The sequence below is a fragment of the Pelecanus crispus genome, chromosome 13 (assembly GCF_030463565.1).
Source record: "Pelecanus crispus isolate bPelCri1 chromosome 13, bPelCri1.pri, whole genome shotgun sequence".
Classification (NCBI taxonomy): domain Eukaryota; kingdom Metazoa; phylum Chordata; class Aves; order Pelecaniformes; family Pelecanidae; genus Pelecanus; species Pelecanus crispus.
Window position 1 is genome coordinate 23,031,120 of NC_134655.1, and position 142,880 is coordinate 23,173,999.

The 142,880-nt window shown below is 46.0% G+C and overlaps 3 protein-coding genes across 3 annotated transcripts; all 3 read left to right on the forward strand.

Annotated features, from left to right (window-relative positions):
• Positions 1-12,910: 12,910 nt before the first annotated feature.
• Positions 12,911-21,773, forward strand: HMGN5 (high mobility group nucleosome binding domain 5). The gene is made up of 6 exons (XM_075720602.1): positions 12,911-12,925; positions 14,152-14,181; positions 14,659-14,688; positions 15,622-15,672; positions 19,653-19,796; positions 21,103-21,773. Exons 1-6 carry the CDS (start codon positions 12,911-12,913, stop codon positions 21,148-21,150), a joined length of 318 nt encoding a protein of 105 aa, XP_075576717.1. The 3' UTR covers positions 21,151-21,773.
• Positions 21,774-49,470: 27,697 nt separating this feature from the next.
• Positions 49,471-109,719, forward strand: BRWD3 (bromodomain and WD repeat domain containing 3). Its single transcript, XM_075720896.1, has 40 exons — positions 49,471-49,507; positions 49,600-49,658; positions 49,819-49,848; positions 50,154-50,213; positions 59,559-59,709; positions 62,185-62,283; positions 69,951-70,111; positions 71,934-72,155; positions 73,793-73,893; positions 74,604-74,674; positions 75,833-75,933; positions 77,755-77,795; positions 81,984-82,088; positions 83,556-83,709; positions 84,239-84,373; positions 85,473-85,601; positions 86,011-86,236; positions 86,918-87,088; positions 88,953-89,136; positions 89,645-89,738; positions 90,377-90,526; positions 91,355-91,431; positions 92,434-92,611; positions 93,218-93,334; positions 93,753-93,860; positions 95,404-95,528; positions 95,771-95,853; positions 96,291-96,402; positions 96,766-96,827; positions 96,917-97,072; positions 97,819-97,939; positions 98,710-98,835; positions 98,925-99,006; positions 100,595-100,651; positions 101,170-101,310; positions 101,573-101,725; positions 104,580-104,743; positions 105,305-105,402; positions 105,926-106,084; positions 107,304-109,719. Exons 1-40 carry the CDS (start codon positions 49,471-49,473, stop codon positions 108,089-108,091), a joined length of 5,388 nt encoding a protein of 1,795 aa, XP_075577011.1. The 3' UTR covers positions 108,092-109,719.
• Positions 109,720-116,940: 7,221 nt separating this feature from the next.
• On the forward strand, positions 116,941-117,822 carry LOC142594807 (syntaxin-1B-like). Its single transcript, XM_075720350.1, has one exon. It carries the CDS (start codon positions 116,941-116,943, stop codon positions 117,820-117,822), a length of 882 nt encoding a protein of 293 aa, XP_075576465.1.
• Positions 117,823-142,880: the final 25,058 nt, after the last annotated feature.

Here is a 142,880-nt window from a genome sequence, read left to right on the forward strand (position 1 = left end):
CACCCCGGAGTCATCCAGGGATTTCAGATAAAAATGTTGCCAGTAATGGCAAAGATCTACTCACTTTTTTCTTAAACCACAGGCAAGGGTGGGGGCTTCTGAGTACTGGCAAATCAAGCTATTTTAAATACAGAAATGAAGTAGAATCTCGCAGTGAAAGGTATTACGGTAATCAACTGCAAAATCGCTCTTGTACAAAAGGTCAGGAAGCACGTGTGCTCCAAGTGCTCCACAGCTTCTTCGTAACCACGGAGAGAAATACATCCGGGGTTCCGTTGCAAATATTTGGCAAGAAACGTGAGAATGTGCCAGGTTTCTCATTCTCTGATTGCACTTGTACTTGCTGCTAGAGAAGATGATCTGGATCTGTCCGAAACTTCCGAAATGGAGGAACGTGTGTGATCAGTAAGAAACGTCAGCCCAGAAACGTCATCTCGGCGCTCTCAATTGGAAATAAATTTAGTCTTCATTTCCAATCCCAGCCTACCAAGCTTGCCAGGGATCGGAGCCAGAAGGCAAACTGTGCCTCAGAGCACGTCTTCTGACTTCAGCCATGCTCTGCAAGAGCCATGTCCTGCTGCAGCCCATGCCGGCACACCGCTGATTTACGGCGGGTGGAAACTCCGCTCCCCTGCTCCAACACGCTCGTGGAAGGCGGTGGGGAAGTCCAGGAGATCTGCTCCTCCTCCTCCTCACTGGGCAACAGAGCAAGGCCGTGTTTCCTTGTTTTTGTATGTAATTGTGCAAGACGCGTGGCGGTTCGTGGCATTAAACCACGCCGCACAGAACACGGCACTCGGCGTTACTGCTTTTTGCCTCTCGGTTGCCTCTACGATGGAACTAACGGAGCTCTGCTAAGACCCCTCACGATACGCCGGTACCACGTAAACCAACATCTACGCCTGGCTGCGCGCTCGCACCGGTGCTCGTTTGTGCGGGGCGTTCGCCCCAAGCGCAGCCCTCGGAATCGGCCCTGAGACGATGAAAGGAGCGGGGAGGATCAAGCACGGCTGAGAACGCCTTCCCGGGAACGACAGCGGCTGTGTGTGCCCTTGGGGGCAGCCTGGGACCCCTGGCAGAGCTCCGGGTCCCATGGCAGAGCTCCAGGTCCTCTGACAGAGCTCTGGGTCCCATGGCAGAGCTCTGGGCCCCCTGGCAGAGAGCTCCAGGCCTCCTGATGGAGCTCTGGGGCCCCTGATGGAGCTCTGAGCTCCAGGTCCCCTGACGGAGCTCCGAGCCTGCTGACGGAGCTCCGGGTCCCGTGATGGAGCTCCAGGGCCCCTGGCAGAGCTTTGGGTCCCCTGATGGAGCTCCGGCCCCCCTGACAGAGCTCTGGGTCCCCTGATGGAGCTCTGAGCTCCAGGCCCCCTGACAGACCTCGGGGCCCCCTGGCAGAGCTCTGGGTCCCCTGGCACAGGTCCGGGTCCCCTGATGGAGCTCTGAGCTCCGGGTCCCCTGGCAGAGCTCTGGGTCCTGTGATGGAGCTCTGGGTCCCCTGGCAGAGCTCTGAGCTCCGGGTCCCCTGATGGAGCTCTGGGTCCCCTGGCAGAGCTCTGAGCTCCGGGTCCCCTGATGGATCTCCAGGTCCCCTGGCAGAGCTCCGGGTCCCCTGGCAGAGCTCTGAGCTCTGGGTCCCCCGATGGAGCTCTGGCCCCCCTGGCCAAGCTCTGAGCTCTGGGTCCCCTGGCAGAGCTCTGAGCTCCAGGTCCCCTGGCAGAGCTCTGAGCTCCGGGTCCCCTGATGGAGCTCCAGGTCCCCTGGCAGAGCTCTGAGCTCCAGGTCTCCTGATGGAGCTCTGGGTCCCCTGGCAGAGCTCTGAGGTCCGGGTCCCCTGATGGAGCTCCGGGTCCCCTGGCAGAGCTCTGGGCCCCCTGGCAGAGCTCTGGGTCCCCTGGCCGAGCTCTGAGCTCTGGGTCCCCTGGCAGACCTCTGGGCCCCCTGGCAGAGCTCTGAGCTCCGGGTCCCCTGATGGAGCTCCGGGCCCCCTGGCAGAGCTCTGAGCTCCAGGTCTCCTGATGGAGCTCTGGGTCCCCTGGCAGAGCTCTGAGCTCCGGGTCCCCTGATGGAGCTCCGGGTCCCCTGGCAGACCTCTGGGCCCCCTGGCAGAGCTCTGAGCTCCGGGCCCCCTGGCAGAGCTCTGGGTCCCCTGGCAGAGCTCTGAGCTCTGGGTCCCTGATGGAGCTCCGGGCCCCCTGATGGAGCTCCGGGGCCCCTGGCAGAGCTCTGAGCTCCGGCCCCCCCCGGCCGAGCTCCGGGCCCGGCAGCAGCAGCAGCTTCGCCCCGGCCCCGTTCCCCGCTGCCGGCTGCCGGAGCGCGCCCCCTGCCGGCGCAGGGCAGCGCGGCGGGCGCAGGGCCCCGGGGCCGGGCGGGGCGGGAGCGGCGGTGACCGGCGGGGCCCGGGGCGTCCGGCTGCTCCCCCCGCCCTGCCGGCCCCCGGGCCGCGTGTGGGGTGCAGGAGCAGGGCCGGCGCTGGCGTGCAGGGCACTCTCCCGGGTTCGGCTGGCATAGCGTTCATTTCCAGCAGCTGGCGTGGAGCTGCGGGATGGATTTAGGGTGAGAACAGTGCTGGTAACACGCTGACGGTGCAGGTGTTGCTGAGCAGTGCTGACACCAGGCAAGGACTTTTCAGCTTCCCATGCTCTGCCGGGGGCACAAGAAGCTGGGAGGGGGCACAGCCACACTGGCCGAAGGGCTGTTCCATACCATACAACATCACGCCCAGTATGGAAACTGGGGGGGTTGGCCAGGGCGCAGCGATCGCTGCTCGGGGACGGGCTGGGCATCGGTCGGCGGGTGGTGAGCAATTGCATTGGGCATCACTTGCTTTGGATATTCTTTTATCACTATTATTTTCTCTTCCTCTGCTGTCCTATTAAACTGCCTTTATCTCAACCCACCCGGGATTTTACTTTTTTTCCCCAATTCTCTCCCCCATCGCACCAGGGGCGGAGGGTGAGCGAGTGGCTGGGTGGTGCTTGGCTGCCGACCCGGGTTAAACCGCGACAGGGACGCAGGCTGTAACCGTCAGTGTGATTCTCAGCTTGCAAATAAAAAGGGAACGGGGTGATTTTAGTGTTTTTAATACTGGGATATTGTTCTGGCAGCTTGGCATTTACAAAGCCAACGCTGCCTGAAGTAACCCCACTGTGGGAACCTGGGGTGCAGCCGCATTTGTGCTTTGCTTGCGATCAGCGGCGCGCTTTCAAGGAGAATATCCCAACAGTCAGTACCGGGACATGCCGGCGGCACGGAGCAGCCTTGCGGCAGGCTCCTTCGATGGCATTTGGATGAAACCCAGCTGGAGGATGGCTCTGGGTACGCACCCCCTGCGCTGCAGCAGCTGCAAGATGCATGTCGTGTCCGGCATCTGCATCGGTTTCGCTTTACAGGTTTGTTCCTATTGCACCCCACTACTTGCTCAGGCAGCCATAGCCAGAATTGATCCGGGCAGGTGTGCCAAGCTGTATCCAAGACAAAGGCGGGACAACCCTTTCAAATATTTTTGGCAGAGTACATCTTACACATCAAAAAAAAAAAAAAAAACCCAACCCTAAACCAGAGCCAGAGGTGCCAGCTAGTCCAAGGGCTGGAGGTTCTGCGTTTCTGCTCCGGCGATACCTTTGCGCTGTCAGGTAAGACGGCAGCAGAGGCTGCGCTCTTGCCAGGATCGCCTGCTCGCCCGGCGCTGGGTATCAGCAGCCAGACCCCAGATCCTGCTCCGGCTCCCTGCTGCTGCCTGCGCAGCCGGCCAGGCTGCAACGCGACTGTTGACAGCAGCGTTACAGGACTCGGCTACAGCAGCCGGCGTGGGGATCGTCACCGTCCCCTGCCCCCGACACCTTCCCATCCCTCTGCTGACTTCTGTCCAGAAACAGCCTGGCCACGCACAACTCCCTGCTTCGGGTTTAATCTGTCCTTTTCATAGAATCATCGAATCGTTTAGGTTGGAAAAGACCTTTAACATCATCCAGTCCAACCATTAACCTAACACTACCAAGTCCACACTAACCCAATCAAGGGTAGACTAGACTAAACCATGTCCCCAAGTGCCACCTCTGCCCGTTTTTTGAACACTTCCAGGGATGGGGACTCCACCGCCTCTCTGGGCAGCCTGTTCCAATGCTTGACTACCCTTTCCATGAAGAAATTTTTCCTAATGTCCAATCTAAACCTCCCCTGGCGCAGCTTGAGCCCATTTCCTCTTGTCCTATCACTAACTACATGGGAGAAGAGACCAACACCCCCTTCAGTACCCCCTCCTGTCAGGAGCTGCAGAGCGATGAGGTCTCCCCTCAGCCTCCTCTTCTCCAGACCAAACACCCCCAGCTCCCTCAGCCGCTCCCCACCAGCCCTGTGCTCCAGACCCTTCCCCAGCTCCGCTGCCCTTCTCTGGACACGCTCCAGCCCCTCAGTGTCCTTCTTGTAGCGAGGGGCCCAAAACTGGGCACAGCATTCCAGGTGCGACCTCCCCAGTGCCAAGCGCAGGGGGACGATCCCTGCCCTGCTCCTGCTGGCCACACTACCCCTGACACAAGCCAGGATGCTGTTGGCCCCTTTGGCCACCTGGGCACACTGCTGGCTCGTGTTCAGCCGCTGTCGACCAACACCCCCAGGTCCTTTCCCACCAGGCAGCTTCCCAGCCACGAACTGGCCACCCATCCTACCGGCCCCGAGCCACCAGCCAGCCCTGGCTCTGGCAGGCCCTGTGCGCGCTCCTGAAGTGCACTTAGCTACCCTGAAGCACCTGAGCGAAGTACATGGAAGGGAATGCTACAAATACCAGGATTTCAGCCAGAATAACAGGAACATGCATTCCTTTAATGCCGCTTTGGGCCAGTTTGTTCAACTGGGCATTCTCAGAGGGCTGCCGCCCTGAAAGGCAGAAAATGCAATCCAGAAGTCTGCCAACACCCTTGCCTGGTCCCCGGCTTCCGCTGACTCAGGACCCGGACTGCACAGAACACATTTTTGTGCTCTGAGCACTAAATCCTGCCTTCCCCAAGCCCGTCCAGCAAGAAACCTGCAGTTCCTGCTTGCTGTGAGCTCAGAGCAAGCTGAAAGAAGGGGAAGTGGAGCTGCACATCAGTACATGATGCCTGCCATGCATTGCTCCAAGGTAATTTTTTATATACTTGGAGATCATCAGTACATTCACAGCTGAAGAGGGCTTGGGGTTTCCTAGCACCAAGATGGTTTTGGCCAAAGGGTCCACTCACAGGCTTGCTCTCCCCATTCCCTCTCCTTGTGTTCTGGGCATCTTCAAATGGCTGTTGGAAAGGCTTGTTTAAAACAAAAGCACTAAAGGTAGCGTGGCTTCATGAAACTTCACGGTGCTTACTCGGTCACAACCCTCTCAGGTGCTGCATCTCCCCGGGAACAGATTTTAAAACCCGGTGGCCTCAGCCCTCCCCCAAGGCTTTGTGTGGAAGCAGTTTTAAAGGCAGGCGTGCACCCTTCTGCGGGTGCGGGGAGGACCACCTGGCGATGGTGAGTTTGTTATTATTCGCTTTGCCGATTTATTCTAACCCTGCCCGATGCTTCAGCGCGAGACAGATCCGCAGGCGAGCTCGTGAGTTCCTGCCTGGGAACTTCCCCCGTCTCCTCCTCAATAAACACAGATGCAAAAAACCTCATTTGGGTTTTCTGCTCCGATACTGCCTTTTCTACATATTCCTTTTACATCTCAATAGCCGATTCGTTCTAGAAAATGCCTTTCACGCGTCCTGCTCCTGACGAGACTGAAAAATTACTTACGATGCTTTTTAAGTCTTTTTGCTAGTTGTGTGTCAAACTCTGGTTTTTACACAACCATTTTTACGTTTCACTCGTTTATAATCTTTCCTGTTTCCCTCATTAAAACACAAATCCAACTTTTTGAAGGATGCCTTCTTGTTTCTGGTAGCCTCCCATGTCCCGCCTGTTAGCCATGTTTGATTTTTTAGCCTTTTTTTTTAGCCGTGCTTGATCCTCCTACGCTCTTTTTGACAGGTGATACGCATTTGGTCAGAGCTTCCAATGTGATGTCTTTCAGGAGTCTCCATGCTGCATAAAGCCCTTTTATTCTTTTAGCTACCCCTTTCAGCTTTTTTCAGTTACAGAGTTCCCCTTTCCAAAATTAAGAACAACAGGGGATTTCTTTTGCTTTTGTTGCTCTGATCAGAGTGGTGACTCTTCAGTACGTAACTGATTCAAACTGATTAGCTCGGTCCCGTTCTCTGCCCTCAACCAAATCGAGAGCTGCTTCTCCTTTCTCGGCTTCCCCGACCAGGTGCTCCATAAAAAGTCATTAATAGCATCTAACGATTCACACTTGGACATAATGCCTACGTGGTCTACGTCGAGACATTGGACATTTCCCGTTGCAGTTGTGTTTTCCGCCCTTGCCACCTCCCTTGTTTTCATCATCTCTGTTAAGTCAGCTGATGGATTTAACCCGATGTTATGAGGGTAGTAGACATTTCCACTTATGTCTATGCTGAGAAGTCACCAAATCTGTTAATAATCTCTCTTGCGTTAGGTGAGGAAATAGATTTTCTGGTTTCTAATGCCAGATTGCACATCTGTCCTACAATGGAGTGCAGCAGACCCTGAAGGTGCCTGCTTTTCTCTGCCAGAGGGAGTCCAGACAACTACCTCAAACATAAGCATCTGCTTTTGGATAGATGACTCCTGCCTGTAGCTCCCTGCAAGTTGTTCTCGTTTTGCAGATTATATTATTTACGCATCCCAGTATGGCATTTGCATTTTTTTGCCACCGTGCGACCTTGCAATAAAGGTGTATCCCGGTTTTGGGGACAGGACTCCACGCAGCGCTTCATGCAAGGCCAGGAACTGGCAACACTTCGCCCACGCACGTGGCTCCTGCCGCTCTTCCAACTCGCTTTTCTCTTCTCACGTGCGCTACCGTAACTTCATATTTCTGGAGAAAGAGAATTGTTACTGTAATGGCAGTCATCACGCATTTGAGACCTGTACAGCAGTGCACACCGTGTGAGAATTGTGGAGGAAAAGGCAAATAAAAGACAGTGTTGGCAACTCATCAGCTGGTGAAACTACTCATTTTTCTTTTGTGCTTTTTCCGGCTTCATTTTAGTAGTAGTCTTCGTTTTGACTGCTTTTCCAAATTACATCTTTTCAAGAACTAAAACTGGAAGAAATAACTAAAAGACAAACTTGCTGCCGACAGTCTGCTTGTCTGGCTGCAATGGGTTGAAATTTCTTCTTATCTGTATTTCATGTTTAATAAAAGTCTGCGTTTACTTTGGTGCTTGCAGCCGCCCCCTTCACTATCGGGGGACTAGGTAGGACGCTGTAGCTAAGCCAAAGGTTTTACTGAAGCAAAGATGAACAAACAGACCCAATGCGAATCCTAAACCCTCCAACAAAGTTACACCCTCATGTTCCCAAATTAATAAGCACTAAATGTTTTATCGCAATCAATACTGAATTTGACACATAAGTCAATTTTTACCCAGGACAAACCATAAAACTACCCAGGATAAACTATAAAATTAACCAAGCATAAACATCTTCTATAGACGGATAATCCACTCATCCCCAAAGTTATATAAAACAAGGCCAATGGACACTTTAAGAGCCAGGTACATAGCATGAAAACATGTTTTGTGGTATTTTGCCACAAATGGATGTATGTATTAATATTACTTGTCATATGTGCCATGACTATGAAGACATACAGAATCCTCATTTCCCTTGCCTCTGAACTCGTGATCATGGGGCGGTTGGATAGTTGGATGAGCCAGGCTGAGAGCCGAATGTGTCCAAAGCCCGTGTCGTGCTTGCTTCTGGTTTAACAGAAGCCGTCGCGGCAGACGTCAGCAAGGTGGTCAGGGCAGCCTTGCCGTGCCATCAGCCACGCTGGCAGCACCTGCGGATGCGTCTCATCCACCCTTCTGATTCCAGAGATAGCGGTGTTGAAGAACGGCATAATCGCCGTACCTTCAGTAAGACCAAGTCTTTACACATGAGAGACAAATGAATCAGGGAATAAAATGCCTCGGGTCTGAAGGGCATGACCGTGAGAGCTGCAAGACTACTGAGATCCCATGGGGGAAAGGAATGCCCTGATCTTCAAAACTCACGTGAATTTTGGCACAAAGGAATGAGAAAACAACATCTATCTAACTGCCTGTTTGGGGAAGGCTATAAGTCAATCCCCCAAGAGTGACTTGGGTGTATTTTGCCTTTATTCGGGAATATCTTGATCCGCTTCGGTTCACGAAGGTAATCCAGGAGAACATTAATTAAGTACTACAGATCTTCTCTGACATCAGGAACAGGTTCTCCTCCTCTGCAGGACGTTCCTGCCTTGGGCAACAGCAGGCAAATCTACATGAGATATCGTGAACCAGCAAACATCTTGAAAGCCATCCAACATTCGAGATGTGGTTAACAGCACCTTGGAGGGTGTCGGAAAGGTGTAGATCCTTGAGGTGACTGGTCAATAGACAGGAGCCAGACCACCGGGGTATCAAAATCGAATCGACTGAGCCAGACCACCAGGGTATCAAAATTGAATCGACTGAGCCTTGCCCTATTTGGCAAAGATTAGGGGGCAAAACCGAAACTGAGTTGTGATAGTTTCAGCCTGAAAGTATTTTCTTGCACTTAAGATTGTCTGCAATTTCCCGATTTTCTAAAATGTTCTCAACATCCGAGCATTGCTCTGTAAGTTTAGGGTGGGCCGTTCAGACTGACTATTCAGGGCGCTGGCTGTGTTGGTTAGTTTTGTTCCGACATAGTCATATGTTTCTGTTTGTAGACCGGATGTTTTTACCCTCTGGAGTCAATAACCTGGTTCGAATAACTACGCTTATAGAAGCAGAATTCAAATTTTAGCATGAAGTTTTCTCATGGAAACAGTAGCACAGAAGAGATTAATTTTTGGTTTGTTGCTTTGATTTACTCTTGACGTAGTCCAGTGATACGAAATCATAAATTCGGGTTTAGGTCTTTTTGTACTGAATAAAAAACGCCAGTTTTGGCAAAAATGCCAAAAAAGGTCACAGGGTACAAACTAATGCTCCAGAATAAACTTACTCTCCTAGGCCTCATTTATCAAAAAGGTTTAACTGGTTAGTTTTGTACCGGCAGTCTATGTGCCAGATTAGGCGTATCAGTTCGTGCCATTCCAACGTGTCATCAAGCCCTTTTTGTCTTTCCACACCCAACGTAAACCTACTGTAGTCATAAAGCCAGTGTAAGCTCCGTACTGTGTGGGGTGACTACCGTCGTAGCGAGCCTGCTCCGTCTGGGTGAGATTTGTGTTACGGGATGAACGATGGTGGGACCACGGTCTCCTTTGCTTTAACGCTGAGGGTGAACAGCGATGAGGGAAGGCCTTTGTCGCATGGCCACGCACGTCAGTGCTTCTTTTTCCTGCTGCTTGGTTTTGGTCACAGCTAAACACACAGCTACTCGTGTGATTTAGAAGAAAAATCAACCAGCCATAGCCACCTCCCCATTGAGTTGATCGGTGGCTTCCTATTCTTTCCAGTTCCTATTGCATAAAAGAGTATTTAATTGCTCCTTCCCCTTGGCCTGAAGGAAGGGTGTTTAGAATATCCAGAGGCTACGACCAGGTCTGATATTTTCTATAGGTCTGCATAGTAACAGGCATTTACACTTTCAGCATAACAGGATCTTGCAGCAGTTTATCCTATCTATTCAGAGGGAAGGGATCTTCTAACTAATGATTATTCGGTCAGTTTGTGGTTTAATGGACATTTTTAGAAGAGTCAAAACGTTTGAAAAGATATAAAGGAGAAAAAGAAGGCACAGCAAATATAATGCAAAAATGAGTAGTGAATTTTAAATCTGTGCTTAATTTCCAGTGCACATTGTGATCCAAGCTTTCAACCGAACTGCGTGTCAGGCAAGTTGTTCAGAAGCAAATGTTCACAGCCTCTTCAACAAATTCCTGCTCCTTTTCCACAAACGTACAAAGACTTCTCAGAGAATATAGAAAGAATGAAACAATAACTGCAGGGAGACGGGTGAAACTTTTCAAGGCAACTGACAAAAGCAACTGAAGCACAAATGCTGCTGGTAATGGAGAACTCCTGCTATTGGACGCAGACTCTTGAAAGAAGACCAAGAGCTCTTGAAACGTGTTTTAGGAAATTTTTAGTTCAGAAGATGGAGAAAACTATTGGAAACACTATTTAAGATCTTGATTAACCCAGGAGAACCTGAAGGTGCATGATTAACAGGCAGTGAGAGAGAAAGGAGCCCACTGATAGAACGGAAAACCATCCCAGCGTGGAAGAAAGATAGGAAGCGTATTAAAGAGCAACATAAAGATGAACAGAAGTGCAATGTAGCTGTAGCGGCAGCTTTAAAAATGCGTGAGCAGTCTTTCTAAATTGTGCAAAAAGTGGAAACAAGCCGAGAACTCAGGATTAGTAGAATGGAATAGAACGGGGATGTAGGAACAGAATGAGAGACAACGGTCCAGAACTAGTTGTAGCGAGGAAGGAACGGAGAAGGATATAGGAACACATTCTAATTATACACATCAGAAGTAAGAGCAAAACAATAGAAAATCTTATTACTGACAGAAAAGGAGAACAAATAAAGGCAGGCACCAAAAAAGCTGCGTCTTCTTTGCTCCAGCCTGCGAACAGTGAATTGCCACCAGTTACTAAACTCGGCCTTTTAAGGAAGACGACAGCAACAGGTAGCAGCAGGGAAGAACAGGCTAAACTGCATTTGGTTATGTGGTTCCAGCGAGGTCGGCAGTGCCTGGAAGATGCCAGGAGATGCCTGCGCTGCCCAGTATTTAGGAGGCCAGTCACAGACATTTTTGAGTAATCGGTGTGTATCCACAAAAAAGTGATGGCATTTGATGGGTTCTACATTGACTGGAGGAAGGGGGAGAAAAGCGGAGCCGTGGATGGAAAACTGCTCAGCGTTAACTCCAAAGATTATTAATAAACTACCGACACAGAAGCACTTTGAGAATGAGGTAACGCAGAAAGTGACAAATCAAAAAGTCACCGTTAATTTGTCAAGAAGCGGGGGGGGAACAGCTGTTCAGATAGCACCATTGAAAGGGATCCGGGGATTACGGGGGATCAGAACAAGAATCTGAACCAACACGGTGCTGCTATTGCAAAGTCGGCAAATGCCACGCTGAGATAGGTTACCTAATTAACCTGATTACTGGATATAGATGTAAGGAAGAACGCAAAGTCGGAAAGAGTCCGGAGCAGGCAGAGATTGAGAAGAGGTTTAGAAAATAGGGCCTGTAAGATCATCAGACCTGTGAGAATTTGTTTAGTCTAGAAAAATGAAGTTTACGGGAGAGCGCAGGATTATGTGAAAAGATACAGCATCTAAAATGGTACTGTAAATGGATGTTGATTAATGTTCTCTAGATCTGCTAGAGGCTGGGCAAAGAAACTTTAGTTAATTCACAACCAAAGTACAGTTTAGATGCTGGGGAAACTTGGCGGGTTGAAGGCCAGCCGAGTGCTGAAACAGGCTGTTTAGGAAGACTGCAGAATCCCCGTTATTGTAGGTTTTTAGAAAAGAGATTAGAGCAGCTTTCGGCAGGAACAGTCACACCTCAGCGCGGTAGCTCCTGCTTTAAGCCTCAGCTGCAAAGCGCTTTGGTCCTAAAGGCGCTGTTATTGTGCTTTCCCCAAAGAAGTGTATAAAATAGGTGGCAGAAACCCTGACGGAACTCGCAGTTATGACGGAAACAAGAGCAAACTTCCCTTCATGCGTGCAGAAGGCTGAGGCTTCACCTGAAGGCCTACCTCAAACTCACAGGCCCAGCTGGAGGAAAAAGACCTCACGGGCTTCAGCCGCCATGTAAGGGACCGAAAGGCAACTTAGGAGCCAGAGCTGGTCCCGAAACCCCCGCCGAGGCGCTGCCAGCCCCAGAGGCCATCACACCCGAGGGTCACCCCATTTTCACCCCGCGGGGCCGGGGCGGACAAAGGCCGCGGCCCCCTCCGCGGGCTGAGGTAACCGGGGGGGGGGGGGGGGGGGGGGGGTATGGCGGCCCGTTCCAACAGGTACCGCAAAGGCGGGAGGCGGCGGCCGCCGCCGGCCCAGCTCCCCCCGCCGCCGCCCCGGCCTCCGCCGCCCCAGGCCGCAGCGCCCGGCGGCATGGCGGCTCCCCGCAGCCCCGCGCGGCGGGAGGCGCGGAGCCGCCGCCGAGGCGGCCATGTTGTCGTCCTGCGGCCTGTGGTAACTTTCGGGGAAGTTTCTTTCCCGGCCTCTGGGGGGAACGCGGGGAAGGAGGCGGTGGCGGGCGGGGAAGGGTTTGGGGCGGGGGGGGGGGGGGAACTGCGGCCGCCGGGGCAGGACGCGGCCGTGCGGAGGCGCCGGGAGAGGCGGCGGGCCGGGGGCTGCCATCGCTCCGCGTCGCCTCCGCGCCCGGCCCCGCCGGCGGCTCCGCGCTCGGGCTGCAGCCGGCGGCGCCCGCCCTCCGCCCCGCTCCGCTATTCACCGCGCGCCTTACGCCGGCGCCGCTGCGCAGACAGCGTAAGGCCGCCGGCCCTCCGTCCGCCAGCCTCTCTCGCGCTACGGCCGCCGCCCCGCCCCCCCGCCCGCGCCCCGCCTCCCGGGCCGCTGCCCGCGCTCCCATTGGCCGCCGCGGCCGTCACTCGGCGGCTGGGCCCATCTCGGGCTCCCCATTCATGCAGTTTGGTTGCGTGTTGGTGTATTTTACTGTTTGCAATAAAGAGGGGGGGATTTTTTTTTGTTCAGTTTCTGCTGCAATTAACTCTTGGTCCCTTATACATCTTTCTTTTTTTTCTTTTTTTTTTTTTTTTTTTTGCAATTCCGCAGCAGGGTTGAAACAGTTTTTTTCGGTGGTCACATTTATTTTTTTTTATAGATACCTATATATTTTGCAATCAACTATTAAGGTGCAACTATGCCCAAAAGAAAGGTAAGTACAAAAAAAAAAAGAGGGGAGACAGATGGGGAGCGAAGGGGAGAGATTAAAGCAGCGGTGGCGAAATTAGCCGTGAATTTTTGCGCGCGCGCGCGTGTGTGTGTGGACTTTTTTTTTTTTTTTTGCATTTTTAATTTTTTTTTTTTTTTTGGCGGGGGGTGGGGGGGGGGGGGGGGTTCTGTATCCTAAAGCGGAGCTGGGACCGGAGGGAGAGGGTTAGGGCGTGTGTTGGGGGGGTTGCTCGGCGCGGGCAGGGGAGGCTGTGAGTTCACTTCGGGCTGTTTTGTTTGCAAGGAGAAGGCTCGAGCAGTGTCTCCATGCTGGATTACAAACAGCCATAGTGCTGCTGCTGCCCCTGTGGAGAACACAGGCAGGCACGGAGGGCTCTGCCGCTCGCCCAGCTCCCAAAACCCCGGGGCCGAACGGCCCCAGCCCTCCGGGGCCACCTCGGGGGGCATTTTCGACCGGATCGAGCCATTCCCCGGGTGCATTTAGGTCTAAACGATGCCTCTTTCTCCTGCGTTTGCCTTTGTTCTCCTTTTTTTTTTTTTTTTTTTTTTTTTTTTTTTTTTTTTCCCTCCTCCTCTCCCACTTCTTGTCATACCAGATGGTTGTGCAATGGTAATTTGGGGCCATTAGGCGGCGCAGAATTTGAAAACGGCCTTGAAGGAAAGCGGGGAAAGGGGAATTCGCCACCGTCTCTGTAGGAACTTTCCAACGGCGGGGCCGCACCGGCCCGGCCCCCCCCGCCCCGGCTGAGGAGGAGGAGGAGGAGGCGGCGGCGGCGGGGCGGCCGCCCCCTACCCGGGACCCCCGCTCGCCCGCGGGGCCTCGGGAGCGGCCCCGGCGGCCCCCGGGGCCCCCCGGGGGCCGCCGGGGCCGCTCCCGAAGCCCCGCGGGCGAGAAAGCGATCGCGTCGCCCCCGCCTCGCCGACATCGCCCTTGCTCAGGGCCCGCGCCGACCTTGTTGTGGCCGGGGATTTGGCGGGAACATTTTAAACGCGGCGACGCCTCGGCGCGCTGACGTCGCCGTGCGTGCGTGCGTGCGGCGCGGGCGCCCCCCCCCTCCCGATGCATTGTGGGAGTTGCAGTCCCTGAGGGCAAAACATGGCCGCCATCGAGCGGGGAGAGGAGGCGGGTGGGTGGGTTGGGGCCCATCCGCCCCCGGCGTTCCCCTCACGGCCGCGCCTTCTCACCTCCATCTCTCGCTTCCCTCGCAGGCTCCAGCTGAAGGCGAGGCAAAGGAGGAGGTAGGAGCTGCTCTTCGCCGCCTGCCCCCCGCTCCTCCAACAACTTGCGTGGCGCTCCACAGAAATGACGAGCCCCGGGGGGGGTGGGTGCAGGCGCGGGGCGCCCAGAGGCCTGTCGTGGGTGCTGGGTGTCCCGGCTGCGGCCGAGCCCAGAGGCCGCCCCTTCCACTGGGCCCGCGTTCCCTTCCGCCGTACAGACAGCACCTCGGCGGCAGAGCCTTAACGGCACAACTAGAACTAAAGAAACTTTACCCCTTAACCGCGGGTTAAAAGCGCGGCGGCACAGGGCGAGAACCGCGGAACTAAAGCTGCGCTTTTGGGGAGTCAGCGCCATGACGCCCGTAATCTCGTAAAGCCTCGAATGTGTGCGGGGCTTCATGGCGTGGGGCGCGGGCCGTGTTCTTCCGGGTTGCGGTTCTGAGAAAGCACCGCTTTGTAGGCTCTCTGAATTTTAGTGACGCGTCTTTCTTTACGCAGCCAAAGAGAAGGTCGGCTAGACTATCCGCTGTAAGTATCTTCGTTTACTCTTTCCATACTACATCGCGTGGGACGCTAAGTTCTGGGCAACAGTTATAGAAAAACCATTTGGTTTTTTTTTTCCACCGGTATCGTGAAAGGCATGGTTAGCGTATTGCAATACTTAAAAGGAAAATTCCCGTTCCGCGTTCCCAGTCCTTGGGTATCAGCACGTCGCAGGCTTACTTTTAGACGTTTCACGTGAGATACAGCATCTGCGTTGGTTAACATTCATCTGGACGCATGAGTATCCAGAGTCGAGGAATATTGATTCCTACATGCGTTCCTTCTCTGTAGGTCTTCTCCGTACAAATGCCTGCCCGTAGCTCTATAAATTACCTGCTCTCTCCTTATACTTGTAATTTGCCCATTGATTTTGCAGGCCCAACTGTTGGCTAAACTGAGAGCTAGAGGGTGTAAATCTATGTTGTGCGGTAGGGTTCAGCCCAAAGTCACAGCCTTACACAGGCTCCTGGCATCCTTTTCGACAGACACTTTGTGCACCCAGCCCTTTTTTAAGCCGTCTTGGAAATGCCAACTGGATAACGGTTGCTATTTAAAAAAGACAGCGCTTAATTTTAGTGGAAGCTAAGGTGCGTATTCATACGTAGAGTTATGTCCAAATGTTAATACCTTTCATTTTTGACAGCCTTCAGAGCAGACAGGAACACCCAGACACAGTAATGATCCCCTTACTACTCCCGTCAGCACCCGTACCATACCCGCTGTAACACACGTCAGGAAACGTGGGTTTGGGTAATGGAAGATACTGATCCGTCTCTGGGATTTACTCCTTTATCCTACAGAATGAGGCAGACAGCTCTAATGGATTTTTTGTTTGAATAGTTTTCAAGAGTTACCAACGTGTCGCGAAAACGTTTATAGCGTTCATCTGACTCTGATTCCTGTGTATGTTTTGTGCAGAAACCTGCTCCGCCTAAACCGGAGCCAAAGCCCAAAAAGGCAGCACCTAAGGTAAGTGCTTGAGATCTCGTGAACTGAAGTTACACTTTTCTTTCTCAAGGTGTTTATAGGGGGGGAAAAAAACATCCACAACTCACCGTTTTGGTTTTTCATAACTTTCTTTAAAGATCGGAGACTGAATTATGTGAGTTAAAAGAATGTGAAAGATGTAAAGATGATTTTATCCAATTCCTAGCGAAGGAATGTGGTAAACTGAACAGATTTTAAATTGGTTGCGGTGAGGCTTTACTGCTTGCCTTGCAAGGCCCTTCTGAAGTTCCGTATAATGCATTGTTGGGAAAACGATGCCTTGAATAGAGATCAGAGACTCAAGTAGAGAAAGCATTGAAAATCATGCTTTTAATTACAGTTTCTTACTATGTTTTCATTCAAAGGCACTTTTTTCAGTTATCAGTTCATCAAATTTTAATCACTGGAGATAAAGTTCTACAGACCCGTTTCCTTAAGCTGGATATTTTTTGAAATGTCAGCAATATTGGCATATCTGACAGTGTAGTTAAAAAAGAAACTATTTAAAACTCCTTTGTGCTTCGGAGCAAGAGTTTGAAATGTAAAAGGGGGCAGTTCTGCAATCCGTGAGGTATTTCTTTATACTCCCTTCCTGTCACAAAATTCCCCGGCGGTCACAGTTTGCAGTGGTTTTTTTAGATCTATCTGCAAATATTCAGATTGTATTAGGATTTTGCAGCTGGGGAAAAACCAATGACGACAACAAAGCAACTTTAGTGTTCTTTTTAACCTGTCCCCATTTTCCGTTGTGGTTTTGGATGGTCATACGGGCAAAGCGCAGGTGCGAGAGACGCTTTAGTTACAGCAGGGGATGACGGGCTGGGAACCAGGAACTCTTTTCCTGTACCTTTAAAAGGCGTTGTAATTGCATATGGCACAGCAGACTTCCAGATGATGAGAAGTATTCTGCCTCCCTCCAAGCCTTGCTATACGGAGCAGCAGAGATGTCACGAGAAAGGGACAAGAAGGAGAACCCCGCATGTCGTTTTGGGGACCCCGCATCTCAGCTCTGTGGTCTCAGTGGTGCGCAGAGCAAATTTTTCACATCTGCGTCTTGGTCGTGCAGCTGGATTTCTAGATCCCATTCCGGAGCGGCAGGGGAACCTAGGAACCCTGCTGCTCCGCATTCCTGTGGTGCGAGCGGCTGGCGCGCTCTGCGTTGCATCTCCCGCTGAGTGGCTGCTCCCCCGGGAAGAGGAGAGCCCACCGCTGGTGGTTGCTCTTCCAGCCCAAGTGGCAGAGAGCTCGCTTGGGGGTCGAAAAATTCAGCCTCTGCTGACGACCCACGCAGAGGTCAGTGCAGCTGCGTACGATGCACGTTGTCAGTATTTTCTTTTTTTTTTTTTTTCAAGTTCGCTTTTTTCTTTTTATGGAGACATCTCAGGGTTTATACACAAAAGCTGCCTTAACCGAATCTTAAAAGTTGTGAAAATAAGCATTCAAAAGCTAAGGACTGGAAGTGACTGTCAGAACTTAGTTCGGTGCCTTGGTGCACGAGCTGTATGGTGCGGTCTCCCTCTGGGATCAGACCCGGTTTAGTTCTGCTGGGAGTGGTGCCCTGGTCATTGCCCCCCAGTTGCACTCGGAAAGCGTCGGTCCTCGTGCTTCCAAGGTGCTGGTTTGAAGCCAGGATACCTGAGCTGCATTTTTGGCTCTCTAGAGCTCCTAATACTGGACCAATATCTGTGCAAAGGGGGATGTAGTAAGAATTGTGCAGGCATCTTTAATTCTTGTTTCCCCCAAATGCTTAACTTGACAACCTTCAGGTTCTTCAAATGGTTTTTTTGTGTGTCAGACTAGATTTCAGCTTTTAAACTTATCTATATTGAAAAACATAGAGCTGGGAGAAAAGTTTTATCCCTTTATAAAACCCGTGACCTTATTACTGAATGGACGTTGCCATCTGTATAGAAAAATTGTTCAGGAAAATTAATACAATGGTATTAGCTCAGAACTAGCTGAGAGGGTGGATGAAGCTTGGAAGTTGAAAAATAACATTGTCTCCTTGGGTATTTTTTTTCCTGGGCTCACTTTTGTGGAAGGGGGCTTGATCCCTTAGAGAATAGCCGTCAGCTTGTCCCCAGAAGGCACAGATCTTGCAGAACAGAGCAGAGATCCCGGGATCCTCACCCGCAGCCGTGTGCTGCGAGACACCTTCCCTCCTCCGCTCAGTCCAGCCGTGGAAGCCGGTTGCTGTGGATTTTCCTTACCCAGCAAAGAGTGGGCTACAGAGAATTACAGTTTTAATACTTTGCTGTCTTTTTTTAATGGGTTAAGGGAAAAGATACCCTTCTTCCAACAACCCCAAGTCTTTAAAAATCCTTCATGGCTTACATTGGAAGAGCGAGTGACTTTACACGCCCGTGCTCGTGAGTTTGGAGCATTTGGTGCCGCCGGAGGGAGGAACCCTTCACAGCAGGCTGCTTCTGTGTGTCTCAAAGGCCTGATGAGGTCTGTTCGAGTGACAGAGAGCAAACCGGTACCCCAGTAGCATTGCAATTCTAAATCTTACTGCCACACACTACCAGAATACTTGGGTGCTGATATTACTGTGATATTTATCTTTTTTCTGCTTTTCTTGAAAGTTGGAGGACGGTTCAGCCAACAGAGGGGGAAGACGAGTGAGCAGAGGCATGTGGTTCTCTCTCCTCCTCCGGTGACTCTCTTCCTTCTCTGGGAAGGAGCCGCACAGGTCGCTGATAAGTCAGTCCCCAGGGAGGAGGAGAGGCCTGCTGAGAGTGGGCGCAGCCCAGGAGAAGGGGGCTCCTAACACCCCTTTGTAGTAGAGTTTCCCATCTGGGCTGAAATCCCTCGGCAAGGTCAGACTGGCGAGTGGGAAGTTAGAGAGGAAAGAGACCCCCACCCATCTGAGCGCTACTAACCTCCCGTCTTCAATTTTCTGCGTTATTGTAGGAGTCGGTGTAAATTTTGGTGAGTTTTTAATCATCAGTATCCTTGAAGAATCAGGTGACTTTGCCCCTTATACTCTGTACCCAAGTTTACCCTTAGCAAACAGCTCATTTTACATGTGAATTAATTTTGTACAGTAAGAAGCGAGGTGCTGAAGTAAGAAAGTACACTTTTTGTAACTTCTAGTCACTGGGACAACTCCATCTTCTGAGTAGAAAGAGAAACATTCAGTAATTATCTGTTTATCTTCACTTACCTGTGAGTAGTAATTTTGCAGATGTTTATGGTTCCTTTGTCGGGACTAGGTTAATCGAGCGAGGAACTAAGCTAGTTTCCTTAGTGCAGTTACTTATTGGCAGCAAGAGATCCTCGGAATTGAAACTAATGAGAGTCGTGCTAGTTGCTGCCCTGGGGTCGGGTCTGACCTTGCCGTATAGAAAACGATGACTACCGAAGTTGTAGCATCAAGTTGTGCTTTGATTTAGCCTGATCCACATGGGAGAAACTGCGCTTAAATAATAAATGCAAAGTTCTCGTCGTTACTGAGGTGATGCTGTTGAGCCCCCAACTTGTCTATCACACTGATGCTTTATTACAGTAAGGAATATTTCTGCCAGGGGGAAAGTCCTTTGACTGCAGCTTTGTTACAGTTGTCTAAATAGGCATTAATAGCACATCTGAAGTATTCTGGTATTTCCACTAGTTGTACATGTGCTTTTTGTTCTGCGGTATGCCTTTCAGCAGTGCAGCAGAAACACAGGCCCATTCAACTCCAACATTTTTTAGCTAATTAAATTGAATGCGTATTTAAAATAGGAATCCTTTTAACCCCGGCCATGGCTGCTTTTATATTATGCTCTTCCTAGTAGCGCATTCAGGACAGAGTAGAAGGAAAGCGCTGCTCCGCAGAAACTTTCATCTCATCTTTGTCCATAGGAAGTTCAGCGTGTAGAAGCAGGTTGCGTAGACGGTTTTAGAGTTGAGAATGTGCGTATGCAGATGTACGAGGTGGAAATAAGCATTTACCGTATCACACTCTCTTTTCTTAACAGAAGGAAAAGGCAGCAAATGATAAAAAGGAGGACAAAAAGGCAGCAACAAAAGGGAAGAAAGGAGCCAAAGGCAAAGATGAAACTAAACAAGAGGATGCTAAAGAAGAAAACCACTCTGAAAACGGAGATACCAAAACTAATGAGGTACTTTAGCTACAGTAAACATGGGAATAAACACAGATGTATTGGTAATACATCTGCAGGAGCTAACGATCGGGCCTCCTTGTCAGAACGTGGTGTGTTTCACTGCCGTGCTGTAAAGACAGACCAGCTGCAGTATCGGCACAGGGCAACTCCCAGGGAGAGCCTGAAAGAATAGCATTCTCCTTCAAACTCATCCCTGCTATGCGATAGAGCCCTTCCACAGGTGGGCTGTGCTGTCGCAGTGTCCCTCTCGGGGTTGGCACAAGAGCAATGCAGAATATTTGGGGAACAGTAGAGCTCAGTAAGATTGCTGTCCAACCCTGGGCTGGCTTTGCATATCCTCCCTGGACTGCTGGATTGCCTCTTCTGCTCAGCACGGGTTGGTACTGTGCCAGAAATCTGGTTTTAAGTTTTACACAATTTCTTTAAAACAATTCTTCGCCTCAGAACAATTCAACAAGAGATCTGCAAAATAAACTTGGTCTTGTCTCTTGATCTGCAAGCCTCTTTCTTACAGGTTCTTACTGTGTCAGCTGCTTACCTGAGAGCTGCCGTTTGCTAGGACTAGCTACGAGCTTCAGTCAGCTCCTGGTGGCCTTTTCCTAGCAGATTTCTTGCTGATACTAGAAGCGCAACGTTTGCTACGGGCTCCCTTTGCCCCTGTAGGCTCAGACTAGCCTGTTGTCTTCTCTGTTGCTTTTGATTTACAGCGCTCTCTCTTCATGTGTTGAGTATCGTTATCCAGTTAACGGGTCGTTCATTCTTTCCTTTTTAAAACTAATTCAGGAGCTTTTTTGCTAAATACGGGGCTAATGTACTTCAAAGGATCTTTGATAGGAGCTTTGCAATTTTGATGGGTTGACTTAAAAAGTCATAGCAGGCATTTTTATAGAAAAGAGGTGAGAACCAATTTCCCCGAAGTTTGGACAATAGACGAGGATTGCGGTTTTACGTGTAATTCTTACGCTTCCCTGTGACTTACGGAGATGAGGACTTGAACTTTCCCTAGCATGTGATTGATCCCAGTCTAAAATACCTTCTAAACTTCTGCCTCTTTGGCGGCACTTAACGTGCCAAAATGAACTCGATCATCAATTAACACTCATCTGTGGTTTAATTTTTAGAATTATCAGCCGACACGTTGTTGTGTTGATATTTGCTGTAGTAGCCGTGCATTCTTGTCTATCTACGCAAAATGTTGTCCGTGTCTGTGCTAACAAACTAGTCTCTCTCTTTGATGCTTGTTAGAATGGAATCCGATTAGCATTACGAATAATATTTCTATTCTTCCCAAACACTTTTGTAGGCACCAGCTGCTGAAGCATCTGATGATAAGGAAGCCAAGTCCGAGTAATGTTAACCCTGCCCTATATCTCCATCATTTGGTATCCGTACCTCCATGCTGTATTGTTAACAGAGAGGAATATTTTTATCAACTATTTTATAAATGCAGGTTTTTTTAGCATGAATTTAATTATGGAACATCTTCATCTCGGTTACTTGGGAATTAAATCCCTAACAAACAAAACAAAACAAAAAAAAATCATTGTTTTTAAATTTTGTGATTGTAATAGTTTGTATGGTACATGGAAAGAATAAGTGGTGGTAGCTTTTGACTTCTGTCAGTGTGTCCCTTTTTGTGTAAGTCATGCTTACAGACTTCAGATTTTAATTTTTCCCTTGTATGTGTTGTATGGTTTCTTAAAGTGGGGAGGTCTCAAAACAAATAACCGTGTTAAACATTCCAGTGGTTCTGTGGGTTGCTTTTATAAAGAAGGTGAGCTATTTTCATGAAAAACCTAAGAGCTGGAAATCTGTTGTTTCCCAAATGTAATTTTATTTTGTCAGTTTTGAAAAAAGAAAAAAATAAATAAATAAAAGTGTAATCATGTTTTTAAATGAAATACAAACATTTCTTTTAAAAGGGCAGGTCGGTTGTATGTACCCACTGTTAGGAATTTTGCTGGATTTATCTTAATAAAAAAGACTCCTCAAAAGCTGATTGTGGTTTGTTGCTTGTGCTGCAAACGTACTGCTGGAAAGCTACCAAATTCCGGAAGAGTTGCAGTAGTACAGAGCTTCAGGCCGAGCGAACCGATGCAGCCAGCCAGCTTTGGGCCGGAGCGTGCTCAGGGCTTGGGCCCTCGTCTCCGTCAGTTGTGTAAACAAAACCGACTTTATGGGCGGCCGAAACGGGAATAGGTGATGTCAGTGCTGGCTTACGGCAGCCGGGAACTTCAGCCAGCGCTTTCAGATGAAGGCTGACCTTCTAAATTGTTCCTGACGCGAAGGTGGGGTGGTCCAAGGCATTGGACAACCTGGGGTTGTCCAAGACGCCTTAAGCGTTATAGACGTTACTACAAATTCTGAAGGGTATCGTCTGGTTTTCTTTTATGTGCCTGTTAACTGAGTATGATTTTGAGGGGGGGTCTTTCCTCTTAGAAATACTGCAGAAGCTTTGAGACTACCACGTTTACATCAAACCCTTAACAGTATAACGTAGTTTTCCGTTGATGTAGGAATGTTCGCAGTCCCGGTTAAAGCACATACTTCCATAACTGTTGTTTATAATTTTCTGCTTTAAACATGTATTACTCAAAAAATGTTGTCTTGGACTCGCTTAGCTTCTCCTAGCCGTGATAACGTGTGTGTGTGTGTACAGAAGTGCTTTCCATTAATGTGAGCTTCATTATTCTGGGAAATGACGGCTAGGCTCGACAGCAGTTAAATGGGGGTTTAGTATTGGTTTTACCTCGCCTCATTTTTGTTGCCGCAGCTATTCTCTGCAACTTTTTCAAGGATGCTTCAGATTTTCTGCTTAAAGCCTCCTTTTATATAAAGTCTCTTCACATTGATGACCAAATACATTATATATTTAATAAGAAGAAAAATGTCCGCAATGCAGAAACCTTATCTTTTGCATGAAATTGTTTCGCGGCCCAGAAATGTGAAATTCCAAGAGCTTGCGCATTTGATCTCATATCCGAAACCTAACTCAGCGTCTCAGTGCGTAGCGTCTCGTATTAAATGTGTGTTTCAGGATCAGTATCCCAGGGCACTGGCTACTCGATGGTGTTTAATGTGGATTTCATTTTCAAGGCCTAAAGCAGCGGGGATTTTTATTCCTGCTGCACCACCTTTCATTCTGTAGAACCGCTCTATAAAAGCAGCAGGGATAACTGAGCTCGATCTGCCTCAGCAGTAAGGGTGAGAGAGTATTTGGGGGCCTTTTCTTTTGCAGTACGTTCCCTTAATCCAACGCAGCCTGGATGCAGTGACTTTTGGGGGTGCTCCATAGTCCGTCCTGCAGTGAAAACTGATGGAGAGAAGTAGCTGGAATGCCTTGCCTGGTGGAAGTGTGGCGAGATGTGGGTAAAACCGGGGAGATTCTGAATGTCCCGGTTTGAAGACGATCCGGCAATAGTTCAGGTGTCATCCCGACCCTTCTACGTGTCAACATTGTTTACTGAATTTAGCCTGCTTTCGAATAATAAAAGATCACTAACGAGCACAGCGGCGTGCTTCGGACGCACGGTACAATCATTTTTAGGGTCTGACTGAATGCTGCTTGAAGTCGATGAGAAATACCAATGATGAGAAATACGCTGTACTGCTTCAGGGAGAAGATGCATATGGCAATGAAATGTCTGATACTTGCATATTCCCCCCGCCCCCAGTGGTTTCTCTAAAAGGGCTTAAAATAGCAAATCTGGTTCTGTGAGGAAAGTGAGCCTCCTTCTCCAAGTCTCGGGACCGTTGAACCATTTCTCCTTGGCTTTAACCTCTAGTCGCGGAGCGTCTCAAGCATTGTTATTTAAATAACAGCAGCCACTCTGAGCGTGGCTGATACTTTCTTCTTAGCAAAGGGCTCATCCGTATGCCAAGGTGTAATCAGCCCGTCATATGCTAATTGAGGTCATTCTGTGTGTCAAGTCATGTTTCTCCATTTTAATACGGAGGTTGTTATACAGAAACATACAATTGAGTGTTTGGTTTTGTTTATTTCTTCCTCTTCTAGTGCCAGGGCGCGAGTTGTTCTTAATTCTATAACTATTGTTACAATCAGATTCCTGTTTCAAATAAGTACAGAAAATTGCTTAAGAACTTCTCAAACAAACCTCCTTGCTCAAATTCATAACTTCTCTGAGCAATGGGGTATTGAGCGAGTTGCACAACTAAATGGATGGCCTGCCTTCTGCCAAATCCTCATCTGTTGGCCCTGAACGTCTAGACGCTGAATCAAAGGCTAGCTCCACGTCGGCTCACAAGCTTTGCTTAGTTTATGGTTGTCCGAAAAGTAGAGGTTTTGAAGGGAGAAAGCTTTTTTGCCGACCGGTCAGTTGGGCGTACCTGCTTTCGGGTTTGGTTGGAGGATGTGGGGAATCTAGCTTGCCCGCAAGCCTCGGCTGGCTGTTCGGCAGCGCTCTGGGTGCAAGCGGGACACGGTTGCCTATCCTGACGCTGGTTAGGAACGATTCACACAACGGCTCGGCAGGCGAAATGGGCTGCGGGACTGCGATTATCGTTATTAATCGTAACCATTACAGACCTTAGAAGACGCGGGACTTTGATTATCGTTATCAATCATAACCATTACGGACCTCAGAAGATGCGACGTGGCGAACGGATTCGTGAGTCTGAAGATAGCAATGGCTCTGAGGTGGCATAACGATATTTTTAGCTAGGGGAAGAGATTAAAAGCGAGGCTGGCGACAACGTGCAATGGCGAGATGCCCGGATAGCTCGTCAGTTATTGGACAAAATACACGTGCAACGGTTGACTTGGATTTTGCAGTGAAACCTGCTGAAAGGAGCCGATACTGCTGGTTATGCTGCTTTAGATATTCCTTGGCGTGCGAGGTAGTTTGACAAACCTGATGTCCTGTTTCACAAGCGGACGGTGAGCGCTACCGGTGCCGTTACCTGCGGAGCAGGAACCCTACGAACGATGAAATCTCACGTGCGGAGCAAGCCTGTGTGTCGAGGCGAGCGCAGGCTGTGGGTACGTCCCGCTGTGCTGAGTAGCGTTGGGCATTTGAGTGACCAGGTAGTGTGTCGGGTGGGTAGCAGGGTGGTTTGGGTGGGAATCCGTCTCCGGGGCCACGTTATCCTCTCCGAATAGAGACACCGATGGTGTACGGCTATAGAGTCAAGGTTAATACAGTGAGACGTCAGTGAACAGCGACCCGATTTTAGCGCAAGGCTGGAGGGATCGTGTTAATGCTTCAGACCCGTCGTACTGCTAAGGAGGTTCATCGTAATGGTTTTATTTAGTAGCAATCATTGGGCAAAGCGAGGCTCTTGCCCAGGATTTTTTGTTTTGTCGTTCTCACCAGGCTTGGTGCGTTAATACCACTCACGATACAACTTTTGGTGCAGGCTCCCAGTGCAGCATGGGGCTGAGGTAACTTCAGGGTGCCTTTAAAGTTTAAGAGAAAGTAGTGAGGCTTCCCGTTCCTTGCAATAATGCACGTTCTTACAGGATCCTCAACAGAACTTGGGCAAGCGTTTGCTTATTGCTTCATCAGAACGGCTTAGAAAAACACTGCTCACCATCCTGGAGAGCGAGGTTTGAAAGCAAGGAAGCGTCTCTAGATTTCTTCCTGCTGTCCGTCATGAGCAACGTGCGGGAGCAGCATGGGGGGAGGAACAGGAGAGCAAAAGCACGGCTGCCATCAGCAAGTAGAAAATGAAAATCACAGTGAGGTCCTTGGGATTTAAAAAAAAAAAAGAAAAGAGGGTCACTGGGGGAAAGAGAACAAACCCCAACCCCCCGAAGCACGCGCAAGGCAGGTGTTGGTAGGGACATCCTACATCCACCTTCGCTCCTTTGGATGAAGTGACTGCACGCAAAAGCCAGAAAATCTGACGGGTCTGATTTTCAGATCAAGAGCAACTCCCTGGTCGTTATTGGAGTTACATTGGTGTTAATCTGATGAAGTAGGAAGAAAATTGAATCCCCTGAATAGAAAGGGATGGCTCTTCTTTCTCGTCGTCCCAGTGGTGATGTTCCTTCCCCATGCAGCTGGCGCGGCCGCCCTTGCTCTGAAACCTGATGCCCTGGACGGGCTCCAGGGAGCCGAGAACAGCCCCCGGGCCCCGCCGCTGCACCGCTTTCGAGGAGCCTCTCGTTCTGAGAGAACAATGTTGACGTGGCTTCTGGCCAGGGACCGTCCCGGTGCCCGAGAAGAGAGGGGAGCCGGTCACAGGCGAGCGCTGAGGTGGGTGACGGAAGCCACGGGTGCCTCGTTGGGCCACCGTCCCTTGCTTTTCAAGGGCTGCGATTAGGGTTGGGCTTGGGGCGACTCAAGTTGGGGCTGGGGAGGGGACCAGTGTCCTCTCGAGCTCCCGCACCCTTTGCCTGCCCCCATTTAGCTGCCCCCGCCACGGCTGCTGGAACAGGACAGCGAGGGGCCGGCGGGAGAGGATCTCGGAGGAATGAGCCGCTGCCTTCCTCCGGTGGCACCAGCGAGGGAATTGCTCGCAACGCGCCAAATGGAAATCCGTAAGCGATGTCCAAAGGCATTAGCGCGAGCTTCGGATTGACGCAGCACCTGAAAGCAGTGAAATGAAGTAGGTGCTTATGTGATATGAAAGGAATAAAATCGCAAATTAGAAAGCTCTGTTTCTAAAAGGGTGGAAATCAAATTGACACCATGAAGCTCTCAAAGGCGTGTTAGTACAATTGGACACATCTTAAACGTTTCCAGACGTTCTTAAAAAAAAGGGGGGAGGCGTAAATAACGCGGGCAAAAATGCTGTATTGAAACCTAAAAATAGAGCGGTCAAGATTTAAACCAGGTTCATCCCGCTGGAAACAGGGAATTCATCTCCCCCAAGGAGAGCCCGGCGTGGCCTTGCTCCTCAGCCAGGCTCCCCCGGAGCGGCGAGGAGGCTGAGGTCCCTCCCGGAGCCGGAGCGAGGGGCGTGCGGCGCAGAGAGGTGCGAGAGCTCCGGCAGAGCGCTCCCGGGGTGAAATTCCTAAGGAATTCTCCCAAATTGGAAATGCCTCCCGGTGCTGAGGCACAAACCGCTTCTCCCTCCCGGCGTCAGCGTCCCCAGCGCGCAGCCAGTGGGTGCCAGTACCGTCCCAGGGCACGGCTTTTTGGGTTGCCTCCCTCCCGGCTGAGCGAGGTGCGTTGCTTCCATTAGGCACGAAGGGTAGCGCAAGCCTGGAATTCACAGTCAAAGCTGCTCGTAAGTTATCTGAGAGCCCAAATCCAGAAAGATCGCCGGGGTTTTGTTTGTTTAACATTAACGATTCGGGGAGGGGGTGGAACTACATTTCTCGGAGCTAAAACCAGATGTGAGACATCTTAGCCACACAGCTTTCTGGTTCTCTTCTGTTTGTTTTCCCCCCGGTAAGATAAAAGCAACTGCAGAGAAGGTTTAGATTGCGGCAGCGCTCGGATTTCATCCTGGCTACAAGGGTGCTGGCAGATGCTGCTCTGCAAGACCACGAATGATCTTTTTTGTTTTACTGATACGGGGGCTGCCGTTCCCCCAGGCGCACGTCTTGGAGCTGGAGGGGGGCTCAGCCCAGGACCGAGCCTCAGCTTTCCAGCCGGGCTGAAACTTTGCTCGGTTTGATTTCTTCCTTCAGAGAACCGTATCTGCCGTCACAGAGGTGCCGGCTGTAACTACGTCGCCGAGTCGCGGTTCCATTTTGCACCGAAAGCATTGCCTCTGCTAAGCGGGGAGAGGCTGGAGTCGCCACTCCAAGCCTCGACAGCCCGGTCCAAGGGAAATCCTGCAAGATCTGCCTTCCCCTAAGGCCGCCTCCTACGAATCTTTCCATGCTGCAAACAGAAATTTGCAAATCTAGGCCAAGCTTTCCCTGCTCCGGTTTCACCACCCGTGCTGTTACGGACCGGTTGTATCAGCGTAGCTCTTTGGAGTCAACACTGACTTTTGTGCTCTGTGTTTATGCCTGTGTAGCCCAGGTCCTCCTCTCTACCTGGAACATTACCCTGGGAGTAATTAAAATAATTAACAAGTGTCATTAACTGGTGGAGGGTACAGGAGAGTTTTAGCACACTGTATCAGCAACAATTAAATAAATTGCCCTTTTTGTCTTGCAAAGAATTGACAGACGGGGGGGAAGAGGAGGAGGGAGATGTATAGACTCATGCGGTGGCACAGAGAAAGCGAATAGGGGTCGATGGCTCTTGTGTCGGAGGACAAAGCGAACAAAGAGGCACCAAATGAAATTACCAAGCGGCAGATGCAAACCGAACGTATTTCACACAATGTGTAATTAAGCCGCGGAACTCGTTACCCAAATGCATCCCAAAAATCGCAATGGTGTAGGAAGGGATTAGGCACATTCTTGGAAGAGGACGCGGTGGGGCTGTGGAACGCAAAGCCGCGTCCCCAGTGCAGGACGAGCCGACATCGCAGACTGCGGGAGGCCGGGAGAGGACCCGGAACCGTCCCCTGGCTCTGCCCCTCCCCGTCGCCTCCGGCCGGCGCCGCGGGCTCGTGCGCGCCTTTGGGCTGAGCCCCGCTGGGCCGGGCGCGCTCCTGGCACCTGGAAAGGAGGAAAGCTTGCACTCCCTCAAACTGCACGTGTCTCTGGCTGTTGGTGGGGACGGGCACGCAGCATGGGTGCGACCGAGGTACTGCAGGCGGGTGAGCCGCTCTGTGGGTGCCTGCCAAGCCCTGTGCTGCCGGCCCCTGGCTTCTCAGCAGCCGAAGCCGAGGAATTGCTGCTGCCACCGACGTCCCCCCGGGTGAGCACATGTCCAGGAATCTGGTTCTCCACTGGCGCTGAATCACGGGCTCCTCCCTAACCCCCCTCACGCAGGGGAGGATGCACGGGAGGAGAAGGGGCACCCCGTTCTCCTGCCCTTTGCAAAACTCCTTCCCGAAGCGCGTCCCCCCAGGCTGGCAGGTCTGCCCGGTGCTGCCATCGGCTGCTGTTGCGTGGGCTGAAGTTGCGGTGAGGGCCGCCACGGGGTTGGAGGGAGGTGGTCCGGATACCCAGCCCTCACCGTTGCTCGGTTTGGGCTCATGAAATCTTTCCAACTCCCTTTTTGGCCCGTCTTGACTATAAATCTTTCTAGCTTCATTTAGCGCTCTAGCCTCTAGGTGGTGGTCACGTCTGAATATTCTTGTGTAACTGTGCTGCAAACTGAAGGCGATAATCAGGGAGGGCCCTGAGAGCTTGAGGTTCATCAGCTGCCTGGGGGGGTTGACGACACCGTGAGCAGGAGCAGGTACCGCAGCTCCTGCCGCGTGCCGCCGGGGCATCGGTGTATTTAACACCGCATCCCTGGGGAGGCTGCTCCACAGGGTTGGGTGTCATGGTGGGAGCACCGGTGTCCCAGCTCCCACAGCAGAAACACCCGGCGAGGCTGCACAAGGGCAGCAGAGGCCAGCGGGCCAGCCGTGGCGTGAGCCGGGGCTGCAAAGCAAAGTGCATCCGCAATTCTCCCCCATTGCTCGGAAGCACGACGTCCCTGCGAGAGCCTGAACCCTCCGCGGTGACAGGCGCTCCTCCCTGCGGCCTCTTCCATGCAGAAACTTTGGGTCTGCGTGTCCCCATCCTCCGGTCCCCACCGTCGGGGACCAGAGGCCGAGTTTTGGGCAGCCAGCTTGCTTTCCCTCGGGATGCGGCAGAACCTGCGGGCGCTGGCTGATGGGTGCCCACCGGGATGCCCACGCTTTCCTGCTGCCCCGGGGACGGGGACAGTGGCTTGTGCCAGCCCTGCGGTGGAGAAGCAGCAAGCAAGCACTCTTGTTCCATTTTGCACGTCCTACTTCTGTGAGCTTGGAGGAAAAGAAACGGCAGTTTGTAGAAATCCAAGCGGATACGAAGATGAGGGCATCGCTCTGTCGCAGTCAACAGAAGCGTCTCCATCACGTTTAAGAAGGTGAGGATTTCATTCTCCAAATCTGTGTATAAATTTAACGTGCCGGATAAATGGTGATAGTTCTCCTTCGTAAGGAGAGCTATGGAAAACCAGGCCAGCTGAGCCGTGAGGCGGCAGGGTCACCCATGGAGGATATGGAAGTTAAAGCATAGCAAAGCCCTCCTGGTGCCCCGCTCTTCTTCCGGAGGTTCTCCACCTATAGCAGGTGGAAAGCAGCACCTAGAACTTGCTAGAAGCTGAAATCTCAGTAGGATCGTATAGGATCATCGTAGATCTACCAGTTCTGCTTCAAGCATGCCAGTTCAGCTCAGCTGCCTTTTTTGATTGAAATCTAACACCTCTCCTATGGCCCAGGTCTCGTGAATAGATGTGTTTTCTTTTTAATTGCTTCCTTGGATTTTTCAGTCAACGGGCAGCTGTCACCGACAACGTCAAGGCAGAAAACTCGGTCCTGCCCTGGCTGGTTAAACTTTGGTAGCACCGTACCCTCCGCCATGCCCGGGGCGCTGGCTGCACCCATTCGTTATAACACAGCCGTGCTAGCGCGCGCTCATTTCTTTTTATTTAGTATACCTCATATTTATCTTCTAGGATTTGCATGAAAGAAACTCCTTTAATAAAACAGAGTGATGATACAGGAGCTAAAAGAGGAAAACGTGAGAAAAGAGGCTGTCATAGAAAGATCTCTTGCACATCCAGCCCCGCTGCCTCGCGTGTCACGGGAAATTTGTCCGTCCGACGTGAAAACAGGGTCGGAATCGTTCAAAGAAGGCAATATAGCTCATCTTTCGCCGGAGATTTATTTTAAAGATCCCTGTCTTGGCCTTAAATGAGCTGCAGGTGCCAACTTGCCGAGCTGTCCTTTGATCCCGCGAGTCAGCTTTGTCCCATTTTCCGCAGAAGGAGCTTCCGTTTTCACGTCCACGGCGAGCAGCTGGGACACACGCGAGCGTGCGGGCACTCGGCTCCGTGACTGCGGATGCGCGGTCCGGTGCCTGAGCGTTCGAAGCTGTAATTAATGGGAACGGGGGCACCGAGTCTTGCACCGAGAAGAGCCCGACGTTACGTAAAGCGGGCTGGAAATGATCTGCGCTGGAATACCACGAGAACAGGGTCCTGCAAGAGCAGCCTAATGAAACCCAGAGCGCTGAGTGCTGGCAGTCCCAGTGCTGTTAGCGACGAACAGCCGAAACAAAACAACCAGCTTGCTTTCGTAACGCTCTCGCGGCGTGCAGCCGCGAGCCCAGCGGTGAATCGGGGGCAGACGGCACCCGCCGGCGCTGGGCTGCCGTCAGCCGGCTCCGACCCGCCGCTGCCGCCTGTACCAACGCGGCGTAGAAACGTTACCGGCAGAGAACGGGTTGAAAGGTGTTGGGGAACACGTGGCGAGGACGGGCAGGAGCCTCGCTTTGTGTTTGCAGAAGGGGCCCCGGTTTGTGCCGGGGCCGGTGGCGGTGGCTTGCGCGCCGCGGTCAGCTCCCAGGGATGTCGGCGATGGCCACGGCGCCGATGGATAAATTAAGAGGGCTCTACGGAGGCATCTCGCCAGCACATTTTTCTAAAGGCCAAATATATTTTATGGAGCGGATAATAATGGCTCCGTATATCTTTTACAGCCCACGGAGTAGGCTACACACGTCTTAAAAATGATCCAAACGCCTGTTTGGACGGCCGGCAGCGCGAGCTGGCTTCGCGCCATCACAGGACGTCGGATGAGGAACACGCGCTGCAGGCGCTCCCCGATCAGTGCATGTGCTGGTTAGAGCGAGTGGTTGTCATCTACGGGGCCGATACACCTCGTTTCCGCCGGCTCCGGCTTTGCAGCGGGGTTGACGCTCGGGCAGGAGCCGTGCCTTCAGCCCAGAGAGCCTCGTGCGGGTCGGCGTTGCGTAGGTTGGCGACGCTTTGCCTTTTATCGTTGTCCGTCGTGTTGCGGAGCATCTCGTGTTTCCCTGTTCCCTGCTTGGCCTCGGCTCATCCCACCAGGAACACCGGCGCGGTGGGAACAGCAAACCCCCCGCAGCCAGCGGGCTCCCGGCCCTGCTTCCCATTTCCAGCCCCGTCCGTAACGTCTCAGTGGGACTCGCTGGGTGCTGCCCTGGCTTCGCTCCCCGTGCCTGGCACCCATCCCCGCCCTGGCGCCCGAGCTGAGCCGGGACGCCCGGTGCCGGCTGCAAAGTCTCCCGACCTCAGCATCCCGGGGGGTTGCCGGGAGAGCAGCAGCGTGCCCACCGGTGCAGCAGCGATGGGTGCTATTTACAATATTTTATTTATACTTTTATATATATTTTAATATAAACACCTAAAATTATATAATATATCTAAAAATGTATTAAAAACATACATAACGTGGTTGTAGGTCACAATTTTTCTACCAAGAGTGACTCCCATGGTGGAAGCCGAAAGCCCTACGTGATGTCCCAGCACCCAGCCCGTGTCCCTCGCGGCGGGTGCCACCGGGTGCCCCCCACCCCGGTTCTCCTCTCCCTGGGCGAGGCCGGCGGGCGCAGAACCCGGCAGTTTTGGTTATTGCACAGTTGGAGCCCTCGACTCCCCGGCTGGCTTCAATCAAGATCTGCATGACAAAATCGCCGGCGCGAGCTCATTTTGGTGATCGCTTGCACCAGGAACCCTATGAGTTTCATCAAAAGCTTGGATGATTTTAGGTTTTTATTCATTAGAGCATTGGCTGACAAAGCCCATGACATCACCCCTTTGGAAGAGAAATTCTCTGCAGCTGCTTGTGTGGCGCGAGGGGTTTTGTTTCAAAATAAGACAGATTTTTGTTTCTTTCTTTCAGGGCAATTTTCCTCCCAATTGCTGCAAAACTGTATGCTAAAAGGCTTCAAAAGCGGCAAGGAAAAGGGCAGCACGCAGCAATTTGAACCGTTCTTTTTTTTTTTTTTTTTTTTTCAAATTTCCTTTCCAAAGGCCTAGGGGGAGGAAGGAGAGCCCCATTACCCCGCGCATCCAGCGCGCCTGGCCAGGCGTGAAAAGCAAAACCAGCGTCATGGCCATGGCAGATGGCACGGAGCGGGAGGGAGGGCTCCGTCCCCGACCTCTGGATGGACCGCGCTCCTAATTAGCTCCGGAGCAGAGAGTAATTAAACCCGGAGGTAAGGCAAGTGATTACTTTTCCTCGGCGGGCGCTTGCAGGGGAGAGCGGGCAGGGACGGGCAGGGATGGGGTGCGGGAGCGGGGCTGCCCCAGAGCCGGAGCCGGAGCCGGATTAATGCTGAGAAATCATTTTCATCCCGCTCAGCCCTCCTGCGCTGCCGGGGACTCCGCCAGCTACTCCTTCTTGTTCTCCAAATGACCACAGCCTGCAGAAAATGAAATAAAATGTGGCGTTGCAAGGAAATCCCGGTGGAAAGGAGAGAGGCAGAGTCTGGACTCTGTGCCGATGACATTAAAACGTGACAGACTCAATTACTGAGCATTGCGACGGCACCTAACTATTCACCGCACCGACTTGAACTAGCCCGATGTCGGAGCTGTACCTTTCCTTTCCTCCTCATCAGTCATTTTGGACTATTTTCTTACACTAGATAACCTCATTTCTTTTAATCCACTTCCCTCCGTTCGCTGTGAAAGAAGCGGTTGGGAGTAAACTATTTTTGTTGCTGTCGAAACGGGTGCAAAGCTCTCACAAAGCGAGATGTGTAGAGTGAAATGCACGCACGGTCCTATGAAGAAATATTTTAAGTTCTCCATTTGTTCTAATCAAAAAAGTACTCAGGGAAAAATTCTGAGTATGGAGGGTAACTTTGATAGCTGTGTGTCGCTGGATATCGCCACTCGAAAAATCATGGAATAATTGAATTGTTTAGGTTGGAAAAGACCTTTAAGATCATCCAGCCCAACCATTAACCTAACACTGCCAAGTCCACCACTAAACCAATTAAGGGGAGAGTAATAAATTCATGTTTCCTGCCTTGGTGGCTGGATTATTTTTTAATGAAAATAAAACTAGGAATCACTAAGGTCGGAAAGGATCTCTAAGATCATCAGTCCAACCATCAACCCAACACCCCCATGCCCACTAAACCATGTCCCAAAGTGCCACGTCTACCTGTTTTTCGAATGCAAAACAACAGAAACAGAGTTTCAGTGGAAACTCTGACAACAGAGTATACCCAAAGCTCAGGAAGCAAATAAAAAAGGGAATTTGACTTTTTTTCTTTTTTTTTGTCTTCCAAAGTATGGCTTAACATCCACAGCTGGAGGGAGCTCCCAGTTTGGGTCCAAATGCCGGGGCTGGGCTGGGCAGGTCCCGCACAGGGGCCGGGGGCTGCCGCCGGACACGGCGCTGGGCTCCCGCACAGAGCTGTGCCCCGCGGCCGCATCCTGCTGGGGCTGCTGCAGCCTGGCCTCCCACTGCGCATCCCCCGCTCTGGGCGGGGAGAAGGCTTTGCTGCAGAAATTATTGCTGGGCTTTGAGAGCGGGGTAGGTGCTGGGGAATAGAGTCATTTTTATTCCAGAATTAAGGTGTGAATGGCAGGAGAGGAGTCAAAGGGGAAGAGTTTTTCTGCAGCCCCTCAGCACCCTGAGCCATAACTATGATTCTATGAAAAATTTCTTCACAGAAAGAGTGGTCAAGCATTGGAACAGGCTGCCCAGAGAGGTGGGGGAGTCCCCATCCCTGGAGGGGTTCAAAAAACGGGCAGAGGTGGCACTTCGGGACATGGTTTAGTGGGCATGGGGGTGTTGGGTTGGTGGTCGGACTGATGATCTTAGAGATCCTTTCCAACCTTAATGATTCCCAGTTTTTACTTTCATTAAAAATAATCCAGCCACCAAGCCAGGAAACATGAAATTGCTACTCTCCCCTTAATGGGTTTAGTGTGGACTTGGCAGTGTTGGGTTAACGGTTGGACTGGATGATCTTAAAGCTCTTTTCCAACCTAAACAATTTGATGATTCTATGATTCTATGATTCAGACACACCTCTTCCCCAGAGATCAAACCAGCTCATTTGGAAAAATTTCTTTCCAAAAGCTCCTGGAGCTCGCTTGGGGAAGCTGGGCGTCATGAGCGGCCAAGGGGCTGCTGGCACCGACCCTCACCGCTGCTGGGGGTTGCAGCTGGAGCGTGCGGGGCAGCTCGCCTGCATTGCTGCCTTGGAAGCACAGAAACACCACGGCAGCCCCTCCATCCCACGAGCCTTGGGGCTGAACCCAACGGAGGGGGAAAAAAAGGAAGGACTTGTTTGAGAGATCTAAACGCCGGCTGGGAAAAAGCCTGACGCTCCGATTTCCCTCTCTGGGTTGGTCCCGGTGCCCTCACCATCGCAGTCCGACCCTGGGGATGCTCCCACCCGGAGTTCACAGCGAGAATGCAAACGCCGGGAGCTGGGGCTGCTCCTGGGAGCTGCCAGGACAGAGCCCAGCGAGGCGCAAGGATGGTGCAGGGGCTGTGACGAAGGAGAAGGATCGCAGCAAGCTCTGCAAGAGGAGCTGGAGTTACCTTGGGAAGGGGACAGGAAAGTGGGGAAGAGCGATGGCTTTTTGGGGAGGGAGAGATGACAGCAGGAGTCTCCTTATTCTCCCCTGGGAGGAGCCGAGCGAAGCAGCCGAGCATCGAGGAAGCGCTTTATTATTTTAAATGTATTTATTTTCGCGGCAGCTCATCACTGCAAAAACTAGAAGTCCAGACTTGCTCACGCAGCCGCGTCTGCCGGCGATTCCTGCCGAGGTGTGCTGGGGTTTCCTCGGTTTTTATGAACGGGCTGAACTTTGCCAAACAAATGGGAAAAATCGTGGCTCTGCGGAGCCTTCAGCTCTTCTTTACGCATTGACAGGCAGATGCTCTGTACCCGACACGCAGAGGATGGCTGGGTTTTGCATAACGCCGGCCGCCTTTTGGCTTGGCTTAAAATCGCGCCGGCTCTGGATCTCCTGTCACCCGCTGGAGCAGCAGGTACACCTCTCCCGCTGAATCGCTAGCAAAGTCCCTGGGGCTAAGTATGATTTTCAGAATAACGTCTACCTCTCGCAGCGTATCATCCGGGGGATCTCAAAACCAAACATCACCAGGTCTCTGCTGCCTAGCTGAAACGCCAGACAATTTTACTGTCTTTTTTGTGCTGGATTAGTCAAGGCTTGCTGCAGGGCAGAAAGAGGGGTGCTGTGCTTTCCCGTGGCCTGGTGTTTTCCCCCATAAATGCTCTTTGCCTTTGACAAGCAGGAGGGGAGCCCGAGAGGACAACTCCTATTTGCTGCCAGGGTTTGAGGCACCGGCGCCGCTCCAGCCCGGCACGGCGCGCAGCCTTGCCCACACCATGGTGCGTTTCCCTTCGAGGTTTCCCTGACGTAGACACGGTCAAAGTTATTCGCTCCAGTTTAGAAAAGCGGCCAGGACTATGAGAAAACTTGGGAACATTTCACCAGCAGCGCTGTGGCTAAACCACCGTGGTCCCAACCCGGCTGGGCTGCTCGGGGGATGAAAAGAGCCTGGGAGCGTTTGGCATTCCGAGATAAACCACTAAATTTTCACCCGTTGCTCCTATTTAATGCGGAAACGATAGCAAAACAAACCTGGCTGGAGGGAACAAATGTGGAAACGGCGTTTGGGACTGTTTGATAGAGGTTAATGCTACATCCATGAAAAATATTTAGCAATAATTAGTCCCTGCTCATTGCCTTGAGCTTCAGGTATTAATACTCTGGATCTCACATCTCAGAATAACTTCTAGTTATCAGCAACTACAGGGTTTTCCTGCTCCGTAACTTCTGTCTTTAATGGGGTTAGTGATTTTTTTAATAAAAGAGAATAAAGACAGAGCTGCTGGGCAGCAGCACCGGGGGCCGGGGGTACGGCAGATGGGGGAGCGGGCGGCACCTCCTCGCTATCCCCAAAGCAGCCTACATCTGCTCCTAATGATGGTTTTAATAGCCCGGTTTATTTCAGTTACTAGAGTAGGGAATCTTAGGAAATTATGTCAGATGAGTGGGCTCTTTCTTTTCCTGAAAAATACCCCATCCAAAAAAAAAAAGGAGGGGGACAGGCAGGCTGCCTGGCACCACCGCACTAAGCCTATTTACTATACAAAGGGGATTTAACTCCGAATTTCAAGCGCAATTTAAGGCTAACGCTAAACATGAAAATGGTGCTAATATCACGCTATTAAGAAATGGGTATAAAATGCATTGGAAGTCTAAGGCGCTGATTTCTTTTCCCTCCTTACATTGAAAAAACTGTAATTGTAATGTGCACAAGGTTATTATTATTTTTTTTTTAAATCCGAACAAATAAGAAAAGACCCAGCAAACTGAGGCAGAGCTCAGCTGCCGGCCTTGCCCTCGCAGTGGGATCAGGCGTGCTCCCCGACGAACACGGGCAGCAGCCGCCCCAGAAATGTCCATTAAAGAGAAGAAACCTTCAGTGGGGGCAGCCGGGGACGCTGCTGGCCGGGGAGGACCCACGACTTATTCCAGGCTTTCCCGTTTCGCAGCTGCATCAGCAAAGCCAGGAGAGCAATTAGCTTAATCGCCCCTTTTTGGGTTTAGAGATCAGAGGCAGTTCCCCACTAAATTCCTAACAATTATATTAGTTTTTTGTCGAACGTGGTGCTTCTACCACTCACCTTCCCTTTAGGAAAGGCATAAACCAGTAACCGGGTATCTTTATGGAATTGGCTCGCACCGAGGTCGGGCTTGGCTCGAATTGAGCTGAGCGCGGCCGGGAGAGCCCCTCTGCCCCTCGGGGAAGTTGCGGAAGAAAGGCAGAGGCAGGGAAAGACAAGCAGAAACGCTTGTGAAGAAAGCGTTGGCTTGGAAAGAGACGCTTAGCAGAGATGCTTATCGAGGGGCGTCGGACTTCGGGCGTAGGACCTCGCGCAGAATCTGTCCCACTTTCTTCCCCGGATGTAAGAAACCCTCAAGACTTGATTGCTTCCATCAAAAAGGGACACAGCTGGTGTCAGCAAGGGAATCCCGTCTGCAGGGCGGACCGGCCGAGCAAGCTGTGCGACAGCAGCAAAGCGGAGCGCGCCGGGCAAGCGCTGCGGACGCGCGGATGACCTGAAGGACTGCAGAGATACAGGAAAACGTGTGCCGGCTACTTTCCAGGAGGAATGCAGGAGACGCTTCCCAAGCTGGGATGGGAGATGTCCCACGAGGGAGATTAAAATCTCAGCCGAGGCAATACTTTGTTCCTTCAGGGACGACCGGGTCTCGTGCCCAGCGCCGCTCTGCGACGGAGCCGAGCTGAGGCGAGGCGGGACCCCGCTCACCCCCTTAACGTGAAGCCAAAGACCTCGGGGAGTTATAAACTAACCCAGTTCATAACACCGGTGGCATCATTTGGGGAGTTTCTTGTAGCGCCGGAGATGTGGTTGCGTTCAGTTTCATTTCATTGCCGATAGAAGTTGGATTTTTTTTTTTTTTTAATATCTGCATCAGCGTCTGGTAATAGGTCAAAAGTTCAGGAAGCTAAAAAAAAAAAATCTTTCTTCTTCTGTTCTCTGAACATGTAAGGTTGCTTTCCAATGCACATTTTATTTTAAGGTGAGTTATTTTGTTGCCATAGTAATACTATTCAGGTTTTGAACCGCTAGCGTTTCGGTTTTCTTCCAGGCTAGACCTGCCACAAGCAGCCAGCAGCCCAAGCCCCTGCGCAGCGAGCGGCTTCCCCCGGTGCTGCACAACACCCTGAACCCGCAGCTCCCGCCTGCCCGGCGAAGCATCGCCCGTCTCGGGAACCCGGCGAGGATGGCCAGGGCAAAAACATTCCTCTGCTCGTTTCTTATCCCTTCTCCCCAGCCCTTGCAATAAGGCTTTGAGAAGGTCAAAGATAACCCGGTGGCTTTACTAATTAGCGCTTATTAACGACACCCATCAGGCTGCGGTGCGGTTGTGCTCGGCCGCTCTCCTCCAGGCTGTGGCGCGGGCAAGAACAAACCTGTGTTTGCCCCAAAGAGCTTAAAATCTCTGTAAATCCTATTTGTTGCTACACAGGTGTCTCATTTCTTTCCGCCAAGCCTAATGAATTTATTTTATTACTAAGAGGACTGTACTAAAATAAAGACTTTAAATACGAAGGTCTGTAGTGACATTAAGAACGGGGTAAAGAAAAGGGACGCCCCACTAAGGAAATACGTCTGTGGTCATTTGGGTGAAATGGGTTCTGTAAATGTATTGGAAATTAATATTTAATTTGCTATATTTAGATATTAAATATTTAAGCAAATGGCATCATTAAGATATTAAAATATTTAAATTGGAAATGCTTTTTTGGCTATAATTCATTTAATTAAAGCAGGCACAGCGTGCCACATATTAGCCTAAAACCTATTACATGGGTGCCAGACCATTTACATGACGGAGAGCCTGGGCACTTGTTCCACCGCACAGCCAAAAGCAGTTCAAGCACAGCAGTTTTAAAGGGTTTATTTTCTTTTTTTTTTTTTTTTTTTAATTTTGACTAAACCATTTCCAGATTAACAAATCAAGGCTACGTGCACGTAGAAGACCTGAGACCCACGTAAGCCTTCTAGAGATTGATGCATCTGGATAAATCCAGCACAGATTAAAGCAAAGCTTTCATTGCACAAGCTCTCCCTTGAAACGAGCAGGGTGCTCGTGACGCTGCTGTCCCTGGGAAAAGGACGGAGCCAGGAATAGCGGGTGGTAAATAACGAGCGCCAAAGTCAGGCAGAACGATTTGGTGGCGGAGGTGCGGAGGCAACGGCCCTGCGCTGTGGGCAGTTATGTTGCATTTCTCTTTCACCGAGGGAATTACGGAAGCAGAGCCATTCCGGGAGCATTAGAGCCGCGGCAGTTTCTGTGGTTCATAAGATTACCCACGCTCTCCGGCTCCCTGATAGAAAACCCTCTGAAACACAACGCTGTGCCTAAACACAATAGCAATCTAGAAAAAAGCAACAGCCTTAACAATGAGTTGCTTTGCTTTTATAGGTTTTAGCGAAGCCCATTGTGTTAACACCCTTTTTTGTATTTAGATTTCTAACGTCTTTGACTGGGGGAAGGGTGGAAGGGGCAACCAATTTAATTCGATAATCCCCCTAAGCCTTGCTTAATGCAGTCACTCTGGTCTGCCTCTCTGAATTTTATAGTGGTATTTTGGGTGGTTGCAGCATTGCACTGGAAAATGTCCCATCATTTATTTTGCAGCTATTCGAGGGAAATGGTTCCCAGTGCCGGGCAGCTGGTTCATTAAATCCACATTGTCGAATGAGACAAACTCTGTCACCCCCGATGGGGCTGGACCTCAGGGCTGCCATACTGATTCCTGGGTCAGGTAACTCAGAGTCGGGGTGCAAATTGCCAAGACTAATATTAAACCATGAGCAGGAGACTTTCGCTGTTGGTGAAAAACCTCATTTTTGGCTGAGGAGGTGGGTGGGGCTGCAGGGAACAAAGCAAAGTCCCCAGCTCGGGGATGCCTGCGTGCCCCCGGGACAGAGCTGATGCAGCAGGACGGGTCCTCCTCACTCCCCAGACACGACTGCGGCTCACGCCGTTTGCCCTCAGGGTGGAGGGGATGAAAGTGCTGCAGGAGGAAAGTTCCAGCAAGAGTTTTTGTCCTGTTGCTTCCTTCTCCTGACACGAAGGGAGTGCTGCAGCGTGGGTTGCTTTTCCACGTGCTCGTAAGAAATACAAGATGAGGATACTAAAGACTATCGAAGCATCTCATGAGCCTCTGTTCTCCTTAAATTCCTCTGCCAGTGCTCAGCTCCCAGCATTTCTCTGATGTTTGTTCAAACCTGATGCATTCAGCCAGCAGTGAATAAAAACCTGTGCCAAGAAGTTAGCATCGCTCTCCATGGGATTTTTCCACGCCCCATTTAAGGGTGCACCGTATCTCCCAAGGGAATGTTCCTCGGCCGTTCTAGAAGCATCTCAGAAAGAATCATAGCAAAGACAAAAAGTGCAAACGCAAGGGCATGGAGGGCTGGTAGAGTCAGTTGGCAGCAGCAACAAAGTCAAGATGGGAAGAAGGGTTTGGAAGAAAGGTCAAGGTCTGAAAGATGTTACCTGTAGCAAACTAAGTCACCCAAACAGGAGAAAGGAGCAAAGAAAGGCAAAAAAAATTAAGAGACCGAGATCTACTAGATTGCCACAGAAACAGAAGAGAGAAAGGTGTCCAGAGAGAAATCAGAAAACACATGGAGAGAAGAGGATCCTCAACAGGCAAATGGCAGGATCCTTTAAACTTAATGGAGAATGCGGAGAATAAACAGGGGATGCTTTTTTTCACCTCTGCAGTCTGTGCAATTGCCTTCCACGCTTATCTCATTATAATCCAGCGATAAGAATGAAATACCTCGGGAAAATGAAGACCGATGACAGAATTCTGTCTTTATGGCCACCATTTGCCTTCACAGCTTCGGCTTACATCTACTGGCCTTGCGTATTATTTTCCATCAGACACCAGCCCACCTCTCAGCCACATAGAACTCGGGGACTTCACAAACTCTAAAGAAAACCTCTTTTATTGGTGTAAAAGAAATGAAAGGGAACAGCCAAAAGGGCAAGTACTTGCAGGTGTTGAAAAACACTTCACCAGAGATTAAATTAAATTAGTCTTTCCACCAAGAAAAGCCTTAAGGGACCTTCCAAGAATGTAAGTCATCTCCAAATGGAGATGACAGAGAAAAGATACTCTAGCAGGCTATATCTCAAGCCCTAATAAGTTAAGGCCAAAAAAATAAAAGAAGGAAGATTCTGAAAACTGAACTCCTGAGGATATCAGAGGAAAGAGTTTTCCTGAAGGTAAGAAGCTGGAAGGCTACAGGAGAATGTGTATGTCCACTAAATGAGGGGAGTCCGAGAACTAAATGCAGTATGTGGGTCACTGTTTACTACAGAGGAATTTATGGAAGTTTCCACATTAAAGCCTTTCTTTATGAAGGAGAAGATGGAGAAATCATCTCAAACTGAAGATCACTAGAAGAGGCTTTAAGCTGAATAAAAATAATGGGAACAAAATTCCTGCTGGGACAGCATTTTGAGAGTTCCAGAAAAGTGCTCAAATATGAAATAGTCAAGACTACTTCACCCTACTTTGAAACCCCTTGTCTAAATCAGGCCAGAGATTCAAGGACTAGAACAACAAATGAAACTAAACTTTGATGGATGCAAAAACGTGCAAATCACTGCAAACACATAGGAACGGGCTCTGACCCACTATCGCGCGCTGAGATCTTGCCACCGCTGCGCTGACATTTTCATAGAGCTATGCACAGCGCTCAGAGGCAGTCGGAAGGCAAACGGACCATAAGGAATTTTTAGGGAGGACGCAGAGAATGAATAAAAACAAGCATGGTTATGGCACTGCAGGAGCCCGTGGTATGCCCACGTTTCAGCCCTCTCTTCGCAGGATGGATACCCAGAAAAGGTGGAAAAACAAAAGGGGAGGGAGCAGTGGTCTGCAAAAATCTCCTTGTGGGGTTAAATAGAGTAGGGCTTTCTTATTTGGAAGAGATGCCTGAAAGAGAATAGGAGAGGGGTACGTAAAGAGCATGGTGAAGGGGGATGGCTGCTCCTCCATTCGGTTTCGGGTTCAGCATCCTGGTGTTGCGGCGTGGCTCACAGAGCCCGTTTTGTTTTCCTCATCGTTGAACTGAAGTGTTAGTTTCATTAGTGACTTAGAAAGTTCATTATAAACTCACACTCCTGTGGGCAAACTTATACAAGACAGTCTTCTAATCTACCACCTCATGAAGTAATTAATTTCTGGTTTTTATTAAGGCTGTGTTTAAAAAATATCAGCAAGCTTATTTACTACATCTGTGCGTTATGGATACCAATAAACATAAAAAATACCTCAAACCGGTTTTAAACCTCTTTTTATTTCAAAAAAGCAGCACTTTTAAAAAACTCCGGCAAACCCCGTGCGCTCCTTCACACAAACAGCCAGTATTTTTGTAAAACAGAATTAAAACACGTAAAAATCCTCACAGCTTAACAGCGAAAGCGTATAGGGTACACAAGGACATAATTCTACTTAAATTATATACTTAGCTGAGGGAGTTCTGGTGAAATTTGCATGGGCAGCTATGCGGGGAGAGAGGTGATGAATTCCCAGTCACGGTTAGACACTGTGTGCCCAGGCTGTAAGGCTCCCAGGTGCTTCCAGAAGTCAAAAAATGCAGGATTGGGCCCTAAAAAAAAACCCCCAAATCACAAACCAAACATCAAAGGATTATTTAAAAAAAATTCAGCACGATTTGAAGTTGCTGAATTAGCCCCACCAGGAAAGATCAGGCGGTATTTCTGGGGCAAGAGCCCCTTTGTGCATCGTGACCCCCCAGACTGGCAGCAGCCGCGGCCATTGCACGAGAAGGGCTGGCAAAGGTTGGGGACACGGGGCTCGGGGCCCTGATCCTGGGCACACAGGATCAGAATCTGGCCCTTAGATAGCGATGTAGCTGACCACAATTGTAATACCAGCAGTAACAAAAACTACCTGGTCACTTAACAACTAACAGTAATTTCCCTGCTTATAAAACTTGCAGGGTTACAGGCAGTTTCAGGTGTAATGTTGAGATTCAGCGATGCTGCGGTAGATTTTCCTGGAATACTGAGATTATTTACCTGGTCCTTCTGCTTACAGAGCTATGAGCGTACAGGTACGCAGATCACTGCTGCCCATTTTCATATGCATTTCGTCCATATTGGAAATTTTGCATCTCTCTGTAAAATAGAGACACAGATAAATGTTTACATGACATTCTGAGAGACAGAATTTATTTGAAAACCAGGCAAATAAGAAGTTCGCACAATTGCAGCAGCGACGTACATACCATCTAGCCGACCAACAGCTAACACCAGTTAATGGCTGCCATAAGAAATATGAGATATGGATCGGTCCACGGAGTAACAGATGATACTGTTCCAGGCAGGTGGCATTTTAGGCTCTAGCGAATGGATTTTAAGATTCTCAAGAGGAAGAGACAGCGTATTTACATCATGCAGGGCAAGTAATCTATCAACTTAGATGAACTATCATAAGATAGAATTTAGAAACAAAGGAGAGTGGCAGCCTGATTATTTCTCAATAGCCGTTCGTAGGGGATAGCGTTACAGCCAACTCTTGGGTGTGGGCACCATCTAGAGGAAGGATTGGTATGATGCAGCAGGGAAATTAAATATTAACTCTTTAAAAATACCAAAAAACCTAGAGCAGATCTTGTATAATATCTAACAGCTATTTAATTATTATTTAACAGCTGTTATCAAGGGAAGAAACTGTATGAAGGAGTGGAAATTCGGAGATTTCTCCTGCAAGGCAGGACGTTGACTGGCACACGAGACTTCTGCACTCAAGCAAAACCCATGACTGTCGCTATTGCTAATTATTTTGCACCTTCTTTTTTTTATTTTTAGAATAAATACGCTACGATACCAAAATTTAATTCTGAGGTTGCTGCACTTAAAGAACATCTTAAAGTAAACCTTGACCTTTCAATACCTGTCTTTACTTAAAACTGCATAGTACAAGGCACCAATTCCCAAGTTCCTTCTAAATAGCACGTATTTTTGTAGCAGTTAAACAAAACAGCAGATTTAATTTCTGAAACAATTACTATCCTTATTTACCATTTAGCTGCACACGAAAGGCCCAAGATGAGCGGGATGTACATAGAAACGTGCATGGAAAATACTGAAAAAGCTGAAAATGCTTAACTTGCGCTAGTGTTTAAATCCAAATGGATTCAGACATTCGCATTCCCATCAACATCTACTGAAAAGGAAAGGTATGATCCAGCTACAACCCAGCACACCTGCACGATTCCACTCTAAACTTGCTTTTTTCCATTTGCAACTGTACATTTAAGTCTGGTTGTGAAAAACTGCAATCATGTTTTTACACTATGTGAAAGGAAGTCAGAATTTGACTCATCGGGACAGTATAATGATAAATAAAATACGAGAGACACACATCTACCTGGTGTTACAAGCTGACTATGGGGAATTTCATTTAATTTTGTAGTCAAATGAAACAGGGTAAACTCTGCTGGCTTGCATTGACTCACAACTACAGCGACAGGATGCGATGGACCATTTCACAGCAGATGTACAGGCTGCCAGCGGCCAAGGTATGAAGAGCACACCAAGCGCAAGCACTACTGCAGCCCTGGGTGAACCAGAAAGAGGCGAAAAGCTGGAAACCAGCTTATTTTTAAGTGCTGAGAGGCTTCTGCAATACCAAACGCATGGAAGCGATGGGTATTTGAATATTACCGGCAAGAGCTGTCAGAACGGGGCTTTTCAGAGGGATAAGGTGCATCAGGTTAATCACATTTACTTAATGTTAAAAGTGGTTTGGGTAAGTTAACGGCACAACGGCAGAAGTATGAAGCAGTTTTTCTGAGGGCTTTTTCCCCACACAGGTTTTTGGTTGGAGTAACACGCATACGCAGAGGTGCTATGCGGAGGAGCCAGGGACCTAATAGTAACAAGAGATAGTAGTAAGAAGGTAGAAAGGCAGAATGAAGCGAGCCTGTGGAAGTATGAAAAATGCAGACACATGCACGAAATGAAAATCTTGCAAATCAGCCTCACCCGTGACCCACCTCTATAACGTCAGCAAGATCTCTTTCAGAGCGATAAGTCTCCGAGATATTCCCCCGGTACAGGTTCAGCACTTGTTATCTGCCTTCTGGGGTTTTCTACGGATCAGACAGGTTTCTGATAATCTGCACCCTGCCTTGCCAGGAGGCCTGGGGGAGAGGCAGGTAAACCTGCAAGGTCTGACAAGTTTGGCCACGGCAGAATGGGATCGGTTCCGCTCTGCGGGACGGTGTGCGAGCATGCATTTATCAAAAGGTTTCTACTCCTAAAATCCTTTAAAGGCTTGCATTTTTATTTATTTTTGCTTTTAAAGAGCCGTATCAAAAGAAACTGTTACAATCCAGCTTCTTCCTTAAAGCATCTCTACTTCTGAATAGCTCTGTTGTTCATTAGCAAAGATTACCACGCCGGTTCGTACGTTCTTCTTCGCCACTCGGTGCCACTGCTGCTGTTGGCATTTACACAATGGAGTTCTGCTTTGGAGAAGGATGAATAAGCACAACCATAAAATCTTGCTTTCACTAGATTTACTATCATCCCCCAGCACGCTGCCGCTTGGATGCAGAGAGATCCAGAAAGAGATGAGTCACGGAGCTGCAAGATCTGCGTGCGGCTGCAGTGTGCTCCCGGGAGCGAAAGCTACGCTTGAAGATGGGCATTACTCACCAGACGGATGACTCCTTAAGGGGAAAACCTGGGAGAAGTGGGAAGAGGTATCGATCGCAGTCCGTACAGCAGCCTTAGGGAATAATAAAGCAACTGGGAAAATGTTAACGACAGGAAGCTGAGGTGCCAAGGAACCAGCAACACGGGAAGAGGCTTGGGAGTCACTGCAGAGCTGTAAACCACAGCCGTGATCGCGCTGGAGGACTCTGGCCAAGTTACACAACGGCTGTTTCGGGCATGACTAACACTGTTTGTACTTGACCCGAATGCGGGATGCCCTACTCTGCGTACCTGTGCTCTGCAACACAGCCATAACAAATAGTTGGGCGATTACGAAGGCGCTCCTCCCTTGTCGATGCACGAATCCATCCGAGCCGCGATGAGGGTGCAGCGTTTCCAACACGGAGCGCTTCCGAGCGTTGGGCTGGGAGGCCGTGTTGTTTACAAGCACTTAGGCAAACCGCGCGTGGCGAGACTCCCAGTCAGAACGGTGTGGGAAGGACACAAGCGAGGGACAGATGAGCTTACTTCGGGAGCGTTTTCTATGCCAGGCTTTCGATCCAAGAGCCCATTTTAGTTACTGTAGAAATCCCCATGGGCTCTAGATAGGCCCTAAAAGAATAATTCTGCCTATCGTGGTGGCACAGCTTCGCGTGTTGCCACCCCCAAGCTCAAATAAAAGCAAATCACAAGTAGAGAGGTTGAGTAAGGCACTCACCAAAAGGTGCCAAAGCAACACGCCATCTCCATAAAGAAATATATTAGGCAACCGTTAGCCCTAGAATACAGCAGGACCTGGTGCTATACCATATTTATCGTGGTGTGTTTTCTCTTGACACAGAATTCTATTTAGCTCAGAAAGATTGATATGCACTTTCAGGGCATATGACAAAACATCATCCGTGGTTTGTTTTTTTTTTTTTCCTTTGCATTCCCGTCATGCATAAAAGATGAGCTTGCAACTCAGTTCTGAAGACAGGTGGGAGAAAGACTACCTCTAAAGACAGTGACTATCAGGCTGTTTTTCTCCTAGCTGGCAATTTATTTTGAGGACTGCAGTTTTACGCTGTTCTCTCGCACAGGAAGCACCCGTGCTGTAACTTCAGAGGCTCCGGTGCAATGCTGGAAAGGTGGGAGAGCTGTTACTAGCGGAAAGCCACTAGAGCTGAGGTTTGCAGCTTGGTAAAGCGGCACCTTGCATCTCTGCTAGTGATGAGCTGATCAATCAACCTGCCTTAAAAGAGATGCCAAGAGCTACCGTGGTGAGCGATTTTTTTTTTTTTTTTAATATTTAAACTCTCATTAGCAGCTTGAGAACTTCAGAGGATGAAGGAGGTTGTAGTGAGGGGGGTGTTGGTCTCTTCTCCCAAGTAACAAGCGATAGGATGAGAGGAAATGGCCTCAAGCTGCGTCAGGGGAGATTTAGATTGGATATTATGAAAAAATTTATTTACTGAAAGAGTGGTCAAGCGTTGGAACAGGCTGCCCAGAGAGGTGGGGGAGTCCCCATCCCTGGAAGTGTTCAAAAAACGGGCAGAGGTGGCACTCTGGGACATGGTTTAGTGGGCATGGGGGTGTTGGGTTGATGGTTGGACTGATGATCTTAGAAATCCTTTCCAACCTTGGTAATTCCTAGTTTTTACTTTAATTAAAAAATAATCCAGCCACCAAGCCAGGAAACATGAAATTACTACTCTACCCTTAACTGGTTTAGCGGTGGACTTGACAGTGTTAGGTTAATGGTTGGGCTGGATGATCTTAAAGGTCTTTTCCAACCTAAATGATTCAATGATTCTAAGAAATGAGATCTACGCATCACCCAGTTAATCCCAGCTCCTGGCACCAACTAAACAACTTCCACAGCTGTATGAAGGGGTAGGCGAATACAGACGGATTATGCGGAGCAGCTGAATGTCAAGTACCCGACTCCTTCTCCAGAGAGCTACTGGCGCTCGGTCGGGTACCTTGAAGCACCCTGAGAAGAGGCTGCCAGCGGAAAGGGCCACATCCCAATGGGAACAGCAGGAAGAACTATGAAACAGCGCTTCACAGAAAGCCTAGTCATGAGTAGATGCTATAAACATATGCTGAAAATGAATTTATTCTTAAATGTTTCAGCGGCATCGATTTACGATGATTCAGCTCTTGGTATTCAAAGCATGAAGAGGAGCTGTCTTTTTTTATTTTCCAGTTATGACAGCGATCGTTACACTGCAGAGGCTCAGGGCGTTCTAATACCAAATGCCAGGTATTTATGGTGGCAAAACACAATTCTCCACTGAAGAATGCCGCCAATTCACTTAATATGTTTTACCAACTTAGCGCTGAAGTGACAGAAATTTCTGGAGCTTTGACAGGATGCTTCCCATGGAAAAAGAATTTGTTTCCCTTAAGAGTTTCTACAGTGACTGATATTGAACCTTTTTTCCCTTGAAGGGAGCAGGTGCTGTATCAATTGTATTTTCATTTCCTGGACCCTAGGAGCAAAAAACTTTAATCTGGCTCCTCAAGCCACCCAACGCCCTCCATTCAGTGACCTTGGCAGGACTGCGCCCCGACAACCGTACACGCCGAGGCGAGGACACGCTGGCAACAGCCGCTCCACCTCAGGTGCGCAACGGCTCCTCTGAACATCGAGAGACTTCCCACGTCGCCAAACACCAGCTACCTGTGTCCCAACACTTTGTCTTGTGCGCTTTTGTCTACGTTTACAGCGGATTAAGTGATTTGATGAATGCAGCCCAAACCCCAGATTTTTCTGTACCGCCGGCACGCCGCCATACGGCTGTTCCATACCTAATAAAGTGCCTCCTCTGACCTTTGCCTACGGCTTGGCCTCTCTCAACGGGAGCCAGCACGACTCGTCAACCTCCACCTCTCCATCCAGGCGTGTTTCCCTGCCACGCAACACGCGTGCGCTCCACGCTTGTCGCTGCCCCCTCCCTCACGCCTGGCGAGAAGGGAAAGATTCCCAAATCCCGGCGTTTTGTTGCTGTTTTTTTGTTTGGAAAACACACACTTATTTTCCGCGCCTCCGTGGGTCTCCCATTTCCCAGCCGCTTCCCGGCAGGAGGCCGCCTCGAAGGCGCGGGAGCTCGGGCAGGCTCCCCCCGGGGCGGCGGGGCGGGGCAGCCAGGCTCTCGCCCTCCCGTCGCGGCGGCGGCCCCGGCGGGGAGGCCGCAAGGCCCGGGCGCGGCCCAGCCGCCTCCGCCACCGCCTCCCCGAGCGCCCGGCCGGAAGTGTCGCCTGAGGGCAGAGCTCCGCCCCCCGCCGTGCGTCACCGCCACGCCCTTCCGGCCTGAGGGGGCCGCGCTTCCGCCCCGTCCCCTCCCCGCGCCGCTTCCCCCTCGCGCGAAGCCGCGCACCGCCCCCTTGCGGCGGGCGGCGCGCCCTGCACGGCGCTCGGCGGCTGCCCGGGGCCGGGACATCCATGGGGCGGGCGGCGATGCCCTGAGCCCGGGCGGCAGCCGCAGCCGGGCCAGCGCCGCGCACGGCCAGCGGGGCTCCTCCATGGGGGCTCGGCCGCAGTAGGAGCGGCGTCTCCCCGGGGCGCCATCCGCCACCTCCCCTCCCCCTCGGGCCTCCTGAGGAGGATGGCGACGGCGGCCGCCCCGACCCAGCTGGAAGCCGGTGGGTATCGCTGGCGGCGGGGGCTGCCCTCCGCCCCGCCGGCCGCCCGCCCCGCTGTAACCGTGTCCCCTTCTCCCCCCGCCCCTCCGCAGAGCTCTACTACCTGATCGCCCGGTTCCTGCAGTCCGGACCCTGCAAGAAATCCGCCCAGGTGAGCGGGGAGCGGGGGCTGCGGCCGGGCCGGGGCGGGCGGGGACGGGACGGGGCACGGGGAGGGCGGCGGGCGGGAGAGCCGCTGCGCTGCGGGGCGCCGGGCTCACGTCCTTTGTCTGTCTGTCTGTCTGTCTGTCCGTCCGTCCGTCTCTCCCCAGGTGCTGGTGGAGGAGCTGGAGGAGCACCAGGTCAGGCGCCTGCCGCGGCGGGACGGGGGAAGCCCTCGGGGCGGGGGGGGGGGGGGGGGGTTCGGGGGTTGCCCTGCCCCGTCTAACCCAGCCCATCGCCTCCCGGGGCCGCGGGAGACCCCGCGGGAGCCCCCGGCGCGGGCGGCGGGGCCGGGGGCAGCGGCGGAGGGGCTCCTCCCCGGGGGTGGGCTGGCACCGGCGGGGGCTCCCCTCGCCCGGCCGGGGAGGGCTCGCTGGGCGCGGGGCCGGCCGGGGTCTGACGGCCGCCTCCGTCCCCGTCCCTCCTCCCCGTCTCCCTCCCGCAGCTGATCCCCCGGCGCCTGGACTGGCAGGGCAAGGAGCACCGCCGGAGCTTCGAGGACCTGGTGAGCCAAGTTCCACTCCCGACTTCCCCGACAAGCTCCCCCCCACCCCTCCCCAAGCCGCCGCCGCCGGCCCCGCCGCCGCTCCCCGCCCGTCCTCCCTCACGGGGCTGCGGGCTGCGCCCCGCCGAGGCCGCGGCTGCCGCCGGCCCGCGGGGGTGCGGAGGGGAGGGGAGGCGCGGCCGGGCCGGGGCCGGACACACAGAGCGGGGCGGCGGCGGGGGCCGCTCGGTGCTGCCGGGCTGCGGCGCGTTATTGTGGGGCCGGGAGGGTTATCTGAGGGCACGTACCGGGGCCCAGCCCGGCGAATGGCGCCGCGTCTTACAAGCCGGAGAGCGGCGGGAGGCGATGGAAGGCGGCAGCTGATTGGCTGCGGCGCCGCGGAGGAACTGGCAGGGAGGGCGGCGGGGGTGGGGGGGCGCACCGGCACCCCGCGCCCCCCGCCCCGCCGCCGCCCTCCGCGCCCCTCGCCCGCCGCCGCTCTCAGCCGGGGCGGGGGCCGCTCCCCCGCGGCCTGCAGGGCCTGCGACGCCGGGGCGCTTCGGCCGGCTTCTGGGCAGCCCGGCGGCGGAGCCCCCCGCGCCCCCGCCGCCTCACGGGGCGCCGGTTCGACAGCCCCCCCCCCCCCCTTCCCCCGCGGCTGCCCCCGCCGAGGGGGAGGCGACAGCGTGGGCAAAACACAGCGCTCCGCGGGCACCCGTGGGCTGGGGGAGGCCGGCGGGAGCGGGTTCCTGTCGTGGCCCGGCCCCGGGGGGTGGCATGTGGACGTGCCGGCGGGCCCGTCGGCGGGCAGAGCTGCCGGGCCGCCTCAGGGCCCGCCGGCCGCAGCCTGGGCCGCAAGCTGCGCCTCAGCCGGGCGGCTGGGCCTGCTCCAGCGTGGGCAAAACAAACAAACAAACAAGGGCTTTTTAGGAAACGTAAGGTTGAAAGTATTAAATGCCGGTGAAATGTATGGAGTGGCTACTTCTGGTAGACCCCAGGCCTGTGAATATCTGTCGTTGGGAAAGGCGGGCTCGGCTCTGCGCTGCCGAGGGCCCGGGGCGTGGGGATGGCGTGGGGATGGCGTGGGGACGGCTGCCCTCGGGCCCGGGGCGTGGGGATGGCGTGGGGATGGCGTGGGGACGGCTGCCCTCGGGCCTGGGGCATGGGGATGGCGTGGGGATGGCGTGGGGACGGCTGCCCTCGGGCCCGGGGCGTGGGGATGGCGTGGGGATGGCTGCCCTCGGGCCTGGGGCGTGGGGATGGCCGCCCTCAGGCCTGGTGCATGGGGATGGCTGCCCTCCAGCCTGGTGTGTGGGGATGGTGTGGGGACGGCCGCCCTCCGGCCTGGTGCGTGGGGACGGCCACCCTCCAGCCCGGTGTGTGGGGATGGCCGCCCTCGGGCCCGGTGCGTGGGGATGGCGTGGGGATGGCCGCCCTTGGGCCCGGTGCGTGGGGATGGCCACCCTCGGGCCCGGTGCGTGGGGATGGCCACCCTCGGGCCCGGTGCGTGGGGATGGCCACCCTCGGGCCCGGTGCGTGGGGATGGCCGCCCTCGGGCCCGGTGCGTGGGGATGACTGCCCTTGGGCCCGGTGCGTGGGGATGGCCACCCTCGGGCCCGGTGTGTGGGGATGGCCGCCCTCGGGCCCGGTGCGTGGGGATGGCGTGGGGATGGCCGCCCTTGGGCCCGGTGCGTGGGGATGACTGCCCTTGGGCCCGGTGCGTGGGGATGGCCGCCCTCGGGCCCGGTGCGTGGGGATGGCCACCCTCCGGCCCGGCCGCGGGATGCGCGGCTTCTTACCGGCCTCCTCTGAGAGCAGCGGTGCTGAAAAGTCATTTCGATTTGTTTCCGACGGGTGCAAACGGCCTTGTTTTCCTTCCGAGGAGCTCTGGGTAATAACATCTGGCGCCGATGTAGCACTTTGCAGTCAGAATGCTGTAAACTTGCTAATACCTTTTCTAATATTGATCCACTGCATCCGTGTGATCACCCCTGTCCCCTCACCTGAAAGGAGCTGAAAGTACGTCCTTGCCTTTCCCATCTCGCACAGTGCAATGGTGATGCGGGATTTTGACGTGACTGTTGCTCAAACTGCTTCGTAGCTTGCTTAAGAGTTAGTTTTCCACATTAGCAACATTGTAGAAGCTGAGATGCAGATGGGAGAGCTCCCTGTATCCAGACGAGGCATTTGTACCTGCTGGCTTTCCCTTTCCAAAGGGTATTAAGAATTTAAGATGAATGTTATGCTTCATCATACCTCTTGTGGATAATTCCGGGACTGTATATTGAGTGAGCAGGCACAGAGTAAGTACTGCATTCAATACATTTTAATGCTGTACGGTCTTCCTAGAGAAGCTGAAATCTAACCGTAGGCTGTCTCAGGTTTAGCTTGCGACTGCACCCGGTACCAGAGAGGAATATTAACAGTGGCAGTATGAAGTCTGATTTCAAACATACTGGTTTTGCTTAGTCAGTTACATTAATGTATATGTTTTTTCCTTTCGTTCTCTGGGGCACGAATAGAAAAGCCTTAAAACCTTTTTTTTTGTGTGTATTGGATGGCATTGTTGAAACCATGTACTTTTCTTTAAAATTTCAGAAGCGGGAGACAAACTGTTGTAAAGTGAGGCTTGGAATTGATGGGAAATTGCTTCTCTCTGTATAGAATTATCAAAATTAAGTATAAGATTTTTTCCTCCGTCTTATACTAATCAGCAGTAATCAATCCTTTTAGGCTGCCTTTTTGTCTAGTATTATTTAACTGTTTATCATGCTTTACAGTAAGGAACAGGACGATAAATGAATCCTTACAGCAAGACAGGTTGATGCTAGGTAGGGTGAACTGAGCTTCTCTCTATTAATCCTCAGACTGAAGCTTTCGCTGTTGAGGATGTTGAAGAAGGGCCTTTCTCCCTCTCGTTGCTTACGGTCTGATGTGTTTGGAATTTGGACCTTGGGTTGCGTGTGATTGTATATTAACCTGAACTACTCGGCCTCGGCGCTAGAGGCCTGAATGTCATGTTTAGCACAAAGCCAGGGTTGTGAAGAACACAAATAACTCTGACCTTCGTTTTAATTATCTCAGTCAGATAATGAGCCAAAATTAAATTATAGATGCTAGCAATTGGAGATGAAGTTTTTTCTACCCGTTTCTCCTTTTTGAACACTTACAGACAGAAAACCAAATTCGGGTGCAATCTCTGCCTGGTGTTGCAGCTACACTGGTCAGGCAGGCCTGAGGTAATCGAACCCAAAGAGAGGGTTTACAAACCCGGAGAAGTCTGATTTTTTTTCTTTGTTTGTTTGCCCAATATTCTGCGTTGGCAAACCTGACAAAGTATTTCTTGTTCTAGTCGCTGAGGTTTCAACTTTGTTTTCCATTCTCTGTTTGACTGTTCAGGTTAGTGTCGGTATTTTTCAGAAAACATGCTGATACTCTTGCCATTGAGTGTGTTGTTCTTGCTCTGAGGGCTTTTGGAAACAATAAAGATGTAACAACCAAATCGCCTACTCTAGGTGGCTTTTATCTAGGGAATGTTTACTCCCACTTCACTCGAGCTTTTAGTCAAGATCTGAAAACTCTCTGTTGAGATTTCTTTTTCCTTTCTATCTGAACTTGGTCTTTTACTTTAAATGTTCAGGCACCGTAAGGCAGAAGAGTAATTTAAGACACGCTGATAAGAATCGTATCTAGCGAGCAAAACCACGCAGAGAATGCTAGCTGACGTGCGTTTGTGTTCCCTTTGTCTTTCTCATTTCCACTTTGGAGTACTCCTTATGTGCAACATGTGGCTGGCTGTCTAGGTAATCGCCCAGGTGTACCTCAAAGCGGTTTTTACTTTGTTATTGACTGCTGGTGGTCTTGAGACATGAAATGTGTTTGTAAAGGGGAGGGTCCTCGCTCTCCCGATGAAGGCCTGAAGTATGTCAAACTTGCACGCAATTAGTACTCCTATTTTAAATGAACCGCAGCAGTTCAGTGTGGAGTCAGCTGTTGTACAGACGAGTCAAGCTGAACCGAGTCAGATAATCAGAACAGTCTCCAGTGTACTGCAGTTCGAAATTATCTTTGTTTATTCCTGATAAAGACGACTGGCTCTGGTCTGGTTTTCAAGAACTTTTTGATGGGCTGTCTCTTCTGGCTCAGCCTGTTTTGGTCTTTGTGCTGAAGATATGTGTAATTTCAGGAAAAACAGAAAATCAGCTATTGTTGGACAGTGGAGAATTTGTATCCGTGAGCGGCTGTGCTGGTATGGAACAGCTTATGGGATTTGGCTTTGAGTTTCTGCCTTGCCCATCTGCATTGATTTAAAACTAGCTATGAGTCTGAGGTGCTGTTATTTATAGAAATTGCCAATCCCAGCGTTAGCAGCGGAGAGAGGTTACCGTTTTGTCACCTCAGGAGAATGTCATCTGGTAGTATGGTAGTTCCAACCCGTTCTCTCTGGGGAAACCGAGTGGGTAATGGCTTTTTAAATCCATGTGTATTTGCACACTGTTGACATCTTGTGCAAGTCCAGTATCTGAGCTTCCTTTTTACTGAGATTCCATATTTGAGGTCTTGAGTAATTTCCTGCTTGCTCAGCTGCCTTGGTCCTCTTGGTCTCCTCTGCTGCTTTTTGATACAGTTGTCAATTGATTCGTCATTGATTGTCATCGTGGCAAATGAGAGAAGTGTCGTACGATGGCCTAGAGGTTAGAAATCTGCCGCTGATGCACAACGGCCTGCCTGCCTGCCTGCCTGCCGGGAACGGGGCACGAAGGAGCCTTCGGAGGTCTGCGTCGCTGCCTGCGTTGCCATTACGCAGCTCTTGCGTCAAATGTAGTCTGCGCTTGGAAGCAATGTTTCGCCGGGCTTCCCAGAAGAGACATTTCCGAGCTATCTGGTTCCAATCCCTGGGAAGACAGGCATCTCATTAGAAGCAGTAATCACGAAGAGTCTATTTTTTTGTTTGTTTGTTTCCTGTTCATTGAAACCTTCCTTGGAGGAGAAATTGTCAGCAGTCATACCAGGGGATTTTGTCTGTTTGTTTCCGGGATCGACAAGCTTCTTGCCTGCCGCCTTCGCTGGGCAGTGAGGACCCTTAGCCCAGCGGTCTTTGAGATTACCTGGTAAAGCTTCCAACAACAGAAGCAGAAACACGTTTAGGGGTATGACTTTCTCCTAGCCCTGACGAGACTTTACTAAAAGCTCTTTACTGGCAGCTGCTTATCACTGTAGCAACTTATTTGCATACTGGTTCAAGCAGTCGTGACTCTGTTACATTCACCCATGGCTGTTTATGTAGATTTATTTTTTTTTCTAAAAGGACGGCTTCACTACCCAATTCTTGGAAGTTTTTAGATCCCTAAGACCTGTGTGGTTACTCTGTCAGGGAACTTTTCCGTAGTACTGTGGCATTCTTGTGCTGTCACATTTTAACCTTTTTTAGGGTCTTTCACATCTTAAGGCGACAGAACATTTTTCTCTTTATAATTTGTCCCAGGGTGCGGAACTTGCTCTCGCTTAGCACGTTTACAGCTCTTTTATTTAAGAGCTTTATTTATTTATTTTATTTTTATTTTAACATGCTCTTTTAAAAGCTCTTGTTAAGCATGTTTTTGACCTGTATTCCTCGCCTCTGATTTTTTTCTCGTTTTCTAATTATTTTCTAAGATGTTTTCTAATAGTCTAAAAACATTTTCTAATATATTTGAGGAGGTGATAATATCCTTGCCGTTGTTTAATTTTGCCGTATGGGGTTTGGACTAGCACACACGAAGAGGTGTGGCTATAACTGATGCTAAACTTTGCCTTTTTCCTTCCTTCTTTTAATGAAAATCTGATCTGTGAGACTTTGTTTTTCTCAGCTGTATGTTTGCAGCTTTGCGTTTTGGAAAGATACTTAAAATCCGTTTACAGCTATCTCACGCAGAAGTGGAAGGAAGGTTTTTTGTTTCAAGTTCTTTTGGGCACCTGAAAATAGAATTGCTTGTTTTGCTCTGGGCTGCAGTTTAAGGATTTTATCTGGAAGTTATTATGGGAAAAAAAAATCTCCAGGAGAGTTTGCTGCTATTGCTGCCTGCCTGTGTAGCTGTTTGGTAATACCAACAGTGATAATAATTCAGATTAAGGGCCACTTATTTGGGCTGTTCTGGCTTGTAGAAACCTGAAAATGTGCAGGGACAGAAGTGTGATAGAGCCTTTCTTCTTTAGTATGGCATGGTGCTGATTGCAGGTGGCAAATCTGGTGAGTAGGGCGCGTTAGTAAAGTGAGCGGTCACTTTGATACGTGCCTAGTCTGTGCAATATGCTCCGCATTAAACGTCGCTTAGAAAAGTTTACAGCCTAATAAAACTGCGCACAAAAATCTAGATGCTTCAGCAGCTCACTTGTGCCGATTTAACTCTGGCTCCACGATGGATTTGCCAACTCTTCTGGTCTGGGCGGCGATCAAGCAGATGTCTGGTATCCTGAGCTGCTTAACGTCTGGATGTCCCAGGCAAATTACCACCAGGCACGTGCAGATAACTGCCTCGTGCTCCGCCACTCCGGCGCATCCATCTTTCATCTTTGAACGCTGGCCGGTCCGCACATGTGCTGATGGGCGCTCCCTTTGCTCTTCTTTATAAAACTGTGGCTTAATCTGCGGATCTTTAAGCAACAAAGTCCCTTTCCATTTCTGAGTAGATGCACTGAGTTAATCAGGACCGCTCGTTGAATCACTTGTGCTGTCTCTGCAGTAGGATATTTGCTGCCAGGCTTAATTCAGCACCTCTCTCTAGACGTAGAATAGCGGTGATACTGCAAAACCAGCGCGCTCCTGCGTGAAAAGGGAACGTTGTGCTGCGTTAGACTAGGAGAATGGCTTGGACTTTCTGTGAGATTTCAGATTTCCAGAGAGTGTGGTATGATTTGGGGTTTTTTCTTACCCTAGAAGTAAAATGTAAAATTCCACTGCTTCTGGATTGGTTACTCTTTCTCTTTTTAATCTTTTAATCTTAAGCTTGGTAAATTGCTAGAATTGGCAATTGTTGACTGAGAAGCACGTTACTAATTATCAGAGATGTAAAAAAGAATTTCCTACTCAGATTTTATTAAATTGCAGATTCTCTCTTTAGAATTGCCTTTGTTTCAGATCCTTTCGGATCCCTTACATACTGAAGGAATAAAATATTTTGTAGCATGAACACATTTGTAATGTTTCCGGAATGAGTAAGGACGGTAGGCAAATACAAAAGTTTGGATAATCCTTTTATCTCATTTCGACTTCTGTTAAATCATGTAATTTACAATGAAAGACAATTCATGATTATACACTGAAGTTCACTGGCTGTACAATTGGGAAGGTACCAATATAATTTGGGGAAAAAAAAAAAAAGAAAAGTTGAATGGCTGGAGAAACCGGTCGGTGCAAGAGAGCTTTTGCGGGGTTATTCCTTGATGCTTACAGTATGAAAAGTCATGGAATGGGACCATGTTAATGCAGTCGTCAGGTTTATCTTCCCTGCAGAGATGCGATTCTTCTGTTTCCATTAAAAGGCCGGAGCTGTATCTTTAATGTGCGGTGACGGAAGGGATGTGTGGAGAAGCCTGCCTCTCTTCTGTAAGAGTTTCCATTCAGATTGGAAGAGTTTTTGGCTGGGTTTAGTTAAATGATCATTTGTATGCATCATTAGAAAAGCCTTTTCTTTTTGTTTGGTTTGGTTTGGTTTGGTTAAAATCTTATTTGTGGGCTGGTGTAGCTCCTGCTTGTGATGCGGGTCATTACATTATACAACACATGACTCACTGCGCTGGGCCCCGTAGCACCACTGCTGTTGCCCAATTGGAACGAACGATTTCCCAATGACATGCAGTAATAATCTGTTTGATGACATAGTTCAGTGAACAATGTTTTGGCAGCAGGTCTGAGTGAGGTGCTTACCTTTTCCTCCTTCCTGATGCGTGCCGCTCCCTCCGGTGCGCCGGGGCAGGAGCTGGGCATATCCTTGGGATCTGGGTAGGCCGGATGGCTGGGCCTGTCTGGTGCTCTGCTGTTAAAAGAAGTGGTCCTGTTCCTTGCTTTCCAGCTCCGACACTTCTGCTAAACCTGGCAGAAAACCTTTCCCTTCTTCTGCCGCGTGAGGGTTCCTGGCCAGGGGAGCCGAAACAGCTCCCTCTGCAGTGGATGAGCACTGGAGCTGATGCAGAGGAGAGCTTGGTCGTGGTTTTAGCCAGGCTGGGGAACCATTCTGGCTCACTGCAGCTGCACAAAAACTTGTCCTGCCCTGCCGGGAGGGAACGGCACGGGCGGTGAGCGCTCACAGCCCTGTCGCCCGTATTGGCCTGTGTCTGGACACATTTGAAGCGGTCAGGGAGGAGAGAGGGGTGTGCGCGGGCATGTGCCTGCTATTATTTCTTTACAATGAGCACTCTTCTGGCCCTTTCGGGTCAGCTTTAGTATTATTTGGCATTAGTTTGTGGCTTGGTAAAACAAAAAACTGGTTTATGTCAATCTCCTCCTAATATTGCGACAGATACAAAAGTTACAAATAGTTCTAATACAACTATTTTTTCCATCTTCAATCACAGGTGCTTAAGAGCTGAGTGACCTCTTACTGTTGATCTTTAAAAAAAGAGATGGATGTGGCTATATGTCCTGTGTTGAAGGAGCTAAATAAGCTTTGATGTTGAGTTTGTGCTGCCAGCTAGTAAATATAGTAGAAGTCAGGCAAGTGCAGGCCATTCTGGATAATGAGGCACAATTTATTTGCTGTTTGAACAGACTGTCGGAAAAACTATTGTCTCTTCATAGAAAACAGTCTCTGTCTAAAGGGGAGAAAGAAGAATGTTTTCTCGAGATGACAAACTAGGAGCGGAGCCTACACACGTGGGTCTTAAAGATACTTATTCCCAGTAGCCTAAAACCAGAGACTCGGTATTGCTTTTAGGATAATATTTAGGGTTTTTAGGCTTTAGCCCATATGCTTCTTACAGTAATGTGAGTGTCTGGCAAGGGTGTTTCAGCTAAGCAAGACACACTATATGTGAAAAGAATGAACTGAAGGGTAAAACAGGCTTAAAAAAAAAAAGTCTCCAGGCAATACTTTGTTTGATCAGAGTACTGCACTGGGAACTCTGAGTTTTGGGGATTTTTTATTTGTTATTAATGGGTGTCCTAAATTACAACTGTAGCTACTACCACCTGGAATTTCTGGGTCTGACTTTTTCAACGCTCCATGTCACTTTAAAAGACAACTTTGGTATAATTAATTTTGAGGGGTTTTCAGGGGTTTTAGACTTGATTTCAGTAACTTTAACACTTGAATAAGAACCAAACAAAGAAATACCAGTAGAAGCAAGAATAAAACAATTTTCAAACCTCTGCGTTATTTATATGTTTAGGTGGCTGTCAATGCACACATCCCTCCGGATTATCTTCTTAGGATCTGTGAGAGACTTGGACCCCTTTTAGACAAGGAAATCCCGCAGAGTGTCCTAGGTGTGCAGACTTTGCTAGGCGTCGGGCGCCAGTCTCTATTAAGGGCAGCAAAAGGTAAGATTCTCAATTTATGTGTGACTGAATTTTATTTTAATGATCAAAGCCCCTTTTGTTTTGATTCATATTGTGGTATCTGTGTGTGTTTGCACGAATCCTGGTTTGTCTCCTGTGCTTGTCAGCTCCTGCTTTCTTGTTGCAGTCTTGCTGGAGTGCAGTTATTGCCGGCCCCCTTACATCTTTCTTTGGTTGAAAATGCCATGTTAAGCTGCACTTGCTTACAGTTGCCTGATCTTGTTCCTTGCTTCCCCTACCTTCCCTTCTCAGCGTGTTGGACTGGTGTTTGTGTAAACGATGTGATGAACTGGATTAGAGATTCGATTCATCTGAAAAATAGCCGTTTTCTTTCATATACATATATACATGCCTGTCTCTGAAGTAACCCAGCAGTCTATATATTTTGCCGGGCTATTTTTCAGGCTGAGTTGTTCCATTATTTGATTCCCTGGCCATGCAGGCAGATATGTCAGCTTGATGAGCAGGGTGGCATTTGGGGTAGCCTTTAGAGGGTGGGAGAAGGTGAGACTGATTCTTCAGTGATAATTCCTGCTTGTCCTTGCTTAAAGTTAATTTGAACGAAAGCCCCCGTTCCTTTCATGAATAGAGCGCTGGTCCTATTCCTTTTGAAAAACTGCTCTGCTTGAGATAATGATCCCGAGAGCAGAGTTTTGTGTTATAACTAAACAGATCTGAGAGCCATCTGCTATTGAAGAGTGGTTCCTCCCTTCCCTCCTCACTCCATGCCCCTGCCACTGCTTCCTGGTAGGAGGCAGAACTTATTTGATCCTGTGATGTGCTGATTCAGAGAGCTAAAATGTCGCAAAATTTGTTATCGCCGTTGCAGTGCATTAAATTAACTCGTGGAAGGATCAGAGTGCTGGAGGTGACACAGGCAGCAGGAGCACCATTCTGGGAGAGGAGGAGGGATGGGAGAGCAGGACCGTCCTGTTTCAGTGGCAGTTGAGCACTTAATTTACCTCATCCTGTGAAGTCACACTCTGATGCTAACAAGGACTGCAGCATTCTGCTGATCCACTGGCTGTCACCTGGAGGGATGTGCTGTTTGCAAACACGTTTCCTTATGCAAAGTTTTGGGACCGAGTCTTGTTTTTGCCTGTGCTTTGTTCTAACTGGGTGGAGAATTTCGGGTTCGCAGGGAGGCCTGCAGAGAAACATCTCTTCGTTTCACATTCAGTTTGCATCTTTAGAAGGAAACAGCAACCGAAACATAAAGAGAAAATGAACATTTTTGTGCAGGGAAACAGAAGTTTCTTAGGTGACTTAGGGGACAGAGGCTAGGTGAATCACTGAAAGATGTAGTGCTTCTTAAGCCCTGTGATAAATTTATTGCAAAGAGATTTCTATTAGATTTATGGTAGGGTTTTTTCCCCTTCGGAAAAAGGTGCTGTGACATTGTGCCATTTGGTATGTAAACCACACTCACTAATAAGAAGCAGTGTACCTTTTTCAAAGTTGATGTATGTGGATTTCTGCCTCCCCTAGATGTGCACCACTATGAAGTTTCTGTTTACCGTTAGTATTCATAGCTATTTTGATCTATTTTAGAAAGTATGAGTGCTGTTTTTAATGTGTATCATTGTAATAATCTGCGGTACGGTTTGGGTTTTAATCAGAAGGTGCTCTCGGGAGCCTCTCTGAGTCACATAAGCTTGTGCGCTTCGTATTCAGAGATCTAAATGGTGATACACAGATCCACCAATCTGTGGCACTAGCCTTCTGTTTCAGTCCTTATTCACTGTGGAAGCTCATTTCTCTCCTTCCAGATGGCCAGAAATGGAAGAAGTCCAGGTCTAATTTCTGAGGCACTCTGAACAGTCTCAGAAAAATCACTATTGTTCTAGAGAGAAGGCTCTCTGAGGCCAGTTGGCAGCAGATAGCTGGAGAGTCTTTAAAGAAAAGTCTTCATTTTAAAAACAATGTTTTTTTGGGGGGGTGGGGTGCAGAGGAGAATCTGAAAGGAGGGCATATTGCCAGCAATTGCAGGAAAACAGATTTATTGGGGGGGAAAAAAAAATTCTCACTTCTCCCACTTCCAGGGAGCAAACGTGTGCGTGTATGTGTATTCGCAAATGTCTGGTTCCTAAGAAGAGGTCCTGTATGTGTTGGGATTGCCAAAGGACTAAAAACACACCAAAGATCTGTCCTGCCTCAGTGCAAAGTGCACCCACTTTTTTCATTCTCTTATTCTTTCCATCAATTTAGACTCTGTACTTGCCAAAATGAAGCAAAAAATAAGCTGAAACCATTTACAGTCATATTGCTTAGGAACTAGAAATCAGAGTAGCAATCTGCTTGAAGTGTTAGATCTCTGACAAACTGGTTAAAAAGCCAAACCTTATTTTGGGATGCTGGGAGTGGTGCTTTGATGCTCTTGATTCTAAGAAGAATAGGTCAGTTGGACCCGGTTTGGCCGATTGTTTCACTAACCTGCTGTTCATCTCGCCGGTACAGACTTCAGACATACACTATGGAAAGGATCTGCGTTTGCAGCTCTTCACAGAGGCCGGCCTCCCGAACTACCTGTAAATTATGGGAAACCACCAAACGTGGGTGAGTTTTGAAACATACATAAGGTGTTTTCTTTCTTCTCTGTATTTTTATGACTCTTCCAGCTGAAAGTTACTCTTACTGACTGAAATGCTACCATGGGTTTGCATTAATGGCTTTTTTGACGTTTCACCATGAATTAGTCTGAAAAAGGATTCTTACTGACAGTAGAATAACCCTTTTTGCTTTATTCAGGCTTGAATTTTCCACAATGTACGTACACATGTTAAAACATTGTGGCCACATTGAAAAGCTTTGCACGTCAGCTTCCTGTTTGGAGGGCAGTGTGCTTGAGTATTTTTTTATGATACACCTACGTAATATGTACATATGCTTATAAGATTGAATAGGCACGGTCACAGGAACATGTAGACAATCTTTTCATTCAGGAACCTTAGCCAGAACAAAGCGCCTGGCTCCCAGGGAACTTTTTTGACTCAAGAATTCATTTTAGTTTGATTATGACAGAAAACAGACTGCTTGCAACATCCCTCTCCAAAAAGGAAATAATCACCAAACCAACATTTGTATTGCTTCAGTTTCAGTCGTCCACACAGTTAGATAAAGAACTTGTACAAAACTCAGATATACGTAGGCATTCAGCTTACATATCATCAAAGAGCTTCTCAATTTTGCTTAAACTGAGAAGTATTTTCCTTGCATGGTCTGAACTTTCATCAACTATTTTTACAGCAAGCAAATTTGATTCTTGCAGGCATAAATATAGGTCCTGTCAGTCATGATTTGTTTCTTATTAGGGTAGTTTATCTGTATTTACCGTGTAAGCATGCAAAGGTATAGACTTCTCCTGGTTTGTTAGGGAATCCATTCATGCATGTTTCTCCCGTCCCTTTGGAGATGTAGGGATGATGATGGCAGTCTTCTGTTTCTACCACGTCTGCTCTTTTATTTGTGCTTCTGCACTTTCTCTCTCATTACTAAAAATTAATCGTCGTCAGACACGAAAGCGACAAAGCCTGGGCTGTTTGTGGTTGAAATCGATAGCATGCTTTGCATAAGGTCTGTGGTGTTGTGGCAGCAGTGTGATGGAATAGCAAAGTTAATTATGGGTCTTCTGTGTGAAAAAGAAATGGCTTATTTGGCTGGAACTGGTGCATAGGGAACTATTGCATTAGTACTTTTCCTGCTTTTGTCAGATAATTTATGAGTCATACTGTGGACATTAAAAAAGAAAACTATTTCCCTATATTACTATGGTTACTTCTGTACATATCTATGTATTTATTCTTTTAGGCCAGTTCTGCAGTTACTTGGTTGTTAGCAGTTGGGCTGCTGGGTTGCTAATAGGCTAGATTATAGATTTATTGCACACACCCAGCTACTATGGTTGTATTTCTGTAAGGGCTCCTGGATCAGTTCTTTCATAAGAAGAAAATCAGACTCTGTGTTTTTGGAATATGCAGTATTATTAACGAACCATCCTAGCAGATTGGACTTCAGCATTTGTCATGCCATCATGACAAAGGTTTGTGCTGCTTGCTTGGTGACTATTTAGTGACTTAGAGAACAGAATGATTTGTTGGTTTTGGTGTTTTCCTCTGAATTGTTTTTTTAAGAAATGCAAAGGTGTTATACGGAAAAGGGTCTTTTGTAGCCAGGAATTAATTTTTATAAGTATTGGCTCCTGGAAGAGTAAGTTCTCCTTGGTGTGGATACATAAACTACTGGTAAGAGAGGAAAGTGTGTATAAAGATTAAAATAAGAAGCTGCCTATACTTAAGCTGTACAGGAGGCAGGAATTTGGTTTTGGGATTCCCCATGCTTAACCCTGTGGTGGAAGTCACAAAATTCTGCTGTGTATATTTGTGCAAAATGGGTGCTTTTTCTGGTGAGTAGTGACAGCCACAGATGCTGCAGACTGTGTGTATGTCTTGTTTTAAAATACAAGATGAAGTAGTATGTCCAACCTCTTTAATATTTTGGCGTAATTGGGAATTCCCATACTGTGCTGCCTTAGTCAGGTTGAGTTTTCTGGAATTACTTGCTGAAGTGGTTGGGCTGAAGTAATAGACACCCATAATAATGTGTGTTCATGAGCGAGATGATTGTGTAATCGCCTGTGTAGACAGGTAAATAAGAATACCTTTAGCTGCTAGTTCCGTGCCTTATATCGTTTCCCTTCCAGTGGTAAAGATTGAAGCTTGCTGCTCTAAGTGTGTTTTTCTGCTGTGAGAACGGGATTCGCTTGTGGTTGCCCTCCCAGCTGGAAGAGTCGGTGGCTGCAGTGGTTTGCCATCCGTTGGGATGGGACCTTGTAATCTGTACTCCAAAAGAAAAGGTCAGGCACAGTGGAACTGGAGCAAGAAATCAGTGTTGCCTTTTCCCAGCGTGTTTGGGCAGAGCTGGGAATCTTCTGGCTGGGGGAGTCTCCGAGAAAGTGCTGACCTGTGGAAGCCGTTCTCAGGAACGTGGTGTTTGTGTGTGGAGCCTTGGAGGTCTGCGGTCATCTGCTGGGGGCGGAGAGGGAGGGGAAATGCTGTCGTAGCTTTCTGCGGCTGACACGATAACACAGTGAGTACGGTGAGGACGGTCTTTTAGACTGTTTCTTTGCAGGTTTTGGAGTAGTGGTGTGTTTGGGACTCCCTTTGTGCTCTTCCAGTCAGAAATAGAAAGATTGGTCATACAGTACCTCAGCAATGGGATTTGTTCACATATGATAAACCTGCTTTTGAATACTACTTTGATGTTGTCAGAGGCTTTTTTTTTCTTTGCAGGCAACACAAAGCAGATTAGAAAGAAGATTGTTTTCCCTCTGTAGTTGATTGCTAGAGCTATTTTACCCTGAGTATGAAAATCTTTACGTGGGTAACTGTTGTTAGTGAAAATATACACAAAATTTGGAACTAGAAAGTTCACAGCATAGTCTCAATGAACAAGCAATTCAGCTCTATGGAAATTTACAGTCAAGGTGATCCAGCTACCTTAGGCCTGCCAAAGAGCAGTGCTCTGACGAGGTCAGAAAATCGATGATGTTTCTCTGCTCTAAAGGAGTTCCATGAGGTCAGCAGCTATAAAGCTGGAACACTTTGTTCTTTTGGTGCTTTTACTGGGTCTAGCTCTCTTTGTGGCCACTCTCTGAGAAGATATTTTGCATGTGTGAGCCAATTGTGTTTATTTCCTAGTGCTCTTATGAAATCCAGACTTGTGTTTCCTCTGCACGCTGCGAGTGGTACCCAATCTTCATGCTTGATCAGGCCCTACGATGGGGTCACAGCTTACTCGCCACATGTCCTGGCTATGTAAAATGTTACATCCTCGTTACAAAGTTATAGTGCTGATTTCAAAAGGTGAAATAGTACCATGTGAAGTCATTCACCCTTAATACTAGAGAAAATATTTTTAAAACAAACATTTATACCAGTATTCTGTTTTCTATTTTTGCTTGCAAAAAATGGAGCGAGGCAAGGGTTTATAGGGAGAGGAAGAATTCAAGCAGTTTGAAAACTGCTGCAGCTTGCTGCTTTTGTCCACGCTGAAATGTTTTAATTCCTTCTGAAACTGTGACTTAACTTTGTAATTCCTGATGTCTGGAGATTGTTTTTTAAATTTTGTTTTCACTGATGGGTTCTTGTTGCAGGGTTTCGGTTTTACCCTTCCTAGGTGAGCTTTCTTGCAAGGGTTTTTACATTTGTGCTGTTATCCCTAGCAGAACAGATTGTGATTTGAAGAATTTCTGCGGTACAGTGTATGTGACTTCCCTCTGCCCCTGGCAACTGTGCGCGTACTTGCGCTAAGGTGCGACCTTCAAGGACCAAGGGCTGCGATAAGCAGAAAAATGCATGCATTTTACCACAGTACTACAGGTTGGTAGCTTGAGGAGGCATCTGCAAGCCCAGGCTTTGCCCAGCGTGCCAGGAGCCGGCTGCGCTGGTGCTGAGGCCGGAGCAGGCTGCTCCCAGCGCAGGCTGGGGGAAAGCCCGGCTCTCGCGGCAGCACCGGTGGCATCTCTGCGCCCAGGCAGCAGGCGCTTCGGCAGCTGGAAGTGAAGAACTTCCTCTGAGAAGAAGGCCTTTCCATTTGTGGGCAAAACTGACTGACTTTTCTTAACGAGAAGACTAGATATGCTCACTTTTTATGTGAAATAACATCAATACAGTTTTGAAAGCTTTTTCCTGGCAGGAAGTAGTGAGAGGGTAGACTTGGCAGCTGGTACGCCCAGTATGGCGTGAAGTACAGCAAGTAATTAGGTTGCTAAAATTTTTTAGGGCTACTATGTTGCTAATTCTCTGTGTGGGAATTGGGGTTTTTTAAATGCTTTTAGGCTTTATGAGTACAATAACTTCATTGTACTGAAGAAAGCAAACTTTACGGGGCTTTTTGTCATGTGTGGGTAATTCCCTATTTAGATATTTTGTATTAATCTTCTACCAAAAAATACGAGAACTGCAGTTGGGGATGTTTGGTTTGTTTTTGTGTTCGTGGGGGGTTTTTACTTTGCAGTTCCTTTCAAGGCAGTGAGAGTTTATAAAGTGTGGGAAGACAGAGATCTCAGTCACAGCTTTGTGTGTGCGGCATACGTTCCTGGTATACCCTAAGCATTTTTATAGTGAGGGTCAGCTACCTCGAATACTTGCTACTTTTTGTTCAAAGATGCTGTTGCCGCGATAAATATGGTGCTCCTTATGGCACAATGGTAGTTCTGTATTTCTCTGAAACTCATGCCTGAAGCATTTCATAAGCAGTGCTCTTTATTTTTTAATTATCCATGGGAGATTGAGGAGTCTCGTCCCTATTGTGCAAATAGGGAAATAGACACAAAAAAAAGTGAAATTACTTTCACATCCTCTGAAGCTGAACTGATTGCGAGTCTGGCAATCGACTGGAAAAGTTAGGTGCCGAGTGCCAGATGAAAGGTTGGGCGAGTTAGGCGCCTGACCGCTCGTTATACCTTTGAGTGTTTCCTTTGTGTCGTTTACAACAAGCAGCAGTGGTACATTTTCAGAAGGATTGCATGGGAGTACTGTAGGACACAGAAGGTATTGTGATTACTGGGGATATTTTTGAAATGCGAATATACCTTTTTGATTCACGCAGTTCTTTGTGTGATTAAAAAAAAAATGTTCAAAGGCATTTGAAATTGTTTAAAGGCAGATTACACTGTTATTATGTATTTAAATGATTTAAGCACTGAAAGGCGCAGCAGAATTACCATGTTGCTAAATGACTACATCTCTGTGTTGGCATAACAGTGTCCACAGTGTGAGGGAAAGGGAGGTGTAATATTTTTAAGAACTTAGCTTTTAAGCTGGCATACTTACATAGTAAGCAAAATAACGTGTAGGCAAACCTGACGGTACCTTTGTACAGCATTTATCACTATGGAATCTCCGTGCCCTCCTGTAAGAGGTGAGAAAAAAGGGTAAAGATTTCATTTTTACTTTGCTAGGGGAGACAGTTTCCATTTAACAGTTCCTGTACAGTATCAGGTATCAATTGAATAGTAGGTAGATAGTAAATTAATTTGGTTTCGTGTGCTTTGCTTTTTTAGTACTGCTGAATATGTGTTTTTACATGAAAAACAAACGTTGACTGGAGATGAGGTCACGCTGGGAGCCTGATGACTTTTGCAAGCATCTCCACCTTTTATGCAACTTTTTTTTTTTTTCTAGTATGTAGTGTTTCGATTGTATTGAGTGATTAAAAATAGTCCAATTTCAGAGCATAAAACTGAGAAGCAAATATACTTTCTGTAAATCTGGAAACAATTTATTTTCCTCGCCCATTTATCTCTCTGCTTGTGTGTAAATACTTCAACCATATAAATGTACAGAAGTGTCTTATGGGTTAGTAGCCCTTTGAAATTATGCTTCTTGACTTTGTAGATTTTTTTTTAACATATTCCATAATCTTTTTTGTGTAGATAGGCAATGATACGATGATGCAATTAAGAAAATGGGTCAAGTTGTTCACTATACTTTTAAACTAAAGGATTGAAAGGCGGCACTAAAGAGCTTCGTGCCGCTCCTGTGAAGCCCTGCCTACTCCAATGTGCAGTAGAGAAGATAAGGGGTTTCTTCAGGGAGCCCGCTATCGCAAGGACTCAACCAAACCCACCACCATAGCAACGCTGGATCTTTAAGCGCCCTTGAAAAAAGTCTCAAAACTTTAAAATCAAAAATTCAAGTGGTATACATTAGGATAGGTTTAAATGAAATACCCCAAATGATCTCAAATTACGCATCAAATCAAAGATTAGAATTTGGATGTTTCTGTCTTCTGCGGCCGTAATGATCTTCATTTGGTGGTGTGGCCCAGCAAAGGCACGTACCTGCCCGTTTTCTCCTTTTCTTGTCTAGTGGAAAGATTCGTCGTTATCGTCAGTGAAACTGCTAACAGTGCTTTTTTCCATGATGTTTTTGTGCAGTTAGATTTCAGGCTGTTCTTGCAAGGACTCCAAGGTTTAGCAATACAAAATAATTTGTTGTTGTTGCATTTTTTTTCTTGTGCCTGCCATTCTTTTGACTGGGGCTTTTTCCATCAGTGCCACATATTTTTTATTCTTCAATTACATTGCCATAGAAATGCAATGATGTTGCTGCTGCTGCTTATAATGAGAGAGGTTTTGTGGGGAACACGTGGAAGACTGTTGACCCTCACATATGATCTGAAACCCATTCCAAAGAAAGATTTTTGTCACAAAAAAAGCACTTAAAATAAACTACTGTTATACTCTAAAAATAAATTTCTTCTAATTGCTTTAAGGAAATTATATGTTACTAATATCAAGCTTTCCAAATCCATATAGAATAAATGTATCTGTTGCTTGTTCATGAATTGAACATTGGAATAACTTCTAGTCGTGGTGGGAACTTTTTATTTTGCTTTAATTTTTGTTAAGAAAGCAGGTGCAGTGTGTGGTGTGGTGTGGTAGTGTCGTGGTTTAGCCCCAGCCAGCAACTAAGCACCACGCAGCCGCTCGCTCACTCCCCCTACCCCGATGGGATGGGGGAGAGAATCGGAGGAGTAAGAGTGAGAAACACTCCTGGGTTGAGATAAGAACAGTTTAATAATTGAAATAAAGTAAAATAGTAATGCTAATAGTAACAGTATAATAATGATAATAATAATAATGATACACGAAGCAAGTGATGCACAATGCAATTGCTCATCACCCGCCGACCGATACCCAGCCAGTTCCCGAGCAGCGATCGCTGCTCCCCGGCCACCCCCCCCCAGTTTATATACTGAGCATGACGTCATATGGTATGGAATAGCCCTTTGGTCAGTTGGGATCAACTCTTCTGGCTGTGCCCCCTCCCAGTTTCTTGTGCGCCTGGCAGAGCATGGGAAGCTGAAAAAGTCCTTGACTAGCATAAGCAGTACTCAGCAACAACTAAAAACATCAGCATGTTATCAACATTCTTCTCCTACTAAATCCAAAACACAGCACTATGCCTGCTGCTAGGAAGAAAATTAACTCTATCCCAGCCGAAACCAGGACAGGTAGGTATTGAAAGGCTTCATCAGGAGTGGGCTTTCTTTTTACAAGACTGTACTGAATGTTCTGGTAAGGTAGAAGAGGTTCAGATTTATGGATTGTAATAATAAAGTTGTTACCAAACATTATACTTGATTTAATATTTATTTACTTTCAGTTCTGGACTAAACTCATGTCTTAGTTTTCTTTTTGTTTTATTTTTCTCTCCCAGTAAATATAATTTCTGCCAGGCAATTAACTGGATGTGGACGTTTCAGCCACTTGTTCCCAACATCCACCTACCAACACATGAAGATGCATAAGAGAATTTTGGGACATCTATCATCTGTTTATTGTATAGCCTTTGATCGCAGTGGGAGAAGAATTTTTACAGTAAGTTTAAAAATGGTACTTTTCTTGGAAGATTGCTTTGCTTGGTTTGATTTCTTTCTTTCTTGAGTCCCTCAACAGCCTCTTAGTTACTGACTGAGATGCAGACAAGGCTTCCAGAAAAAGGAAGGAAGAAAAATCTTGAAATGTCTGAAAAACCTGTCTCCTTCTATGCTAATTTTTACTTTTCACTTGACTTGGTATTTTAAAATGGCTCACGGCTCCGGTAGACTGAAACTTAGTCAGCTGTTTGCTTCCCCGTGTAGAACCTTACATCAGGGTTGTTCCGGTCCAGGGCTTGCAACTCTCACTTGAAACACGTGCTCATTTTTCTTTATTTATCATCTTTCTTACTGAATGGCACCTACAGTGTTCTGGGATTTCGAATTAATTTGCATGCTGCTTGCTGGGTTAATTCTTAACACTTTTTTAAAAACTACATTTTACCTTTCGGTAACCTTGGAAATGCTGGCAATCCTTTTCTTACATTTCAGTAGAATCTGACATTATATAGAAGACCTCATTACGTCAGCTGCAGTTTACTTCTCTACTAAATTTTCTTTCTAGAAATTGTAGTATGTCAGTGAATATATGAACATTATTTTAAGTTTTTCTCCAGAATATATTAACATACATTTCTGTGATACTGCCCTTGCTTTTTGTTATGCATATTTAAAAATTAACAGATTTTTCAAATGAATAATGCATCTTTTAACTGTTAAGGTTAATCCCTGTCTTGTCTTTGCCCTTGTCTCTTATCAATAGGTGTTTAGAAACAGATTACCTGGCAGGCCAGTTGTTGTCTTTGTGTTCTTGCCAGCTTCTCCATCATTATGAATTGGTCCAGCAGAGATGTTGTTATGATAATTAGGCCGGGTCATATGAGGGCCTTTCCATTTTTGTTTACACGGTAAAGAAATCCATGTCATCTGCAGTTACGTGAAGAACTGAAAGTGATTGGTGTTCAAATTTACCTGCAGTTAATAAAATGTAATTGAAAGTCGAACGATGTTGATATTGCAGTTAGTTTTATTATGTTACGTTTTGCAATATACAGCGGCAATCCTAGCCGCTGGTATTAGTATTCTTTGTAGTATCTGAATAGTGGAAAGGTCTGTGAGCTGTCTAAAAATTCTTGGCAATACTGGGATTGAGTATGAAATTATGTAGCTGCTGCTATAGGTAAAAGTATTTTAGAGTGATCTGTACTGGATTTGCTTTTGAATTGTGACCTGTCCTGAACTGAAATCTCACTGACGTAGTATTTCAGTTGCACGTAATGTTGCCCAGTTTCTCTCTTTGAGCGGTCCGACTTTATTCTGTTCACAAAAATTGAACCTCATGGTGCAGCTGCCCTACAGCTCTAGGAGCACGGCAGAAGCTCTGAGATCCCTCGGATGCTTAAGTGCTATTTTGCCTTAGAGCTTAAGTTTTATGATTGCTTTGATTTTTACTACTGGCTTGATCCGGCTCACACAGATAAATATGTCTTTTGGTGGTATGCAATGAAACATTTTATCTTCTTAAATTTACCTTAATTATTACTGAACTGTACTGAGAGGAGTTGTATCGGCAGCAGCAATCGTATCTTAGTATGAAACGTGATGGTGGCTTCTCTTTTATAAATATCTAAATCCCTGACCCCACAAGACGATTCCCAAAGTCAGATAGTTGTGTGTCTGTGGAATCCCGCTGAAGTTGCTCTTCGGGCAGGTTCATGGCGCAATGGTGTATTAGATACTCGTTCATCCGCAGTGTACCTGCACTTTATGTACACATAACATATTATTTTATGTAATCTTTGGGCATTTTTGTGTGGCATTAGGGGTCAGATGATTGTTTGGTCAAAATCTGGGCTACAGATGATGGGCGCCTGCTCTCAACGTTGCGAGGACACTCGGCTGAAATTTCTGACATGGCCGTTAACTACGAGAACACGCTGCTTGCTGCAGGCAGTTGTGATAAAGTAGTCCGAGTATGGTGTCTTCGAACCTGTGCCCCAGTCGCCGTGCTGCAGGGCCATTCAGCTTCCATTACTTCCATACAGGTAAGGAATGACCTTTTTCCTAAACCCTACAATTAAAATGGTAATAAGAGATGTGGGTTAGCAATCAGGGATGAAACTTGTCTTTTCATCTCTGTTTGGCAGCGTAGATTTGCCCCAACTCGAGGGTGTTGTTTCCTGGCAAACTCACTCCTGTGCAGTGGCCAGTCCTGCCTGAGGGGATGATCCTGCTTCTTCCAGCTGCCTTTAACTTTGTGGCCCCATTGCTTCTTCCTTAGATCTGGCAAATGCATGGTCACCGAGAGCATCGGATCAACCAGCTGAGCCAGGGAGACATGGCTGGCACCTTTGGTGGCAGTCCTTGTGCAGCGACTGACCCAACAGTCAGTCATTTGTTCACAGAGAACGTTTATTTTTCAGAGGAATACTGTCAGCTAGAAATCCTTGTTCCGCATTTCTTATTTGCTCGTTATCTTAGCCTGTACCACCAGGAGCTGTTCTGGATATTGCAGCATGCACAGACGCTGCGGCAGCCGCGGTACAGCACAGATCAGGGTTCGCAGAGAATCTGCGCTTGTGCCCGGGCACTTTCAGTTGGTGGCAAGCACCCGGTGAGCAATAGCAGAGCAGGAAAAAAATGACTAAACCGCCAGCGCTCAGTTCCCTAGTGGTGGCACAGTCAATAACGGCTAGTAATTTGCAGTTTATTTGCTGAAAAAAAAACCAAAACCCACCAAAACCCACAACAGCCAGGCAGAAACCTTCGACAAAACAAAATTCCAGGATGAAAAAGACAATGCCTGCAGTTTGGCAGGTTATGCACATAGTGGGGAGAATGAGTGGGGATGTTTGGCTCGGCATCCCTCTCTTCTGGAGCCTTGCTGCCTTTGATTCATCACAGTCTTCTCCATCATGCCAGTTGTCCCCCGGAGTCTCATTTCTCCCCCTCTTGCCTACGCTTCCAATTTTGTCTGATTTCAGCTGTGTTGCAAGTTACTTACTTTAAGGTGATCGTTTTGGAAACATATTTTACAACCTGGTTTTGTGGTTTGTATATTATTTGTTTACACACGTATACATTCCTCACAAGCTTTTTGTAACACTCTGGTAATTTAGAAAATAATCAGTCATGGCATTTTAAGGAAAGAGTGCTTGATTCCTTTATCAAATTACCAGGTAGCCAGAGGATTAAAGGTACTGCTGCAGTTATGAAATTAAAGTGAGAGACTTCAGAATGAAAAGCTTTCCTACTCCTTAGGGAGGCAGAGGAGAGGTTCAGGAAGAGGGAGGGAGTGGGGTCCTACTGTGCTGCTGATCTTCGTTGGGCTTGGGTGCGGGGATTGTTTTTGTCTCTGTTACCATGTTTGATCCAGTTCTGTGCTAGAAAGAAGTATTTCCTCATCTTGTTGCCTCATTAAAAGGGTCTAAGCTTGTTTCATTTCTCCAGTTTACTAACTTTTGTGTGGTAGAAACAAAGACTTGCTAGTCAAAATGTAGGTATTTTCCATTCCTTGGCTTTATTTTTATGGAAGTTCAGATTCTGTGCTTATCCCTGATACTGCTCTCTGTACTCCTGGGGAGAAAGCTAATATGTTTGTGAAAAAGATCCATTTACAAGTTTCCAGCATGTAAGGGGAGAAAGGAATTAGCTGGTTTAACTGTTACAACTTTATTTTTAGTTCTCTCCAGCAAGGAAAGGGACAACACGATACCTCACTTCTACTGGTGCTGACGGAACAATCTGTTTCTGGCAGTGGCATGCCAACACCATGAAATTTAAGTAAGCCTGTTTAGATAATTATAATTATCTTAAATAAAGGACGAATTTATTTTGAGTTTTAGCGTGGAGAGGAATGCTGGGATAATTAAACAAGGGCGTGTTCCTTCTCAATGAACGAGTTTCTCGGGATGTGTTCTCCCATAGGCGGGCTGTGCATGAGTGCCGTGCCGGCGCGTGGGGAGGGAGCGCTCGCTTACGTCTGTTGGGGAGGCTGTGGCATTACGGGGACGCAGAGATCAGGGCTGTTATTTCTGGGGTTGGTGCTTTGCAAGCCAGTGCTGTGGAAGAACTTTCAGCTTTTATGTTTAGGACTAAATCCTTGTCCAAAATGTACAGGCAGAAGGATTTCTTTGCTTTTAATCAGAACAACACACATATGTAGATGGTATCAAACCCGTACTTAATAGGGAGTGAATGCTATTAGAGTAATGGTTTGCCAAGTTCTGTTTTAAATAGATTTGAATTAGTGAGTATGATGATAAATAAGTTAACTAGTCTTCTCAATTTAGAAAATGATGGTTTTCTTACTAAACTAAGGAAGAAAATTACCAAAATGAAAAGTAAGCTCTAGCAAACTCAGGTGAGAGTTTTGAAATAAAGAGATTTAGGATGAGCGTATTGACCTTAACCTGCTGAGCTGCAGCGCACTGTTCTTGTTGAATGGCATTGGGATAAAGGAATGACAAGTAAAAATGTGTTGTTGCATATAGGGATCGCCCTGTAAAATTTGCAGAGAGGTCCAGACCTGGTGTTCAGATATCTTGTTCGTCTTTCAGTTCCGGTATGTATGCATTGTAAGGTAGCTGAAAATATTTTATGAACTATAATTCCTTTGGTGACAAGACTGATACTACTTTTTAAATACAAATGGTATTAAACCCTTCTTCACTTAATTACAGCACTGTCAATTTTTGATAATTTGAAATTTTCCATGCTAAGTGTCTGCCTCAAGCTACTTCTTTTTTTTTTTTCTCCTCTATAATTTAGACTAAAATCTCTTCACCACTTTCAAGAAAGACTGTGCTTTCAGTCTGTTGTTTTGTACGTTAGAGCTTTTTCTTTGTAACATCCTTCTCAGGTTTTATCTTGTAAAGTTTCTGAGTGAAAAGTTCTTGAAATCTGGCAGACAGGTGGCCTCTGTTCAGAGGTTACACTTTTGCTGATCTTCTAAATTTGGCTAAGTTCTAGGAGGATCAATTCAGTGTGTTTGAAAATACCAGCTTAACTGACATCCTTTGTTGCAGCTTTGAATTCTCAAAAATAGTGATTTTTACAAGCAAAATTATGTAATTTCTCATTAATTTTTGCTATCTGAAATTGAGAGCTGTTCTAGAGCCATGTGAGCCTTGCACACGTTCCTTTTTTAAAACCAGAAATCCTGAAATTACTAAAACCATTTCAATGCAGTAAACTACACAGTATGCCCTTTTTGAGCAATATTGTAAATAGAACAAACATTACAAGAAAATAGCTTCATCACTGACTCCCGATTCAGCAATAATTTCTCTGATGTGCCTCAAATAGATATCGAAGATGCGCTTAAATATTTTCTTTGATATTTACCAGTGAGAATATGAAACTGTTCCCCACGTAATTGTCCACATAGGCTGATGGAGAGCGCTGTGGTAATTTCTGAGGGAAAGCAGAGTAGTTTGTTGGATGAACGTTGCAACTTGCAATATTCTCTTCCTTCGTTCAGAAAGGTTTGCAGCTGGAAAATATTGTAGAGCTCATAGTTATGCTGAAGCTGATATGGTCTGAGAAAATACAGATGAAAGCAGAAGTTGTCAGAGTTAACTGCTTTGTTCAGGACGTATGTTTTGATTACATTGACATTTTCTGTTTAAAACTGGTTTGCCGCTTTGACAATAAAGCGGTAATTAAAATGAGTTGTTCCTTGGATGGCTTTTCTTCTCACAGAAAACACTGTCTTTCTTAGGTGGCATGTTCATTGCAACAGGTAGTACTGACCACGTGATAAGAATTTATTATTTGGGCTCGGAATCTCCGGAGAAAATGGCTGAGTTAGAATCTCATACGGTAAGAGAAGAGCCGGAAAGCAAATGGTTTTTTTCCCCGCTTTACCTTATTTCAGGAACTTTGATTTTGTACATCATATTCAACTTGTTTTCTGTCTTTAGAGTTAAGTTGGCTCTCAACACTGTGGTATTTAAATGCCAGAAAATTTGTGGTGTGTTTATTTTTAAATTCCTCTGAGGCAGGAGATGTGTGCAAAATGTGCTTTATGTATTTCATGCCCCCAGGGAACTGAGGGACTAGCTGATTTTGCCATAGTCTTGAAGAAAGTCTGTGTTGGAATGAGGAATTAAAGCAGTTTTCATGCACGATGTGATTTTTCCTATTAAATTTACTGTTGAGTATTTAACTTTAGTTGTGACCACAAATCCACATAACAAGAAAACACAAAGTAATTCTGGTTCTAGAGTGTGCAGTCAAACTTTGGATCATGATGGTAATTTAATTTAGAAAATAAAGTAAGCTTAAAAGCATGCTTTCTCAGGTAATGCAGAAGGGTTCTTGTAAAAACTCAAACAATTTTAAATATCTGTACGATGACTTTCAATGTTAGTTTTCGAGCTGGAGTCTTGCTAGCTTTTATCCAAACCATCGACTGTCTCGGTTTTAATGAAACCCCATAAAGAAGCGTCACTAAAACAGTATCAAATCTTTCTTCATTTCTTAGTTGTTACCGAGAGCAGGTGATGATTGCATTATTTATTACGTGCATGGTAAACAATATATCAGAAAGGAAAGCTTAGCGCAACGCTGATGGGGCTGTCGCTTGTGAAGAGTTTGGAGCATTTATCTTTGAACCTTAATAGCCCAGCTGCCTGCCCTAACAATATTTTACGGGTTAATGCTGAGGTCTAAATTGATTCACTGAACTTCAGTGGGAGTCATGGGTCTCCCATTTAAGTCTCAGAGCTCCAAGCCAACAAATCTAACAAGTATTTTTCTCACCAAAGAGAAAATGTTTTCTATAGTCAGCAGTTCAGGTTTGGAATAAACTGTAATTCCTTTAATTTTTGAAAGCCTACTCTTCTTAATACCGCAGACTGCTGTCGGCCCACCCCTGAAAAAAATCCTGAATTGGACACTTGGTTATCAGGAGCTAGAGACATCAGTGGGAGTAAAGATAGCAAGTGCATGTAGCCAACACAAGTATTTAGCAAAATAAAAAAGGCAAAACCATGTCTAAAACATAATATTTGTTTCTCAACAATTTAAAATAAAGAAATAAAGCCAAGGTTTGCAATTTTTTTGATGAAACATTTTGATGCGCTTTAATGTTATGTCTAAAAATTGCAAACCTGCTGCCATCATTTATTTGCTTAAATCGTTCTTTCTCTGTCTTCTTGAGTGCTGTACCTACTAGGCCTTGTGAGCTCCTGGGGTTCCTTATCCCTGCTAACTCTGTGGAGCCTAAAAGGCGCAGAGTTTCCCAGGCAGAGCTTACCCCGGGGTGCGTAGGGTCCTGTGGCACTGTGCAGGAAGGCTGTGCTCAGCCGAGAACAGAGCGGCTGCAGGTTCTTCCTCCCGCCCATCTAAGTGTCAGGGACACTGGGTTGGAAATGGTTTCTGTCTCTGAGCTACTTCTGGAGCAACATGAAACCATCACCTCTCTGAAGTTTTCTATTTCAGCATTCAACGCAGTATGTCTGGGGAAGTTTTAACTTCAAATACGACTTTTCTGTTCTTGAATTTGTAAGATAGTACGTTGTAGGAGATGTATGGGAAGATGCAGTTTGCTAAATAGAAGCTCATCATTAAGATCTTTTTGGATGAGAGTTTCAGCTTACAGAGCACTTACTGCTATTTTTTTTCCTCCTTCCTATTTAGGACAAAGTGGTTGCAGTCCAGTTCTGTAACAACGGTGACAGGTGAGTGGCTGTCCTGGGATTCTGACGTGAGAAGTATGGGATTTAATTTTCCAAATAGCATTTCAAGAGAAAATTTGGTGCAACAGGAAGACTGCACGTGGGCTCTGATTAATCTTAGACAAACTATTTAAAGTATGTTGCGAGATGTGTGTCACGTCCATGAGCTTGGACTTGTTGTCCTCTGCTGTAACAACAAAAACGTTCTGTAACTATGCTTCTGCTTTGTATTTTTTTCAAACAGCAAATTAGAAACCAAATTTTGTATCCTTTCTGTGTGAGAGTGTTTTACCTCACAGCTAGCTATGTTAAGTACAGAAGGGGTTACTTCTGGAGTAAGAGCATTATAATAAATGTAGCGCTAAGCAAAAGTTAGAACTGTTACACACACGTGGTCAGACAAGTAAGTCTGCAAGGAGCTGTGGTCTGGTCTTCATTAAAGGAGCCTCTCTTGCAAGGTGCTTTTACCTGGTAAGATGGCAATAACATCTGAGTATGTTCATTGTTTATAGTGGGATCAGGGATTTGGTTTCTAACTTACTTTTCTTTCTTATTTTTTCCTAACTAGAATATCAGGTTGAATGTGGGGGTAAAAAAGTTTATTGGCTTCATCATTTCAGTCCTGTTAGAGCAAGATGAAAAATAAGCACATATACGTGTTTATTTATCTGCGTGGCTCTTGTTTGAGTTAGTGACTTTTGGACGCCCTTTTTTGTGGAGCTGCAGGAAGCAAAGGGGTAGCGTGGTGACTGTACCACACGTCTCTTTGCCAGCCATAGCCAGTGCTGATGGCCAAGCTACCAATGACAGTAGCACTTTCGGTAGCTGTTGCATTCAGAGGAGATATATTGCCCTTGTTTCTGTAGTGGGGCACAGACGAGGAGGCCACTTTACTACTTTATCAGCTGCTCTTGCTGTGTCCTCACTGTAGTAAGTTCTACGGCAATGTGACTCTGACTTCCAAAGAAGTACGCTCTTAGATTAGCATCTGAGCAATGCTGTCTGCGCTGACCGAAAGGATGCACAAACTCAGTGCAGTCGTTTATGAAAAGAAGATAAACGTGAAAGGGGAAATAAGACTTGGTGTGTTGTCAGAAGTGAAATGGAAGGAAATCAAGGAAATAATGGCATCTAAATGATGAGTATCATGCATAATGAAAACAAGGAACTGTAGAACTACCTTTTATCTTGGGGTTTTTTTTTCATTACTTCACTGTGCTCTTCTTTATGATCTATATGAGAATCATGTTGAAGCTTATAGTGTTCTTGATAGATTATGTATATGTTTGGGTTTTTGTTGAAATTTACTTCTCTTGCATATGTTATCTGTATCATTTATACCAGCTGGGGACCAGAAAGCAGCCAATGATTAGCATAATTTGAAAACATTTTCCAAATAATATGACATTGCTGGTATGTTGCTGAAACATAAGGCTGTCCACCCTTTACTCTCTGTCTCCTTTAATTCCTTGGTGAATGATTTCTTCTGCTGGTCCCTCCCTGGGCACACTGAATAAGCAAGTTGTCTCTTCTGGTGCTCAGAGTTCTGAAAAATATGGGAAGAGTGTTTCTTTTCATAAACACACTCACAATTCATAAGAGCTCAACTTCCACGAGGTTCTAGAGTGATAAACATGATATGGTGAATAACCAGGCCCTCATCCCTCATCTTGTGTTTTTATAACTCTGAAATTGCCAGAAAAAGCCAACCCCCCAGAAAAACAGATTTATTTCCAAGGGGGAATAAGCAAAGAACAGCTCTTCAATGGGATGTAAAGGTGCAGTTGATCCTCACATCCCAAATTTGGTTCCAGTCTACTAAGATAAAATTCCCCTGCTTAATTTGTCTGCATCTGAGATGAAAACTTTCCTTTACACACATTCTTCTCATTATAATTGTTTGGCTTTTCACAAGGACTTGGATGCTTTATGTAATACTTCAGTAGTGTCCTACTATATTTTTGTGGTGTCTTCTCGCAAGCCACTATCTTTAGTCTTCACTGAGTCACCGGTACCTCTGGATAGCTCGGCATCACCAAGTGTGATGTTAAACAGGCTTATCTGAACGTTTCCTGGAGTGAAGACTGTGTGTGTCTGTGTCCGTTCATGTGACTAATTATGAGCTACACTACTTACTTTGACCAGTTGCTGGAACTGAGAACAGGGGACAGTTGCTCTACGTGCACATCACATTCTCTCTGAACTCGCAGTCCTTGGTTGCTGCCACCCGTCCAGAACCAGTTACAGAGGCACAGTCCAAGACCTTTGGATCTTGATGATCATTTCATTGGTCTGCTTTATTATTCATAATAATTTACTTATCTCTGATGACATACCTGGCAAATATGTGAATTTCTAGGCAAATATCTGAATTTCCAGTTAATTAGTTTAGATGAGAACAGTATTCCTGTGGTCTTAAAATTTATGAAGTCAACCATTCCAACCTGCAGAAGAGCTTTCAGTTTTTAAAACTGTGCTAAGTCAGGATGCTGTCTCTTATGTAAGAATTAAGTCAGGATGCTCACGGTAAATGTGTAAAGGTGCCTATAGGCATGCCAGCGTGTCAAACGTCTGCAGCACAGCTGTGTTGGAGAGTGGCGTGACAAACTTCGATTAGTGATCAACATCTTAATGGAAATGGTTTTATGCCAGCTTTTGCTTATATTTCTTACTTTGCTTGGCAGAAAGTTTAAGGGATGTGTGCAAGCAGGAGCCTTCCAAGCAAAACTGTAGCTTTGCCAGTGGAACTGCACCTGTACTCTGAGATCTTTGTCATGTAAAGTCCTGTGGGAATGTACTGGTATAACTGTACTAACAGTTCCTTCCAAAGGGTGTGAGAGCACAGGGCTCGCTGGGGGTGTTAGGTCACGTAGTCACTGAAAAATATATGCTGTAGTGATGCTTTTAATGGAAAAGTGATAGCTTCCTTTTTATTTTAATATAAAGAAGTAAAAATAAAAAGAAAATAAACTTGTCACAAGCATTTTTAAACACTTTTTCATCATGATGAAAAAATTCACACCAGGGAAACTGAAAAGGTAAAAGAATCACTTATTAAAATAAAATTGCATAGGCTTGCCTTTTTACCTTTTTTTTTGTTTGTTTTGTGTATCAATGGAATATACTTCTAAAGGTGTTGGCCATCTTGTGAAAACGGATTTCTTGAGGAGCTTTTTTTTTTCAAATTTCTCGACAAAAATGATTTCTGTGACATTGATAGCCAAAGCATTATGATGTAGTTAAATGTGTTTGCTGGATGCTTGAATTTTTTAAACAAGGAGTTGAAAACTGAAAATACTCACGTCAACTTCATAGGCAGGGCTACCTACCTGTGTTCAACTTGGGTATTTCCCTTCTCTGTCTTCACCCTGTCCCTAAGTTAATGTATTCTAATTTATGCTAGACTCCTGGCATGCAGTTTCTTTTTCTTTGCTGCCACGATGAACTGCTCAAGGGATTTGCTGATGTCATTAAAAAGGGAATGTGCAGCTTGTATGAATTACGACATTGAAGTCATTCCAAGGCCATCTGCTAGCTGTAGCCAAATGTAATTAATGTTGTGGAATATAAACTCTTTTGTACCGTACGGTATCTGATATGAAAATTGTAACCTCACTGTCTTTTAATTACATTCTCTAGATCAGAGATGCACAAACAATATAAAGAATAAGTGTTGAAAAAAGATTAAATACATTCTAGCTTCTGTGCTGGTGTGAATGGGTGTGCTCTTGGCTTGCCAGCATTTTGTAGCTGCCTGTTTCCTGTGGCAGTAGTTCACGGATATTTTATGAGTTGTTAAACACGCCTATGTGTGGGCATATAGAGAGCAAGACAAGTATATATACATAAGTATACACGTCCAAGTGTATATATATATGCTTGTGTATATATATATGCTTGTGTACATGTGCGTGTGTGCCTGTTTGTTGCAGACTAACATAAAAGTAAGTCCTTGTAGTGACCTTTCCTAAGGTGAATGACAGTCCTCTGCCAAGCTCCTAAATATTCTTGCCACAGGATTTAGCATGCCCGCACTGTTGCTGAGGATGGAAAACTCCATAGCGAAGCTACTGAATAGCAAGAAAATAAGATCCTAAGATGGGCATGTGGGTATTAGACCAAAAGCAGCAGTGACTTATGTTTATTCAGAATTTCATGACTTTTTTTTTTTTTTTCTTTTTTTTTCCGTAGCTTAAGATTTGTCAGTGGAAGCAGAGATGGAACAGCAAGAGTATGGCACTATCATCAGCAAGATTGGAAGAGTGTAGTCCTGGATATGGCTACTAAAATGGCAGGGTAAAACAGAACACACTTCATAGCAACGCTTACACGCAAAATAAAATCTTCTGTCATACTGAAAACTATATATTTACTTCCATTTTGAGTTAACTTCAGTGCATGTTTTTTGAGTATTGAAAATGCCATGGCTCTATCTGTTAAGTTACACAGTTAATTAGCCCCCAAAAGACAATATTAATACATTGGTAGTTCCTTACTGTAACCGTTGGGGAATATTTAGTATTTTATATACAAAGTAAGAATGTCAAATAGAGTTCATCTCCCAGAAAGAGGTTTTTAGTAGAACCTCATTGATCATATGCTGACCTGCATGTTTTTTTTTAAAAAATGTCCAAAACAAGTGTTAGTTTCTGTCATCTCTCAAATAGTAGCAACTGCCATAATCAGCTTCCCCAGGTGGTTAGTGTTTATTTTATATTATATGCTGTGCTATTTTGTTTCTTGTGCTATGGAATGCAGTTCAAATTATAAGGAATAATAAAGTTAAAGTGGAGAAAAATGAGCAAAATGTACGATATGAATGTAAATATGAACATGTTCAACAGTTTCTAGCATCATGCAGCCACTGTTATAGGTAATTGACAGTTTCTTCTATGATTCCAGTTACTATTCTAGTAAATAAATTTAGTAAATAATTTTAGTTAAAAAAAAAAAAAGTGTGGCCCATTACAGCTTATTTTACCCACCTGAGGACAAATGACAGTAAGCAGAAAGTTAATGAGAGATGTGACATAGATTCTTTTTCCTGACAACATTTGTTTGGAAACACATTTTTGGATTTCTTATTTTATTCCAAGGCCTGAGTTGTCTGGCAAAATTGTTGTAGTATAAATACATCCAGAATGTTTCTTAACATTGTATTTTTCCTTAAGTTTTCAAGTATGGTGATCTGGTTCTCCGGTTCAATTAGGGTTTTGAGTGTTTCTTTTTGAGATCCTCAAGTGACTTCTGTAAGTGGCCTTGTAATCGAATATGCACAGTAACAAAAAGCGGAGATGGAGAAATCCATTAGGCATTTTGCTTTGCAGAATTCTTTATATTTCATACGGTTACATTTTTAATAAGTTAGCTGTCAAAGTATGATTTGGATTTATTTAGCATGTTTTTGCTCATTATGGAGTTTACTCGTATTGATCACTGATAAGAAAAAAGCCTTGTAGGAAAAACTTAATAGAACTGAATAGCTTGAAAGACAGAATTGAGGTAGGCGAGGATGATTGCTTAAGAACAGAAGAGAAACTTGTCCTCTTTAAGGAAATAAAACTCTATAAACCTTAGTGGTACAGAATATTTTCTGTATCTGTTTTTTACCGCTGCAGATGCCATTCTTCATTCTCCTGCATTAGCCAGTAGCCACAGTGGTGGCAGCCATGCTTTCCCTAATTTCATACTGAATTAGCGCTGTTAAATGTTTCCATACGTAGTTACTGATTTATTTCTTCTTTAAATTCTTAATTTCTTTAGAAACAATGTAGCATCTGGGGAGGATAAGGTGACTAAACTGAAGGTTACTATGGTGGCTTGGGATAGATATGATGCCACTGTCATCACCGCAGTCAACAACTTCCTTCTCAAAGTGTGGAACTCGTCCACAGGGCAGCTTCTTCATAGCTTGTGTGTGAGTAGAATTCAAGTGGGTAATCCCCAATGGTTATAGGTCAGCTCTGAAATCTGAGGCTGAACTGCATCATCATTCCCCTTGACGGGGAGTGGTTTGTCCTGAAGTAGGCCACCTGTCCTATGCTTATTGGGAGGAGTTGTGTGTCATGGGGAGAGGAGCTGATGACCAAAATGCTGCTAGACCCTGGTGACTGCTGGCTGACAAGGGAGCCCTTTGGAGGCCACTGTTTGTGCCCAGGTTAGAGGGCTGCAGCTGTCCTCACTGCTGATTTCTTCTTCCTCCTCGTCCCTCTCCATCTCAGCTGTGCTGAGCTACAGTCCGAGGCACTTACAAAGTGGGCAGTAGTAATGCCAAGGCTCTGACAGAAATGTTGACAAGTATGGACACAGTTCTAGACTAAGATCCAGTAAGTCGAGCCGTCATGGATGACTACCTGAACTGAGATGTCCTCACACTAAATACTAGCATGTTTGGAGATACCACATGGAGAAACATTACTTTCTTTTTCACCCTGCTTTCATTGCAGGGTCACGATGATGAAGTTTTTGTTCTGGAGGCCCATCCGTTTGACCAAAGGATTGTACTTTCGGCGGGTCATGATGGAAATATTTTTGTTTGGGATATAGACAAAGGAACAAAAATTCGCAATTACTTTAACATGGTAAGAATGATCAGGGAAGGGGCGGGAGGAGTTCCCATTTGTGTAAAACTGGTCTTTTTGTTGACAAAACATGTGGATGTGGCGCTTTGGGACATGGTTTAGTGGGCATGGTGGTGTTGGGTTAATGGTTGGACTGATGACCTTAGAGATCGTTTCCAACCTTAGTGATTCCTAATTTTTGCTTTCATTAAAAATAATCCAGCCACCAAGCCAGGAAACATGAAATTAATTATTATTCCTCTCCCCTCAATTGGTTTAGTGGTGGACTTGGTAGTGTTAGGTTAATAGTTGGACTGGATGATCTTAAAGCTCTTTTCCAACCTAAACGATTCTATGATTGAGGCAAAAGCAGATTTCATTATATACCTATTGTGACCAATTTTACAACAGGATTAGGGGAAAACTTCTACATATTAAAAAAAACCCCTAACCTGTGCTCTTCAGTAAGCAATACCAAAGTATGTTTTCACATACTGTAAGTGTAGCAGCAAGTCTTTCATGGGATCTGTTACATCTGAATGTTATTCGTGTGTATGGATATGGTTATACCATGCAAAAGATTACAGTAACTCCCAAGGTAGAGCAATGAAAACCAGTAAGCCTGTGTGTTGTAGCACAGTGCTGTGGTCTGGGAAATGGTATGGTTGGCTCTGGGCTGCATCTATCTTAATGCACCCAGTGCCGGGTTTTTGGTTTGGTTCCAGTGCTGAGCAAATGCAGCTGTACTGCTTCAGGACCTGAGCTAGCCTCCTGGCACTTGGGGCCGCGAAACCTGCTTGTACGGAGCCAATGCATGTCTGAGATCTTTGGTGCAGGCTTGCCCTATGTTTTCCATTAACATAAGATGTAGACTTCTAGGTGTTTGTTCCAGAACAGGCATTAAAATTTGTACTGAAATTTCAGGACAAAGAGAGAATGCAAGGTTTTACTGCATTGTTCAGTTTAGCCTTAATAATTAAGTGTAAATCAGTCATGAGCGAGATGAGAAATTACACAGAATTAGGATGAAAGACTTGTTGGAGCGCAGGTGAAATTTTTGTAAAAATGCTGCTGTAGAGAATGAATGGTTGTGAAAAGCATGCTCTGTGCTTGTACACAGATTGAAGGCCAAGGCCATGGAGCTGTTTTTGATTGCAAGTTCTCACCAGATGGACAGCATTTTGCCTGCACAGACTCTCATGGACATCTGCTACTATTTGGTTTTGGATGCAATAAATATTATGAAAAGGTGGGCTGAATGAATTCTGAAATCTTCTGTGTCTTGACCTGATTTTGTCTTAGAAGTATCTGTGTTACAGTTTATTCCCTCACCCTGCCCCAGACAAAATAGTAATTAGATCGTGAAGCAGTTGCTGTTTACCTAAATCAAAAAAGATTTGGACAAGAAAATCTCTAGACAGGGGAACAAAGCATTAACTTCTGTCTATTCACCTCTGTTGGCATATTTTACTATTGAATTTTTGCATCAGGCCTTGGTAATAAAACACATTTGTGGTAGGAATCTGTTCTCTGTCATAACATTTCTTCTGCTGATCCTAAGTGTAGGAGTTGTGGTTTATGGGTATGGGAGCCATTCCAAAGCAGCAAGACAGCTGCAAATGGCCATTGATTTATTTACTAAATTGCTTTTCTTGCAGATTCCAGATCAGATGTTCTTCCATACGGATTACCGACCACTGATCCGTGATGCAAATAACTATGTGTTGGATGAACAGACTCAACAGGCTCCACATCTTATGCCTCCTCCGTTCTTGGTGGATGTGGATGGAAATCCTCATCCCACGAGATTTCAGCGGCTGGTACCAGGGAGGGAAAATTGCAAGGATGAACAACTTATTCCTCAGCTGGGATATGTAGCTAATGGTATGCTGTCTAAAACTCATGCATAATACATGTATGGCACAGTATTGAGCACCAGCTCAGTAGGATGGTACTGTAAGGATTTGTTTGTTTCAGTTGTCTTCCGAAACTAGTGCTTTAAATTTAGTGTAGAGGTAGAAGAGAAGATGGGGTGGGTTTATGGCATAAAGGAAGTGTATGGAATCAACTTGACTGGAGGCAAGACGAGGAGACTGCAGTATTCCAAAATCTGTGGATTTGTACCAGGTATATGGCAGCATGCTTAAAGAATTGTCCCATTAACCTTGGTGTGACTCTGTGTGTGAGTAAGGAAGCAGGAAGGTAAGATAGACATTGAAAAAATAGCTTTTTTAAAATAGTTTTTTTTTCTTGTAGATATAAACTTTTGCAAAACGCTGATCTCCAGAAGAGATCTTCCATTATTAACAACTGAAGCATAATTTCTTTCTCCTGTTTCTAAGGGTTTGTGTTTGTATTTCACGTGTGGTCTGTAATTTTAGGTTATTATTCTCCTTTAAACTTTGCCTCCGTTTATTACATGAGAGCAGAAGGCCAGCTGGTGATCAGATGTTTTGCAGAGCAGACAAATAATTGTGCACCATTTGAAATTTGATTGTTTCTATGGTGTTTAGTAAAACAGAAATTAATCATTTTATAAACAGTTGTGGCTTTGTTCTTGTCAAGGCGATGGCGAAGTAGTTGAACAAGTCATTGGGCAGCAAACTAATGACCAGGATGAGAGTATCCTTGATGGAATGATCAGAGAGCTACAGAGGGAACAAGATCTGAGACTAATTAATGAAGGAGAAACTCTTCCAAACCCTCCACTCAATAGATCCCACTCTGTTAATGGAGGTAAGTGTCCCTTCGTTACCTCTGTCATTTCTTTTCCTGAAGCACAGTAAGGTGCTAATCAAAATGTGTTAATGGAAGTTCTGGGACTACGTCTCTGAGGATGCTTTTCTCTCTTGTTCTTACACACATTGTTAACCTGTGTGGAGCAGTTGGACGTTCTGCTGATGCTGGCAGAGGAATTAAAAGTTTAAGGTGCAGCTGAGGGCACACAATGGCCTAACTGGGCTGTATCTGATTACCTAGAACTATTAGACTGTAATTATTCCTGTTATAATCCTTTCCTAAAAAATAAACATAAAGTTCACTGTATTGTCTTGATGTCAGTCACTGCAGAGATGATACTTTGTAACTGCATAATGTCAAGATAACAGCATGTAATTAGAGAATGTCAATGGAATACAATGTTGTGACAGACTAATGGCTTCCCGTTGCAGCATAAATGCTAACGCTGAGCATCGCTGTTTATAAAATAAACATGTCTGCTCTGTCTTAGTGTTTCCTTAGAAAGCTTGAGATTATTCTCCTGGTAAGAGTTCTGCTACTGCGATTTTATTTTTAATACACAAAGTGATTAAAAATTTAAAACAAACTCAGTCAGATGTGAACAGCTGACTTGTGAGGCAGCTGACTGAGTGCAGCTGATGTAAGAGAGCAGATGCTGTGGACTTGTGCTGCAAGTCATCCTGAGCTTTTAAAAAATTTACATCCACTAATAAATTAGTTCTAGGTTAAATGACTGATTGCGCACGTTTCAAATAGATTTCCTGGCAAAGCCCATTAGGATTGCTAGATTTGGAGTCCCTTGTCTTTATTCCAGAAAGAAAAGGAAAAATGTTAGTGAAAAATGCTGAAAATACACTTTTGCATTGATCTAAATTGGTATTGTCAAGAAGGTGGCCTAGAAGCCAGCTTCAACTGACAAGAAGTCTTTTCTGCTTCTTATGACACATTGATGCGTTGTGCAATCCCAGTTCTCAATTTTGTTTGTGTATCCCTGTATTTGTGTGAAAGGGAATTTCCAGATATGCGTGGTATGGAAATTAAAGTACTGTGACCTTACAGAATTTGCATTGATCAGTGGCTTTGCTCCATGAACTGCTCCTTTGTGTGAGTTAATTAAAATATACATAAAGTACTTGATGTTTTAATAGCCAAATACTTTTATATAGGTTTGCACAACCGTGCATGGAATTTATTCATACGGTTAACCATATTTAAGCATGTTGAAATTGTGGCAATGCATTCCCAAATGATGAGATAAGTTAAGACAATGCTAGCAGTGATTCTGATAGTATCAGCCTTTTTGTCTCGCTTTGCTACCTAAAGATTCAGTCTCTGTTTTCTCCTGAGTATGTAGTACTGCGTTGTTGTGCCACCTGATGAAAAGCCCGGAGAAGGAGCAGTGCCTCTGGCACAGTAGATAAGCATTACAAATACAGAACAAACGGAGGTACAACAGAAACCTTGAACCTTGCAGCAGTCTATTATTTTAGATGTCAACCTCATCTCTTCTTGTACCATAGAATTTAAGATTCATGATTTCAGAGCCTTTAAACAGTTGACAAGACTTTGATCTGAAGGTCACTTCAGTGCCTTTAAAACTTTTCTCATGGATTATATTCTTTGCTTGCCTCAGATGTCTCTGAGACGTAGCAAGCCACAGTGATGTTACAGTAGCATACACATCTCCAGTAGTCCAAGGCCAATACACAAAAATGTTCATCTGAAGCAAAAGACAAAGCCACTTCACATAGAATAAGTGCTGTGTATTGTCAGAAAAGAATCTCCGTGCAGTCCTTAAGCTTTAAATTCTAGATTTTATTGACGGTTTGTAGAAGTGAAGAAAAATCTTTTTCTTCCTTAGCTCTTCGAAGTCCAGGTTTGGATGTTACATCTCCGCCAAACGTTGGTCTCCGGAGAAGCGGTCAGATTGAAGGGGTCCGGCAGATGCATCACAATGCTCCCCGAAGTCAAATGGCAACGGAGAGGGATCTCATGGCGTGGAGCAGGAGAGTAGTGGTGAATGAGCTTCCTCCAGGCATCAGCAAGTAAGACGCTAAGTGAGACAGGAAAAAACGATTAAGTTGTATAATGTTTAATGATTCTTCCATACACCTGTTACGAGTTTTAACAAATAGTTTTTCAGAAATGTGTTGGCTTTTGAGGGTGGGTTGGTTGGTTTGTTTGTTTTGAAATCCAGCTACTGGGATTAGAGTGGTAACCTCTGGTGGAGAGTTGAGAATAGTAATTCCTTCTCTTCGTAACTGAATCTTTCTTCAGTTGTTCACATACCACATTTTTCCTTTTTTTTAAAAAAACACAAAAATAATTTAAATACATTTCAGTTTTCTTGAAAATAATTATGCATGCTCAACTAACAAGTTTGCTTCCTTAACTTGTGATTCCAGGAGTGAAGTATGTGTGGATGCTGCTAGGAGGACTTGTGCACAGATTTCTTATAGCAAGGGAACCAGTACTTTAATGTGTATATTAATTAACCTGTCAAGTTATATGATGATTTATTGAATAAAATGGATGTTTCCTATGTATAATTAGGGTCCAGGAAGAATGTCGAGCTGCCAAAGGTGAAATTGAAATTAATTTATACACTGTTGAAAAGAAGAGAAAGCCATCCCACACCTTACAACGGGTGAGTTAATTCAGTAGAAGAGAGAACCTGGGTGTGCAGCAGTTCTGAGCACTGAGCAAAAAAAAAAGAGAAACAAAAAAACCCCAAACCACTTTCATTAAATGATTTAGGAAATCAATAGTACTAATTGTTTCTCTGGCTCGCTCTCTTCCTTCTGTAACTGTAATTTGCCTGTCTTTATATTGTAATATGCAAATAGCAGTGGTAAATTTATCTTTAAGGCTTCAGTAGTGGGGAGATGCTGGGAAAGGAAAAGAGCAGAGCCACAGTGGATGTTTAGTTTGACTGTTGGAAACTAGGAGAAATATTAGAGGTGCCACACTTTTTGAAGTGGTTAGCTTTTATCTTATCCAGAGACTGCAGGTATTTTTTAGAAAAAATTATATTTCTCCATAGCTTCCTTTCTAAGGACTGCTACTTTAAAAAGTAGAATTGATATAGAACCAAAAAATCCACCTGCATGTGCACTGAAATGAACCACAAGTGTGCAAAAAATATCTTTCTCATTCTAGATTTCCTAGTTGTCATTTGCAAATGTGATACAATGTACAGTCACTTTAATGAGGCATTTTTAAACTGAGTGATTCAATAACAAATCTAATACTTTTCTTTTTGTCCCTCCTGTCCTGTGATAAAAGAACGATTACCAACCAGGAAGTGGAAGGTCTTTGAGAAGAAACCAGCGCAAACGCCAGCATGCCTACCAAACACGCTCCACGATAGAACACAGTCAGCAAGGAGCAAGTCAAAATGCACGCACACGAGAGGAATCAGACAGCTCCTCAGAGGTCTGATACACCAAGTGATTTTTTAAAAGAGGTTCCCGTTCCCAAACAGCACGGTTTGACAATGGATGTGCCGAGAGCACTGTTACCTTTAAGGCTCTGAGTTTCTCCACCTAGGAAGAAACGCTCAACCATTGAGTCATTTGGGTTTGTGGTGTTAGTGTAGTAAGTTGATCTCAGAGAGAGAAGGATCATTTACCTCAATGCCAGTACAGTATTCAAAACTAGCTTAAAACAGGTTGTGTATTTTTGGAAATGTGAAGCATTTTCAAGTAAGTTTAACTGGGTTGTGTTAAACCACTTGCTATTTTGGGATTTCATACTGCACGTATATTCTAGGTCACATTCAGTACTTCTATTTCATCTACATCTGTAGACTGCTGTTGAAAGAGATTGAGTATTGGTATTAATCATTGATATTGGCAAGGGAAGAACTTAAAATAGACCAGATTAAATATAACTTGTTCTCATTAAGGAAGTAATGCAAAGTAAAAAGAGACTTGAACGTTGTCACTTTGTAAATGCATTGAACATACAGAATAGCTATAAAGCCGGTCACTTGACACTAAAATTTATTAATCAGACACTTAAATAAGAACTCATTCTGTTGTAATACCATTAAAATTGACATCTCTTTCCATGGAAATTATATAAGCATATAGTATAATATTAATTAAGATGGAGAAAGAAATTGTGGACTTACTTTAAGCTAAACCGGTCCAAAATACAAAGCTTTCCTCCGGTGAGACAACTCCTGTAAACTTGCTTGCAAACAAAAATGATACATTTTTAAACTTGGCCCAAAAGTGAAACCTTTTGTTTTTAATACAGGAAGATGAGACTGTTGGCACAAGTGATGCATCCATGGATGATCCTGTGGCAGCATGGCAAAGTGAAAGCAGTTCCAGGTAGCTTTACTGCTCTCTTAATTGGTAGCATTAGTTGATTAACTCATTTAAGTAAGGCAGTTGGTATTGTGGCACTATGACTACAAGTCAGTACAGGTTTGTTACACCTTGTGACAGATTGAAGCAAAGTGTTTAGTATGCTCAGGTAGTTTAAAACAGTAGCCAACAAAATTTGTGGAGTCTGTGAACAGACAAATAGTTCTATGTAGTTGAGTGACTAAGTAATTGTAGAAGTTTTTGTAACACTATTTAACAGAAAACCAGTGTGAAAAATCCTTAATTTTGACGACTGACTCCCCCCCCCAATTCTTCATGAAGCATTTCATACTGTATTTTTTTTGTGGCCTTTTTTTTTTTTTCCCCCCAAAGTCAAGAACAATTTTGAAAGACCATTTGTAAGAAAATGTTGTCTTTAATTAAGAACTGCTTGAAAAAATCAGTGCCAGTTAGTCATATGCAATAGATATATTGATAGAAGTGCATACATATCTTCTGTTCACACCAGTATTTCCTAGTTTTTCTGTGGTCAATATGTATTTCTGTACAATTGCTACAGTCTCTTTTCTTATTTTTAATGTTATGCTTTTATGGCTGGAAGGGCCATGAGCTAATATAAATACTGTACGGGTGTTATTTGGATATTAAAGAAGTCAGAACTGTATTTTTAGAAGAGCGCTCTAGTTTTCTGAGTTTTTCATGCATTTTGTGCAGTCGGTTCTTATGAAGTCAGTCTATGAATCGCTAAGATAATAGGTATGAAAATAGATATCAGCCATAACTTTAGGTTTACCTTGAGTTTGCAATTGATAAAATAATTTGCTGGAATACACAAACTAGATAGCACTTAGGTTTTCTTCAAATTCACATGAGAATGAAATTTTGTGCTAATCCTGACATCTGTTCCACATAACCAGAAGAACAGGTTGAATGTTTGGACCTTTCACTCCATTGTGTGAAAACTGAAGTGCTGTTTTCTTTCTTACAACTTTTTATTATCTACAGTGATTCATCAAGTGAATATTCTGACTGGACAGCAGATGCTGGAATTAATCTCCAGCCTCCAAAGAGACAAACCAGGCAGGCAGCTCGGAAAATCTGTAGTAGTTCTGAAGATGAAAATATGAAGGGAACAAAAGGACTGGAGCCAAAACGAAGGAAACTTAAACAGCCTAGAAAAAAGGTCAGCATTTTTAATTTTTGAGGGTCTTTTTGCTTTATGAATATACTTTTTTCTTTTTTTTTTGGAGTGGTTGTTTTTGAAGTAAACTTTTTCACAAATATGCAGTAAGAAAGATCCTATAGATAGCACAATAATTGTAATACCAGAGTAATTTTGTTTTGTTTTGGTGCTGTGGTGACACAGATGTACTGCAATTTTCATGCAGGTAGTTCTCCATTACAGGTGGGATGTTTTCTCCTAAATTTATGTTCTTCACTGTAGTTAGATTTACTCCAAGGTGGTTTTGTTGTAAAATTATAATGTATCTGTATTGTACCTACATTGTCAGATTTCTTTTTCCTAGTATTTTTTAAAGAAAACATTTAGAATATTTCTAAGGAAAGAAATATAATCTCTTTCTTTATGAACATTTTAATCTTCTGTTATAGTTATAACAAACATGTCTTATTCCCTACTATTTAGTTGAGGTTTTTGGAAGGTTGACATTCAGCATCTGCTTTGCCTTTCTATCTAGTTATCTTCAGTAGGTGCTGTATGATCGGTTTTTCGTGTATTCTGCCATAGTAATTACAGCTTGCATTCTAAATTTAATGTAATATATTTAAGAAACCAAGTGGACTGCTTTCGATGGAAGGTGAACCCAGCGAAGAATGGCTTGCCCCACAGTGGATCTTGGATACCATACCCCGCCGCTCACCTTTTGTCCCACAAATGGGAGATGAGGTAACGAGCGTAGCAATTCTGAAATTCCCACCTAGGCTGATGAGCTTGTTTTGGTCAGGGCTATTAAATCTCGCAATATTTTCAGTGAATCGTGCTCAAGATAGGCTGAGTTTTGATAACTTTTTTTTCCTCAGGCAATCAGCTGTTTACAAGTAGCTGTCCTATGTCTCTTTTTGTGCACGTGCAACTTATGAGTAGCAGCTTCTTCAGACAAACCTGCACACTTCTTAACAATCCCAAGTTTGAAAGCACATAGCAGGTGCCACTTTTGGGGGCTGATATAAATATTTTTAAGGAGAAGAGTGCTTTATAATGAAATAAAGAAGTGTGCAATATGTTCTGAAAGAAATTTTAGAATAAACAGGAAGAGAACTAGCAGTAAAATAAAATAAACTTTTCTTTTTAATTTTCTTTTAAGATCATATACTTTAGGCAAGGCCATGAAGCTTATGTGCGGGCAGTAAGGAAAGCAAAAATTTACAGTATTAACATGCAAAAGCAACCATGGAACAAAATGGAACTCAGGGTAAGTTAAACAAATACTTCAGAGAGCTGAATGTCTCTGTAATGTTAAATTGATATTAAAAACCAGTATGAAAAATATGAAGAAAGCGTTACTTTAAAATGTTAATATCAAAATTCAAATTGTAAATTTTAAAATCGGTGTTTTCATTAACACAAGGTCTTTACATCCGTTCAGTTCCTGATAATAGGAAGCCAGAAGTCTATTAAAGAATGTAGAAGTTTATCCAGTGCGGTATTCTTGCCTGATGGATTAAAAAATGTAAAATATTAAATTAAAAAAAGTCAGAGTGAGAGTAGTTAAGCACTGGAACAGGTTGCCCAGAGAGAGCGTGGAATCTCCAGCCTTGACAACTTCTCCAAGCTCAAGAGGGCAAGCTCCAAGTGGCTTGATTTAACTTAGACATTAGGCCTGCCATGAGTAGGATTTTGGACTTGATGTTTTTCAGGGGTCACTTTCAACCCAAATTGTCTTATGATTCTGGGTTTGTTTTTTTTTTTCTTAGCACTAATTCATGCAGAACTCACCACTCAAAAGCTGTTTATAGTTCTACTGACACTCTACAATGACCTGAACATCCAGGTTCTGCTTATTGTTTCAAATGTAAAGACATCATGGTGTAAAGACCTAAGCGTATGCGCAAGCTCTGTTAAACAGTGGATCTAGCTAAACATATCATTGTGTATGTTCTTAAATTCTTGGCAGAGCAAGAAAATACCTTAAAATATACTTTTACAAAATAAAAGTATTATGGGTAGATACCCATGTTGGGTAGATATTAGCTTTACATAGTTCTGCGGATTTTTCTTATCCTTTTGCCTTTGAACCACTGGGTCCCTTAATACTTAATGCACAGTGTTGTCGTTTTTTTTCAGCTTTACTGAGATTTCATATTGAGAGAAGAGCACATATATGTGCTAATATTCGTGTATGTGTATGCCAGTGGTTCTATTAATGAAAATAATTGCTTTACCGGAAAAATAATCCGGTTACTAGTCCTAGGTATTCAGCAATTCCAGCTGTAATCTTCAAAGGCATCATCAGTTTGTAAGGAAAAGGAAATAGCATTTTGCTTAGGATAGAGATCTTACCACCTGCTGCTATTTGACAGGACGTGAGCATAAAAGCTATTGTTGAATTTCCGCTTTAAGGGGAAGAGTTTCCTTTTATTTCCCCTGTATGTTGCTATGCAAGGGTGAGAGGCTCTGGATTTGGTCAAGTACAACCTTCGGTGCCGTCACTGTGGTTAAAACCAGAGTGGTATGTTCCTTAGAACCTTATCACAGAAGTCAAATAATTTGTGGGTATCCTGTTTACAAACCTACCAAGGGAATAAGCATCTTAAATCTTTTTTTTTTTTTTTTTTTTTTAAGGTGACTGTGATTGATTTTTAGTATTTGGAAAATAAAACTTTTATGGGTGAAATTACCTGGGCTGTAGAGTGGAAACGGATTTTTTTTTTTATTAATGTGTTTGGTACTTTAACATGGATGCTTTTGTTGTTAGCAACTTCAAATAATACTGTTCGGTGCTTATTGATAAATAGGAACAAGAATTTGTGAAGACTGTAGGAATTAAATATGAAGTTGGGCCTCCTACGCTCTGCTGTTTGAAGCTTGCATTCCTAGATCCAATCACAGGCAAAATGACAGGAGAATCATTTTCCATAAAGTAAGTAACTGAAATGCTGATGACATTCTTCAAGGGATTTTCTTGCAGTTTAGAAACTTCCCCCTTCTCCTTTCTTTTTTTCTCTTGCAAGGCATGGTGATGGCATTAATTCATTATTACACTAAACTTAAAAAGCAGAATGCCTGAAATGTTGTGTTTGGAGTACACAATTTGTCTGTATTGTCATGTGGCGCTATGTTTGTGGGTAATATAAGCAATTTTTTTTTGTCTGTTTCATGAAGGTACCATGATATGCCAGATGTTATTGACTTCCTTGTGCTGCATCAGTTTTATAATGAAGCCAAAGAAAGGAACTGGCAAATAGGTGACTATTTATTTTTTCCACTTCCATATGTTTTGCAACATTTTTGCAGCTGTTTAATCAGATACAATGTCTGTATAACACGATGTAAAGGACTGTATGTCCTTTACACATGATATTATAGCGATCGTTGGAAACTTTATTTGAAGTTTGCCACAATCCCTGTAGCGGAAAAAAAAGAGAAATGAGAGAAACTGTTACAAGGCCAGTGATAGCAGAAGAATGTCCTGTTACATTGTAAGTTGAGGCGTGGAGGCAGCTGTGACTAATTAACCAGAGATGTGAGAGTCCTCCCTTTAGGGGAAGGGCTTGATTCCTGTAGCACAAAATGTAAGAATCGAAGTAGTGCGTTTATGAAAGATGAAGTCAATTCTCTAAAAAGAAGTATTTAATAATTATTTCTGTTGTTCTTTTGCCGAATGCGATCTTTTTCCTTACAGGGGATAGATTTCGTAGTATAATAGATGACGCTTGGTGGTTTGGAACTGTGGAGAGTCAACAGCCTTTCCAGGCAGAATATCCTGATAGTTCCTTCCAGTGCTACTGTGTTCAGTAAGTATTGCCGTAGCTGTGACGTATCACACGTGTTTACATGCTCTGGGTCTCCTGGACGTTTACGTGCAACTTAAATGTGTGCCTCAAGAACTAGGATCCTTTTTGCCATTTAAATACATAATCAGCCACTTTGGTTTTATTTATTTAATTATGAACTTATTCCTAAAATAACACTTCTAGTGTAAACAGCGGTGCAGTGAATATATAGGAGATACAAGAGAAAAGTAAGGAGTTTGAATGTAGCTAGTGACATGTCTTGTTTCTAATAGGCGTGACCTTGTGGTTTTAAGTCGGTTAGAGAAAAGGTGTATCATTATATTCAGCTTTAAGTTATGCATTTGAATGTATTTTTCTTAATAGCTGGGACAATAATGAAAGAGAGAGGATGAGTCCATGGGACATGGAACCAATTCCAGAAGGAAGTAAGTGTGTGTTGAATTCATGTCCATATGCAAAGTAAATAGGTTTTGCTACTGCTAGTACTTACTGTTGTTGAATTCTTCATATTTAGCTGCTTATCCGGAGGAGGTTGGTGCTGGAGTTCCTGTGACTCCAGATGAGCTGACAGCTCTTCTCTACAAACCCCAGGAAGGAGAATGGGGGGCCCATTCCAGAGATGAAGAATGTGAACGAGTAATCCGGGGGATTGAGCAACTTCTTTCCCTTGGTATGTTCGGAGGGAAAAGGTGGAAGGATTAAGAATATCAGCGTGGTGGCACATGACTGAAGAGTAGCTAGGATGGAGCGTCGGGAGTTGGTGTGGAGTATTTGAAATGTGCTCAACAAAATCATTGAGGAGAGCCTTTTAAATTTCATATGGTGTCCTCTTCCATAATACTCCCTTTTTTCTGGGGCTTGACCTGCTTCCTTTCAACTTAATGGTGATTCTCAGCGGGTCATATCTAAATGCAAATGAGCAAAACGTTGAATTAAACCCCTCAAAAAACAACCAACGAGTCCTCACCAACAACCAACCAGCGAGTCCTCACCAAACATCCTCACCAACAAATACCTTGTAACTAGTTTGTAGCAGTTCAATAGCACGCTATGATTTAAGTTCTATCCTATATTTATACACAGGACATGTCTGTATTCTTAGTTTATGTTGCTTGTAGTATTCCTGTTGTAAGTGCATATGCTATGTTCCTTTTTAGCAGTACGGTTGGCTGCTGGCATGCAAACCTCAGATGCGATACTTAAACAAAAATGCTTTTTTAAGAGTCGTTAACAGATGGTACAAGAGGAAGAATCCTACCCCTTGGGTAATGACATATCCAGCTGTAGATCTGTATTGCTTTTGCTGAATACTTAGAAAGAAAACCCAGAAATCATTACAAGGAATCTAGTTATCTTATAACTTCCCTTCTGGTATCTTCTGAGGCATCTAAATTATTTTGATCTTCTGTCTTTCAGACATTTCTAATCCCTTTGCTGTTCCAGTGGACCTTAGTGCCTATCCCATGTATTGCACTGTTGTTGCTTATCCAACTGACCTCACCACGATCAGGAGGAGACTTGAAAACAGGTTTTATAGGTCAGTGGAATTTTTATTTGTTCGTAATCTACAGCTACTATAACCCCATCAAGGACAATATGTTTTAGCTGAATACTGTGTAGTGCCAGTTCAGCAATACATTTCTTCAGTGAGCCAACAGCATATGATCAGATTCTATTTGGCTTGGGCAAAGTGAGTCTTGCTGAATAATAATTTCTTTTGGCCACATCGTTAAGGCAAAAGCTGGTATATCTGGGTCTGGAGTGTCTTTTTTGTTTAACATACTGATCCTTACTCTCTGGATGCGTTGTAGGCAGAGCATATTTGCCTTGTCTGTATCTCTACTGCCTTTGAACCAGATGCTTTGCTTCTACTGCAGTTGCCAGAAGTGGGCTAAATAGTGCTGTAAACTATAAATCTCAGTTTTTCCAGATTAACTTGGGGATAAATAATGTCCTGCTCTTTTTTTTTTCCCCCCCTCTGAGGACCACTTTATCTCCAAGGCTTTCTCTAAGTGAGAGCAGTCAGCAGTCTCCTTCAGTAGGTTTGTTTCCTCTTTTCATTCCATTCACTGTTGATTTGAAGAGGGACATCTTTTTTCCACAAAGCTCTCACAGCCTGGCACGTTGGGGCAGTCAGCAGTATGTGAACAGAAACCTTGGTCTCTGGCAACTTGTTTCCCCTGGACCTGGATTACCCGATTCCTTTTTTTATTGAGGAATCCTACTGAACTGAGAAGGAAAACGATATACACCTTCCTCTCCATCCATTTCCTTTTTTTCTTTTCTTTTCTTTTTCTTTTTTTTTAGGAGAATCTCTGCACTGATGTGGGAGGTACGATACATTGAACACAATGCCAGGACTTTCAACGAGCCAGACAGTCCTATAGTCAAAGCAGCCAAAATTGTAACAGATGTCTTACTTCGCTTCATTGGGTAGGCATGTTTTTTACTTTATAGACCTGATATCTTCAGTTTCTGAGGTATTTGATTATGTATTTTTGGCTTTTGTTATTTTCCTGCAGGGATCAGAGTTGTACCGATATATTAGAAATATATAACAAGGTGAAAGCAGAAGACCTAAGCAGTACCGATGAAGAAGAGGAGGTAGGACCACATAAGCCTGATTGCCAGAACTTCCTGCCTTTTTTAAATTCAGCACCTGGAAGAAGTTTGAGTAAAGATTTTTGTTGAGTTTTTATTTTGTGGGTAGTTGCACTGAGTTTTTGAGATGAGGCTAGTTAAGCCATTTGTGTTGCTCACCTCGGGCAATAAGCTCCTTTAAGTAAGTAAAAATGATTCTTGGAACAGCCTATCTTTAATCTTCTCTCAGTACCCGATGTTGTGTTGTGTGAGGAAGTATTAGTAAGTTAGGGGGATATGAACTGGAGCTATTTTTCAGTCTGCCAAACCAGAAAAACAACAGCTCTCCTATTGTCAGCGAGGCGGCAGAGCTGGTTTTCTTACATAATTCTGTGTCATTTCCCGTCAGCTGTACCGTGGAGTGAAATGACACGTAGAAACCGGGTTAGAGATCGCTTCCTTTAACTTTTTCTCTCTCCTTACACCTTCTCCCCTTAAATGCAGTTTGTAAACGTTTTGAAATGTGCAAAGAAGTGACCCATTACAACTGAAGTCACTTGGTTTTGTTTTACTTTTTCAGTGTTGCTTTCTAATGCATTGGCTAGTGTAAGATTTAGTTAGGAGGTTTCTTCCCTCCTCCCTTCCACCAGACATACTCCATCGTTGCAGTTTTGAAATATTTAAGTTAAACCTGACGCTGCTTGAACACCTATATGCTTACAGTTGGTGCTGTTGTCTTGGATTTGTATTGAAACTTAAAGTCTTAAAGAAACTTAAAGAAACATTACTACGATGTAATAATTTAATTACTTTTATAAAACTCAAGATATAATAATGGCATCTGTTTTCACAGACTATTAAAAGAGTATTTTGAAGAAAATGAGGGATTTCCCTGACTTAAATAGCAGACCCTCCTTTCCCAACTCAACCTTCTTGTGCCAGTCGTGAATCTCGTCTGTTCCATGTCAAGCAGTGATCAAAAGTGTCCAAAATTGCTACTGTATCATGCTCCTTTCTCTCCAGCCTTTCAAAGAGCTGGTTTATAGTACGTTTTGGTTTATAATATGTTTTAAAATAAGAAAGAAATTACTTTCAGATTCTTTGTAGGAACTTTCCTGTACTCTCAAAATTACTTATTTTTCATTACTGGTAGAAGGCTGTGTGCAAAGGAGTTTTTGTTGTAATTTCTAAATCCAGATTCTGAAAAGAATATTACATACACTTGATGTAAGTAAGGCACTATGTGAAACATGAATAAACTTGGTACAGGCGCTGAGGGCATGAACATTTAGACAGGGGAATACAGCTCTGCAGGAGTAGGACTTTGCTGAGTCTTAAGGACTGAAAAGCCATTCATATTTCTCGCATTATATATAAACTTCTATGGAAGCAAACTTGGAAAAGAGATGAAACAGCTTATCCACCTAAATTTTTTTTTTTTTAAATTATTGAAGTTCTAGTTTGAAGGTAGTTTATGTTTTGCTTGAACCACTCATTGCATCTGAGCAGTTTAAAATTGTGTTTGTTGTTCACTGTTTGGTTTTAAACTGTTTTTCCATCGCCAAGGGTGCATACAAGCATGCCTGTGTGTAATCATTACCTTTGCCTTTAGGTGGCAGAAGTAGATGTAGATTCAGACGCTCCAGGAACTTCCTCTGGAAAAAGACGAGTGAGTAAACAGTTCTGCTTGGTCTAGCTTGTGAAGGGAGATAGACCAGCTACTGAAACACTCGTTTAGGTCTGGAATGGTTTAAATTTGTCATTGCCTACAGTCTGTAGGACTGTGTGAATTCAGTTGCATGTGTCTGTAAGTGTTGGCAGACTAAAGAAGTTATTGCGCAGGAAATTCTCTTAAATGCTGAAGAATCTTTTTTTAATTATTATTTGGTTTGAAAGATTCAATTTTCAATCAAAATTGGATGAAAGCTGACAAAACCAGCAAGCCTGGATCTGAAATATTGCATCCCTCTCATGGGTTTCAGTGTTTATATATTACCAGAAAAGGCATATTTCTGCAATTTGCATACTGCATATTGTTGTGCCATCAGCTATGCTTTAATCTTACGGCAATTCTGTTTTTAATTGTGGAAATCTGCTTTGAATCATAACACTGGTAAATTAATAGCAACTTAAAGTGAAAAATCTGAATATTCTGAAAAATGATGAAAGACATCTGTTTCCCTGCAGGTAAGACGACGAATAAAAAGACAGCCCATGAAAGCAAGTCCTGATGCTTGGAAAGAGCAATGCAAGCAGTTGTTAAACCTGATTTATGAAAGAGAGGACTCAGAGCCTTTTAGACAGCCAGTTGATCTCTTCTCCTATCCTGTAAGTATGACTTCCATATTCAAAATTAAAAAAGCCTATTGTTCATCCTTTGGCAAAACATTCATGCTGGGCATGTTTCTAAGCTCTCCCTTTCTGAGCCGGAATGCACCATGTTCTGTGCACTGGTGTTTTCAGAGAATTATCTGCAGTAAGTCTCAAGTAGAAATAATTACTTGAGAGCCACTGTTGTGGATGAACACTTAGGTGTTTTTATTGCTGTAGGATTTGTCAGCCTTTATTATTTTCTTGTGTATTCTTACAGGATTATCGAGATATTGTAGACACTCCTATGGACTTCAGCACTGTGAAAGAAACCTTGGAAGCAGGAAACTACACTAGTCCCTTGGAATTCTACAAAGATATTCGTTTAATATTCTGCAACTCTAAAGCTTACACTCCTAATAAAAAGTCTCGAGTAAGTAATGAATTTCAATCCCTTCTTTACAAAGACCCTGGCCCTACATGAACACAGGTATAAGGTCTGTATCTGGAGAGCAAAGCACTGCATTGTGAAATAAAAATAAGTAGTAGATGTCAATTCTGGGACCTATGGTTATAAATTTGCTTTGTTCTGCTCACACAGATCTCTTCTGAATTTCATTTTCATCTGAACATTCTGAACTGAAAGCTTCCGAGAAATTGTATGGTTGCTGTTGCAACTATTTCATTGAATATTTGTAGCAGAAAACTGATCACCGGTTGCTTTTATTTTTTCAATAATTTATTCCTGGAAACAAGGCTACCAGCTTGACAACTGCGTATATAGAGAGTAGGATCTTTTTTTAATCTACTGTTAACGCAAGTATTATGCAATATTTCCACTGAGAGGATTACGATACTTATTTTTTTTTCTAGTTTACTTAGTATATTTGGCAAGACTTTCACACAGTGTTGCCTGTGTTTCTCAGGTGCTAATCTGGCTTTTTTTCTGCGTGCAGGAATAGGAATCTACTTAGGCAGAAAAAATGGATTGGATTGGAGCCCTAAACAGCATATGGCAAGAGGGAAAGGGAAGATCAGAACGTTAGAATATAGGTGTTTCTATATGAGCTAGGTAAAATGATTACTAAGTGTATGATTGGTCATGTAAACCTGGCTACATTTGGTATGTGTTCCTGTGCAGTACATTGCCTGTCAGCTCTTCGTAAGCTGCTAAATGATCAAATGATTCTAAACTTTGCAAATGCTTTAATGATATCTTGTTTATGCTTAAAAGATCACAAGTTGGCATGAGGACACAGGTGCAGTTTTACCACTGTTGACGCAAAACAGAATTTGGGTGGTTGATGTCTTCATAATACAAAAGTAGACGGAATTTTGACCGTGTTTCCAAACATTAAATTGTAATGACCTTATTATTATAAGAAAAAGCTGTGTATTCAGTAAGATGCTTAAGTTGTGACAAAATCACATCTCTGAAACACGTCATTTAGCATAGATAAGCGTGCTGGTCACAAAGTTGCCTAATATTTCTTGTGTAGAAACAGGAGCACTTATAAACTCTTCAGAAACGCATGCCATTTGGGGCTAGACTGAGATACTATTACTCAAAGCACAATAATACATAGAATTTAATGCTACTGTAAAAGTTTCATGTGGCACCTAACATGGTGTGACACAAGATTTTATTATGCTAGGCGCTGTCAAGCAGGAGAAGGAGCAGAGTGTGCTGCAAAGAGCGTTCGGTGCGCGTGTAAACGGTGCCAGATGGGAGGACGCAGGAGGTTGCGCGACCTTACTCGTCACTCAAGGAGTAATAGTCTTAGCTCATCAGTGGAATAACAAGTACTGTGTTTTGTGTAAGCAGGATGATGAGAGTAAGCTTGAAGTAGGATGATGCTGTGGGAGAGGGGAACTCCAGCCGAGCGTTAGTAAGCACGAGAGAAAGCGCAAAGTTGCCGCCGCTGAAGGTAGATTGAAGTCTTGGTGTTGAATAAGGGCTGAAAGGTGGGCTGCGAGTAAGTTCCGAAGATAAAGATCAGTAACTTTTGCTCGCTTTATTAGAAAGGAAGTCTGTAGAGGATTGCAAGTAGACAGGTGATTTGGGGGTGTTTTATGTGTGCTCGATATCAGCGTAAACTTGGCGAGTTATTTGCTGCTGCGTGCTCCCTGGGAACTTCCCTGTGTGTTAATAACTGAACAGCTTGTGAGTCAACTCCCAAATTACTTTAATGGAGTTGCCCATCAATATCCATTTGCTTAAATACTGTGAAGTGCCTCAGCGAGATGATCCTTGCTGGAGGGCTGGGGCACTCAGCTGGGCCTTCTGCCACTGCAGGTTCGTCTGCTGCCAAATGTGTGCCAACATCCTGAGGTTTTCTAGCCCATTTTGCCATCTTCGCAACAGCATCCTGAATGGACGCGAGAAGGGCAGGGTACCACACACCAGAGCTAAAGAAAGAGGCATTACTAAAATATAAAGGTCTGGGCAAAAATTCAGTTACGTGATTGTAAAGAAAACTCTGTATCAAAGAGATTTTATATTCAGACAGATGGCAAGAAGAGGTCTGAGTGTAAGATGATGATAGCATCTTCTTGATGGTGTTTACACAATTTTCAGAAGTCTGGATGCGGCAGAAGGGTATGGGTGTGAGGAAGGACTCGAGAACTTTGTTTTATTTATGCTGAGTTTGAACTATTACTTTGTCATATTCAAATACATCCAAGGTAAAAACTTGAACAGAAGTAAATACAGTCTGAAATATGGAGAAATAACCATGAGTGAATTTGTGGATGAGGCTACAGAGAGGCAAGGCCTAGAAAGAGGACAGGAAAACAGTTTAAGGATTTTGACATCCGGTTTACAGAAATTAGGAACGAGGACACTTTAGCTGGCTGCTGTGCGCAGCTCTGCAGGGGTGGTGTAAGGACTTGTCACTAGGGAATTAAAGCAAAAAACAAAGGTGAGGGTGCAACGAAGTTCAACTGTTTTTCCCTTGGTACTTCAAGTTATCTTATGGTGTGCTTCCATGCTTTATGGAGATCAAAAAAGGCGGCTATATTTCAGTAATCTAGATATGCATTTTCCTTTAACTCTGTAAATATTTTGTACTGTAAGTAATTAAATCCTTTTATGAAAACACTTTCTATTGTGAGAATACGCGTGTACTGTGGAGGGACATCGTCTGTAAAGAATCTCGTAGTTGAATGTCACCATGAATTTTTCTTTTGTGCTACAAAGTCTGGGCATCTTTGGATTTCTTTTTTTTTTTTCCTGATCTTCTAGTTATTCAACTTCTAATAAGTATGACCATGCTTTCTCACTCCAGATTTACAGCATGACACTTCGACTATCTGCCTTATTTGAAAATCATATGAAAAATATAATCTCTGAGTACAAGTCAGCAATGCAATGTCAAAAGAGGAAAAGGCCACGGTACCGAAAACGGCTAAGAAGCAGTAGCAGTTCACCATCAACTAGCAGAGCATCCAGGTAACGTAATGGTAGTGGGACTTGCTATCGGTGTCATTTGAGATGACGGTGGTAGACAGGCCCGCGGGAATAAGCAGCCGGTAACAGTATTGCTCGTTTCCTGATGCAGTTCCTCTTCTGGGTGATCAAATCATGAGCTCAAATTCCGTGCTCAATTTGTAGTTTGTGCATAATTCTGGCAAGGGAAAGGCTAGGTAATTAGAAGTATTCCCTCTGGAGAAAATGGAAGAGCAAGTTTCTTTTTGCCTTTGTCTAGTAACTGTTGAAAAAACTGTTGTATAATACTTTTCTGACTTCTGTATGATACATTATCTAAGTAAACTGAGTATTTGTTTTAAAAGGTGAGATAAAATCTTGTTCTTGCAAGCTGATATGCCTTTACCAAACAGAATGATAGTCACTATTTTTAGTATTACTACACCTGTGCAAGCACTGGGAAGAGATCATTTGTGTTATGCATTTGCTGCAAAAAACCAAGACACTTTGCAGGGTAAATTGGTTTCGTGTTCAAGTCTTTTGGTACTAACAGTTTTATCTCTTTGGGATATTATGTGTCTTCAGCCCAAAAGGGAAACAGAAGCAAATGAAGATTCAACCTAAACCCAACCAGAATACCTCACTGCCTTTGACTAGGACTAGTTCTTCAGTTTCATCTCATGGTGAGGAGAACTTTTCTAAAATGCATCCTTTCTCTTGCAGCAACTTGTCTGTGCAGAATGATCAAAAACCTGAAGGATATTTAATGTTCAGTTTAAATCCTGTAGTCATGAGACACATGCAAAACCCACCTGTTGAAAGAGCAAGTAGCGAGGTCACGTAAATATGTTGTCTGTAGATTGTGTTAGCTGAACTTGGCCCTCCAGCTGTTGGTAAGTTATTGGTAAGGGTCAGAGAATAGGGAACCTGGGTCTGTCCTTGGTAAGAATTAATCTAGTGACAAGAGCCTGGGCTTCCTGCATACGGGCTTCTCTCATACAGCAACTACAAATACTCTAAGCTTCCTTTGGATTACACCCTGGAGGAATCTGTCTCTGCATGACTGCAGAGGCAGCTTGGCGAGATTAACCTCCTGACTTGGGCTGTTAACTCAGGTGATACAAAACTTCCCCAAAATGCCTTGCGTTACAACCCTGTATATAGAGGATAAAAGTTACTGTCACGTTAGTGGTGTCCTGTCTAAAGTTTCAGATACAGCAGAAGAACCTCTGGGTTCAGCCACTGGTGAAGAGATAGAAGGCCAGCCATCTTCCTCAGGCTCAAATGCACAGAACCGAAGTGGAAATACCATTGATCCCGGGAAAGGCAGACCAATCAGGAGTAAATCTACACCAGTGAAACAAGGTGAGAAGTAATGAGTATTCTGTTCTTTGAGTGACTGGTTTCACTAGAAATGAAAGACATTGCTTCTGTCTGATGCTTATGATATTCTTGCCTGAGTCTAGCATTACACTGTATCCCCAAACCATACTAAAGAATTGAATTTACCTTACTTCTTAGAGTTCTGTGGTCTCTTGTCTGAAGTGTGGCCTGCACGTGATGCCACGTGCACTTTGATGAAGTCCTTTAAAATTTCTCCAGATGGAAAAGCTTGATTGCTCTAAAATTTCTTGAGAATTACAGTTCCTTCAGGAGTTACAAAGAGGCAAACCAAACCAAAAGAATCCCCACCCCAAAACCTCATCCTTTTATTAATCAAGTTGAAACCAAAGATGAAAAACAGTTTTAAAAAAATTAAATATTTTTATCATAACCAAGACTAAGTGGTTGTGATTAGAAGGGAAACACTGTTTGAAAACAGTGGTATTTTGTCTCTGGGCCATGTTAATCAGGCTTCCCACTGAGGTAGGCATTGAATGAGCATTGGCTGAAACCCTGAAGCCTTTGTCAAGTCCATACTACTGTGCTGTAGCAGCGTTGTATGTTGGAGGTGAGCTTTTTGTATCCCATGTTAAGGAAGATATTTAATCTCCATTGTCAGATTCATAACTGAAAACATGTAGTAGTTTGGGTCCCGAGCCAGCAAGATACTTTATATATTTTTAAGTTAACGTATTCAGCAATCCTAGTGAGCTTTCTTGGGTCTTGAAATTGCGCTTGCCGCACGTGTTCCCTGGACTGAGCCTTTTGTGAACATGCATTTGATGGGGAATAAATACTGCTTGCAGAGTGTTATTTTAATGTATATAGGTTTGAAATGGAGTTTTTTCTGCCTTGGCATCCTAGGTAGGAGTCATCTGACTAAATGTTAGATGTTGGTGTCTAACCTAGTCACTCTGGGCTCCTTTTATTGACGGGATCTTCACTGAACTCTTAGTCAAGGGATTTTGCAGTCTTTGCTTCCAGATAAGATGAACTGTGTTTACTTTGTCTGATAAATTTTCCCCTTAGAGCACCTGTTTGTCTCCACAGCGTGTAAAGGTCCTCTGTGGTGAGTAGCTCAGAGCTGGATCATCCCCAGAGCACACCTCAAAGGCAGATGAGGCGGATCCCACTTTTTTTATATCCTATTTGGCTCAGGCGTGATGATGATAACCGACAGGGTTATTTTGTGTTTGCTTAGATCACTCTCCCGACGGACCGCTTACAAATGGTGATGGCAGAGAACCTCGGACAGGCGTCAAGAGGAAGTTAATGAGTGCATCAGAAGAAGACGAGCACCTAGAGGAGGCGGAGGAAGAGGAAAAGAAGAAGAGAGAATTGAAGGAAAAATCTGGTTTATCTTCATCAGAAAGCGGGGAATCAGGATCCAGTTCAAGTTCTGAAAGCAGAAGTGGCTCTGATTCAGACTCTGAATCAACATCTCGAACAGATCAGGATTACATTGACGGAGACCATGACTACAGCAAAGTTGTGCAATCCAAAAAACCCAAAAGAAAAATCAAAAGAAAAATCACCGGTGGGAAACGGAATTGGCAGGGCAGAGGGACAGGGAGGAGAGGTAGATGGGGGAGGTGGGGGAGATGGAGCAGAGGGGGAAGAGGTGGTAGAGGTGGAAGAGGCTGTGGCAGAGGAAGAGGTGGCGGCAGGGGAGGAAGAAGAGGCCGAGGAGGCAGAGGAGCCTCGCGAGGAGCCACCAGAGCGAAACGTGCCCGAATTACAGATGATGAATTTGAAAATCTGTTTGGAGGACAATTTGGTGAAAACGTGTTTGGAGGGCGATTCAGTAGACCGCCTCGAATCAAAACAAGGAACGAGGGGAGGAGAACTGTCTTGTACAACGACGATTCTGATAATGACAATTTTGTGCACACCGAGGATCCTTTGAACCTTGGTACTTCCAGGTCAGGCAGGGTGCGGAAAATGACAGAAAAAGCCAGGGTCAGCCATCTCATGGGATGGAATTATTGACAGATGAAAAACTTTGGAACAATTTTAAAAGAACTTCAATGGCCTTCTACTGCAGGGATTTTACCAGAAAATCTACCAAGCAAGTTGTGCGGGGACTCCACTCACGTTTCACAGTGGTGCTTTTCCATTATGTCAGTTTGCGTTTGTTTTAAAACTTCAGATCGCCACACTTCATTGGTCAAAACGAGCCTTATTCATTAGGCCTTAAATTACAGAAATTCTTCCCCACACACTATGAGTTCATCACATTAAAAGAGGCTTCCAGCTTCTCAATAAGAACATGACATTTTGAGTCGCGGTTGTGACTTCTCTCCCTTGTTTTGTTTTTGTATTATAGAAATAGCACCTTCTTACAGAGTTTTTATGTGGTTTCTGCCATAAATCCTTATACACAGTAATAATTATAACTTTTGCACAATACACCAATCCTAAAGGCAGCTATAAAATGTTTACAGTTTCTATATTGTAAGAAGGATCTGGATTATTTTAATCTTCCCAGGCCAAACGTTCATGAATTGTGCTGAACTGAAGTATGTCTATACTACAGTTACGGGGGGTCCTGATGTGCTTTCTATCGGTTCTTTATTCATGTAAAAAGTGACAAAGGGTTGGTGCCTTGTAAATATGTAGCAAACCTTTGATGTGGTGTGTCCTATGTGTGCATTAACTTTATTAAAAAGAGAATACTTGAGAAGTATGAATATCTAGACAAAAGGTGCCAAATGCAAAAGTTACTTGCATCTATTTTCTTTTTGTCCTCTCATATTTTTATAGTATTAATAGAGATTGTGCAGCTAAGGGGTAACTTCAACATTTGAAAGGTTCCTCCTCTTCAAAGCATAACGTGATTTTTAATAGTAGCTCAGCTACCTCTATTTACAACTACTGGAAATTTAAAAGAAAATAGATGCTATTATTCAGTACCTGTTGAAGAAGAGGCGAGAAGGAGCGTAGAGGGATGGAATTGCTCGCGAAGTTGTAGAGTAACTATATCTTCATTATATTGACACAATGAAAACAAAGCTAAGTAATTCTCAGAGTTTTCAGAAACGCAGTGTTTTCAGCGGATGGTGGTTGGTTTGTGCAGATAGGCCGACTGTCTCCCACGCATTTCTGCTGCCACTTGCTCGGTGCAGATCCGTGTTTGGTTTCATTTGCCCCGTGAAGGTGAGGAGGGAGCTGAACGGAGCTGCGGTACCTGCGGTGGCTGGCAGTACGGGTAAGCTCCTGTTCACATCCTCCAGACAGACTCTTGTATCTCAAGCTTCCAGAAGAGAATTCGTGTTGCACTGTACTCCTGTTATCCTGAAAAATGCTAACTTGAAAACAGAAATCGTTTTGGTAGTCGTAGTACAGTATGTGACGACATTTGTAGTCTTGCTCCTCGGTGAACAGAAACGGGTGTTTGGCATGGGCTGAGCTGGAGATGAGCAGCCTCTTCGCAGGGTCTAGCTGGAATTTGTATGGGACTTCAGTTTTTCTCCCGTTGTCTAAATGAATCTGACGGTTCTAGCTTGGTTAAGAGAGTAAGTTAGATTACACAGAGAGAACAAATGAAAAAAAGAGACTAGAAAGTTTTGGTGGAGTTTTTCAAGTTTGTTTTGGTTGGGTTTTGTTGGTTTTTTTTTTTTTTTAAACTTTCATCCAGTATCCTTAAGTTCTTCTGTGCACGGCTTGGTCAATAATTCTGGAAAACCTCAGGCAGCAAAGAGTGACCCATGTATATTCTCAGATGCAGAAGGAATTTAATTTTTTGACTTTCTATATTAAGCACTAGCTCTTTTATCTCGCTTTCCAAAAATTCTAGTTAGATGCAAAATGACTTGAAAAAATGCAGAGGTTTAGTTTTGTGATGGAGGAGAGTATATCCTAAATTGCTCAGAGCATTAATACGAGTTTATGGTACAGTACCAAAACCACACTTTTTAATTTTTTAAGGAATGTTTTGAATCGGCCGTAATGCATTTCTGGACTTGATTCAGTTGTGTTTTGATGGGGGGCGGGGGGAAGTGCAGAGGCTCTCCTAGTTCTGTATCGGGCTTTAAAATATAAACACCTGTCCTATCATCTCTCTCATATATATGTATATATATATACACACATATATATTTATAAGAAATGTATTATTTCTTTGACTGATTGGTCCTTCTACATATGGTAACCAGGAATAATAGCATGTATGCATCGGTCCATAGTCAGAATCATCCCCCTTTTAGATCAGTCCTGTTGAGCTAATGTAAACACTATTTCTGTCCTAAAGCCTGAAAATCTTGAAATGCAAAAGAAATGCTTTTCATATATTTCTGACTGTCCGAAGATCCACTTACTTATTTATTTTGTGTAGGGGTTGGGGAGAGGTAAAACATGTGGATTCCAGAGAAATCATTTTATAAGTTTGTGTATTTTAGCAGCAATTAGAATAATACTAAATATGTTCTTAAATGTATCTTTTCTATGTAATGAAGTACTGTGAAGATAACAGTGAAGCATCATTTTGCTGTGGCGTAAGTATTAATCAAACGCATTACATGATTAGGAGCTAGACAGCAGGGTGTGCTAGAACAACAGAGCTATTGCTTATTGTAAAAAAGAAAAAAAAAAGCAGCTTTTTTTTGTGCATGAGAACCTTTTATAAGCATGGAAGAAATAACTTGGTTTTAGAGACGTTATTTTTACTTGGTTTTGTATCTGGATTCTTTCTCCGAGTTAGGCAATTGCTTTCTCATAGCCTCGTTCTGTGGAATAATTATCATTTCGTAGTAACTTGGACACTTTCTCTCAAACCCCAAACCCTATCAGGAGCCACTTGTAGTTGCAGAAAACTCCGTATTGACCCAACAGGTGCAGCAGAAGCAGTAAAATGATTTAAACCTTGTACCGGCTCGCTCCCCCATCCAAACCCTGGGAGCTCAGCCAGCGTCTGGTGAAGTCGCCGAGCTCCTAGCAGGCTGCGCTGCCCGCTGCGTTGCGGAGTCGGGAGCGTAGGCTCTCTCCTTGCACTTTTAACAAAAAACTCCAAAACTCTGCCTAAGAAAAGGGTTTGAAGGTCTGATTACGCATCAGATTCCTGAAGGCTAACGAGGCGTGCCGGCAGGCCAGGGGTTCCTCTGCTGCTGTAGGATTAATTCTCGAGCATTGGTGCGCCAGAGTTTTCTCGAGCCGGGCAGTCGTGCGCGATCCCGCTCCCGAGTTGCCGGGGGACTTGAGGGCGTTCGGAGACGCCTTGGAGCGCGGGGCAGGCGCCCCGAGGGGCTGCAGTGGCAGCAGGCGCGAGCCCTACGCGCTCCGTCCTCTGCGCAGCTGGGGCTGGAGGGCTTGGCGCAGCTTTGTCCCGATTTCTCCTGGCTACAAAGCTGCTGCCTCCGTAGCGCTCCCATCTCTTCCCGGACCGGGGCGCGAATGACGAAGCTTTTGCAGTAGCGACGCGCTGTTGTCTCAGTTCAGCCCAGACTTTGCCTGCTTTTTCTTTTCTCTACCACCTTTTGTTGTTCTCTTTGCCGTGCTCCACCTCTCTTCTTTAGCTTCCCTTCATTGCCCCTGTAGGTTATTTATGATGCTCTTATGGAAACTTGGTCTTGACAGATTTTATTTCGGCTAGTCTGTAGGATTTAATTCTTTCTATCCCTCCTTTTTTTTTCCCCAAGACTTTCCATGTTTTTTATATCTGCCTTACTTTGCTAGCAACACTCCCAAATTGCTGGAGGTGGATTTAATGAAGACGGAAAGTTTGAGGGCTGGCTTCTCGGCTGCTCCGCACCTCTGCGGCCACCCACGCCCCGAGTGGAAACGCTGCCAGCGCCGACGGGGCAGGACGTGCCTTCCCTTGCTCCGATGTCGGTGGTTGCGGGGAGGCACGGCAGCAGGATCGCCCCCGCTGCGCTGCCTTGCACGCAGCTACGTAAAACAACGCTTAGTTCCGCCTGGTGTCCCTTCACACGTGTGCTCCGTGTCTACTGAATTACTCTTTTTTTTTTTTTTTTCTTTTTTTTTTTTTTCCCCCCTTGCTATGTGAATCGCGGTTAATGTAGAAGTTGTGTGCTTCCAACCTCACGAGATATTTCTGTTTTAAATAACCCGTGAAACTTTTACGCCGGTGCTTGAACTTAGATGGGTCTGGGCAGTTTTATCGCTCCTCTCTGTCTTCCCATCGCTCCTTTCTCCATAAACTAAGCAGAGGCCACCCCCTTATCCCAATCCCCCCACCCTGCAGATCAACGGGCTAAATAGAATCCTGAAGAAAAAATTTGCGGAGGATTTTTGGCTGCTTTAAAACCTTGCATCCTGTTGCGCATTTTCATTTTCCCTGAACGTTTTCTTGAATGTACACCTCGGCTACTTCTCCTGCGCGAAAGCGGGAAGACTGTGTAGTTCCTAAAGCACTGAAAAGAACTGACACCGGGTGCGTAGTAAAGAGAGTTTTCAAGTAATTTAAAAAATTATGGAAAGGCCAACTAGAGTGTGTCGCTTTTGACGATGTTTGGAGACTCTCTTGACCGCCAAAAGCAAGATGAACCTTGTCAAGCATTTGAAAAGGCCGCTCCTGGGTGCCTCTAGAATGTTTTTGACAACCGTTCAAAATCACGCAGTATTAACACGAGAAAATAAGTTTAAATCACTAATTTTTGCTAAGAACTTGAAAAATATTTCATCTTTTAATCTGAGCGGCGAATGACAGGGAAAACTGAATAGCTGTAGGTTTAAGGATGTCTTGTCAGCCCTGACTTGGAGTGTCCTGCTATCGTTGGTCTGTGTCACGAATTCAATGTTTTAAAAATGTATTTGTGCGTTTACATTTCTTGATTTTATTTGTGGTTTGGTTTTTTGTTGTTGGGTTTTTTTTTTTTTTTTAAGCCATCATGCAGAGTTTTATAAAATGCTAATTATTTACATGATAGACTGAAGGAGCAGTTAACAATCCAAGGATAAATCTATATTTAGTATGGTAGGGAGCTGTCATTGTGTTTCTTACAAGTATGTATTATAGAAAATTACTGCGCATGTGCGATAGATAATTTTCAAATATTAGTATATCAGAGGTTTACACATTGGGGAAAAAAAAAAAAACCAAACCTCCTTTATGTACAGTAACAGCCTGCAAAATTTAGTCTAAAAGTTGTCTTTTTTAGTATTAGAAATGCAAAGACCTGTTGGAAGCTTGTACATTTTTAATATGTCATGTTCAGCCCACAGCAAACTTTCACAACTGTGCTATGAATCCCTGAAAAATTAGATTTCCAGTGGAATTGCTGTCACAGCCTTAACTCTAGTATTATGAAAATGGTGCTTAAATACATTTACATGCATGGATGTGGGTACCTGATGAGAGTTTGTGAGAATTTGGAGTAAAACCGAGCAGCTCAGCGCTGCGCTTGCGAGTTAATGTTCCCGGTAGATAACTGCGACCGCGTTTGGGAATGACAAACGTGTAAATAGTTGGAGAATATTTCAACCGGTGGATAATTAAGCGCAGTTTCTCAGTTTGGGGGTTTTTAATGGGTAAGCGCTGCATATTTTCCTAATTTCTGGGTGCGTGAGAAGCAGGCGGGGGGGCAAGAGGAGCCGCTCCGGAGGCCGGATATTCGCGGGAGGGGCCGGGGCTGCAACGTTCCTTGGCAGATAAAATCCAAACCTTCCGTTTCTCTTCCTAAAAACACCTCCTCAGAGAGTGGTGGCTGCTCGGATGTACTCAGAAATCCAAGTCTGGTGATTATTTTGCTGTAGAAATACTAATACCGGCTATTCATTCCTCCGTGGATCGCTATAGCAGACTTCATTTAGAAATAGCAGTTGATGTTGGAGCAATGAAATTCACGTGATTTAAACTCTCCAGTTCATGTTCTGGATGATTTAAAATACTCCAAAAATGCACAAAACTATTAGAATTATGTCTACTTTCTATATTGATGATTTTTTTTTTTTTTCCCCCCGCTCCCCAGGTGATATTTATGCCCATATCTTCACATCCGCTATCTCAGGTCCCTTTAAATGAATACTTCAGGGATTTTGATGCCACTTGTTGGCAGACCAAATGTAATATTTATATGCAATGAGCTGTTAGTTTTTGTATTGTACAAATGTAAATTTGTAAAGATTTTTTTCTAGAGTTTTTTTGAAGTCACTTATGTAATCTAGGATGTTTCATTTTCCAGCTGTGGGATTGTCTTAATAAAAAAAAAAAAAAGATAAACTCTTTACTTTGGTTTTTGCATTACTTACTAAATAGTTTAGACATTAAAAAGACAAAAAAAAAAAAAATTGAGTTTTCAACGTAAAACGCAAATCACTTTTTGATTCAACTGGATAATTTTATACTTATAAAAAAGGAAACTTTTATAAACTGGATATAGAAACTTTTATAAACCGTGCAGATCTTGAGCAGGCCAGGACGGAGACCCTCACCGCGGCCAGAGGCAAGGGCGAGGGCTCGCTGGGTGTCTGCCACCCAAATCATCATCCCACCTGCCTCCAAAATACCATTTTCCTGGGCAAAAGGAGAGCAACAGCTAATGCTTCCGTGGGAAAGCGTGTGAAAAATGCCGGCCGGGGCCATGGGTCTGTGCATGGGGGCAGCCGGGCAGCACCGGCGCGGGCGATGAGGGGAAGGTTCCTGGGCGAGGTCCCTCCTGCCGCCGCGGGGCACGGGCGGGCTCAGGCGGTGAGCGTCCGCTCGAGGAGGAGGGCATCCCTGCTTTTAAGGGGTATTTAATGCGAAACAAAGGACTGCTCCTTTTTTCAGAGAATCCTAGAATCGTTTAGGTTGGAAAAGACCTTTAAGATCATCCAGTCCAACCATTGACCTAACGCTGCGTCAGGGGAGGTTTAGATTGGGTATTACGAAAAATTTCTTTGCAGAAAGAGTGGTCAAGTGTTGGAACAAGCTGCCCAGAGAGGTGGGGGAGTCCCCATCCCTGGAGGGGTTCAAAAAAAGGGGAGATGTGGCACTTTGGGCCATGGTTTAGTGGGCATGGGGGTGTTGGGTTGATGGTTGGACTCATGATCTTGGCCTTTCCAACCTTAATGATTCCTAGTTTCTACTTTCAATAAAAAATAATCCAGCCACCAAGTTCTTGCCCTTTTGTTAAATAGTGGCGATAATATTGTTTAAACAGGGCTTTTCCTACGCAAGCGGCGTGGCCGGCGCTCGCCGGGCTGGGCCGGGGGCAGGTGCTGGCCGTGCCTGCACGCGGTTGCGTTGCGCGGTTCCGTAAGGCCGAGCCCGTGCTGGCCCAAACGCGAGCGGGGCGGCGCTGGGGGCGGCCGCGGGGCTGCTCAAAGGCTTTAGAGCCCTGGCACCCCGTCGGGCACGGACGATTTGAGACCCAAACTCAGCTGTTAGGAGGCGTTCAGTTAAGGCCAGCGCTGGCCTGTCCCTCGCCATTCCGCTCTCGCCTATCCCGCCGCGTCTTGCTCTCGCAACGCGGTATTTCGGCTTTTCCCCTCTTTAATCTCTCAACCGATTTGACATTTCACTTTATTGCACCGATTCAAACAGGCCAAATGGAAATTCCTTTCAGACGTGAATGAATATCTTCTTTTTAACGCAACGCTCGTGCTCCACGCCCCAGGAACAGAAGGGCTTTTTTTTTTTCTTGGCCTTGTTGGTTACAGAGAACAAAATTAAACTTGTATGGCGCAGATGCCGAAGCCCCCCTGCTGAGTGCATCCCTCAAATGGCATTGGGGGAAGAAATTGCACTCTTCTCAGAGCTGCTTTACCTTCATAAAAACACCCCTTGCTGTCGCTCCCGTAGGTACAATATCATAGGTGTTATATACTTTATATCATCATATGTTTAGGTGATATATGATAATATATGATCATACATGTTATAAAATACATGATATAATAGCGATGCGGTAGAGAACTATCCAATTGTTCTTCCAGTGCACTTTGGAAATGCGTTTTGTCGAAGGATATTTTTTTTTTAACGGTAACTTTCGCACATCTTTTAGAATTAAATTGTGATTTTTTTTTTTTTTTTTTTTTTTTTTTTTATGCCTTTCAGCAGCCTGTGGATTAAATACTACCTTGCCCTGATGCGCAGGGCAGCTGTGTCATCCCAACGCTCGTTTCCAGCCTGGAAAATCCCACCGGACCCTCCTCCACCCACCCAGCTGTGCCTGCTTCCCGCGACGGCGGAGGCTGCGGGGCAGCGGCCGCTCCCGGACCCTCGCCCGCAGGAGGGGGGCAAGAAGCCAAACTTTGCCTCCATCCCTTCTTTCCAATTCAGAACAGGCACCGGGGCAGGGTGAGTTGCCCTTCGGTTGCTCGATCCCCGCCGAAGCTGCTTTTCCAGGCTCGCCGAGCAGGAGCGCGAGGTGGGTTTGCCGAGATGCCCTCTCTCCCCTGGAAGCTGGCCGAGGGCTGGTTTTGGGGTGCGGGATGGAGGTGCCGCCACGGGCCCCGGCGGCAGGAGGGGAGGCCGGGGGAGCGCCGGGCGGGTGGCCCCCTCCTCTGCCCCCAGAGCCCGGACTTTTGGCGTTCCTTTGTTTCTCAGTGAATAAAAGCCCTTTGTCTCCAAACCCGGAGGATCAGCCGTCGAGCCGGGAGAGCCTCTCCCATGACGCAGGCGTTGGCAGTGCTGGCAGCCATCCCAGCCCAGGCTGCCTTCCTCCCGCTCCGTCCCCCCGGCAAAACCCCTTTCCCCTCCCCGCCGGCAGCACGGTGCGGCCGGCTCCGGCCCGGCGGCTGACGCAGGGCGGCCTGCCCGCCTCCATCAATATTTGCTCAGGTGCCGGGAGGGAAGGTTTTAACAGCTCCCGCTGACGCAGGGTGCTCCGGCCTCGCGCCTCCCCTCCCGGGGCTGCCGGGCGGCCCGGCCCAGCCCACGGATGGTGCCGGTGCCGAGCATGAGGGACCGGCTGGCGGAGCTGCGGCGGCGAGCAGCGGCCGAGGGCGACCCGCACGAGGATGCCCTGTGCTTCGACAACCCGGCGCTGGTTGGGGACGACGCCAGCCCCGTCGGCCGGGCGCTGCGGGAGGCGGGGGAGCTCTGGCGGGCGCTGGACCGGCTGGAGCAGCTCTCTGAGAGCATCGACAGCATGGAGCAGGCGGTGCTGTGCTGCACCTCCGAGGAGAGCGTCGCCCGGGAGAAGCAGGGGCTCGCCGCTGCCAGAGCCGCCTTCGCCCGCGAGGCCATGGCCCTGCAGCCCCAGCTGGGCGCCCTGCCGGCAGCGCCGGAGGCGGGGACGGGGCGAGCGGGCCCCCGCGTCCGCCAGACCCAGCTGTGGCTGCTGCTGCGGCGGTACCGCGCCGTCCTCGCCCACCACCACGCCCGGGAGAGCCGCTACTGGCAGAGGCTGAAGGAGCAGATCGGGAGGCAGGCGGAGCTGGCGGGCATCGACCTGGGCGCCGAGGACTTGGACCGGCTGGCCGAGAGCCCCGAGGCGCCCCGCATCGTGGGCCGGGACCTGGAGGAGCTCAAGGCCAAGCGGCACCTGGCCTCGGCTCAGGCGCGCCAGCAGCAGCTCCTCGACCTGGAAACGCGGATGGCGGAGCTGCACGGGCTCTTCCTGCAGCTGGAGGGGCTGGTGGCCGAGCAGTACGGGGCCGCCGACAGCGTGGAGCAGTACGTCCTGCGCACCCTCGACTATGCGGCCCAGGCCGGCGGCGAGGTGAAGAAAGCCTTCAAGCACCAGCGGCCGTCGCGGCTCTCGGCACTGCTGACGGCTGCGCTCACCCTCTGCGCCTGCTGCACGTGCCTGCCCTGCCTCAGCGGGACCGTCCGATGAGCCGGAGCTGCGCCGGCGGCGTTTCACAGCAGGTCTTATGGATTTCCCCCCCGTGTCTGTGCGAGAAACGGCGTCGTGAGAGGCTGCTGCTGTCTCGTACTTCTTGCATGATGGTGCAGGGACCACGCACGCCTTGTGCAATGGTGCAGGGACCACGCACACCTTATGCAATGGTGTAGGGACCTTGCACGGCAGCATGGCAGCACGGGGACCATACACATCTTGTGCAATGGTGTAGGGACCTTGCACGGCAGCATGGCAGCGCGGGGACCATACACGTCTTGTGCAATGGTGCAGGGACCTTGCACGGCAGCACGGGGACCATGCACACCTTGTGCAATGGTGCAGGGACCTTGCGTGGCAGCACGGGGACCATGCACACGTTGCACGATGGTGCAGGGACCTTGCATGGCAGCACGGGGACCACGCACATGTTGCACGATGGTGCAGGGACCACGCACACCTTGTGCAATGGTGCAGGGACCATGCATGCCTTGCACGGCAGCACGGGGACCACGCACGCCTTGTGCAATGGTGCAGGGACCATGCACGCCTTGCACAGCAGCACGGGGACCACACACACCTTGCGTCACGGCACGGAGACCACACCTGCACTGCAGGACAGGCACCCAGAGCACTGCAGCGCCCAACAAGGAAAAGCACTTTTAATACTATGAAACCTAACTTTAAAACTTTAATGTTTCTTTTTTTTTTTTTCTTTTATTTCAAGGAGAGAGGGGGAAAAAAAGCCTGTTGAAGTTTTTGGCACATTCCTTGTGAGGGGACTCGATGGCTTGGTGCCACCATGGAGCAGCGTGAAGGCTCCTCCACCACATCCGACTCTCTATTCTCTCCGCTTTCTCCAGTTTCTACTTCCCCCCGGCACGGGGAGCGGGTTTACGCAATCGGGGCAGTTTTTTGGGAGACTGCAGGAGCTGGGCTCTTACTTCAACCGGCACGTGGCCAAACCAGCCAATATCACACGCGTGCTGGAAACTCGGTGTGCCCGTTCCTCCACTCCCCGCGATGCCGCCTGAATTTCCCCAAGCCTCTCAGGTTAGAGCCCGGGGCCTGGTTAAGTTTCTCGGGAACCCTTCGTGGAAGGTCCCTTTGTATCCCGGCAGTTCCTGGAGCCAGGTCCCAGCTGTCTTGTACACCCTTAGGTTTATTTTTGTCTTCTGGCTGAGCCTTAATAAATCAGTTTCTCAATAACCTCTTGAGTGTGGATGGGTGAGTTATTTCTTTGCAGCAGGCAGCCCAAAGTTAACAAAGAGCAGAAATGGAATGGCTTGGTGGGTCTATTGGGTTAAATTCGTATGAATCGAGAAAACTGAATTTTCAGGCTGATGAGTGCGCCTCTTTTCCCTCTACAAATATTTTCTGTTGACCTGGAAGACTCCCGGCATCAGGAATGTCCATCCTTGCGAGAGCGGTGCTGCCCTGGGGCACCAGGCTGAGCGGTCTCTGCTCCTGCCCGCTTCCCTTTTTTTTTTTGTTTGTGACATCTAGATGAATATTACTTTTTCATTCAAAATGTGATGAATGGAAGTGACCTCTTCATTTAATTTTCATTTTAAAAAACCCACAAATTTTTATCTGAGAGAAGAAATGGTCTTTTTTCTGTAGAAAATTAACCGTAATGGAAACCCAGGGTGGCAAGCGCAGCAAGGGTTTGTGATTTAAACACCTGAATTTTGTGTTTCTCTCTTCCCTGGAATTTGTCAAGAGCACAAGTCAAACAGCACGGCTGCTGTGGGAGTGCCGGGAGGCACGCGTACGGCTGGCGGAAGGATGCAGCTGGGACATCCCCGCATCCCGGGATGCTCTCACTGCCCGGGCACCCTGAGAGCTGCGTCCCCCTTTCCCCAACACGGCATTCCCAGGCGGCGCTAAGAAACCCACCAAAAGCGTAGCGTTTCGTGGCTGGGCCATGATTTTGGTGTTCCCTCCCGGTGCTGAGGCTGGGGACGTGCCGGGCTCAGGGCTGAGCTCCCGTAGCCACGCTGCCTGGCGCACGCTCCGAGCACCGTGCGGCGGGGAAGGAGGGGGAGCCCCGGGAAGTCAAGCAAACAAAACGTTGCGGAGCTGCTCGGGAAGCGAGGACGGGCCGTAGGGGCACTGAAGGAGGCCGGAGATTGAGTTCATTGCTAAAACCCAGCCTCAATCGTGTAATTAAAGATGATACGAAAGTGCAAACACACAAATGCGACCCTAATTGCGCTGAGTTTGGGCCACATTTGATGGGAGGAAGATGGGAATAACGCTTTTTGTCAACAAAGCCTCATGGAGAAGTGGCCTTCTCTTGGTTCATTTCTCTCCTGCTCGTCCAACAGCCCCAGCGGAAGTTTCCCAAAGTGGAAATCAAATAAAGGCAGCAAGCAGAAGGACGAGCTTTAGTCACGCTTGCTGTGCTACGGTGCGGTGCCACGGTGGCTCCTGCTCCCCGCCAGCCCCTCCAGCGCGGGGCAGGGACCACCTGCCCCGTCCCATCCCACGTGGCCAGACCACGGGAAACGCCGTCTGCGCCTGCGATATCCCAAAGTGTATCGCATTTTGTGCGCGTACGATGTAGGAACAGTTAATCCTTTCCAAACGTGAAACACAGTAAGCAGTTAAGCACACTACCAAATGTTACTAGTTCTCCTTCTAAGTCTGTTTCTACCCTAAGCTGCTATCTGTGCTCTAGGTTTTAACTCTATATTCCTAAGATTTACAGAGGAGAGAGAATCGGGTGTATTCTGTATTCATGCATATTTCTGTGTGTATATATATATATACACACATATATATATATATATATATATACATATTTCTGTATTCATGCGGTCCAGGTCTGTATCAGGTACATTAGCACTGTTTCAATGGTCGTGTTTTCCATCCTTCTTCAAGATAGGCGTCTCCACCACAATTAGTAGGTGTTATTAGCTTGTTGGTTAGAGCATGGTGCTAATAACGCCAAGATCACAGGTTCACTCCCTGCTTACTGCAGGGCGGTTGGGCTCGATGATCTCTCAAGGTCCCTTCCAACCCAAAGCATTCTATGATTCTATGATTCTATGATTCTATGATTAAAAACGCGTTCGATGTGCAGTTGCCAAAGCAGCCTCCTGGGAAGCACCGAAGCCTATTTACAGACTCCCAGGACTTACAGAGAAGGGGAAAAACCTCAGCGAGGTAGGGGAGGCGGCAAATCCAAACGCAGAGTAAATTATTGGTTTAATTAAACTTATGTTTACCCACGCTTTATGCAACAGCAGCATGGCTCCGTGCAGACAACTCCTCTGCAGAGCGAACGCCAGCGTCGGGACAGACCTGCCTGCGCCCCGGCTTGGGTCGCTGGGCGGCATCCAGCGCCGGCAGCCCTGCAGAACTGGTCGAGCTGCTCAGCAAATGATTAGCCATAAAGCGCAGAAAAAAAAACCCCGCCGTGTTATCGTCAGCGCCTTCAGCCAGGGCACATTCACAGGGGTTTTCCCGGAGCTCAGCCTCCTCCGGAGCCCGGCGCGGAGGTGCTGGTCCCCAAGCGCCGGCTCCTTTGCTGGTGGGGCTGCAGCTGTCTCTGCCGGCAGCAGCAGCCAGTGGCATGCTCTTTCTGGTGTCCAGGATTAAGAAAAAAATAGCCCTGATTTGTGTTAGGAGCACAGGCGAGGAGTTAAAGAAGTAGGAGAAAAAGAGGAGAAACTTTGCACCTCAGAGCAGATCTTTCCACCGATGGCTTCAGCAGTTTATGAGACTTTATGAGTTTATTCATCAGGGTTTTTTTTCTGATGCTTGCCTGTCTTTCATTAAATATTATTCTTGGATGGAGACTGATTACTGTATAGCAAAGTAATTAATAATATTTTAATGTGGGCATGAACGTTCGACAGGATGGGAAAGTTTCCTTTCTCTTCTGGGTAAAGGTCGGGACTTCGTTTGGAGCACACTTGCTTTATGAATATTCCCGGGGATGATGAAGCCAAGGTGGAGGACCTGCTTTAATGATTCAAAGAATATACATGAGGAGGCTGTTTTAATTATTTCCCAAATGAGCATCATAAATTTAGGAAGTTCACATTTAAGGGGAAAATTAAGAGAAAGCCAAACACGTTAAGTTCAAATCAGGCTACCCAAACCCCCTAGCTCTGTTCTGCAATGACATGCTAAGACTACAGGTATGCCTAAAATATTTTAATGTTTCTCGTTGCAGACCAGATTGTACTTTTTTTTTTTTTTTCCACCGAGAGACCATTAGGGAAGAATACCCTAATAACAGTGTTCTGAAAATGATGCTCTTATCTTGTCCTGTTCTGCAGAAAGGAAATGAGCCCCACCCCAACCTTCCGTGGCCGCTGCAATGCCCGCCGTGGGCTCGTGGTGGGGCGCTGCCGATGGGACGCCGGACCTGATGGGGAGAGACCCGGCGATGCCTCTGCCGGCTGCCCATCGGCAGCAAGAAGTTGATTTCTATATTAACCCGACTGCACATGGATGCTCAGAATAAAATTCATTAAAAAGGAACCTTTTAGTAAAATGCGTTAAAAGGAGCTGGCTTAAAAAGTACAGAGTTTCTAAGCGGGCTGGCCGCACGCACTGGTTTTCACTTGCAAAGTCTTTCAGTTGAAGAAATGCCACTGAAAATATGTCTTTAGAAGAGTAGAAAATCTTTTCCTGACATTTTGATAAGCAAATAATTCCAGTGCAATTTAATCAGCCTGTAAGACTTTTTTTTTTAGGTAGATTACTGCAGCTTAACAGTCCATCGTTCCTGCTCAGAGACCCCAGGAAGACTCAAAAAACGGGTGTGTTCAAAAAACAGGCAGAGGTGGCACTTGGGGACATGGTTTAGTGGGCATGGTGGTGTTGGGTTGATGGTTGGACTGATGACCTTAGAGATCCTTTCCAATCTTAATGATTCCTAGTTTTAATTTCATTATAAATAATCCAGCCACCAAGCCAGGAAACATGGAATTGATGCTCTCCCCTTAATTGGTTTAGTGGTGGACTTGGCAGCGTTAGGTTAATGGTTGGACTGGATGATCTTAAAGGGCTTTTCCAACCTAAACGATTCTACGATTCTATGATTCCATGATTCTATGACTCCTGCACTCCAATTCAAACACTGAAGTTTCATCCCTTCAACACTGTTGATTTTTCATGTCACAACAAATACCTCCCGAACAGAATAATTTCTTCTGAATGCAACTTTAAAAGCCTCCTGAATGTTGAATAGGAACTAAGTTCCCTGAGTTCTGTTCAATTTGCAGCGTCTGTTTGGCCAAACGTCTAGACATGAACATTTAGTGGCAAAAATGGGAGGGAAAGGAGCATCAATGGTTAGGACTGTAATTCCATTTTGCTGTACCCCAGTTGCCCTTGAGTAACACACCCCGGCACGAGTGCGAGGTTAAATTCTTAATTCAAAATATTTATATATTTTAATTCAGGATGGGAGATTTAATGAATTATATTTTCATTTTCCGCAAACTATTCCCATTGAAAACCATCACTCAATATTTCCATTTCCAGAAATTTTCCAAAAAGTGGGGTTTTTTTTTTGTTCAAAAAGGCTTTGTATAACAAATCACGCTTGGTATTTTTATTCTGAGTGTACTTAACGTCAAATCAGAAATCCATTCTTCTGTGTGGCCTACCAAGTTATTGCGATGCTTCAAAACACTTTTTACATTTCATTCACCAATACAAAAATGTGTCAGCAGTTTAAATTGACTTGATTTGTTTTTCCCCAGTTTTTCCTGCATTTTCCAGTGAATCAACAACTCTATTCATAGAGCTCATCAAATATCTTCTGCTGCTGCCCGTCTTTGAAAAACGCGGAGATCTGGCTCGCAAGCCTTTCTGCAGGAGTAGGGATCACTGCCAAGAAATTCAGGGGAGCCACTTCTTGTCTTTCTAGCAACAGTTGGAAACTCCATCCTTGTGTTTTCTTGGTAAATTGGGCTCATTTCAGTGTCATTTCGGTGCTTATTTCAGCTGGATGTCTTTGGTGTCCCAGCAGCCTGATCTGCGTGGGCAGCGTGGAGCAGGTCACATCTCAATTTTAGGTCCTTTTTAAGGGCGTTCCTCTAACAGGCATGAAATAAATTGTGTTTTCCAATGTTAAAATATTGCTCTTGGCTTTCCCTGGCAGGGATGAAGTTTGATGTCCATGCCTCTTCCTGCAGTCAATTCATGCAGAATCTACCAGAACTAATTTAGAATGAAGCAGTTCATGTGTTTTACAGGGGTCCCTATCTTAGAAAATCCACTCCTTTGGTTTGTTGACCTGCAGCTTTCAGAACGAGATGTTTCTATGAAGTTTTCTCCAACACTGCCTTCTAGTGGGTCTTCATGGATGTACTGCTACAACTTACGGGTGTAGAGGGAAGCACTGCGTGTATCAGCATTTTAGACCCAAATTTGTTGGGAGGGAAAAACCAAAATTGCTTTGACTGACCAGCATTGAGCAGTGTTCTTCCAGGGAAGAGCAAATTTGAAAAGACTTAAGGAAAGGGAGATACCAAACTCCTGCCAAGGAGGTGTCTGGCCAAGGGCTACATCGCTGGTGGGAAATAGGGGAAGGAAAGAACACGACAATCAATAACGCTCACTGAGAGATTCTAAGTGTGGGGCTTTGGACAAAAGGTCAAGTTTAAGTGGGGGTTGTGGGGCGAGTGGAGGGGGAATTTGGCAAAGCTCGGACCCAGGGATGCCATTTGTTGTTCATTCTCTCTCCAGTTTGGAGGTGAAAGCCCTTTCCGAGTCCTGAAAGGTGGCAGCACCACGTCCTGAGCATCCCCGTGGGCACGCAGAGTTAACGGTGACAGCAGTGATGGGGGTACGTGTGCGTGACTGAGAGCAACCCTCTGCCTCTTCCCGGCGAGACCAAAACAATCGGGGGTTTTTTGTGATTTTCTTTGTACTCAGTGCCTTTTCAGCTTTTTTTTTTTTTTATTAACAATGAACCTCTTCCCATTCGTTCGGTAAAATTGCACTGGCAGAGCCCGAGCAGCTTCGCGTGAGAAAGATGCACAATGAGCTGTTGTGAGAGGAGTCACGGAATAATCATCTTGTGAGCGCCGAATTCAGGCGCCAGGTCGGGAATAAATGGACACGTGGAGAGCAGAGTCCTCACGGGTCCTTCTTATGCAATTAAGCCCTGAAACCGGGGGAGCTTTGCTCCTCTCTGCAAGCCCAGGCTGCGGGAGATGGTCCCTGTGCGGGGCTGGGGCTGGGGGACCCGCGGGCTGACCCTGCCTCCACCCGGGTCCAGGAGCTCCCTCCTGAGCTCCCTGCCCACCCCGCGCTCCCAAACGCGCCCATCTCCGTGGCTCGGATATGCTTGTTCCCAAGGGGAGACACTTGGCGCTTCCTGAGCTCCCCCATAAATCCATTTATTACCTATTACAAAATCAGAATAGGGGTATTTTTCTTTATTCTTGTTTCCTTCCATGTTGAACATCTCCTTTTATTTTGTGTGTCGATCTTGGCATGCAAAGCACATTTTTTTTACCATTTTCTTGAGCCAGGCTGTGTCAAGAACATACATTTTTATAATTCTTAGGGAAAAAAATATCTCCACAGCTCCACTGACATAAATGATGAACTGAAATCTTTCAAACTGATCGCTAACGAACACACAATTTTTGCTTAATTTCCCACACTGTCTTGAAATGGTTGTGTTGCCGATTCACTTTAAGCAGTAAAAACAAGTCTTGACTTTAACAGCAAGACTTATTTTCGGTTTAAGGCAAGGTGAAACTCTAAAATCTCGTATTAACAGTGAGTAGGCTGACTAGATTTTTTTTTTTTAATACCGAGGGCAGTGACTTCTCTTCAGGTTACTCGATCCATACTTCTCATAGGAATGTGTACGTTTAATGTTCTGTATTTCGCGGTTCTTCGTCTAAAAGGGTGTTGCCTATGTTAACAAGAAGGGTGCTCCCACGGGCAATAACGCAAGGCATAAATATGCATGTTAATGGCCTGTTCCAATCCTTCTGCTTCTCTGTAAAATCAGGAGAATAAATGAAATCTGGGATTTCCGTGGGGCAGCGCGGTGGTGGGGACACGCAGGGACCGAGGAGCGCCAGATGCTCGTGCCGGCACAGCCCCGAGCTGCCCTGCTCGGCTCAGGCTGGATCCCACCCCCGTGCAAACAGCGTGATGGGCAGCTCGGACTGGAAATTCCTGTTTACCAGAGCTTGAAGCCTTGTTTGCACAAATCTCTTTGTTTTTCCGAGCAGAGACCTAAGAATTTCTTCAGTGAGGCTGATTTATGGACTCGGCTCGGCCGGGAGGGCAAAGTCCTCATGGTGGGAGAGAGAGAAAAGGGATTCGTGACAATTTATTACACTCACAACTCTCCCGTCGTGCCAATTCTGAATGGAAACGACCGATGCGCATTGCGCTCTGCCAGGATCTCACATTAGCATCAGATGACGAGATAATAGCTTCTCCGGGGATGATGTGGTCCTTAACTGCTATTTCTAGAGCTTCAAGACAGATCCAGAGGACAGTCTGATGTTGTCGGCAGCAATCTGCACTGCTGAAGCCCGTGGAGGCTCAGGAGCGAGTCACGCACGGGGACAGGACAGCGGCCGTGGGGTGACGCACACGTGACGGCAAAGCCGTGGCTTTTCTCTGAAACGGGGCACAGAGCTGCCTTTGCTGCCCAGGGCGTGCACAATATTAACCAAGGCTTTAAATGGCCCCTAAATTAAAGTTTCGGTGCAATCCTAACTTCACAGGTAGTTTTTTATTCGGCTTTTCACGACAAAGCAACCCCTCTGGGCTTTGTAATTCGGATCAATGTCTGGTTCTGTGAAGATGGGTTTTGGTTTAGTAGTTTTGTCAATCCATATGCAGTCCGGGTAGCCAACCACTACAAAATTTCCGTTAATAACAGAAGTCTTAAATAAAACCTTTCACTCATTCTGAAGAAGTAATTTCTGGGGTTGGTTTAACAGTGAGAGAAAAAAAAATTGACTATGAATTTCCTTTAGAAAATTGTGTTCCCCCTCCCTGACATTCAATTGCAGAAGCTTTGGGCGGGTAACCCGGAGCCCCCGTGTCCTGTCCCAGCATGCGGATGCTCCTTGCTGGAGCAAAGTAACGGCAAGCATCAGCTCATCGCTGGCGGGGCCGCGTCCCTCGTACCCCAAAATGGCCCCAGCCCATGGCATTCGCTGCATGCGGGGGGCTCCGCGCTCGAGGGTCTGTGGTTCGGCTCCCTCCTACGCGCCCAGGCACCCGCTGCTTTTCAGCCTTCTGGAAATTATCCTTTCTAAGGTGTCTCCCCATTTCTGCCTCTGTTCCTTGCCTGCTCTGAACAGAATTCGGATTCCGTGCTTTGCTCCCGGCTTATTTCTCCTTGAAACCTTCCTTGGGTTTGCTCATCATTGTTTGTACACAACCCGCTTTTTGTCTTTGACGGGTATAAATCAAGCGCAGACAAAGCAAAGTAAATGCCATGGTTCTCAGCTGAACCCCCAGTGATTTGCCATTGTAACTCGTTGCAAAACATTATTGAAAAGAATTCCTATTTATTCACGATATGCCGTGTGCTGGAGCGGTGTGAGGAGAAGAAGAAGCGTCTAACATGCGATGTTCGCTGGGGGAGCTGCACTGCATCAGCTGCTTTTTGGGGTTAATTAAAGGATCAGAGCTGCTTTCCATCTGAGCTTTTTTCTGAAGTATACAGGAGCTGCGTAAATGGCTCGCAGCTCATCCTTAAAGACTTCCATCCGTTAAATATGTATTTTTCTATACCATTTTACCATGCAGAATAAGCTCTTTCTATAGCTTATGGGAAAACAGGTTCGCGGGAGCATGGGCGCAGGAAATAAGGTTGGCAGAAGCTGAAAGAGAACATCAAGTGCCATGGTGGTTTTCACTGTAAAGGATCACCAGCACCTTTAAAGGCAGATTTTATTTAAGGGGAGGAGGCTAACAAGGTACAGCAGACACAGAACAGACAAAAACCTGAATAAAGAGGTCCCATAGAGCGCCTATGTTGAAATCCAAGTACCAGAACAACTCGCTCCTGACGTCGGCGTTTTATTAGTGAGAGTAAACAGGAAAGCGGCTGGAGCCGACAGGTACAAATGATCTACATGGCAGAAAACCATTCCCCAGCAGATGCTGGATATTCTGGTGCCTTAAAATAGAGCCAAGCGAAGGCATGAGTCACGTCAGCCAGCAGGCAGGAGAACAGCTACCAGCCAGCGGGATGGGAGAAACCTACCTGGTACTGGGCTACTCGGAAACTCACCACCTTTTTCTATCATTGTTACTTTATTTAGCTACGCTGCTTTAAATACATGCATTTCCTAAGAAAGTTGACAGAGGGATAAATCAAGTTTCCCCGTAATATTTTCAGATCCTAACGTGATGTGAAATAATGCAGCTCCATTGACTTCTTCACTATGTATGCTGTGTCAAAACTGCAACAAATGATGTTTTTTTTTTAAAAAAAATCCCCCCAGCATGCTGACTATAAATCCCCTCTGAGCCGTGGTACAAATAGACAATATTTGCTGTACCTGTGTCATGGTTCAGCCCCAGGCAGCAGCTCAGCACCACGCAGCCGCTCGCTCACTGCCCCTGCCCCGCTGGGATGGGGGAGAGAATCAGAGGAGGAAGAGTGAGAAACGCTCCTGGGCTGAGATAAGGACAGTTTAATAATTGAAATAAAGTAAAATAGCAATGATAATAATAACAATATAATAATGATAATAACAATAATAATATCCAAAGCAAGTGATGCACGATGCAATTGCTCACCACCCGCTGACCGATGCCCAGCCAGTTCCCGAGCAGCGATCGCTGCTCCCCGGCCAACCCCCCCAGTTTCCATACTGCCCATGATGCCGTATGGTTTGGAATGGCCCTTGGGGCAGTTGGGATCAACTGTTCTGGCTGTGCCCCCTCCCAGCTTCTTGTGCCCCTGGCAGAGCATGGGGAGCTGAAAAGTCCTTGACTGGCATAAGCAGCACTGAGCAACAACTAAACCATCAGCGTGTTATCAGCTTTCTTCTCATCCTAAATCCAAACCACAGCACTGTGCCTGCTGCTAGGAAGAAAATTAACTCTATCCCAGCCGAAACCAAGACAACCTGCATGTGAAACATGAGTGATTTGGGCCACGCCGAGGCAGCAGGTGACCCAGGGATGGGGATGCAGCAGCACCACAGCAGCAGCTATTCATAGAATCATAGAATCATGGAATCGTTTAGGTTGGAAAAGACCTTTAAGATCATCCAGTCCAACCATTAACCCAACATTACCAAGGCATGTGGCTCGCCATCCTCAGTTGCAGGGAACAGCCTTGCTCCCTAATTACAATTTACACCCCATTTCAATGATTTATTCTTGTTACCAATGTCTATTTACAGCTGTGTAATGTAGGGGGAAAAAAAAAAAACCCACATGGGGAGCAGAGACTGGTTAAAACCCACTATAACAAAATGAACTTGATTGACATTTTTGCAGACTTTCTTTTATCCCTGGCACAATCAAATGTGACCAGGATCTTGCAGGGTTTTTTATTAGGGTAGTCTTTTATTTTTGCTTTTACAGATGTGCACATCAGCATTCATTGTCAAAACACATCTGTTAGAGCCCACTGGATCTTGAGACCCCAGGCTTTTTTCTCTCTCTGTATCTTTTTGCCATTTTAATTATTATTTCAGAAGGCGAACATATAGACATTCTCTTGCAGGTTAAAGGTAGCCGCAGGCTCGGGGGGGTTTGGTGCCCTGCTGAAGAGGGAAGGGGTAGCTTATGGGTGCTGATATGAATTTCTGCGACTCTGTCACCCCTTTTACAGAGCAAACATGCAGCAAGGGACGCTCATGGCTTCCGCTCCTCCTTGCAGCGTTGCCCGAGTATCCTTGCTGCGGCAGAAAGCGGTGACGTGGGAGCGCTGCCTCCAGCAAGACCGGCTCCTCAGCCCGCCTGTCCTTCGGCCAGCTGCCAGCGTGGTGGTAATCAGAGCAAGTTGTCCCCTGCTCCCAGCAGGAGTTGATTCATCCTGACTCATACCTGCGTGCCCTGTTTGCGGGGAGGAACACAATAGCAACGCGGTCGGTGATGGAGGCAGCATGTCCTCCCTCGAGTGGGTACAGTCCCTGCTTCCTTCAGCGAGCACAACAGACCGTATCCGTCCCGCGCTGACTTCAGCCTGTGGGTAGCGCAGAGCTCAACACACGCATTTCCAAACGGCGGGTGTTGCAGATGTGCCCGCCAGCTGTGCGCCCATCCCGCTGAAACACAAGCTTTTGCCCTGAACCCAGTGCTGCAGTGGCAGCTGACATAGCTGCTGGAGCTGCCCTTTAGCACTTGTCCCAAAACATAAAGGAAAGGCACTTTTTGTTATTGACCCTCTCTAGAGTTTGGTCAGGAGCAGCGAGCATCCTTACATCACTGCCATCCAGCTCAGCCTTTCCCCACTCAAGGAAAGGCACCGATGCAACGTGGGGTGTCCCCAGGGGTGGCTGTCTCTGCTCGGTGCCCATCTTCCCCTGACCTGTCACCAGGGTCCATGGCCTGGCCACAAGACCAGAAGCCGTTAATCCAGGTTTTCTTATTTCAGCAGTTTTTCTCCTTGCAGCGTAGGCAACCGTAGCCCAATGCAAGTTCTTTCAGACTGAGAGGTCTCCACAGCAGGCACATCTGGGACAGTTTGCCCTTGTGGCTTCTTGTTTTGCTCCAGTGGCTGCTTCACATGGTGTGTTTATGAATATGGGCTGGAAAATGTTGAAGACCTTTCCTTGGTCTTGTCTACTGAAAAGTCCAGGGTCATTTCCATGTCCTCGTTTTGACCTAAAATACATCTAATTTTTTCCCTTCAAAAAAAGCTAATGGGTCAAGCTGAACTTTATTCTAACAAATACACATTAGAGCAAATTTTTCCTCCCATTTGTAATGACACAAAGCCATTTGTAATGAGAGGCAGGGCTATTTTACCACTCAAGTGTGCTGCCTGGATTGGAGGAGTCTGTCTCTGAGAGGTACCCTGCAGAGTCTGCATTGTGTGGGAAAAAGAGGTGGCCTCTCTGTCCTCCCGGAAAGCCCAGTATTTTTTATTCTTCACAAAATTAGGGTGAGTGAGTGCCATCATTGCCCTTATATTCCTCAATAGGGAATCCTATGTCCAAAATATTAGGACAGCAATAAACCAGAGACCTGTAGGAAGCTTTGGAGGCACTGGCTGACTGCTGGTGAACTTCTGTTGGTGGCTTTCAGATGAAATTGTGGGCAGAAAGCAACAAAACAGGAGCAGTCAATATCGTAAAGCACGATTATTAAAGTACCTCATTCTGTGGGCCACAAAGAAGACTTTTTACTTATATTTAATATTTGACAGGCAGTTAAGAGCTTATGAGATGTGAATCAAACATGGAGTTGGAAAACTGGAAGAGTGGTTTCCAAAAGCAATCTGCTTTCTCCTCTTGTGTGTGCTTGGATGACATGGCGTAGAGCTCAGCAAAGGCAGGTCCTTAGACCTTCACTGCCCTTTTACCTTCAAGCTATATTCCTCAGAAGGTGGGTATTTCTGCATTTAATAAGTCCGATGTTGTGCAAACAGGAAGGGAAATAACCACGTCAGAGGGACAAAGATGACCTGTCAGCAAGGGCGGCAAGTTGGAAGGCTTTCTGTAGCTTTCCACACTAGGATGGTGTAACTGCGCAGTAAAATGACTACTTCGTTGGTGATTTTACACTCAGCTCATCTCTAAAAGGGTTACTTTTTAAACCATTGGCCCAATTTTTTATACAGAGTCTGCCAGGCTTCAGAATAACTGAAGTGGAGAATATTAAGTATAAAGGAGCAGGGAAGATAAACAATCTTGATACCACCGTACATATGCTACTTGTTCTGTGCTGGAACGGGAACATTCAGGCACTTTTTCCAAAAGAAGCAATTAGCACTTTTTAAATAGCTATATTATGCAGTCAAAAAAAATTGCTGTGTTTACTGTGGGTGGGAATGTATTAGGTTTATTCACCATAACAAAATGAATTTTAAGACAGGGAACAGATAAAAGACTTGAAAACCAAATTCTGTTGAAAGTTAGTGAATATCTAAATCCAAGTGAAGAAGGAACCTAAATTGGTTACGATGGACAGCAGCTATTAGTAAGTTTGCTACGGAAGTTTCCATAGTTTTTTAAAGTTCTCGTAGTTCTTGCCCCAGCATCCTCAGAGTTGAAAAGTTTCCAGAAGCACTATTTCAACATGTTGCACCCATCTTCATTTCACAGGTGGCAGACATGTGGTATGTATAGATGCGCTTCCTACTATAACTCTACGTAGTCAATGGGTCTAACACAGCAGTTAGGACTCCCAGAAAGCATGCGAAAGTTCCTCCATGGGGCCAAGGTCAAGGAGAAGATATGAATGGCTAAGGCAAAACGCAGATATTAAATGTAGCCTGACATGTGGTTGACGTTAATCAGAATAGAAATGAAAATTCAGCATGGTGCTTCACCTCTCCATCACTGAAGGTCTCGCCTGGAGGAGGGCCAAAGCAGCAGAGCCTTATACTTCCTCTTCTCGTCAAACAAGCCTGATGAATAGACACGTGGCAAGCTGATCTCCCAGCAGCTTCTTCAAAGCACGTCGAGTCAGACGGAGCAGGGGGGCCCTGAGCATCTCTGCTACTCTTGCATCAGGCTCTGGGGAGCTGCACGGTCCTCTGGACTCAGCCTTCAGCCACCCCTGGCAGCTGGGTTTCCTCAGAAACAGTGGGATCTACTCTGTTCTGCTGGCTTCCCACCTACACCATAAACCCCAACACCATGAACACCCCCTTGTAGATGCTCCTGACCTGCCCTCTCTTCTCCTCGCTGTCTTCCCTACTTGTGTCCTGCTTCATCTTTGCTCACAATCAATTTCTTTTCCAGTAATGTCTCTCTCTCCCTTGCATTTTTTTCTAAAGTAGGGTTCTTTTCCATTGAAAACTCTGTAGCAGAGACAAATGAAGATGCAAAAGCACCAAAGTACATTACACCATGCCTCTCTCTGATCTGTTTGCTGTATCCACATACTTTTTAGCTTCTTCCGCTCTTCCTCTGTCTGTTTTTGAAGGCAAGAAGTAGTTTCAGGGTTGGTTCTTTTTCCTGTAAACATCTTCAGGCAGAAACTTATGCTGCATGTCTGGAAAGTGCCCATCTCATCAGGCTCCCAGTTTTGCCTGGACCATTGGAATATCCTTACAACACAGATAATAACAGGCAACGCCATCATCTGGTCATCGTAAGTAAATTAACCTTGGCTTTCTAAAGCCTAAAGCTCCAACCTGCAAATAGAGTTGGGTGGCTAGGCCACTTCAGCACACCACATCTGCAATGCAGATGGGATTTGGTGGATTATAACCATCAGCAGCGTACAAACACCATGGTACTTACAACCCGCACGCTTAGCCATGGTTTTGATTCAACCTTATTAATAATAGCAGCAGCAGGAAATCAAAATCATAGCAATGTTGATTGGAAGGGACCTGTGGGGCTCATCCAGTCCAGCACCTTGGTGGGTGCGTGGCTATTGCCCGCGCCAGCCCAGGTCAGCCGGGGCTTTGCTCAGCCAAGTCTTGACAGCCATCAGGGATGGAGGCTGCACAGTGTCCGGAGAAGCCACCCTTCTGGGGGCCTAAGAGACAAGTTTCTGTTAAATGTTTGGCAGATACTGGGAAAATTCAAGTGCAGGTTGGCTGTAGCCTGGGACTTGAGACTTTTCCTCTATTTTTGTTCCATTTTCTTGTATTTTGGCCATGCCTAGTTAAAGTTTAAAAAATGTAAATAGCAAATCAAACAGATGCGCAGGAGAGAAATACAGTATTTTTTTTCCTTTTGTCTCAGAGTTGTTGAGAAAGCATTGGAAGAAGATTTTGAAATAGGCACACCATATATATACCGCTGTACAAGAAAGCATGCCCGCTCTCTTGTGCTGCCACATAATAGAGTTAAAAAGAAATAAGTCTTATTTCCATACTGAGTCACTGCTTGCACTTTGTTTAGCGACTGTTGAATCGAATTTCGTTTCAGCTGGTTGTGAAGCAGGGACAGGTGCAGAATATCGTCTTTTTGTTTTCGTGGCAGATGCAAGCAGAGGGGAGAGCAATGTGTTTCTCGTCCATAAAGCAGCAACAGAATAATGTTAAATTAAGACTAAAACATTTCTGATGAATAAAGGCAGAAGCACAAAGTTCCAGGAAGAAAATATGTTCCACAAGAAACTGAAGTTTTCAAACTTGCGAAATATGAATTTGTTATCAAACCAGACATTTATAATTTGTTTTAATGTTTTTGCGACTTATGTGGCAACTGACAACAGAGTCAGTAGGGAAAGGACAGATTTTCTTCCAGTGGCACTTATGCCCCTTTGGCAACCCGCTTGGGCAGCTGAATGCAACCATGAGTGCAGGGAAGGCTTTGAAGAAATTCAAGCTACACATGCTGTTCTCTCAGAGGTGAGATGGACATAAACACAGCCTCGTATTTTGAGCTCTCCTCTGCTTGGCAGATCATAGAATCATAGAATCATAGAATGCTTTGGGTTGGAAGGGACCTTGAGAGATCTTGTCCTGCAGCCGAGCAGAGGGCAGACGGGGCATGTGTGGCCAACTGGGACGTACAAATTCCCATTTTTGGGATGCTAGCCATGCTAGCCTGGTTTTAGCAGCCATACCTCTCCTCCCAGGCTGGACAAGCAAAAGGTGGATGTTGCTGCTGCTCCACTCCTGGCACAGCCACCCATGGTGATTTCCACAAAGTCACTCAGCCCAACACATCTTTGTGCCAGGATGTGCAGCATGGACATCAAAAGCTTGTTATAATTAATGGGTATGCAACAATGATGAGCAATCCGTGTGCTCCCCTTCCCAGTCTCCACCCAGGCAGGAACCAGAAGAGCTGGTGGGACCTCTTCTTGCATCCACCAGCAAAGCCGTGGGTTCCCGGGTGCGTGGGAGGTATTATACAAACCTGTACAAACCTCGGTGCTAGCCCCATGCCCAGCACACAGCTGGGTGTGCTTGGACCCCACACGTTGGGCCATGGCTATCACATTTCTCACCATGTCCCCCATTTCTAGAGACCAGAGTCATAAGGGAGTTGGGCAGGTGTTAGTTTTCTCCTTCCACAAACATTTTTAAGGTCTTGAAATGTTCCTGACCCATATCAGAAAGTTAAAAAAATTCAGTTTCTTTCAAGTGTTTTCATTGTAATCTGTTTTTTCACATGTATGTTATTGCTAAATGTGTCTTTGGTTGTTTTAGGGGTGGTTTTTTATTCTTTAAATGGCTACTTCTCATTTAGAAAAGGCTGAAACAAAGAGTAAAAATAAAAGAAAAGCAAAGTAATGAATAAAATTAACCATGAAAGATTTGATTGACTGATAAAAAAATCCTTGAAAAATTCTTGAACAAATCTAACATTGGTAAAGCTGGAAGATACTTTTCGCCCTTGTGCTCTAAAGCGTCCTTCTGGGCTTGGGGGCAGCCAGTTTTGGGGCAGGTGGATGTACAAGCACAGGCTTTGGAGTGAAGGAAAACCCGAGTGCTGGTTTCTGGTGGGCTTCATTCCGGGATTCACATCCTGCCTCAATTTATTTGGCCGGGGATAAACCGTGAGCTGCAATTTCACTCCAGTTCAACCACTTCATTGCTTTTTCAGCCGGCAACATGCAGTGTCCCAAAATTACTCTCCTGTGTAGTGACAACACATGCAGCCACTTAGCCGCTTGGCAACACCGAGGATGCTGATGAGACTCCTCCAGCCCATCTGCCGCGTGGGGACCAAGGACTAATATCTCCACCGGTGATGACACAAGGTATTATTTATGTGTGGATTCACACGTGGTCCTCCTGGCACAGCCACGGCAGATGGACCGCTCCAGAAAGCTACAAATCCCTTACTTGGACACCTCCTGAGCTGAAGGATGGGTAGTGAGTTAGGGCAAGGGATGCTGGAGGAGGTGAAGGCTGCAGCCATGCCTCCTCCTGGCTCAGCGTGGCTGCAGGGAAGTCCGCAGCCCCGTGCCGGTGGGCAGCCCCGTGCCCTGCCCTGCAGATGGCAAGGAAAACCTGGCCAAAAATGTGGGCAGGTCTGAGGAGTCATTTTGGAGGAGAAAAAATGCCAGGGGAGAAGAAGGGATTGGGGGCAACATGGATGGTTTGCAGGGAGGCTGCACGCTCTGGCATGCAGGGTGCATGAGAATGACGGGGCTGAAGTCCTGGCTCATGAATTCCGCCGGCACCATCGCCGTGCAGACCTGCCACGCCGACCGGACAGCGTCGGGGCCAGCCCCGGCCAGCTTAACTGGAGAAGGACCCACGGGTTGTCTTCACCCAGCCTGTCTCAAAACAATGGCTGCGACTGCAACGACTTTTGGGTTTTTTTGCATGCGCCTTTGCAAATTGTCTGAGTGGTTTAATGTAGAGTAAGGCAGGAAATAGTTGGAAATTGTTGTGATACCCTGAAAATAAAGGTGAAACGTCAGTCTCGACGTTTTGTGAACTAAACATCTGCATTCATTTCCTCCAAACTCCAGTTTCTCTGCACCATCCAAGAGGGCCCACAGAGAGGGGCTTCCTGCCGTCGCCTTGCACGATTGCGCACTCGCACGCTCGCACGAGCACAGCTGGAGCCAGCCACCGATGACACCCTTCCTCACCCACCAGCAGTGACATCCTCTTGGGGAGACAACCACGGGGAAACTGAGAAAGCCCGCCAATTAAAACCCAAACTGAAGCAATTTCAGTGTATAATTAAGCCAGGAGTGAAGGCACCCAAAGGCAAAACCCCGTCTCTGTCTTTGCTGATGGCTGCGTTTCCGTGCACAGTTGAGAGCTGAGCCTCCCACTCAACTTCACCCCAAACTGGCTTATTGCCACCAGCCTCCAGTGCAATTAAAGTATTTTGTGCATAGTAATGGTTGCACTAATTAAATGTCGCCGTTTATTATTAAATAATGACACTCATTAGCATATGCTGAACAGCTGAGACGCTCGTGGCCGAGTGCTGGTGCCTGGCTGTCCCGGACTCTACTCGGGTAACCTGCGAATTCCCTGCTCCGAAACTGGATAATCCCCACTTTTTCCAGTTTGTACTGAGGGTATTAAAGAATTTTTACTTGTTTGGCCAAAAGTATTTTAAATTTGGAACATTTTAATACACTGTGCAGCGAAACATCCATATGCATGCTGTTTTGGGTCACTTTTGATCCCTTTATAGTGTTCCATAGGCACTGGAAAAATCTGATATCTAGCACGTTCCCAAGGGGAACATTTTTGCATTTATACAAAGCTAAATTGATTGCAAGGATGCAGCCAGTACTATGACAAATTTGAGCTTGTTATTTTGCTGGTACATCGTATAACAATGTTTTTATGAAAGCTGTATCGTCGCTACACGATAATTTTCAAATTTCCTGAGCTAAGCTGAGCAGCGGTGTATTAAAGATTCATATATGTTGAAATATTCACAGTATAAAATCTTAACACACACCCAGCTCTAATTTAAAACATTCCAGCCATTAGGTCAAAACAGAAGCTGGGAAAATAACATGAGACAGTGCTGAAAATCCAACTTGTTTTTACCACTCTCTTGCACATGGCCCTGGTGAATCAGAAAGTCCTGTTTACTCCTCGTTTCATGTAATTTATTATCAGAGGGGCCAGCTGGGACCACCGTGGCTAAAGGAACGTCAGCATTTCCATTACCAGCACTACATAGCTCGGCCATAAAAATTGACTCAGAATTGTGATGGCCCAAGTCTTTGCTTAGGAAGGCATTTTTTTTTTCCTCCAAAACTTTATTTTGAAGCAATTTAGGAACCTCAGCATCGGGGATGTCCTCGCGGCATGTTCTTTATCGGGGGGCATTTAATAGCAGAAACTTGGGAGCAGCCAAACGTGGCTCCCGGGGTGGGCGGCACGGCCACAACACAGGATGGTAGGAGCAAAACTGCACAAGCTCCTCCCAGCTAAACACATGTTCTTTGGAAAATAGCTTTATATCAGGAAAAAAATGGGGCAAAAATGTGTCTTTTGCAGTAAGTTTGCAGAGAATCCAAAGAAAACCCACCAGAGCTAGGGTGGTGGTTTCTGGACAGCCTGGGCACTTGGGTTGGTGCTTCTGCTTCTGCAGAAGGGCAGGAGTTGAGCTGGGATTTACACAATGTGCAATGTTTCCCTTTATGTTAACGCTGCAAACAAGCCATGATATAGTGCCTTGAAAGTGCACTGAAAGAGGGAAAACTGAGAATGATGATAATTGGAGCAAATGCCCTTTTTCTGAAATCCATCACTGAACACAATCGAAAAACTTTATTTGTAAAATGGCAAATAATTTCCATGTTGGAAAGCATTTTGCTCAGATAGTTTGCTAGCAAGGAAACAATGCGTACAATTCATAGAATAGCCAAAGAAAACACGAGTTTGAAAGAAAAGAGAGATTCAGAGAGTCGGTGCAAGCATGCTGAATGCTTCTTTAATTCAACATACAGCCTCAGAGCACTGAAACAGATCATTGCAACACATTATGCCATGCCCTGAATCAATAGGTTAAAGCTTTCTCATTCACTTTGTACTGGTAGGTCAAATGAAGCTTATTTTTTCCTTCAAAACCACCTTTCATCTTCCTTTTGTGGTATCACAGAGGAAGGAGCTCCCTGCAACCTGTTATATTTGAAATTATCTCCTATTTGGTAGAGTACTATCAAATTCTTACTATTTCCACGCCTATCAAATGTCATATTCAGTGCTGATCGACACATTCAGTGTTATCTCCTCTGCTCTGCTTTGAGCACTGCGAGGAGAAGAGGTTTGATCCTGTTCTCCTACACTTCCCACGGGCGGAGCCCATCGCAGCCCATTAAATGAGATTAGAGGCCAACTCAAAGTGCACGAATGATTCCTCTTGCTACTAATAGCCTTGGTATTAGTAGAAAATAATTTTGTTCATCCCTTATCAAGTAATCCAAGTCCTGGGGTCGCCCATGTCGGGCAAACATTGGGGAAATCCTTTATATACTCCTCTGACTTTAGCAGATGGGCAAACACCAGGATGCCCAGGCAAAGCCCATCTTCTAGCACTGCCCGACACATCGCCAAGAAAATAAAAAAAAATAAAAATGAGTATTATGCCTGGTAGGGCAGGAGAAAAGGTGTTCACTGAGCCAGGCAGCAGCGGAGGCTGCCAGGAGGGATGCAGGGCTGTAGTGTATCCAGGGATGGACGTCGCGGGCTGTGGCCCATCCAGGAGGGATCAGATGGCACACGGGACTCAAGGAAATCAGTGGCACGGCTTCCACACCATTAAAAGGGCTCAAACCCTCCCCGGAGGAGGCACAGAAACCACCGATGCTTCCAATCACTTCACCAGGGAGAAGGTGGGTAATCCCTCTGTGTACCTCCAGTTGGGCATTATGGACTGTACATAAAATAGATTGTCATCAAAGTATCTTCTGCCCAGCATTGCTCATAGCTGCGGTGTCCCGCCTGAAATTTCTAATTCCCAGCAGATTTTTGGGAAGACTGGGGAGGGGAGATGTGCTGCCAAATTAAATTGATTTCTTATTTAAAACAGACTTTCCTGGGGCTTTGCTTCTGCGCTAGCTACGTGTGAGTGTGCTGTACCACTGGAGTGTGTGGCTTTTATTCTTTTTTTAAATAAAAAAACCTAATGAAAAGAGGAATCTATAAAGTTAGAGGGTTGTAATGAATCTGTTGTCTCTGGAGAGAGGCAGTTAGCTCCGTCTGAAGCATTTTCATTACCTATAGCTGCAAAACAGTTCTATGCTTGCAAAAATGGCTGCATTTTAGTTTGGTGGCATATGGTGGAGTATTGCCGTTATTTGAAAGATAGGTTGATGTTCTGTATTTTCATGTGCAATTCAAAATGCAGAAATACAGGTCAAAACTGGAAAATGACTCTTTCTGCTTACATAGCATAGACGCAGCCTCCATCGCCACCAACACTGTAACAGTCGTGCAGGAGCTGATCTCTTATCTTAATGTGTTTTTCTCAAGAGCTGGCAAAAAAATGAATTTGTAAAAGATTTTCCTTTATCCATACATCACAGCCCTGTGTCCTAGTAAAACCTAAGCTACGTGCTCTGAGCCATTAGGCTTTGGGAGCTGATGATGCACCAAGATATAACAAACATTTGAATGGAAAGAAGAAAGATCAGTTAGACAAAATACAGGAGTCAGGATTACTTTTGCTAGTATTGTCACGGGTACCCGGAGGGCTCAGGGAATTAGGGAGTTTTCACAGAAAATTTGGGAAAGCTTTGCTGTGGAATTATCATGCTGGCAGCCTTCTTTGCTTCAGTACTGCTTTGCTGTATTACAACACATAACAAATATACATGAATGCATTATTTCCACCACTATTTCCCCCAGGAGCCGACAAGAGCCTTTTTTTTTTTTTTTAATTTTAGCTCACCAGGGGAGGTTTAGATTGGATATTAGGAAAAATTTCTTCATGGAAAGGGTGGTCAAGCATCGGAACAGGCTGCCCAGAGAGGTGGGGGAGTCCCCATCCCTGGAAGCATTCAAAAAACGGGCAGAGGTGGCACTTGGGGACATGGTTTGGTCTAGTCTACCCTTGACTGGTTTAGTGTGGACTTGGTAATGTTAGGTTAATGGTTGGACTGGATGATCTTAGAGGTCTTTTCCAACCTAAACGATCCGATGATTCTATGATTCTAAGAAATATGTTGCTTTTAGCAGCCAAGGCTGTTCATGCTAATGCAAAAAGCAAGCTCTGCATTCAGATACTGGGATGTCACTCTGGGCTGGTTCTCCACCGCATGCCCGGTCAGTCTTGATCCTTCTTCATTACTGAATAACAGAATTATAAAGTATTGTTTTGTAGCAACACCTCAAAAACTGGCAATGGGAATATTAAATTCTGCAGTGGGACTTTATTGCCTGGTTTTAATCTACTTTCAATCCCCAGGTTTCAAACGCATGTGCAGATCCAGGCATCCATCCTGGTGCCGGAGGCAGGTGGTGTGCATCCGACCTGCCGACATCCCGCTGATGTCTACTCCGTTTATCGCCATCAGCAGGGAGGCTTCTCTGCCTGTCGAGTTTCTTGCTACATAATTGGATCAAAAGCTGGTATTAAAGGGAATATTTCAGGATGGTGAAACCATGGCCCTGGGTGGCTTGGGAGAAGCAATGAGGACACTCATTGGGAAATTCCCAATTAGCGGATCTCAGGGTCAGCAAAGCTGCATGGCAAAGAGGAAAGAGAGGCGATAGGCTGAAATTGCGGAGCAGACGCTCGGCGATAATCCTCTGAAGTAATTCTTACCCTGACAGCAGCCAGGGATGCTGTGCTGAAAAAACAGCAGTAGATGGCACCAATTTTTCCATAAGGATTACAGGTAGGTACAGGACGGTCTAGTGACATAACAGCATTAATTGGATCATCTTCAGGGGCAGGGAAAATTGTGTAGATGGGACAAAAAGATGCGGCTTATAAAGGTGATTTATAAATAATTACCATTTATACACTTTAAATAGTCTTGGCTCGGAAGAACGAGGCACGAGGCTGCAGCCTCAGCCCTCCACCGCTGCTCGCTGCGATGTTGCGAGAGCATCGGTACTGCAATGGGCTCCACAGCTGAAACGGAGAGAGGAGTGCCACTACTGCTAGTTAAACGAAAAAATTACCGTCAATACCCATGTTGGGAAATACTTGGGAAAGTCTCGGGGCAGGCTGGCCGCTCCTGCACACAGAGCTCATTTCGTGTCCAGCCAGGCTGGAATTTCTCCTGCTCCATCCCATCCATCATCATTTTATCACTGTAAACTTAAAAGGAGTTAGATTACTTCTGAATCGATCCCCAATTAATTACCTCTGCTGAACATTGTACAAAGGACCAATTTTTTATCTTGTTCTCTGCCCATGTGACTGATGCACTGGTAATGGAAATCTTTGCCTACAGGCAGCGTATTTCGGTAACGATGGCAGCCGAGCCTTCTGCTGCCCATAAAACTCAGAGAAACTCAGAGATATTGCTAGCGTTTTCCCATATTCTTTTTTTCAATCGATGTCTGCATCCAATCAATCATAGCAAATGTCTTCTCTAAGTTCCTCGTATATTTTTTAAAGGTCTGAACGGTGAAACTCCTTAAGGAAGCAACGGGAACATGACTGTAAACTGGCAGTTAGTGGGAAGCAACACTCACTTATGATTTTTTAATAATTTCTACGAAACATTAAGAGTTATAATGCTGAAACCTGCTTATTTGTCTTGCACTGAGAGCTCATCAGAAGCACTTATATTGCTAAATTGACCAGCAAGCCACATTTATTGGAGTAATTTAAAATGAAAAATATCAAGTGACTTATAAAATGCAGATGCTCGGGCAGAGGCTTTTACATTTGTTAGATTTTCATCTTCCTGCCACTGAAATCACAGTTAAAACCAACAACTTTAATGGCAGCAAATCGTATCCCTGTGGCTTATAAGCTTATAGCAGACAGAGCCGATCAGTCAGAAGCCTGAAATATTTGTGGTATTCTGAGGGACAAAAATAGGACTTGGTCACCACCAAGCAGGGAGAGCCGAGGAGCTGCCCCGGTCCTCCATGTGTCTTCCTGAGCATCTCGTCCTCCAACCAACAGGACTTTCTCCACCAAGTGAAAGGAAATAAAATCACCCGTGAGACGGAGAACCTTGTCTCTCCCCTGCTTTTCTGAGTCTGCTAATGAGAAAGCTAATTATTCCCAATATTGGGGTTCCAAGAGAGCAGAGCAAGGGGGGCAGCTTCAGGGCCGGGCGTTTCAGGAGGCATCCCAGTGAAAGCAGAACAAAACCAACTGGTAAGTCTGGTCCCAGCTTGCGGTGACTCCCTCGAGGCTGTTTCATGCCCTCGGTGGAGAAATAAATAGTTAGAGAAACCGACACAGGTTCACAAGTACTATTATTTTTTTTTTTTGGGGGGGGGGGGGTGTTCCTAACTTCCTGTGATTCAGTGAAGTCTGAGTAAAATAGGGATACTGCCACCAGCTTAGGAGGGTTGTGAGGTCTTTGAAATGCCTGAATAAAAGATG

Bases quoted from the DNA above. Each gene is read 5' to 3' on its own strand.
- HMGN5 (XM_075720602.1), top strand. The intron at 14,182-14,658 runs GTAGGAGCTGCT...TTCTTTACGCAG, and splicing joins AAGGCGAGGCAAAGGAGGAG to CCAAAGAGAAGGTCGGCTAG. The intron at 19,797-21,102 runs GTACTTTAGCTA...ACACTTTTGTAG, and splicing joins GAGATACCAAAACTAATGAG to GCACCAGCTGCTGAAGCATC.
- BRWD3 (XM_075720896.1), top strand. From the start codon at position 49,471: ATGGCGACGGCGGCCGCCCCGACCCAGCTGGAAGCCG. The intron at 70,112-71,933 runs GTAAGTTTAAAA...GTGTGGCATTAG, and splicing joins GTGGGAGAAGAATTTTTACA to GGGTCAGATGATTGTTTGGT. The intron at 93,861-95,403 runs GTAAGTTAAACA...ATTGATAAATAG, and splicing joins GGAACAAAATGGAACTCAGG to GAACAAGAATTTGTGAAGAC.
- LOC142594807 (XM_075720350.1), top strand. From the start codon at position 116,941: ATGAGGGACCGGCTGGCGGAGCTGCGGCGGCGAGCAGCGGCCGAGGGC.